This window comes from Vigna umbellata, chromosome 8, assembly GCF_029865625.1.
Source record: "Vigna umbellata cultivar VRB3 chromosome 8, Vumbellata_1.0, whole genome shotgun sequence".
Classification (NCBI taxonomy): Eukaryota; Viridiplantae; Streptophyta; class Magnoliopsida; order Fabales; family Fabaceae; genus Vigna; species Vigna umbellata.
The window spans coordinates 46,072,936-46,186,077 of NC_142172.1; the positions used below are offsets into that span (position 1 = coordinate 46,072,936).

At 30.7% G+C, this 113,142-nt stretch overlaps 10 protein-coding genes, 1 non-coding gene and 1 pseudogene across 13 annotated transcripts; 5 read left to right on the forward strand and 7 right to left on the reverse strand.

Annotated features, from left to right (window-relative positions):
- Window positions 1–4,328: 4,328 nt before the first annotated feature.
- On the reverse strand, window positions 4,329–4,400 carry TRNAG-UCC (transfer RNA glycine (anticodon UCC)). Its single transcript has one exon. It is a non-coding gene; the product is annotated as a tRNA-Gly (tRNA).
- Window positions 4,401–11,071: 6,671 nt separating this feature from the next.
- Window positions 11,072–13,824, forward strand: LOC124847747 (uncharacterized). The gene is made up of 2 exons (XM_047325305.2): window positions 11,072–12,379; window positions 12,601–13,824. Exons 1-2 carry the CDS (start codon window positions 11,151–11,153, stop codon window positions 13,517–13,519), a joined length of 2,148 nt encoding a protein of 715 aa, XP_047181261.1. The 5' UTR covers window positions 11,072–11,150; the 3' UTR covers window positions 13,520–13,824.
- A 2,356-nt stretch (window positions 13,825–16,180) lies between these two features.
- On the reverse strand, window positions 16,181–22,567 carry LOC148194824 (elongator complex protein 2-like). Its single transcript, XM_088097326.1, has 10 exons — window positions 22,339–22,567; window positions 22,160–22,247; window positions 21,903–21,988; window positions 21,614–21,767; window positions 21,360–21,520; window positions 20,576–21,247; window positions 19,968–20,289; window positions 18,134–18,351; window positions 17,169–17,346; window positions 16,181–16,901 (listed from the first exon to the last, which is right to left on the reverse strand). Exons 1-10 carry the CDS (start codon window positions 22,486–22,488, stop codon window positions 16,414–16,416), a joined length of 2,517 nt encoding a protein of 838 aa, XP_087953452.1. The 5' UTR covers window positions 22,489–22,567; the 3' UTR covers window positions 16,181–16,413.
- Window positions 22,568–24,476: 1,909 nt separating this feature from the next.
- LOC124847746 (uncharacterized) lies at window positions 24,477–30,679 on the forward strand. Of its 2 annotated transcripts, XR_007029647.2 has the most exons (10): window positions 24,477–24,893; window positions 24,987–25,064; window positions 25,993–26,709; window positions 26,840–26,942; window positions 27,819–27,919; window positions 28,023–28,197; window positions 29,410–29,580; window positions 29,661–29,761; window positions 30,122–30,245; window positions 30,370–30,679. XR_007029647.2 is itself a non-coding variant. In XM_047325304.2 (9 exons), exons 1-9 carry the CDS (start codon window positions 24,624–24,626, stop codon window positions 30,176–30,178), a joined length of 1,773 nt encoding a protein of 590 aa, XP_047181260.2. In that variant the 5' UTR covers window positions 24,477–24,623; the 3' UTR covers window positions 30,179–30,679. The 2 variants fall into 2 exon arrangements, 1 of the variants encoding a protein (XP_047181260.2); XM_047325304.2 differs by having other exon boundaries at window positions 30,122–30,679.
- A 503-nt stretch (window positions 30,680–31,182) lies between these two features.
- On the forward strand, window positions 31,183–34,753 carry LOC124847749 (auxin-responsive protein IAA32-like). The gene is made up of 4 exons (XM_047325308.2): window positions 31,183–33,453; window positions 33,820–34,056; window positions 34,147–34,255; window positions 34,357–34,753. The coding sequence occupies exons 1-4, from the start codon at window positions 33,309–33,311 to the stop codon at window positions 34,418–34,420; spliced, it is 555 nt and encodes a 184-aa protein (XP_047181264.1). The 5' UTR covers window positions 31,183–33,308; the 3' UTR covers window positions 34,421–34,753.
- Window positions 34,754–37,483: 2,730 nt separating this feature from the next.
- Window positions 37,484–40,345, reverse strand: LOC124847744 (receptor protein kinase-like protein ZAR1). The gene is made up of 2 exons (XM_047325300.2): window positions 38,594–40,345; window positions 37,484–38,464 (listed from the first exon to the last, which is right to left on the reverse strand). The coding sequence occupies exons 1-2, from the start codon at window positions 40,065–40,067 to the stop codon at window positions 37,809–37,811; spliced, it is 2,130 nt and encodes a 709-aa protein (XP_047181256.2). The 5' UTR covers window positions 40,068–40,345; the 3' UTR covers window positions 37,484–37,808.
- A 10,187-nt stretch (window positions 40,346–50,532) lies between these two features.
- LOC124834146 (uncharacterized) lies at window positions 50,533–55,397 on the forward strand. 2 transcript variants are annotated; one of them, XM_088096959.1, is made up of 12 exons: window positions 50,533–50,697; window positions 50,793–50,891; window positions 50,975–51,059; window positions 51,253–51,322; window positions 51,725–51,785; window positions 52,063–52,116; window positions 52,352–52,508; window positions 52,588–52,675; window positions 53,179–53,288; window positions 53,576–53,682; window positions 54,627–54,737; window positions 54,820–55,397. In XM_088096959.1, the coding sequence occupies exons 1-12, from the start codon at window positions 50,608–50,610 to the stop codon at window positions 54,934–54,936; spliced, it is 1,149 nt and encodes a 382-aa protein (XP_087953085.1). In that variant the 5' UTR covers window positions 50,533–50,607; the 3' UTR covers window positions 54,937–55,397. The 2 variants fall into 2 exon arrangements, with proteins under 2 accessions (XP_087953085.1, XP_087953086.1); XM_088096960.1 differs by having other exon boundaries at window positions 50,564–50,697; window positions 50,775–50,891.
- A 6,303-nt stretch (window positions 55,398–61,700) lies between these two features.
- On the reverse strand, window positions 61,701–66,029 carry LOC124821890 (alpha,alpha-trehalose-phosphate synthase [UDP-forming] 5). The gene is made up of 4 exons (XM_047293834.2): window positions 65,596–66,029; window positions 63,119–65,183; window positions 62,601–62,874; window positions 61,701–62,335 (listed from the first exon to the last, which is right to left on the reverse strand). Exons 2-4 carry the CDS (start codon window positions 65,104–65,106, stop codon window positions 62,036–62,038), a joined length of 2,562 nt encoding a protein of 853 aa, XP_047149790.1. The 5' UTR covers window positions 65,107–65,183; window positions 65,596–66,029; the 3' UTR covers window positions 61,701–62,035.
- An 11,497-nt stretch (window positions 66,030–77,526) lies between these two features.
- Window positions 77,527–79,178, reverse strand: LOC148194825 (reticulon-like protein B14). The gene is made up of 5 exons (XM_088097886.1): window positions 79,024–79,178; window positions 78,307–78,487; window positions 78,073–78,202; window positions 77,923–77,992; window positions 77,527–77,813 (listed from the first exon to the last, which is right to left on the reverse strand). Exons 1-5 carry the CDS (start codon window positions 79,109–79,111, stop codon window positions 77,644–77,646), a joined length of 639 nt encoding a protein of 212 aa, XP_087954012.1. The 5' UTR covers window positions 79,112–79,178; the 3' UTR covers window positions 77,527–77,643.
- Window positions 79,179–83,502: 4,324 nt separating this feature from the next.
- Window positions 83,503–84,117, forward strand: LOC148194826 (non-specific lipid-transfer protein 2 pseudogene; annotated as a pseudogene).
- Window positions 84,118–85,781: 1,664 nt separating this feature from the next.
- Window positions 85,782–87,130, reverse strand: LOC124820173 (uncharacterized). The gene is made up of 3 exons (XM_088095849.1): window positions 86,846–87,130; window positions 86,560–86,765; window positions 85,782–86,305 (listed from the first exon to the last, which is right to left on the reverse strand). The coding sequence occupies exons 1-3, from the start codon at window positions 86,936–86,938 to the stop codon at window positions 86,014–86,016; spliced, it is 591 nt and encodes a 196-aa protein (XP_087951975.1). The 5' UTR covers window positions 86,939–87,130; the 3' UTR covers window positions 85,782–86,013.
- Window positions 87,131–99,795: 12,665 nt separating this feature from the next.
- LOC148194827 (uncharacterized) lies at window positions 99,796–103,406 on the reverse strand. The gene is made up of 6 exons (XM_088097571.1): window positions 102,838–103,406; window positions 102,275–102,486; window positions 101,638–101,932; window positions 101,416–101,501; window positions 101,244–101,335; window positions 99,796–100,588 (listed from the first exon to the last, which is right to left on the reverse strand). Exons 1-6 carry the CDS (start codon window positions 103,147–103,149, stop codon window positions 100,362–100,364), a joined length of 1,224 nt encoding a protein of 407 aa, XP_087953697.1. The 5' UTR covers window positions 103,150–103,406; the 3' UTR covers window positions 99,796–100,361.
- Window positions 103,407–113,142: the final 9,736 nt, after the last annotated feature.

Below are 113,142 nucleotides of genomic sequence, written 5' to 3' on the forward strand. Positions count from 1 at the left end.
TGGTATAGTCTTTGTTATAATAAATTGCTGTAGAAAGTTGTTATCTAAAATTTCAAAAAAGAAACAACTAACTAATTTATTTTGTTAATAATAATAATAATTATTATTATTAAATAGGTATATGTTGAAGTGAAATAGATTATAAGTACATGAATTAGAAACAAAATTTGAAAAAATATGAAGAGATTTTAATTTAATAATGAAATTATTAAAACTATTCAATTTGTATGGTAGTCAAAACGTCGACATCATCCATTTGCAAAATGGGGTCCGATGAAGTTAATCAGACTATATATTAAAGGTCCTACAGCTCAACCTTGTCATATGGGACCACTATAATATATGAAATAATGTCAACTTTGAGAGTATTATTACAAAATTCAAACAGTATCATTCATAAGGATTTATGCATAGTGAAATTGTATTTTTAATTTATATCATGTCCCTCATAAATCAAATTTAAATATAGATAAGTATAGCTCACTTTCTAAGCAACATCTGTGTAAAAAGAGTAATTTAATTAAAAAAAAAACATTATTTGAAGAGGATTGGCAACTTATTGACTCATCCATTTTGGTTTTATTTTTCACTTATAAATTCCTTTATTCCCGGTCCAGAAGATCTTAACTTAACCAATGAAACAACACCACATACCTCTTTCCACCTTACAAATATAACAGTTGTACAATATTTACTTTTTTTTAATACATTATTCAAATACAATTTAAATACCTTAATGTTGTATAATATTTTTAAAATGATGAGGTCAGAAAATATATTGTGAGTGAATACAAGAAGTCAAGATTTGAAACGCCCACAAGAGAATGGTGTTATAGACAAATTATTCCATGCTAGAACACTTAACCATCTCCACCAAATACGAAAATCAGCAGCAGACGTTTGAAGAGACAACTTTGATGTCCCAAAAATAAAAGTCACCAAACCGAGGCTTAGTGTTGACCCTTCTTTCTCACCCCCTAGTTCTGGATTGGTTGCTGCCAAAGATTTTTTTGGCCTTAAAGACAACTTGATTATATAAGCACAACATGTTTTAGTGCTTTTCTCTGTGTCTGTCTTGTTCTAATACCCAATAATTACTTTTCTAATTGATATGTAATATGTAATTAAAAACATTGATTAACTAGTGTTTCATAAGTAATGTATGTGTGTATACAATCTCACCACATCTTTTGTAGTCAAAATCAAGTTAATGACCAAATGGAAATTAGTGTCTGCTACAAAATGTTTTCACCAGAAGGGAAAACAAAATATCTTTGAAACTTTGGTTTTAATTTTTACACTGTTCTAGAAAATTAAAATTAACTGCTTAAATTTTTATGAAACTGGAAAATATAAGGCTTGGTTCATTGTGGAATTTACATCTGTAACAAATGAACTCTACAGAATTATTTTAAGAGAATGAATCTCAAATTTATAAAATCAGTTTGTCAATTGAAGTTTGTACTTATTTGTACATTATAATTTTATTATATATTTAATTAATGTGAAATAAAAAAATGCTTATGAGTGAGATTAGATGGATAAAAAAAATCATCTCAACCTTTTTTTGTAAAAGAGCATGTACAGCTTAAATCAATTAGCCATTATAAAAATGTTATGGAATATGTATGCAATTATTCACTTTACGCAAAAAAAAATTGTGTTATTATTCTTTTTTTTTTGTTTGAAAATATTCTTTAGTTTTGTTTTATTCTATTAGCCAAAGTTATTTCAGCTCCTTTTTTCTTAAGTAAAAAGTTTCCTTCACTGTTAAATTGTGCAATTGGGCCTTGTTGAAGATGAATATGTGAATATGGACTGTAAGGTCAGCCCAAAATGATTTTGGATTAATTGTTGTAACTTCAGTGGATTGGGTTAGGTATTTTTTATTTTTGTTTTTTTTATATTTGGACTCATTGCAACGTGATTGTTGTTCTTCTAGTTATATAATTCTTATAAGAAAAAGGAAAGCAAAAAAGACATTCGCAGACTTACATAAGCAAGGTTGAAAACCAAAAGGACAAACAAGCCGAAACCAAAAAAACATGGGACAACCAATTCCAATTTGAATTCAGTTCTCTTTTCACTCATTTTTAAGTAATAAATATGAATGATGGATTGTGAATATACCTTACCCTGAATTTCTGTATGGCAGCTTTTGTTGATCTGGGTTTGTTTTGTTATAGTTTTTTATTTATTTTTTTTTTCAGAATAAAAAGGCTTTGTGATGAAATTTGACTAAATTGTAATTTTGGTAACAATAATTTGAAAATTTGAAAATTTGAAGGCCCTATCACAGTGCACCGATCATGATCCTCATGCTGTTGCGTATAATAACTAATAATTATACGTAAAAGATAAAAATATAAAAAATTAACTACTGAATCAAAACTTAAATTTTTAAAATTTCAAAACAAAAATTGTAAAATGAAAATTAAAAAATTAAAAGAAAAAAACTATGTAAACGAATCTATTTCTGAAATTACACAGTCATTTGTTTGTTTGAAACCGCCGAAACAGACAAATACCTCGTAACTGGTAAATTTGGGGGATTGAACGAGAAAATCCAAATCTTGTTAGCTTGAAAATTTGAAAGCCCTATGATCATGCACTGGTCATGGTCCTCATTGATCTTGCAGAAGATAACGAATGCAGAAATGTCACAAGCGTGTTTACTAAAAACCATAAACCATACTTCATAAAACAACAAGGTTCCTGAACATCTCTTCCTTTTATTGGGTTTCCAAATTCTTATCTCTTTTTCTTTTGCAACAATCTATCCCTACGTTGGGACAATCATCGCTACCTATATATATATATATATATCATCCAATGAACCTTATCAATGAATAAATAAATATATAATTTAACTGTTGCCTTCTTTTTTCTACAGTAGTCAAGTTGTCTAAGAAATATATAGAGATTGTGTTGGTTATGCATTACTTACTTTCAGAATATTGTTACAAAAAATGACTTTTAAGATTGCTTTAAACTTTTGCTGGGAACAGTAGCAGGAGAAATTTTGGCAAATTTCCAGTAAATCATTTTATGTTTTTAAAAAAGTAAATTTGATCTATTTCTTAAATAATTTAATTTTGAAAAACTATTTACTTAATGTTATTATTAATGTTGTTTCAGGAGTTAAAAATTGGTTAGCGACAACCTAGGGCAATGTAAAGTAAAATAGAAATGAGGGACTAAGGTTGGATTGAGTTGTTGGTAAAGTGAAACCAATCCACCCTTAAACCTTCATGCCTGTTCCTTAAAGACAACACATTTCGTCTTCTACTGCTTCGGACACATTCCACTCTTACCTTTATCTTCCTGTTTCCCTTCTACAACACCACCTTTTCAAAGATTACATTTTTTTTTATCTGAAAATGTTAAATACTGTCTTAATTTACAATTCATGCATAAACTATTGATAATATTATAGCATATTTTAAGCCACAATACATTTGACAATTAACTATAAAATTATTAAACCTTGTCATCACGATTGATTAATAATAATCGAACCCAGTTTATAGAATTTGCAAAGAATCTTGTTATCTCTTCCAAAATGGTAAAAAAGAAAAATCATAATGGAGGCTTAGAAATATTTCATTGGAAAATTGCATTTGAGATAGTGGGTCCATTTGATGAAAAGACTAGAGTCTGTCTTATAGCAGGGTTAATAGGGCGAATATTCAATTTTTGTAGGCTTTAGTAGCCTCAACACATCACATTGCAAATTCACTCTAATTCTTTCTCTATTTAGGCTATAACATAAGATCATTACTATCATTTTAATTATGACCACACCCCTTCAATCATGGTAAACCATACTTTCTCCTTTTGCATTTTGTCTATAATTACCACATTACACTGTTCAAGATTCATCGTGTCCCCTTGTAGTGACATGGTTTTCCAACCACTTTTCACACTATGCTTTTACCCTCTCAAAATATGTTCACTTCTTAACTACAACAATACTTAATTATTTTGAACCTTAACATCCACAATGTTAGGCTCAATTTCTAAAATTAGGAATACAAAAAGTTTAATTTACCAATGAATTTGATCTTTCATGCTTGTTAAAAAATTGATTGCAGCTGTTAAGTGAGTGGGTTGAGAGAAAATTTATTTTAAAATTTTAGTTATTTTTTTTTAATTTGACTTGAATTTCTATTTTTAGACTTGAGTTAGTGGTAATTTTGCATATTTAATTATACATAACAAAAATTAAGAATTTTAAATCAAATTCTCTCAGATTTTTCATGTCACTTATTTCTCTATATAAGTTTTTTAGTTATATATATAAACATAAAAGACAACCTTAAGTGAAATGCGTTTGCCGGGAGTCGAACCCGGGTCTATTGCTTGGAAGGCAATTATCCTAACCGTTGGACTACAAACGCCTTTGATGTTATAGCCTTTCAAATAAATTTTCTTGTTGTAAAGTAACCACTTTAATTGCTAATACACAAAACCGAAAATACCTTTGAAATTGACATCACTTTAAAAAAGGACATGCTGTAATAATAATTGTCTAGAAAAAAAACATTCTTAAAAACGGCAGAATAATGTGAGAAGAGATTTCTTTCCTAACAATTAATTTTCTGTTTCCGTATGAAAATAAATGTATTTTTAATATTGTTAAGAACTTCAAAAATAAATATTTATTTATAAATATATTACACCCGTCAAACACTACCTTATCCCAGTATTGTACGCTTGACCTCTATCCATAGCGGCGTAATTTAAAAACGCGTACTCTATTTTAGAAAAAACCCCGAATTCCAACATTTTCATTTTATATATCACACTTTTTTTGTCAACAAATACCAACCATATTAACTAATACATTACTTCCTTTAAAGAAAAAAAATATTAGTTCACCAGCTATTAACAGTTGAACTACTCATGGTTATTAATCTGTTCTGTCACAGTTTTTAATCAAATATTATCATTGAATTTAATTATAAGCTGTTTAATCAAAGTTTAATGTGTAGTCAATAAGAAGACATATAATATACTTGAAAATGTTTACGTGCAGCTAAAGGAGATTTGACGTGTTAAGTAATACATAGTTTCGTGGATATCTTGCTGTCTTTTGGGGTGGGGGTGTTCAGTTCGATACTCCATAAATTATTTAATGTTTGAGATTAGGGAATTGAAGTTAGTGACTCATACCTTAAATGCTAGGTAAAATATTATTGACACTACAAAACGTAAGAGAAAAATTGAAGTGTTAAAGTATAGTCAATCTAAAATGCTAACATTTCATATTTAGTAAACATTAATTTTATTTATTCTATTCATGTTATTAAATATGTTTTTTTGTCAAATGTTTTGATTCACATAATAGGGTAGAGGTTGATCTTTAATGTATTGTCTAAATATTTAAATTATTTTTCTATATTCAGTGATCTCGCATTGTCTAGAAGTTGATATTAAATTCAATTTAAACATTTTTTCTTCATTCTACCATTCAAGACATATTGTAAGATAAAATTACAATGAAACTTCAATTTTTAAAATAGATAATATTTCAAAAATACAATAATTAATTTTAATAACATATCGATAGACTTTGAATCGGAACATTAAAATAGTTTATGAAAATAAAAACTTTTCTTATCCTCAATTAGAGGATTTGTTTGGATATATCCAATATATATATATATATATATATATATATATATATATATATATATATATATATATATATATATATTAAAAAATTGAGATAAAACGTAATTTAAATACATATTATTCTTTTCATCAACAAATACATTTTTTAAGGACAATATCATTATATATTTATAATATTAAAAAAAGTTAATATATTTAAAGAAAGAATCAAACGATTTAAAATATAAATAATACTAAAATTTTCAAACAATTAATAATTATATAATAAATTAGTAGATATTGTTAACATAAAATTATTAGAAAGAAAAGTTTATACATTTTAGTCTTTCTAAACAAATTTCGATAACAAATAAATATTTGGATTCATTCTTCTTACAAAACTTGAAAAATAGAAGAAAATTTATCACATCGCTATTTCATTATTTCATAACAAAAAAACTATAATCTAAAAATATAAAAAAATATAAATTTATCCAGAGAAACTTAATTTTCAAAGCATTATAAAAAAATAAAACAGTTGCGAAAAACAGTCCCAAAATCATTACATTCAACTTAGATAAAGTATTTTAAATAAGCAGTTATGGTTTTCTTGCATGCATCAATTTGTTAGAGATGCTTCTTGAAATTCAAAACGATTATTTTCTGGGTCAAAGCAGAGTGGGGCCATGCATGAGTTGGCAATGACATCTTCGAAAACTGGGTGGAGGTAGGCCACTGGACCATATACTAATGTTTGAGAAAAATAATTATTAAAGTACTCTTTTTCATAAAAAATAAATCCTTACATATAATAAATGCACACTTACTTTATGTATAAGCAATAAATATGCATGCATGTATCATTTAATAAACACAGTACTCAACATAGACACACATACTCCCTCTCACACGTATTATAAGATGTCTACAATGCTATCATTTAATAAAATAAACTATTTCTCTGAGATAAAATACGAACTAAACAGTAAACATATGTATTTATCTTGTACACGTGTTATCTCAAAATGTTTTTTTAGCAAAACTGTGCTAGTCACAAGCAGTGAAGAAATTGTGTTTTTTTATAGAGTGATTAATGCAGTGTTTTAGTTGTCGTTAACAAAGTTAATAGATAAACACAACAAAACTTAAAAAACAAATAGTTATTTATATAGAACGATTACCTTTTTTAAATTAAACAAAAAAATATTATAAGTATACAAGAATGTGATTACTCCAATATTTTAAATTTAAATATAGCTTTAAAACTTACATTTAAAATAATAATAATAATAACAATAATATATAGTAATAGTGACTGTAATCACTGTTACACGATTCATACATTTGACTAGAAAATTATTACGTTAAATAGAAGTGTAATTGTATTATTATACAATTATAAATTTGTTTTATTATAATTAGGAGAAAATATATTTAAATATTGCAATTGAAAAAATAAATTAATATATATATATATATATTTATTTATTGTAAAATCGTAAGATCTTACTATTTTAAATCCTATTTACGAGTTAAAATTCACACAAAATCGTAAAACCGTAGAATCAGTAAACTTGTTGTATAAAATCATAAAATAATATCAATTTATATTTTTTAAAAATTTTCTGTTGCAGCTTCTCTTCACTTTCTTAAGTAAATAAACTCTGGTAAAATTAAATTTAAACTAACTAAAAGTTAATGTAATTAAAAATTTTCATTATAATGTGTATTGTTACTACATTTCATCCAATTAAAAATTAATACAATTATTATTAAAATTCATTTCCCAGTTAAAAATTAATAAAACGTGCAACATTACAACATCGTCCTATTAAAATTTAATATAATTAAAATCTTCTTTCTTCTTTTTTTTCAACTACAAATTTTGGAAACCCAGGAGACATTTGTTTTGCCTTTATAATTTTATTCCAATTCTCTTCATATCTGGTACTTTAATTAATTACAATTTGTGTCTAATTAATTTTTTAGAAAAAAATACTGAAAGTACAAAATGTCAAGACTCGGCCTAGTTCGTAGACTTACGGAGGAATGTTTAAAGCAAAATATCTATAAATATATCAGAATTCATCTTTAATATAGAAAAAAGATGTCTATTTTTTAAATTCAACACGAAATACGTAAAAACGACATTTAGTTTTATATATTTGTATATTTATTTAATTATAGTTATATTCAACTTTTATTGCAATGACACTTAGACAATGGTTTGAATTTTATTTTATTTTTTATCATATAAATTTATTTTTTTACTTTTTCCTTGATTTTCATTATATTTATAATTATTGAAACAATATTAACTTCCAAACTTTTTTTTTTTCGTTTTCCCCTATTTGAGCTTCTACTAATAACCCAAATATAAAAAAAAAGTAAAAAAAATGTTGTAAAGAAGTTAAAACTGTTGCCATAATCATAACCCACATACATATATATTGTTTAAGACCCTTATAATTATTTATATTTAAATTAAAATTTTATACTGTTTTTATTTTTAATTAGGTATGGAATTTATGTCCTGTTTTTATTTTCGTTATGAGTATATTTATATCTCTAAGTATCACAAATATTAATTTTTTTTTATTATAAACAAATTATAATAAATAAAAGATTATACCAAATAATAGAAAGATATTTTTGTGATACTTAATGCAATGAACATTATCCATTAAAATAAAAAGGCGGATTTTTATAAATACAAGACACATTTTTATTTCAAACCACAAGCTAAATTGTAAAATTTTCTTTTAACTCTCCTCACTTAATACATTTCTCTATCAATAAACAATCAAATAAGAATAATTTATAAATAGACATCACACATGTATTAAACCTTATACAAAATATAATGTTGTTTTTTTGGGTAAGAACAATATCCACAATTAACCATCAACAATTTATTCACATAAATTTATATTTCAGAGTTGATCATTCATTCACAACTATATTTTCTATACACAAGTTATTTAAATAAAATATAAATGAATTAAAGAAAAAATTTAATATTTTTCATATAGACATGTAATAAACATAAAGAATATTTTTTTTTATAAATCACCTAAAAATAAATTGAATTTCATTGAGTGAATTTTGAACTGTGAATATCCAAATCTGAAATATTTTATGTTGAATGAAAAATTAATATGCTAAGTGACTTTTCATAAACATAATTTTGTTGTTAATAGAGTGATTTGGCTAAATGAAACAAAATCCAATACCAACAAGCTTTTCTTCTCTTTTCGGACCACCAAGGAAAAACAACATTATATAGACTTTCAAATTCATCAGATAGTTTTACTTGGTACAGATAACACTTTACAACAAAATTCAAAATATCTGCATGTAATTCACTGTTATGTAAAAACACATAATCTTATATGCTTCATATATGCTTCATACTCCAATAACAAAATTATTTCACATAATTTATCACTTATTAAACTTAATCAAAATCAATTAATTTCAATATTTCGATCAATCATAATTAAATATACAATTATTTTTATTTCTTATTTAAGCTTAACATAGTAAGATTACAATTAATCATAGCAGTTTCGACTCAATCAAAACACTTTTTGAGCACCAACTTAACAATTATTCCATCAATAAAAAATTCCCATCACGACTATTCAATATGTAAAAAATCTTACAAAACTTATAAATTTTGAAAGTTTGTAAGAATAGAAAGAATTTTTACATGCAAGAGCGTAAAATTGATTTGGATAAACTATTTAAAAATCAAATTATATTCAAGAAGAGATTTAAATAAAATGAAATATGAGTATTTTATTTGTTAAGTTAAAAAATAATAAAAAACCTAACTATTCCAAATAAAAACTATTAATATTTATTTTTATTATTAAAACTTTTGAATTATTAATGTAACTTCAAAAAAACCAAATAATACTTTTAACATATTTTTCATCATCATTCATTTAACACTATATACTCGTGATGATTTACTCTTTGTTAAAATATATAAAATATGGATATCTTTAAAAAAGTGTTCAATGTTATTATGCATTTAATTATTATTATTATTATTATTTTACTTTTTTAAAGACTTTCACAAGTTGAATTATATAGCTATGATGAAATATTTTGACACGGTAAAATAGATATGTATATAAAATTTGAGTCTATTAAATATATAGAATATCCTAAAATAAAAAAAAATATTTATATACTTAAAAAAATGCCAAAATCCTTTTAGGTTTTCTCTTGATGATGAGTTTGATTTAAAAGGTTTGCTTTTAAATATGTTTTATATTATAGTTAAAGTAATATAGTCATGATTAAAATCAGAGTTAGCTGGTTAAAAGAGGAATATCAGTCCACTCTTTTTATAACAGGGTTCATCCACGTATGTAAAATTAAACATTCTATGTTTTTATGGAATTTTCAGTGTAGAGAAAGTTGATGATGTATTTTCTTCTCTTGTGAGTTTGTAAGCACGCCCAATCCGAGTCAGGCGTCAGGTGAATACGTTACTGTGGCAGTTGTCAGTTCTCACTTTACAGCCTAAACCTTATGCCCGCCGTTTACCTCCTTATTTTCACGCGCCTTCTAAGGTAAGCAATTATGCGCGTCAAACCCACTTAGTTTCGTTATAACGTCGTAACGTAACCATTTTACTCGTATCTTATCCGTCAAACATATAACGGCTTTACATGTTACGTTATGTCAGCCTGATACCTTTTTTCATGTTTGGTCACTTGTTATGGTTGGAGTGATCGATTATGATCAAAACCTATAAATCCTATCCCAAAATGATAACTATTTATATAGATACAACTTTCGACCATTTATTTCTCTTATTTACCTTATTCATTCTATTTTGTCACGAAGTTGTGATTATTAGGTGTTATGCTATTTATGGGTTTTAATAAAGTTGTATTTTTACAATTTGAAGTTGGGTTTTTAGTTTGGTTAATAATTGCATAAAAAAAAGAAAAACTTGTTTTTCTATCATCATGAAATTTAAACAATTTGAGAAATTGGTAGAGTGTTTATAATTGAAATCTAGGAGAGGTTGAGTAGAAGACATGGTATTTCTTTAAAATGACATTTTTGTACTTTATATTAATTTTAATACATATGAGAGTTTTAAAGTATTTTTTTAAGAAATAAATGATTACGTGTGTGATGAAATTTGAAATACTAACCACATTAGAAGGAAAGCTATACTGATACAAACAATGGATCTGTGGAGAATTTGGAAAAAAATGAAAAGAAGAGAAGGCAACTGGGTGGAATGAGTAAACCAGCTGTCAAATTCAGACCCTCATCCTCCCTCCACATTACAGTGTTTTTTTCCACTTCCCCTTTCCCACAGTATTTCCTCCCCAACTTCGCTTTTTCCAATAACCCAACAAGCAAAAAATATTTAATCTATAAAAACTATAATTCTATTTAAGAAAAATAAAATAAATAAAAACAACTGCATCAAGTTACTATAAGAACATCCCAAGAGGGTCTTCCTCCCTCCCTTCTCTCTCTCCTTCTCTCACACTCTCACCATGGAGGCGCAACCGCCAACACCCTCGACTGCGCCGCCACCTCCGCCGCCACACCTCAGCTACCCCGACTCGGTGGAATCCTCGCCACGCTCCCGCAACACCGACTCCTGGGACGAGCCCTTTGCGCCGGCGTCGTCCAAGCTACGTCTGATGTGCAGCTACGGTGGACATATCGTTCCGCGTCCACACGATAAGTCCCTCTGTTACGTCGGCGGCGACACGCGCATCATCGTTGCGGAACGCGCTACGTCACTCGCGGACCTCTCCACGCGCCTCTCCAAGACGTTCCTGAACGGACGGACCTTTACGCTGAAGTACCAACTTCCGAACGAGGACCTCGATTCTCTCATCTCCGTCACCACTGACGAAGACCTGGAGAACATGATCGACGAGTATGACCGCACCGCCGCCGCTGCCACCTCCGTCGTCAAACCCTCCCGCATCCGCCTCTTTCTCTTCCCCACCAAACCCGATTCCACTCATTCCATCCCCCCCCAAATTCTCGACACCTCGACCAAATCGGACGACTGGTTCTTGAATGCCCTAAACGGCAACGGAGTACCTAACCGAGGGTTTTCCGACTCTGCTTCTGTTAATTGCCTCGTCGATCTCGACGACGAGGTTGCCGGGAACAACCTCGAACCCGGTTCCAAGGACGTTGGGGAAGGTGGTCCTGGTGCTGGTGTTGGTGGAGGCGCTTCTTTGGGTGGATCTTTTGGGAACGGCAAGAATTTGAAGCAGGATGTTCACTCCGTTCCCGATTCGCCCATGCTCGAAACGACGTCATCGTTTGGGTCCACGTCGTCGTCACCGTCGCTCGCCAATTTGCCGCCGATTAGGGTTCATGTCGTGGAGGATCAGAAGGTAATGGGGATTGAAGAGCAGTTCGCGCAGATGGGGGTTGGATTGGGGCAGAAACAGCAGGATGAGGGTTTTGTTTTGCTGTCTTCGCCGCCTCCTCCGCCAGTCCCGGCCACCCTCGCCGCCGTGGGTGTACCGATTGGGCCACCGACGATTGTCGCTGGGGATTATCACAACCGTGTTGTCTCTGATGATGAGAGATCCGATCATGGGGTTCCTGTCGGGTATAGAAAGCCTCCCACTCCTCAGCCCCAAGTACAGACGCAAGCGCAGTCACAAACACAAACCCTTGCTCCTCAGTTTCAACAGAAGTCAACTGGTGGTAGCGGCGGTGTTGTTGATGTGCCTTCTCCTGATTCAGTTTCAAGGTATACTCAATTTTCAATTTCTCTTTCTGATTTTGGCTGAGGATTGTTCTAATTGTAATAAAAATGCTGAAATTCGATTCATTAGTATTTCATTTGCATGTTAGTTGTATCGAGGGCTTGGGTTTGAGTGTGTAGGATTAGTAAGGTGATTTGGTTGTTGGTGATGGATTTCAATTGGCACTGTCTGAATTAGGTTTTTGGTGGTTATTTTGATCCTGCAGTGATAGTAGTCTTGCGAACTCAATTTCGCGTCAGAAACCTGCTGTTTATCAAGAACAAGTTCAGATTCAATCTGGGACTACAAGGGTTCCTAGTAACCCTGTGGATCCGAAGCTCAATGTTTCTGATCCGCACGGTCGGATCCAGATGCAGCAACATGTACAGGACCCTGGATATTTGTTACAACAGCAATTTGAACAGCATCAGCAGACGCAGCAGTTGCCACAACAGCAATTCGAGCAGCACCAGCAAGCGCTGCCACAACAGCAATTCGAGCAGCACCAGCAAGCGCTGCCACAACAGCAGCAACAGTTTATTCATGGCACACATTTCATCCACCATAACCCTGCAATTTCTGCGTATTATCCTGTATATCCTTCCCAGCAACATCCACAGCATCCACAGCAGCCACAGCTTTACTATGTTCATGCGAGGCAACCGCAGGCTTACAACCTACCTGTGCAGCAGGCTAATATGGGTGACTCTGCTGGAAATCTTGCTTCTAGCCGCCCACAAACTCCACCAAATCCTGCTACACTGGTTCCACAATCTGCTGCATACAATCCCATGAGAAATGCTCCCATGCCTAAAACTGAAATGAATGCTTACAGAGCCGCAACTGCAGGCACCCCTCAACTAGTTCAAGTTCCTACAAGCCAGCATCAGCAACAGTACGTCACTTACTCACAGATTCACCATCCATCTCAGTCCATGGCTCCCAATTCTGCTCCCCAGGCGAATTATGGTTTTGATTATGCTGACCCTGCTCATGCTCAAATATACTACTCTCAACCCTTGGCACCCACAATGCCTTCCCAGTACCAGACTATGACTGCTGCTGCTGTGATGATGCAGGAAGGTTCAGCTCAGCATCCCTCGGACAGTTTGAAGCAGCAGATAAGAACCTCACAGCCATTATAAACCAGTACTTAAAAAAAAAAAAAAAGAAACAATTTTGAAAAAAATGGGTTTGGTTTCTCTTTAAGTTTTATATGCAGTTCCTGTCGTCATGTTTGGCGAACTGTTTGTGGTATGTATTTTGATAGAAAAATAAGAAACTGTGATCATCTTGTACTCTTTCTTGTATGTCATAATTTATAATTTATATAGGAAACGAAATTGGTCCAAGGTTATACTGTAAAAGGTCGAGTCTGAAACATTGTATTGTGAAGTTCAAATATCAATTCCTGAAATGATTGTCATATAAATTAGCGGGTTTTGTTTCTTGCTCTGTTCTTGTTATGGTGTTCATGGTAAACTATTAATCCCTCTTTACAAGTGCAATGGGAAAGGCCATTTTGAAGTTTGGGACTGGCAGTTTACCCTTGACCTCTTATGGGACCGGAAGTTTGCTCTTGTTCGTGCAGTAGGCAAACCATATATTGTTCTGGCCATATTTTCAATCCTCTCGTCCTTTTTACACGCCAAAATCATGTTAGTTATGATTAATTTCAGGTTTTTGCTGAGCAAGACCAAAAAATGACGTCCTCGTGAGTTTTAGTTTGAATTTGATTCTCCTTGATGAAAGCTACGCCTTCAATTATCATGTACAACTACACGGCAGCTTTTAAATGCACAACTACAAAATTACTGCTCCTTGGATTGCTCAATGATCAAGTTGATCCTTTACTATCATTTCAAGCTGCATAGTATGACTTTATACGGAGGTTTAGTGAGTCCAATGAAAATTGATCACGCGCGACAACTATGTTTCTACTTATCCCAGTTTTGGACTCATGGCTTATTTTCCATTTTATGCAAGAATTCTGCATAGAAGCTAGTCTCTTATATTGTGAGACAACTGGAGGATCAGACTTCAAATGCTACTTAGTAAAAAAGAGACGGACACTTACAGTAACACGACCAATTTCTTATCAAAACTCAACTGTATAATAATAACACTGATAAGCAAAAGTGCTTGATTGATGTGAAATTTTAACGTATAGTGCATTTTAAGATTTAATATAACCCCTGCACAACAGAGTGCACGTTACATATTGTTGATTTTGCTGAATTTCATGTGACTTTAGTGGCAAGGTACATAAGATTCTATGTTTTCTTGTATTCAAATATGCACTGAGCACTAGTTAGTGGTTTATATAAGAATAGTTTAACTGTACGAGGTTTAAATGTAAGATTAGGTATGTAAGAATTGGGAGTACAATTTCTGCCGGGCTCGAACCAAATAGAAATAATGAGTCAAAACAACGAAAAATATAGTTATATCTCAATATTATCCAACTACACGCTTGCACGATTATGCAGATGCCTACACTAAACTGTTGTGATCCATGGGTTAAAATAAAGTCCTGGGACTAGTGGTTGATGCTGACTCTGCTTCAAACAACTTATTGCATACCTGTGATGTATTATTAACATTATCATCCGCATTAATTACGGAGCTAGCAATTGTCAAATGGCTTATGGTCCCTACCTCTCCAATGTCAACGTAGGTCAGTGTCCCTCACCATCCCATAATCTGGTTCTTGCTTCGAAGAATGCTACCAATTCAATGAACATAATTGGTGCATTATTGCCGACCGAGGTTTTAGGGAGCTTTAGTCCAAAGTGGGAAGTTGGGTTGATCATGGAAACCCATATGACTATAAGAAAAGCATGGAAGAATAGTATGTGTACGTACACCCCACTCAAATTAATGTCATGTTTTAGTTAATAGCATCACCTTACCCTTTGCTTCCAAGAACTGAATTCCATAACGAGGGAAAGGGAATCAATGAGCCATTTGCTGAAACTTGATTCTCAGCCTCCCAAGATTTAATGGATGGTGGAGTGTCAAGGCACCAAGTAAAAAGCTGCCTATCAATGGCCCCACTCATGATCATCATAAAGTCCTAAACTACGGTTTTACTTCTCTTAAATTTTAATCACCAGATACACTTGCCTTCACGGAGCTCCACAGTTTTTAAAGAGGCACTGATAAATCAGAATCATCTACTTCAAAGGGTGAACATTATATCTCTCATAATGAACATACCACGTTTACACATTCTCAATGGAATATTCGAAGCTTTTGCCTTTGTTTGGAAGTGGGAAAGGAAAGGATGAACAGAACATTTATTAATTTATAACATCCGTGTAATACTATATGAGAGAATAAAGATTGCAATTCTACAAATCTTTTCCTTTTTCAAGTGTGTATCGCTTTTTCTTCCTTTGATAAAAGAACGAGATAATCGTCCTATATTTCCCCAAACTTTACACTCACTCGAATAATAGCATATCATTTAGGCTTGAATCCACAACCGACACAATCAACAATTCTTAATCGATGAAGGTTGGCAAGCATATGCTCGTTTATGACTATTTTATCCATAAAAACGACATTTTCGACCTAATTTTCACTTAAATCACTTTCAAGCATTTCATTACAAAGTTTTCACCCTCCGACCACGGTCGCAACGTTAATTTCGCGAGACAGTGACAAGTGATAAACTGAAGACCGTTATTAGAGAAAATTTTGGAGGGTATGATTACGCCGCAATTCACATGGTAATGATGTAACGTGCCTAGTGACTACGGACTCAATTTTCGGATAATGAAGATAATGTCTATCACTTTACATAAAAAAAAAACGATAAATATTATTTTGATGGCGTGACACCAAATAATTGTTACAAAATGGAGCTAATGAGCTCTGTTCATATAGCCGAATGACATTCCTGACAATAGAAGTATACTAACAGGTATTTCTGGAGAAGAAGAACGCAAGCCATAAATCTTCTTCGCCATAGGTATGAGGATCAAAAATCAATCTACATATATATCAAAAAAGAAGGGGGAACAATACTCTAATTCTAAACCGTTACATCAAACACTCTTACACAATTATCAGCTCCGCAAGAAGCAAGTTGCAGACTCGTGTGATCTTCCTGATTTTTCTTCCACGCTAAGCAGTTTACAGCAGAGGCATGGCATATAAAAGGATCTATACGTACAACAAGAGCAGCAACCAAAGCTGATGCTGCTATGCAACCATCATCTGCTCTGTTATAAGACAGATTCCACAATTCTATTTGCCCATTTTCCATTCCAACAGCTAGAAGTCCCTGATCCCTCTGATGATGGAGACCAACCCAAGATAACGCTGTCACACTACTCATAAATTGAGGCAAAGTCATAAGCTGCCGGATGGACGAATCCTTTTCAACGGCCCAGATTTTCACCGTCTTATCCCGTGAGCCTGTAGCAAATTCATGACCATGAGGATTCCATGAACATGACCAGATAATCCGCTTGTGCCCCTCCTGCCTCCCAAGAAGACTATAACTAATTTCACCGGACCCTGTTATCACAACCGAGTGATTAGCATGTCAGTTGAGTTGTAGTAGCTAATAAAATAAAAACTTGCAACTGTTACAGTACTGAAAAATTCCGGTAAGTGGTTTGAATATTTAGCTTCAAGATAACGGTTAGCTAAGTTTCATTGTTTTCCTCAGGTTTGAGACTATCATTCCATTTCAAGTAATGTTAAGTGTCAACCAAGGAAAATCACAAAATGACGATATCAAAATGGTGCAAATCTATGTCTAAGAAATGATGACATGTCTACCTGTTCTTGTGATTGAAAAAACCGAGAACTGGCGATCCCTTGAGACAGTTAAAAGAAAATTGTCGTCATGTGAGAATTCCATCTGTGTCACCGTCAAGCTGTGGGATTGCAAGCGGCCAACTGCTTTCCACGATCCGACCTGCCAAAGCCATACCTCTGCAACAGAGGCAGACTGGGCCTGCATTGCATAAAACAAATGTACAATGATACTGTTAGGAAGCTAAAAGTTTATGAGAGGAGGAATAAAAGACGAAGGAATGAGAACGGTATGAATAGTGTAGTACCGGACGGTAGCTGAAGAAGAGAGAAGTGAGTTCAAACCGAACGGTATGGACAGAGTAATACCGAATGGCAGTGGAAGAGGAGAAGGGAGTCAAGCCGGTATGGAATGAGTAATACCAAATGGTAGAGAGTTAGAAGTTGAATGGTTTTTTCCTGTTAGAGAAGGGTGTGGGTAGGAGATACTATAAATAGTTTTTACTAGAAGTCTGTTGAGGAGGTTATTATCTTTTGGGTAAAGACTGGACATTCTTGCCAGTGGAGGAAGGGAGGCTTCCTTGAGATACTTAAATGTAATTCTGTTTTCCATACTTTACAGAGTTAATAAAATACATATTCATACATTTATCTTCTGTTAATCGAGTTTTGAGGTGAGAAGAGGGAATAAATTAGGTTATCGTTATAAAGTAACCTAACATATACATAGCAATTTCAGCGATAAAGCAGAAAGGTGAACAAGGTAGAGACTGCCTAACAGAACAATCTCAGCCAACTTGATTGAAGTTAATTCATATCCAATATAGGGAAAACACACTGAATGAAGAAGATTGATCCAATAAGGAGTGTCTACCCCTCTAGTTATGAGATATGCAAGCGCAGAGGATTTCAATATAAGTAGGCATTAGATCTTCTGTCTAATGGTAGTAATAATACAGGTTCATAGCTAGATGAATAACACTACATACCTTACACGAAGAAGCAACTAGCTCACCCCTATGATCGCAGCATAAGGAAAATAGTTCATTTCCATGCCCATAGAGTTTATGTGATTCAGGCCAAAGTGTATGCCAAGCCAGTTGATCTTCAATTGGAGGTTCAGTGAAAACAGTTGGAACAGCGTCCGGAATAGTTTCAAGGGTGTCAATACCATCGATGCCTCTTCTCTCGGGAATCTCATGGAAAGCTGCAATGTAGAAATACTCTAAAAATGATAAACTTTCAAAAGACCAACAGTTCGACATGCAAGGAAAAATGATAATTGTTTGAAAAGTAGCACACAGTATCTTCCTAACTCTAATAAAGCAGATTTACACCAAATATACCAGTTAAAATCCCTGAGTGACCAGTTATCTCAATCAGCTTATATCTTGACAGCAGGTTCAGTAAAATTGTAACGTTTTTTTATCTGAGAAATCATAGTCTACTCAAGACAAGTGACCAGTGCGTTAACAAACAAGCACAAAATAGTCATCAATCTCAACTAGAGGTCTGTTGTGAACTTGTGACTAACTCTAAAAATGCTATAGCAGGATCACCATTATTTTAAATACTATAATACGAAAAGAAATTTATAACTGCACATATAAAACTCAAATAACCCACTCAAAATATTCACAATAAAAATAAATCACACGCTGACAATCACTATCAATCTAAGAGCAAACATAGTAAAAAAGTCAAAATCAAAGATGATACTTGATAGAAAGGAACATAAATAATAAGATAAAACAGAGAGAGAAATGTAACCTTGGTCCCTATACTTTCATCCTTCCCCACCAACTCCTTTGGAGACAAAATCAAATTAGAGGGATGAAAAATCACACTTTTAAAAGTTGGAAGACTGATTTCATAAATTTGAAAATACAAGGACTTAAAAACAAGTTCAATCAACAGTACAGAACTAAAAACACGTTTTCTTTAAAAAAAAATAGAAGATAGCAAGATAATCTTTTGCGGAGGGCTAAATGAGGAAGAAGAAAAAGAACACAATAAAAAAAAATAGTCCTATAGAGTATGAAGCACAATATCAAGAGAGGCAAAATTTTGCGGGATACTTTACCCAAACTATGATGTTTCACGGGTAAAACTGAATTTTCTGAAGCATGCATCATGGTAGCGCTGCTATACTGTTAGCTCACAAAAATCTGCTATTTTTTCTCACTATTGAAAACAGTTCCTCTATTACAATATCATTGTGGCCAAGGACTCCTCAGCATCAATATCATGCTATAGTGCACTATTGATTACTATGAGAGAATAATGATCTAAAATTGACATTTCTAAATTAAACAGCTATATAGTACTGATTAAAAAGTTCACATCATTGCCACAAGGGAGAATTTAGAAGTCTATTTCCCGAGAGCTTATATGTTCAACAGATTAAACAGAAACAGATGAGTCAATTGAGTTATTATGAGACTTCTACACATACCACTGCCCATTTCAAGCAGTAAATACAAGGTTTGAGTCTAGTATTTAAATGCATGTAAATATTGAAAAAGTTAACCAGTAAATTACATTGAATTATGAGTAGCTTAGGTTGGGTGCACATTTTACCTGATTATTAAGATTGATAAACTACATGGTTATATTTTTTTTCCCTTACCTAAAAGCATTCATTTTTAGTCTCAACCAGTAACTACATCCATCCGTGTAATTACAACCACGTGTAATAACTAGAAAAATCAACACCAAAGATTACCACAAGAAAGAAAACCCCAACATTTTCGAAAACGGCCTAAAAATTCCCTGACATGCTTCACATCCCCATCAATTTTAACTTTCAACAAAATAACTGACCTTGAACATAAATAGGTTTCTGTGATAGTCCAAGAGCTGACATATTTGCACCCAAAATCTGAACATTTCCTAAGATATCATCAGAAGAACAAGACTTCTGCAGAGTGGCATTATTTAATGTCTTAAGAAATGATAACGGGGCTTCAAATACTCTGGCAACTTTTTCATCAGCTCCACTGACAAAACGATGATTCCCCTTCCCATGAATAACCGCCATACAATTTATATCATGACCATGAACTTGAGGACGAGATATTTCATGCCAAAATTCTCCATGTTGAAGAGAAGCCTCAACTTTCCATGGAGCAAAAATTCTAGTTGTCTGCAATTTTTCATGTAGCAGCAGTTTCAGAGCCAATTCAAATTCGATAAAAATATTCAGTTATTATTTGAGCAGCAAGCTGAGGAAACTAAAACAGTTGCACGAGCATCTTGAATTTAAATATTTTGTTTTTCTTCTAAAGCACAAAATTATGTTCTTACACTAATTAGACAACAGGGTCAAGCCATTTATAAATTCTAAACAGCAAGTTCACAATCATAAGAGATAAATTAATAGGTGTGATCGATAATTTATAACTTTTGCCAACCAAACGTGTTTTAAATACCTGATCGTGACTGGCAGATATAATATAATCACCGGATCTAGCCCAGGAAATATCAGTAACTGGTGCAAAATGACCAGAGGGAACCTTTTGTGGCAGCCAATTATCATTACCAACATTTTTCCAAAGATGGAAAGATCCACCATATCCATGTGCTAAAATTGAATCTCCATTTGGGCTCCAATGGCCACCATAGAAACCCAGAGCACAGTGGCTTAGTTCCCCAACAGTGACAACATTCATCCAGACACCAGAAGTCTTTTCAGGTTGCCAGATCATCATAGTCTTGTCCATGGATGCAGATAAGATACTTTGTGGTTGATAATAGGTACCCCCTTCTAGGGATGAAACCAAAGGGGGTTGCCACATTACTGAATATACCCAATCCTCATGTCCAATTAAAAGAGATTCTAAGGATATCTGAAAAGAAGATGAACCAGCCAAAAGTACAGGACCTTCTATATAGGATGATAAGCTAATTTCCCCTTTCTTGCATATGCCATTTCCATTCAACATAGAGCTGCGTAATGCCATCTTCCAAATTCGTATGCCTTTATCCTGAGATGAACTAACCAGAAAAATATTGTTTGCTTCCCCATTCACATTTATAGGCAATGAGAAGTCCAAACTCCGGATCCAATCTGTATGCCCTTTTAGCTCACATGCATGTACAAGCTGGGTTCATGAGTAAAAGAAGAGTTAAATATTTTAAACATAAACCAACATAAAACACTAAAAGATACCAAAATTTCATGTTAATAATCTACAACTATGAGGATGCAGATACCTTTCCTGTCCTTCCACCACAATAAAGATGAACTTTGTTATCCAATCCTCCCATTGCAAGGACAATATTCCCAGAATCTCCAGGCAATTCAGCTAATGATAGGGCTACCATAGATTTAGATCCAATCGAGAAAGAGTCCAGGCACGACAACTTACAGTCACCTAAAATGATGAAGCAAGTCTCAACTAATGTACATTATCAAATTACTAACATTGTACTGAACAGGGCCATTATCATTGAGAACTACGGCTTACCGCTGCCAGTCACTGGAAATACAAGTTCCCATACACAAACGGTGCAATCTGAAGAAGTAGATGCAAACATTGCCTCAGTTTGAGAAACCATCATTCCACTAATGCATGTAACACCTTTCTTGTGCAATTGTGGCAGCTGAAACACTTGCCTCCACTAAAAACAATTCAAACACAAATACGCGAGAAACAATAATTTATAATTCCATCTAAGTTCCCAACAAACAAAATTCTCTCATAATTTATTCGTAAAAATTTGAGGAAGAAAAAACAACAACCAGAGAATACATACCTTGCCATCAACAAGGGACAGTTCCCACAAAATAATAGCACCGTCTGCATCCCCAGAAAGCAAATAATGCTTCTCCAATTGTTTTGCTGCACTTCAAAGGGAAAAAGGATATTAAACATTGATTAAAAAAATTTAAACATTGAAACTGGTCCAGTAATTTCAGAACAACTCACTATATGGTTATGCCAAATAGTTTTATTAAAAAAAAAATTGAGCTTGCAGAGTTCAAGTTGACGGGAGATTGAGAAAGCGAGCACCTTTAAATAGAAACTTGGAAGTTGGGAGCCAGTGGGTGCAATTCACAACTGCCTTGTGACCCGGAAGAGTAGTCACAATTTGAGCACTCTGCGAAAACCAAAAGGATGAATAAAACTAAAGGAAAATAAAATCTAGGATAATGGTTGATAATACAAGCAGAAGAGGGTGGAAAGAGGACCTTGGGGCAGAAAATAGCAACGGCGTTGTGAGCTCCAAAAGAGACGAAACCGGAAGCACCCCATGAAACGTTGTTCACTATTCTGTTGCATCCCGCTCCAATAAACACCCTTTTCACTTCCACTTCGCCGCCGCCGCCACGCATTTTCATTTCTCACGCACTGTGCACGCAAGGAGAAACTTTGAAGGCGGCGAGAGCTTTTGATTTTGGGTTTTCAGGCGGAAATAGAGCCGCAACCGATCATAGGAAAGAAGAAAGAGAATTGGGCCCGAAGTGGACTTCTATTTTTTTTTCGAAGGGCTGTTATTTTTGGCGGAAAAATAAGGCCCAGTTAGAAAGTTCATTCTTCTTCGTTTTGTGTTTTTTGTTTATTGATATAAAACATTTTACATAACCATATATGGACATAGATACAGATAAATATTGCTGATACGTTAACGCTCTCAAGAGAAAGGAATTAAGGGATCAATGGCTGTGCGTGTTTCTTCTTTATTTGTTGAATATTGAAAAATTGTTTATAAAAGATGCTTGAAATACAAAAGTACGGGATTGTTTGTAGATTCGTTTTTCAAATTGCAAAGTCATTATGCAAAGAATCAATTTTATACAAAAGAAAATCTATCTGTTTAGACAATAATGTCTTTATTAACTTAACAAATATCATACAATGCAACTCTTCAAATTGTAAAATTTTAATACATTATAAGTAGAGATCCATTAGTTAAAAAAACAGTAATAATGTAGTGCTAAACTTTGTGGAGAAATTTATTCTGAAATTCCATGCAAGTATGTCATTAAGTTACACAATACTTTTCTTGTTTGGTAAACATTTTGCTACTCTAATCACAACATCTTTTTATTAATATTTACAATTTTTTAAAGTAAAACAAGGGACATCATAATATGGTTCTTGATGACCTTAGAGATATTATTCTCTTGAATTCATAAATATATTATGGTGATCTGATCGGTTATGAAATGAGTCACCTAGGACTAATTTATTATGACAATTGTTTGGCCAAAATTTTAGGATGACTTCTTAAAAACATGAAGTACCACCCATAATCAAGTTTACAAACAAAATGTATTTATTAGATAGGATAATAATTACAACTATGTTAATTACAATTTCATCTGAAAATTTATAAATATGAGTATAAGATGAAGAGATAGATGATTTGTTATGAATTTAAGATTTTACTCTCAATATATAACTGACTTAAACATTAAGTATCCTAAAAAATCAAAGAACTGTGTAATGAAAACTATGTTATATTTATTGTAAATTTAATATTTTATTGTAATAATAGATCAATCATATAATTGATTAAACGTTGGAGTACTTTAACAACTTTAAAAGAACAAAACTTTATAACATAAATCCAAAACGCGACTTAAAAAAATGTATAAAAGTATTTTGACTGTGATCTCTTACCTCACATCCAAAAGAGTATAAACCTTTTCAAATAAATTTAGATAACTATTAAATTCGCATAATTTTGTCAGAATTTGTCTATGATAATTTTCAAATAAATAAAAATAAATTGACGTGGAGAATTATTTTTAGTTTTACTTTTCGATCAGATTGAATTTGAAAAATCTAGTGTTTAAGATAATATAAAGATTGGTCACATTAAAAGGGTGAACGAGAACGATGATAATGGAGTGGGTGAGAAAAAGAGAGAATTATCTTAGTTTTTTCTAACCAAAACTGCCAACAACGCATTCCCACAATATCATAAACATACAATGTTTGTTGTTGTGGCTAATCTGGCAATGTTTTCTTTTCCTATTTCGAGGGATGGCGACAACCTAAATCAACTTCAATACTAAAAATTTTCTCATAATTTTTATTTATAAAAAAATTTAAATTCATAAAAAGCGATGTTATAATTTATAATCACATTCTATACGTCCATTATTTTTATTAAAACCATCGTTATCTTTTTATAAATACACTTCTCTCTTTTCTTACTTTCTTATTATCAATTTCTTATTTTCTACTCACTGTATCTTCTGTAGTAAATCAAAGAAAGTAAAAACCTTGAATCATTATTTTTTTAAATTGCAAAAAAAGTCACGAAAATTATTAAATATTGAAGGAGATCCTGTTCCAAAATTGCAAGTGCAATGTTCTGGATAAAGTGTCAAGCGGCATAACATTTTGACTACTTTGAAAAGAAAAAACCAAGTTAGAGACAGAAAGAGAGAAAGAAAGAAAGAAACGAAAATACGAAAACCATAAAAGGTATAAAGAAAAGTAATGAGATAGAAGGCGAAGCGTTATGTTATCCAAATTGTTAACCATGTCGAAAGCCATGTCCATGTCCATGTCTATGTCTATGTCCTTCCAATCTGACAAGCACGAAGTTCTCTGCAGAGGCTTTTCCACCTTCATCTCCCTCCCACGCGCCACCGCGCCCTTCCGTCTCAGGGCTTTCTCCACCGCCGTCACTGATAAGCCCTCTGTTTGTACAGCCGACGAACTCCATTATGTCTCCCTCTCCAATTCCGATTGGAAACTCGCTCTCTGGCGCTACAACCCTTCGCCTCTCGTTAGTTTTCTTTCTTCATTCACATCGCAGCTTTCTTCTATTCTCTCACCGTGATTTTGCTAAGATTTCTCAGGACACAATTTTGTTTCATAGGCACCTCCGAGGAATCATCCTCTGTTGCTCTTGTCGGGCGTGGGAACTAACGCCATTGGATATGACCTTTCACCTGAGGTATTCAACTTTTTTTCTTCTGTGTTTTCTCGATCCCTCCTTCGTAATTGGGAAATTGTGCGAGTTTATGTTCCGCGTTTAGTTTGCCTTTCAAGCATATTTGTCATATAGTATGTTTGTTTCTTTTCGTTTTCATTTCTTTGCATCTCGGGATGTATGGGTGTTGCTTGTATTGGAATATTATTTGCTTGTGCTGTAAACCTTTTTTGGACATTAGTGGGGCAATCTGTTTCTTCTTGAGCAATACTAAAGTCAAAGTAGAAATTATTAATCACTGGCATCATAAATCACTCTCCATTGTCTACAAACAGGAGTAGTACCTATCTCATTCCCTCCCTGAGAATCATGAATAAAGAAGATAGCCTTCTTGTCTGGTTCATAAGTAGCAATGCTCCTAGGCTTCTATATTATAGATGCATACATGTCTTGTATCTGGCTTTGTAAGATTTTCATAACTTTTTTTATTTTTCAAAAAAAGCTATGATACTTAAGAAATACATATCAGTGAAGTATCCAGAAGTATAAATATCATTTGATACGTATATGTGAAACAAATGCAAGTATTGGTGTTTTGTCATCATCCTTTTGTTCTTGCATAGGCAACTGCTCATATATTATTATGCTCTTTTTTTTTTCACCCTAATTTGAATATAAGATATATTGAAGCATGATCACAGTGTTTATAAACATAGGAAGCAAAAACGTTCGGTAGTGTATTATTTTAAGTAGCATTTGATTGCAAAATTCTGAATGCCTCTTCTCTTAAAGAATGCACCAAAGCTACTACTTTTGATTCTGTATTATTAAGCTTTCCTCCGTATTTTGAGTGTTTAATGATGCCTTTTTACGTAATTATAGTTGGGCAGTAGTACATTCTTTTCTGATTTTATTTATCAGTCTTCCCACTAACACATTGTATGTACTGCAGTCATCATTTGCACGTTACATGTCTGGGCAGGGATTTGAAACTTGGATTCTTGAAGTACGAGGAGCTGGGTTGAGTCTTCAGGGTTCAAATTCTAAAGATATTGAACAATCTGCTAATGCAATGTCTGAGAAGATGGAAGCTGCTTCAGAAATTGCTACAGGTACCAACGGAGCCATGGCTTCAAACAAAGAATTGAATAACATCTCTTGCACCGTGTCTGAACCTCAGATTCCTCCTGTCTTAAACGGGGTAGAAACTGAGAATGTGGCCATCAAAGGTGACCTAACTAGGCTGGCTACTGTTTGGGATGAATCAAAGTTGGTGGCAAGATTGACTGAGACTCTTATGTTGTTGTCAGAAAGGGTCTCTGGGTTTCTGAGTGAAAGTCAATCAAGGGTAATGTTTTCCAAATTTCTAGATCAGATTTCAAAACTTCTGGTGGATTCTCCACTATACGAACAATTCAATGAGGTAAGGGGAAAGCTTTCAACTTTGTTTGAAACAAAGCAAAACTCTGGTATTACTAGTCAAATAACTGATCTGAGTCAAAGACTAGTAAATATTATTGAGGAAGGTCAGCTATCTGTTTCTCCTCCATTATATGATCTACAAGCTCGCTTTACTTCTACAATAGAAGATTTTCAGAAGCAACTTGACTTGATTGTGAAGTATGATTGGGACTTCGATAATTACTTGGAAGAAGATGTTCCTGCAGCGGTAAGGTGACATCTTATTATGTTGGAAAGCTATATATCATTAGCATTTAAAAGTACCTTTTTTTACTTGTTATATACATACAGGTAACTTACCCTGGCTACATATCCCTTTTATGACTTTACCTGTACAGATAGAATACATAGTGAAACAAAGCATGCCTAAAGATGGAAAATTGCTTGCAATTGGACACTCAATGGGTGGTATCTTGCTTTACTCCATGTTGTCACGATTTGGTGAGTTTATTGCTTCATTAGTATTAATTGGCCATTGTCATGTTGCCTTTATTTGTTATTGTATTCTTTTCTTGTGTGTACTCTGTTTGACATTTGTGATGGTCTAAACTATAATTTCAATCACTAACAAAGAGGGTTGGGGGAATATTAGGATTTGGAAAAGGCTGATGTGATCATGATGCTCATACATGGAAGGCATTTGATCTGTTCTAGGATTAGTCATTAGATATCAAGAATTGGAATCAGTCTTAAGCCAATACTTTCACTTTTGGAGGAAAATGCTATGCAACAACTTTGTCTATGAAAATCGTCAGCCTGCACTTTATTTTTTCGGTTTTGATCAAGTCACTGACTGTAATCCATATCAATTTGTGAGCCCAACTTGAACCTTCCTGATTAACTATTAACATGTCTCAAACAATGAGCAACAATAAATATATGATGAACCACAACAGGATCAAGTATTGATTGAACATATGATCAAATATAAGTTATGCATCATTAGTCTTCTGAATATGAGACGGCAACAAAGTCAAATGAAGGAATTTATGTTTTTTTTAAAATGAAAGTAGGATTCAATTGCATTATATCTACTGGCTGATGATTGGCCATTCTTAAAATTATGTTACTCCCAAATCACTTCTACCCTTCTATTTTGCTATCACCACACATTATTTCGTTTTGTAACTTTAACGATAACTAAAAAAAATAAATTGTCATAGATGGTAACACTTTACTAGTAGCATAGAAGTGTAAATCTAGATCTACAAGCAGAGTGTTTACATATGCTGACTCATTTGTATTTGCATATGCTTGGACATGTATAAAATAAATATATATCTTATTTACTTGATATTTGTTTTAATTTCATGTAAGGTTCTGAAGGAAAAGACCCAAATTTGGCTGCAGTGGTCACACTGGCATCATCTTTGGATTACACATCTTCCAAATCAGCTCTGAAGTTACTCTTACCCTTAGTAAGTGCATGGTTTAGATGTTTTTGGTTACTTTCTTCATAGACTTAGTGATTAAATTGCCATAATTTCTGAAGTTACTAAGTTTAGTCACTTCATTGAGCAGGCAGATCCTGCCCAGGCCCTCAATGTCCCTGTTGTTCCTTTGGGGGCATTGCTGGCAGCAGCTTATCCTCTTTCTTCTCGTCCACCGTATGTATTGTCACGATTAAATACTTTGATTTCAGCTGAGGACATGATGCATCCAAATTTATTAAAGAGACTTGTTTTGAATAACTTCTGTGAGTATTTCTATCCATTAGAAATATAAATGAATTGTGCCAACACCTTTTTTACGCAACTTATGTTCCTACACCTAATAGTTTAGCTTTTATGATGATTTTTTTGAAATGGAATCGGAACTGCTTTGAGAACATGGTTAGGAATTAGACTCTTGTCCCATTCATTTTGAATTTGAGCACACTGAAATGGGCTTGTTCATAAGCTTTTTTATGACATAGCATGGGATGTAGTTTCTTTGAACTGCTGGGTAGTGTGCCCTTCAGATAGTAAACTTCATTTTGGAACCAGTAGTGATAAGTCAGTATTTGGGTTGTTATTTCATAACTCCATTTTTAAAATGCAAACTATTGGTTATTTTCTTTTTAATTACTGAGGTTCAATTCGTTTTAGCAGTTGATATTTTAAAGGGACAACCGCTTTATCATTACTGAAATTGAATGATTTCTTGGCCTTTTGTATGTCTCTTGTGAAAGTGTAAAGAGCAATCCATTCTTCCAATTTGTATAAAGCGACAAATCTTCTGGAATTCAATTTTGTTGGACTTAAAGGGTAGCGAAGTAAACTTCTTTTTCATTGAATTAGTACTATCATGCTAAAATTGAACCATTAATTTGACCTAGAAAGAAAGTATGGAAGAGCAACCCGTTCTTCTAATTTGTATTACAAGCGTCATACACTTGAATTGGACTCTTACCAGAATCTCTGTTCGACGTGCCCTTCTTTCTGATGCTTATTTCATTAGTTATAATTATCCTGGTGGCTCCATTTCAGAGGTATTTGGAATTGTATGTGATGCATTATTACTTTACATTAATCTTCAGAGAGGATATTCAGATAGATCATTAAAGCATATTGAGATGAATAGGATGTTGGAAAAGCAAAATAATTCCTCTGCTTTCACTGGGTCATTGGACCAGGAAAACATAGATAAAGAGAGTACGATATTAAACTATTAAAAGATGATTGATTGAACAAGTGATGTTTTCACTGGTTCATTAAATTCAAGTGGCAATCCTGCCAGATGTAATTTCTAGATACTGTTTGTTCTGCAATATAAAGGTAGGGTATTAGGGGGTTAGACTCTCGTCTGGAGTAACACTATTATAGGCATTGCAGTGCACATAAACTTATATTTTTTAATTAGAAAATTACATGTTGACTATTTAATATGAATATAATATCTGACCTTTTGATACAATTACGACTGGTAGGCACCATACCCGCAAAACTTCTCTTGCAACTCACTACAGCATTTCGAGAACGTGGTTTATGCAACAGGAATGGGACCTTTTTTTATAAGGAACATCTACACAAAAGCAATACCCCTATCTTAGCTATTGCTGGAGACCAGGATCTGATTTGCCCACCTGAAGCTGTCGAAGGTATTTTTTTACCATAGGTGTAGATGCTTTATTTTCGTTGTTTCAAGAAATGATTATTCATAAAGGTATTTTTTGAACAGAAACCGCTAAGTTAATTCCTGAGCACTTGGTTACCTATGAAGTTTTTGGAAAACCCGGAGGCCCACATTATGCACATTATGATTTAGTTGGAGGAAGGCTGGTATGAACTTATTCCTTTGGTTGTTGTCATTAGTGCTATTTTAGATTAGGAAACTGTCAAGAAGTAAAGAAAAACGAGCTCAGTTTATTTTGTGAGTAATTGGTGATGGTCATATTGGCTGCCCTACACGAATTTTCTGTCTTTTGTTCTATTCACACCTTTATTCACCTTTCATCTACTCTTGCCATTTTTTTCGTTTGCTTCATTATTAATTTTTGTCCATTTTTAGTCGTGTAATTTAAATACCGATTGTTTTATTCGTATGAAGAATTTGTTTTGGCATAAATAATTGGTCTATATTTTCTTATGCCCACTGCTGCTTTCTTTATGATGTCTTTTCTATGATTATTTTGAGCACAGGCAGTGGAGCAGGTGTATCCCAGTATAATTGAATTTCTTAGCTGTCACGACAAGTGATGTACACCATCAATTTTCATCAAATACATTCTTCTTGGATAATACTTGATAACTACAATCCAAACAGGTGTGAGATGCCTTTCTTTTATTTCCTTTTGTACATCAGTTCGAGCTTATGCTGCACTTGCTTACGTGGTTGTTCGTGGTACAGACAACGGAGACAAGATTAATCGTTTGTTTATTTATACTAGGTACATTAAATTAAGAAGAAAAGTTTAAAGAATTTATAACAGACTTTTTGTACTTTAGAGAAAGGGGATTCGGCTTTTTTTGTTTCCAAACCTCAACAGCAAAAGGTAGGAAATACGATCGAGGATATAGAAAGAAATAGGAATTACAAGGACTCTAATTGTTTTCTACAGCGTTTTCTTTGAATTGTTGTAAAGTATATGTACATAATTTCCTACACGACTCTCCACATTCTGGCTGCAACCTGCCCACTCGATTGTTTCACCAACTTGTGTATGTGCTTGCATGATAAGGCCCTTCGATCTGAGTTTCTATCCAAATTGCACGGATACTTTAAAAGTGTCACAACCTTTTTGTTTGTACAATAGTCACGGAAAACTATGATTTATAACTCCATACATATTTTTATTTTAATTTTTTTGGATGCAGATGGATTGATCTTTTACACACTAGAAAAATAATTTGAATTGAACATAAAACTAATATGCAGTTGAATTTGATTTAATTTAAATGTAATTTGAACGCAAATTTTATTTGGATTAGTTTTTTTTTAGTATTTTATGAGTTCGTTTATTTTTAATTTGATAGGTAGGTAGTAAAGTAAATTGGTATTCTACAAAATCTAACACCTAAGTTCTATAGTGTTTAGAAGTCACATTTACTTGATAATAACTGTAGTAGAATAATAAAAAAAGTAATGTTATCATGATGATAGTATATCATCAAAGTTATTTATAGCTGGAATATTCCCTGACATACATAACCGAAGTGGTGGTTTGATCCAAATAGATGGGTAAAAAGTAGTTTCTTCAGTTTTGATTTAAATGTCTAAAAAATAACTTTTTATTTGCTTTGTTTTGATTTAAATTGTTTTAGTTGATGGTTTGAGCATTCCTTTCTTAACTTTCGGATAGAGCTGAAATTTTTGAAAACATAACTTAAATTATAAGATGAGAGACAAGATAAGAACCTGTTAAAATATAAGAATTTGGGAAATCTTGAGAGTTTCTTATTATAATAGGAATTTTGAGAGAATCGTGTTCCAAGAGTTGGTAGGTGCATTTAAAGAGTCCAAGGTCTTATAAATCTTTACATAAACATTTCACACTTTTAGTGTGGGTCTCAAGGATTATATCTTTAAGGGGGCAATAGCGTTGATAGCCAGAAGTTGATGAACACTTCAACACACGCCAAATTCATTGCACTTCAATATTAGTTACCTGGTTGCCCCGCCACTACATTCAATTCAAAATCTTAATGCATTCATTTCATACATCCCTACTATTTATGTTGTGTTCAATTCAACGTATCTATTTTCATTTATGTCTGACTTTTTTTTCACACACTCGTCGGCACTCCCAATAATTTCAGGCCTTTATCTAGGATCTTGACACCCCATCATTACCTAAACCAAGCCTATGTTTCAGGTATAGCGGGAGGTTATAATACTCAAGAACTTGTGTCAAATGTGTCCTTTTGCTAATAATTAAATCTCCCAAGTGCGGGTTTTGAATCATATATAGTGTGCATTTGAAATGCTAAGCTATTTTTCTTGTCAGTATTAAAATAGCAGATACCATTTGATTCAGAAATGGTAATATCTTACCTGGAACACAGGAACAAAAACTCCTTTTCTGTAGTTCTGACTGTTGAGATCAATATTAAAGTTAATCTATTTTAATTTAGTATCACTACTAAACACTACATTCTGTTCTCTGAACTTATAACTCATAAAAAGAAAAGGAACAAGAAAAAGACATTTCCTGCAGAAGCATAAGGGCATGGGATGTTATGATCTGACCAGATCTTTGTTCCCTTGAAAAGTGGTAGTCCTGTCATATGTGGATAACTCAACAGATATTCAAAATGTGACAGTTAGCTTTATGCCTATAGCTCCACGTTGCTCAGATAAGCTTAAGGACTAAATCTGTATAATTTTAAAAATTCAATGCCCCAACCATAGTAATCAATTCCACTCGAATACCTTCTTTAAATAAAAACTTACACTTTCATGCAACTTAATATTAGCAGGTCATATTGGACTCCCATTAATCTCTGCAGATGGGCTTGAAATTTCTTCCCGACAGAAAGTGTCAGTATTTAAAGTTTAATTATTGCTCATTTGACATACATTCTAATTATTTTTGCAAACATGTTTTCATCTACATAATACACCACTTTTGGACATTTTATATTATATAATGATTGCTTCTATGTAAGAATTGGAGCGATGTGTGAAATGATGCAATAAAACGTGCAGAGCAAATATTAGTATCCCTTACGCGTTTACAATGACACCTAAAACAAATTTTTAATGACGGTACTTTTAAAAATGAGTTATATGTTAGATTCTTTCTATTTTATTTTCGTAAAACATAATAACGAAAAGGGTTTCACTGCAGAATTCATGGTTATAAACCATGCATTAAAATTATACGTGCCATCTCTGTCTGTTAGATCTTTACACTATTGAAGCTACTTTTTGAAGATTACCATAAGTGAACTCACGATAGTGTATGAGCTTCTCCTTTATAATTAATCCACAAATTTTTTACTTTAGATGAATTGATGTGATGGCATGAATCAGTTTAATATTTCCCATTTGGTGTTCTCGAGTTACTGTCACCATGGAAAAATCTGAGCATTTGTAGCAATGTCAGGAAGCAGAATCCAGAATAACTTGTATTAGGATCAATTTGGCCATCCTTTGTTCTTGGGGTGTTTTGTTTTTACCTTGTGTTCCATGTTGACAGTAACAGAAGATAAGCTTTGTGCATTTAATGATTGATAATGGAGGACGCTTCCTTGTCTTCCTTGTGTTCTTTCATGTCTCATTTAGATACTCAAATTTATCACTATAAATAGTTTATGTCTACAAATGCAACTCACTAGACCTTAACCAGCTATACCTGCGTTGAAGAGTTTACTTTTTCAGTCCCCTATGGATTCAAACACATCAAGCTTTCTTTTGAACTCTTCAACTTTGCACTCAGTTTTCTACCAAGATAAACAAGATGATGGCATAATTGACCTGGGTCTCAGTCTCGGAACTGTTCAGCACGAAGCTTACCATTCTTCCAGCAACTGTACGGGTTCTCCACCTCCTTCATTCCTTTAATTCTTCATCTCTTCTAACTTCTCATACACCCTTTACTCAAACATTTTTCAATTACAAAAAAAGTAAACAGTATAGACTATGAAAAATTGTTATTGTATGATAGTTTAGTTGACTTCAAATTGTCACACTAAATTACATAAAAATCAAACTACATAGAAAAACCAGTTCAGTTTGGTCATGTGTGATGATTTTTGTATGTATATGGATTCATCTGATTGTTATGTTACCAACTTTGTTAGCATGAAATCAACAAATAATTAACGTTCAAGTTGTGACATTAACAAATAATTTACTACTGATTAATAAAGGCTAATGAAATTAAATTTGGTATCAGTGTATGATGATGACCTTATGAACTGGCCTCAGTCTAATCTGAACCTGAAGAACTCAAGCACAATGCATGGCAGATCTGTGAACGAAAATTTTGATGAAGAGATAGAGGGGGTCCAGAGCAATGAGAGATGGGCTTATGTGAAGGTGAACATGGATGGGGTTACCATCGGTAGGAAAATCTGTGTGCTTGATCACGGTGGATACTCAAGCCTAGCACTTCAATTAGAAGACATGTTTGGTAGGCAGAATCAATAATGCATTATTCATGCACTTGCAAGATCTTTTTAATGTTTGGTATAACTTTTGTTTAACTGATTGTACCACTCAGGAAACCAATCTGTTTCTGGATTAAGATTGTTCCAATCGAGATCAGACTACTCATTGTTCTACAAGGACAGACAAGATAATTGGAGACCTGTCGGTGATGTACCTTGGAAGTAGGTCCCATTTTTCTTCCCAAATTTCCACATTCTGTTCTATGTCATTTTAACAGTAGTTCTAACCTGTTCCTTTTTCTCTTCCACTTGTTTCATCCCAGGGAGTTTATAGAATGTGTAAAAAGGTTGAGGATTGCGAGAAAGAATGCAGGCATTGTTTCTTGATCATCTAAATTCACCTAAATTTTGTGTCTCTTAGTAGTATCAGTAGAAGTTAAATTCATCAAAGTTGGTTAAGTAGTTTGGGCATGTAATCAAAGTTGATGGATTCAATTAGTGCACATGGTATTTTGGACAAGTCCTTCATGGAAACGTACCCTACTTCATTTGTAATCATTAGAACGAAATACCAATAATAATAATCACTTCCAACTTTCAATCAAGGACTTTTAAGGCTTCACTTTGGTGAGTTTGGGTCCATCTCTATAATTTAGGTCAGTGCCACGTTGTTGTATTAAATTAATATTTAATAGCTAGTGAATAAATAGCAATGACTACAGGGACACATGTTATCCCTTATTTCTCTCAAACTTTATGCAGAATTTCGAAATCACAGCTGTCTGCACTTGCTTTCACTTGGACAGTGACATGTTTTCTGCCATTGGCTTGCATCAGAGTTTCCATTTATACTCATTCTCTTTAATATTGAATGTTATCGGTAAGTTGTTTTAGTTAGTTATATTACTTTTCAAGCTATGAATGGGTTAAAAATGTTAACTTTTGGTAATCGACTGAATCAAAATTTAGATTTTTGTTATGATAGCTGTTGCGCATATTTGAAATGGCATCGTATGATCATGTACAACGTAATAACGTCATAACAAACATGCTATTAATGTTTGACAGTGGTTTAAATATGACTTTGGTTGTAGATAGCATATCTATTTTAGTATTATTTTTTTTCTACTTTGACTAATTTATCAGCTATTTTCACGGATTGTAAGTAAGAATATATAGGTATTTCTTAAATTTTGTTTATTTTCCCATATTATGTGCTTTATTTTTATTAGAGCTGAAATATTTTTTTCTTCATTTCAAGGTATTGGTGCTTTAAAACGGTGTAGCCCACGTCTTAAGAACGAAGCAATTGATTTATTTAATATAAATCCTTCACAAATTTTCAACTATTATTGTGATAACTTATAAATTTCCATATTTTTTACTACCGACGATAATAAGAATCGGTTGATGGTATAAAATAACACTAGAGAAAAAAAAGGAGGCCTTTTGAAACTTGTATATCTTTTTAAGATTAATAATTATTGTTACATAAAAAAATCATAGGTGATTACAATGTTGAAGTATGCATTAGTTAGTTATCTATACTATTTAAATTTACATTTATTTGTATTTAAAAAATTTAAAATATAATTAAAGATAAAATAGAGAATTATAATATATATTAAAAGAAAATAATTTACTTCAGATATTATGGTCATGCTGCTAAATTTTTTTTTCAATTTTGAATAGAAATCTAAATACACTAGCCTCGTATTTTCTCTTAGAATCTTTTTCAAATCTTTACTCTACGAAACAAATAAAATCCATATTTCTTTCATCTCATCTCATCTCATTTATTTCTGCTGGATAACAGGAAATGGCTTGAGTCACGAATACAAAAAGCTGATACAAAAGTTATCTTTTAATATTGTATTTTGAAGCCAAATTCAGACCAAAACATGTGAAACTGAAAGTGGTAGAAATGGTGTGTTCTTCAAAGTCAAAAGAATGATGAACAGACAAATTAGCAGTTAAACAGAAATGAGAAGCAAGAATTTTTCTGCGTACGTTTGGAGTTTCAGTCTTTCACCCACAATTGGCGCCACATGATCGGGCCTTCCCTTCCCAAACCCAACTACGTATTTTTCAACGTGAAAAACCAATCTTTCTAAAATATGATGAAATAACAATGCATATATGATAATTGATAATTGAAAGATTCAACAATTTACTAAAATTTGTGAAGCAACTTAACATAACTAATATATTTGTAAAATCAACTCCTTTGATTTCTGATTTTACATCTTAGAATAATCAAATCGTAAACATTTGGTTGTATCTGTTTTTTCTCATCATTCACCCATGTTATTACTTATCCGAAATTGGACTGCTTAAGCTATCTAGTTGCCTATGAAAAGAACCATGAAGCAAAGTTTGAGTTATTTGACTTCGAAGCTTGGTACTTTTGTCTTTTGTTTCTCTTTCGCTTAATCGCAAAGTTTCAGAAAAAAAGGCACAAGTCGACCAATAAATACATACACATACTATACAACCTGTCCAGAGTTAAAAATCAAAGAAAATTTTATCATCAAAACTAATGTTCTTTTCAATTGTTGTAAATATTGATATAAATTAAGTGAATATTATTAATACAAATGTTTTATTAGCATAAATGGAATTTATAGAGTAATATATATAGTAACACTAAACTTGAATTTATGTTAATTTGTAAGGGTGCTGATAAGCTATTAGTAACCAAAGGAGCAACGTTAGTCACCAACAATTTTAATGGTAACTACCCATAACGATCTCATCAGTGACATGCAGGTGTTCAAAATTAATATGATAGAGCATATTTAACAACAATGAGACTTAAATAAAAATCTAACATTATTTTTGGGCGAATCTACATAAATTTCTGAATAAGTTAAATACCGTTATAGTAGTACATAAAGATTAAATATAGTAGGTCATCTACTCCAATTACTAATTTGCCCAATTCTTAATTCAAATAGTGATTATTAACCAAGAATAACAAAATGAGTGGTTGGTTCTTTATTTTAAACTTTAACTCAAACTATCAACATTTACTAAACTAATAAATATTTCAATTCATCTTTATATCCTTTTACTCCTGATCAAATATATATTTCTTACAAATTCTTTTACTCAATAATATTCAATTTTATTTCTTTCTAACTTTTGTATCATTCGATATGTATTTCTGTTCGATTTGTTGTTAGGGAGCTTTTAGAATAAAACGTCCAATCAGTTAAGTGGATAACACGTATGTCTATGTTTTCTAGGTGATGGCCGATGCGATAAGATCGTGAATAGGGAACACCAACTCTTTCTTGCGTCCTCATCAATGCACATGACAAGGATAAAACCATAATACTGTTCTTTTCACACCAAGTGAATCAGAATTTATCAGACATTTCTTTAGAATCCTAAGACGTTAATTACGTGTTGGTTTTTTATATGAAAGTGAGGGGAAAACATTCGAACTATTGGACAAACATTAATATAATATGAGTACTTAATAAGGCGACTTTTAAAAATGTTACAAGTTCTTGAGTATTTTTCATTTTTCTTGTATAGATTCGGAGTCTGCGTATGTACGAGGTTAAAAAAAAACCTCGTCATGTGTCTGGTAGTGAAATCTCAGAACAAGTGATGATTTTTGCTGAAACAAATTAAATTTCTCTTCTAGTACTCCAATTACAAGGATTCATCAGGTTGAAGACATTGTTAAACATGACCAACACAAGAGAGTAAAGGTAAAAGATTCACAAATGAGCTGCATTCACAGTGCACAGCTGCCTGAAATTTCTCAATCAGAGGAAATAGTCAATCTATCCAAAACATCAAGCACGTGCCTCATCGTAGGTCTCTTTTCAGGGCTGCTATGGACACAAGCCATTGCAATCTTCAAAACTCCAATAATCTCCTCCTCCTTATCTGCATCTTCTGCCAAGTAAGGGTCTAACACCTCCACGAGTGGCTTCTTTTCCTCAATGCAGAACTGAATCCACTGAACAAGGTCCATTTCTGAGTTCCCCAACTGGACAATCGATGGTTTTCCTGTGATCATTTCCAACAATATCACTCCATATGAGTAAACATCCCATTTCTGTGATGGCTTCACAACTTTCAGTGCTTCTGGAGCCATATAACCGTTTCCCATCACACCGGTACTGACTTCAGTGGAGATGCTCTTTTGTCTTCCATGTTGTTTCTCTGCAGCCACTCGGTTGGATTGCAAGGTTGGCGACCCTCCAGCAATGTTTGCAAGGCGCCCAACTCCAAAGTCAGAAATGTGGGGTTCCATGTCGTGTCCAAGAAGTATGTTACTTGGCTTCAGGTCTCCGTGTACATATTTTTTGGGGCTAAATTCATGCAGATAGACCAATCCTCTTGCGGTTCCTTTCATGATCTTCAATCGATAGGACCAAGAAAGTGGTGCAAATGTCAGAAGTCCAGCCTTCCCTGGAGATATAAAATCGAACCAGACAAACAAATGAACAAAAACTAAGTGTTAGGTTAAGCCAAAAGATCAGTCATTGCCACAAAGTGGAAAAAAAGGAAAAGAAAAAAATTGTATTTAACAAAACTTGCCATGAATTGCTGTATCAAGGCTTCCGTTGGATATATAATCATATATGAGAAGCTTCTCATCAACAGACCAGTAATAGGCTCTCAGAGTTGCAATATTTGGATGTCTTAACTTCCCTATTGCTTCTACCTCGGTTTGGAACTCTTTAAACCTTTGAGAACCTCCCTCCCCCAATCTCCTCACAGCCAAAGCAAGCCCATCTTCAAGCACCACTTTGTACATAATCCCTATTCCACTCTTACCCAAAACAAAAGCCGAAGCCTTGAGAAGCTCATCCAAATCAAAAGTCACATGGGAATCTAATGGGACAAGATCATATTGCTCAACATTATTATCAGACAGGGCCTCGGATTCATCCTTTCTGAAGCAGAAACACTCTTTTCTCCCTTTGCTTCCCTTGTTAATTCCATCTTCATCAAGATCCTGGTTAAAACCACAAACCCTCGAGTAGCAAAAAGAGAACAGCAAACCTAAGAGGCAAATTCCAATTATATCACCCACAACAATGCTAACCACAGCTCCCGTACTTAGCCCTTTATTTTTCTCACTTCCCATGGAACCCTCAGCCGAACTGTTATTTGGAATAAATGGAAACGATGGAGGTGAACCAGCAGATGGAGTATCAGGACCGCATGAATTCTTCAAAGGAGGACCACATAGACCAGGATTGCCAATAAAGGCAGTTGGTCCTCTGTTCATTAAAGCACCATTCTGAGGAATTGGACCGTTTAAATTGTTGAAAGTAAGATCAATGTAAACCTTCTCAGGCAGATTACCAAGGCTGGCTGGAATTGAACCACTAAAATGATTATGAGACAAATCAACAGTTCCTTGCAGGCTTGACAGATTTCCCAAATCACTGGGAATTGACCCATTGAAGTGATTGAAAGAAAGGTTTAGCCTTTCCAGAGAAGACAAATCAGTGCCAAACCCATCTGGCAAGGAGCCAGAGAAATTGTTCTGACTGAGAACAAGGGACTTGAGTCTCTTGCATTGGACAATTGCAGCAGGCAATGACCCGTTAAAGAAATTTTGTGATAAATCTAGAGTTTGAAGGTACCTGAGATTCTGAATCTCACTAGAAACAGGCCCAGAAAATGAATTACCATAAAGCACCAAGCTTTGCAGTCCCTGAGCTTGAAAGAGCTGTGTAGGCAAGTCTCCGAAAAGCTTGTTGTTCCTGAAGTTGACATGGCGGAGCTGGGAGAGAGATCCCAGAGAAGAAGGGAGAGAGCCAGAGAGTTTCCTCTTCGGGATGCTGATGGACACAACATTATGGTCCTTGCAAGTGATCCCATTCCATGAACAAGGGTTTTCATCAGAGGAATTCCAGTTACTCATGGAGCCTTGAGGGTCGGTGAGCGACTGCTTTAGTGTCAAAAGCACAGAGCCTTCGGCATTCAGAGAATGCACCAAAGGTGCAATAGAGTTGCAGCAAAGAAGGAAAAAGTAAAACAACAAAACAAAAGGGAACATCTCTAGCTCCTCCAACTAAGAGACCGTTGGAGCAAATCCTAAAGCGAAGAGAAAGAAGAAGGTAGTGAGCAAGGTTAGTGTAAACTGGTTTAGAGTTATGGAAAAGAGAAGAGAAGAAAAGAAAAGAAAAGAGAGGGGAAAGACAGACAGAAAGACAATGCAAGCTAGGCTGTGGTGGAGGGGAGAGAAAGGCTTAAACAGTAAAGTGAGAAAAAGAAGTGTTGAAGAATGGGAAAGCGAGACCAAAGCCTCGGGGAGAGTTACCAGGTTGTTTGTGAGAGACAGTGAAGAGAGAGGGAGAGATAGAGAGAAAAAACTCGCCGCACGAGTATCATTCCCAAATTCTCCCGATATTTGTTTTATGCAAAATGGTAAAGAAAAAAATACTTAAAAAGTTAACTGAAACTTACTGTAATTCTAAATTGTTAGTTTTTAAAAGTCATTTTTTATAAAAAAAATTAAAATCGAATAAAATTATTTATTAGGATAATTATCACATAAAATGGTGAGAATGTATACATTCAATGTTTTGAATGAATTTTAACCTTATTATATGTTAACTTTCTTGTGTTTTAAGTAATTATGGATATTTTACATTGTCTAAATTTTGATAATGAAATCCGTTCTAGTTTTTTTTAGTGTAATTTTTTTTTGTATACTTAATTGCCATGTTTTATATTACATATCATATCATAAATGCTAATTTATATATTAGTAATTATTTAATTAGATTTTAAAATTTGAATAAGATTAAGTTGTGATAAATATATATATATATATATTAAATTTATATTAATTTTTTTTAGTCTATTGAATATTTAATATTGTTATATTTTTCAACTGAGTCCTTTTTGTTTAATTTTTCATCGTAATTATTGTCTTATAAATACATATATTTTTTTTCTAATTTGGGCGCGCGTGCCACTTTCTTATTATTTCTAATTATAATTAACACACATTACAGTGCACATTTTGTACTTGTTCCTGTTTATCGCGTTTTGGTCAGATCCCAATATTTAGTTAATCAGATCATGAATATTAATACCCACCACAATAAATAAAAAAGCAAAAAATTAAAAACCTCTAAACTGGAAAAGAAGAATGAATAGTTACGTGACTTTGAGGACCACAACAATTGACAGCCATGATTGTTCTCTGTAAACAATATTCTATTAAACCTTTGCATATTCTATTAAACATGGTTGTTCTCTTTAAAAAAAAGTTACTTATCATAAAAAATAACAGCCATAAACATAGTCCATATATTTTCACTAGTTAATATATAATTTATTTTTTGTATGTTTGGAAAATCTCTATCATACTTGATACAAAAGCTTATAAAATGAAAAAATATATATATAATGAATGAAACAATTATATATTTTATTTTGAATCACTAGATGGGAAGTTACCAGGTATAAGTTTTTAGTTATGTATTCATGTATCAACAGCTATCAACATGTATTTTCTTACTTTGTTTCCCTTTAAGGATAAAAGACTATATTACTTTTTATCAGCTTTTAAGAAAATAAATGTCACCCCTTTGTAGAGTACTAAAAGCTCATGGAATTGAAAAATAAAAAAATTGAAAAAGGTCCATTTCTCCTCTATTATTTGCTTCATGCACATCTATTATTTTTATTTAATGTCCACATCCCTCTCCATTGTTTTACCACCTTACCACTTTTGAGAGTCTGCATCATCCTTTCTTGTTATTAACACTCATGCAACAGCTACCTATGCTCGTGACTATCAGAATAACTCTCTATATCGACCTTCCGTACACTTCTTTAATGTTTTAGTATTAGGTTTCTTTCTAACAAACCCTATTTTTCATTCAAGTCAACACAAACCATACTACCCAGATCAAAAAAAATAATTCCTTTCAACTCACTCTTCTTATCTACTTCAAATTTATTACTAGTCGTTCCTAATGTAAATACCTCTCTTTAAAATGTAATGCCCTCTACCCAACACTTGTAATTGTTTATGAGGTTGTGCTATGGATTTGAATAAGAATAAATAGATGAATTTGATTGTAATTGTTTTTGAACTTATAATTATTTATGAGGTTGTCTTATGGATTTGAATAAAAATAAATAGATTAATTTAAGTCAATTTTGAAATAATTTTTTTGTTATTTGTAGATAAAAATAAATTAATTTTAAAGTAAAGTTATTCAGTGATTTGATTTGTATAATAAATAAAAAATTATTAATAGATTAAAATATAAAATTATTATTTTTTCTTCAGGTAAAAAATTAATCTATTATTATTTTATATGTAATATATATTATTATAACCATTATATACAACATATTATTATTATTATTATTAAAAATTCAATGTATAACGTCATCACCATATGTAAATGCTTCACATTTATAGACCTACTCTCGCATAATACATGCATAAACAAAATAAGTATAGACACGTGAAAAACATGTTGCAAGACCATAATAATAAATCAATAATTCATCCTTTCAAATCTCAAATCTCTTCTAAAGTGATAGATTACAAATTTATCATTTTATTCTTCTTTGTTTTTCTTTCACAAAAAATAATTCAAGAGAATAGGTAAAATTTTCCAAATTCATCTCTTCTAATAACTTCAAACAAAAATCAACACAAATAATACATCTTAAAACTTGTGATATTTATTCCTAAGTTCAATTTTTAAAAATATTATACTTTTGAAGAGGACATACATAATTCTCATATTATTTTTCATGATAATAATAACTGTATTCATTTTTCTAGTAAATTATTTTAGAATTTATGATTTTATAATTTACTTTCTATTTGATCTTCCAGAGTCTACAAGTTTTTTTTATTCAATAAAGTTGATTATATAAAATATTTATTACTTTAATATTTACTAACTAAATATGAAATGTATAATTTTTATTTTTACTAAATAAAGAGTATATATATATATATATATATATATATATATATATATTAATAAATATTTATTAAAAAATAACAGAATAAAAAGCGTACGACCTTATCATTAATTTAACCTACAAAAACATATATTTATCTTCTTTTAGTAAAAGATAACATAAAACAAATATAATCACATAAATTTTAATATGACATAAATATATATAATTTTTATTCTCTATTTTAAACATCAAATATTAAACATTTTTTTTCTTCCTCTCTATCATATATACATCGCGTACGCCTATTTTTCAGTTGGTACATTTTAGTAATGTGTATCGGTTTTAGTAGACAAAAATATCCTTATATATAATGGATTCTAAGTTTTAAAGGTTAAGAGTATTTTAATAATTTTCATTCTAAAAAAAAAAAAAACTTCAAATCCTTACTCACCTCTCTAATTCCTCTCAACTCTTTATCTTTCATCTCTCACTCCAACCTTTTTTTTGTCATTCCATATGTAATCCTAATTGAAAAAAATCAGAAACACTTACCTAATCCCAATCCACCTTTCTTATCCAATTTGTTTCTCTCTCGTCTTCATACTCTCTCTCACCCACAAACAACAACCCGCGACACCGCAATTTGTTGCTCTATTCGTTTATTTGTTTTCCACTTTAATAACAAAATAATTGATGATGTTGATGTTGATTTTTTATTAGAGGACTGTGTTATATATTTTCCCTTCTTATTATTAAATTTCATTTTTAAATTAAGTCACGGCGGGGATGACAAAGAAAAGGTTGGAGTGAGAGAGGTGAAAAAGAAATAATTAAGAGGAATGAGAGAAGTGAACAAGGATTTGGGAGTTTTTTTCTTTTTTAGTTTTGATATGAAAATTAATAAAATACCCTTAACCTTAAAATTCAAAATCCATGATATATGAAGATATTTTTGTCTACTAAAGTCCGGTATACATTACTAAAATGTACCAACTGAAAAACAGGTGTACACGCCTTAGCAAACCCCATATATATAATTCTTTCAAATTGTTTTTTATTATTGAGGAATGATTTAAGATGATTTAGTGTGTATATTTTATTTAAGTGAGTTGAGATTATTTATAAAATCAGTTTAGAGAAGAATTGAATGAGATAAGAAAAGAGCAATGGATTTGAACATAAAATAGAAAACTACTAATTTACCATTAGTTAATATTTACATGCATAATTTATTTTTTAAATAATAATCAATATTCATAAATAAATAATGTTTTTAATAAATAATTTATTATAATTTTTTCTTTCAAATTTTTATAAAAATATTTATATTTTTTATAATACACTTCCATACTATGCATTGTGATTGCACACCACGTTTCAGTGCACTGCTCACTATGAAGGCATTACAAATTTAATAAAAGAAGACGACGATAAAATAAAGATAAATTGGTATGTGAGTGGAAAGCGGACGATAAAATAAGGATAAATCAGTGTGTGAGTGGGAGAGTGCAAGTAACCATTTTTGTCGCGAGACGCTACGGGATAAGTGGTCCCATGTTAACGTTGAAGTTCACACTAGTTCACATTGACTAAACTTTATATTTAATTAATGAATATAGCTCATGCTACACTGTTGCAATAATAATTTTTATTTAGTTGTATGTTCATGGAAACATATTTCCTTTTAAAATATAAAAAAATTAGAATGAAATGTGATACTCTTGACTTGGGTCAATGCTTTTATCCTAACTACTTCTACAATGAAAGTATTTTTATTTATTAAATTTTTAAATGATTTTAGATATTTCATTTAATTAATTATTTCCTCTTCTTAATTTTTAACTTTTTATGCGTTGTGGTTCCTACAAAACATAAATCAGTTTTATGAAAAAGATAAAGGAGTAATCACAGTAACCTATAAGTGAATATATAATTGTAATGTTTTTGGTAGAACTTAAATGTGTTAAGAAGTTTAAAGAAAACATACATATTTGAGAAAGAGTGTAAATATACCTAAAAAAAAAATACATATACGTGTGTGTGTACTTCGACTGTTTTATTGCATTTGAAAGATAAATGCACAATCAGATTGAAAGTTTTTATATGCATAAGTTAGATTTCTGTTACTTAATCATATTGTTAAAAATTCAATTATTTAATATTAGTGCAAAATAAACTACACAGGAGAGTGAAAAATTTCATTCACATCACATGGTATCATATATACGAGCAACTCCATTGCACTTTTCTCAATGTATTATATATTATTATTATTCAATATTTCATTTAATATTACCTTTGTGTTTTCCACTTAACTGTGTACAATTTCACTATCCAACTAACTATATAGAAGAATATCCACAAATCCTACTTGTATAAGGTTTATGAGTAAATTACACTATTGTTAATTAAAAATTAAATGAGCTTTCCTTTTTTTCAATAAGATTACTTCACGGAACAACTTTGTCCATCATTCATTTGTTATCATATAAATATTTATTAAAATAAAAATTAAAATATAAAAGTATAGAAATCATACAAAATTCACAATTAAATATTATATTTTTCATTAAATATAAAAAATATATGTTTTTTATAAAAAATATAAATAAATACATATAATTGAAACATTGAACCACTTATAACTTTATGTAAAAAAATCAAATAGATCAAACATAATCATTTTTCTCAAAAAAACATCTGCTTATACTTATATATACAAAAACGTTATATTTCTTTAAAATTTTAGAAACCACTCACCAATATAAAAGATCATAACATATCAAAATAAAATAACTTTCCCATCACAGTCTCTAAAAACTCTAAGTCAAGACATGTTTAAACTATAAGTAGTCTTTATAAACTCAATATAAATAAAAATATACATTTAAACTGAATACTAATTACATGTTCACCTCAATTTTATTTTTTATTTTTTCATGCATTAATCTTATTAGTTATTCAAAAAACATTACATCAGCACCTCTTATAATTACATTAACTTAATTTGAAAAAGTACGACATTGTGTATCCATTCCCAATGATGTTGGTATAAATTTTAAAAGAAAGTAACATATATTTGTCTAATTTTACACATTTGATCTGTAGTTACATGAAAAATACGTGATCTGGGTGTTAATTTTTCCTATCAATACTTAAATGGTAAATCTACGTACATCAATCAGTGTATGCATCAATACTTTTTAGGTTTAAACCCTCGTTTGATCTTCATATTTGTATGGAAATATCAGTTCGGTCCTCATTTTTTCATCTGTCTCAATTGAATAATATTTTTTGTAAAAATGAACACATTTTATCCTAACCGTTAACAGATTTCAGACGGTGTTAAATTAAGGTCATGTGGCGCAGAAAGAATGTGCTCATGTGTGATGTGACATTATTTACTGGAGTGTTTTGATTAAATAAATAGTGGTGATGTGATAATATTTACTTCTCTTTATTTAATATTTTTAAAATCAAGTTTTATTTATTTTTTATTTACTTATAGAAGAATTTTTTTTTTAAGTTTTACCACCTACAGTGGATTAGAACACATTATTCTTCAGAATTAAATTAGTTTATTTTTAATTATTTATTTTATTTATTTGATAATTTTTATTTTATATTTTAATTTTCAAGTTTTACATAATATTTTAATATTATCTTTTTTCTTTAAATATAAATACATAAATATTAATTTTTATAAAAAAATATTTAAAATAATTTTTTATTGTAATCATTAGATATATAATTTTATTACTTTGAAAAGTTAAAAATATAATATATATGTTGAATTTATTTAAATTTAAAAATAAAATAATTTTTAAAAAAATATAATAAACATATTTTAGTTTAAAAAGAAATGTTTTCTCTCTAGTCATCTAAAAAATATTAAATAAGTTATTATTTTTATATAATAATTTGATATAATATAAACAATTTTGTATATTAATATTCAATTAAAATACACATAATTTTTTTTGTAAAAATTTTAAAATTAAAATACTAAATTTATAATAATTTAGTTCAAAATAATGACTAGTGAATATGATTAAATTGGATTATTAATTAAATTAATATATTTTTTAATATATTATTTATTAAATTGGATTATTAATATTTTAAAATATGGTGATGTGACTTTAAGATATTCACTTTAGGGATTTCAACAGATTCTCTCTCCACGTAAATGAGGAACACACATCAATACATTCTCTCTCTGCACCACGTGGTCTTAATTTAACGTCTTTGAGACTAGTTAACAGTTAGGCTAAAATGTGTTCATTTTTACAAAAAATATGATCCAACTAAGATAGATGAAAAAATGAATACCGAACTGAAATTTTCATAGAAAAATGAGGATAAGGGAGGGTTTAAACCTACTTTTTTATTTTGCATTTACAAGAGTGTGGTGTTTCATTCAATATATTTCGATAAAATAATAAATCAAATACATATTCATTCCATTAATACAAATAAATAGAAGTGTATTGTAGCCTTTTGATATAATCATCTTGTTAGTGAACGACTCATCGGACGAAGACAAGTTATTGTTTCTTAAATAATTTGTTAATATTTATTTACGGAGACATGTTTGATAATGGGATAATATTTATCTAAAAATTAAAAATATTATGTAATTATATTTAATGGTGTTACAAAACATTTTATATAAAAAGTTTGTTGATTTTTATAAAAGACAGTTTAGGATAGTGAGTTTCAGTTTTAGAACAAAAGCTAATTTTATTCTATGTTGTTTGGCAAAACCCATATCCACTACCCCTAAATAATTAGGTACATAATAATTATTTCTAACTTACCCTTTTCACTTTTAGCAGCAGGAATAGTTATTTAAAAAACATATTAATTGGTTAACCAATTAATAATACTTCACTTATATAGTGTAGACCCTATTAGATATTTGTTTATAGTTATTGTTATAAGGTTTAATTACCTACTTAGTCCCCATGTTAAGAGGTGAATTGCTGTTTAGTACCCGGTTTTAAAAGTGTAGACATTAGGTCCCAAAGTTGTGAAAATTGTATCAATTGAGTCCCTTCCGTTAAGTGGATAATAACGGAGTTAACTTTCGTCTCACGTGGCAAAGAATCTGCGTTTTTTATTCTCTCTCTTCTGCTTTTTCTGAAATCTCTCCAACTTTTTCTCTCTTCTTCTCTGTCTCTGCATCATGCATCTCTCTCTCTATATTCTTACGTTTAAACTCTTTTTAATAAATTCTACGATATTATTGCAGCATTAATAACTTTAATTCATGCATTTAACCATGCGGGTCTACCTTCATTCATTGAAAACAGCAGAAAACAAAGTAGAAAAAAACAGACCACAGAATCATCTTCATCATTCAACTCTTCCAACAACCTATTTTTCATCATTTAGTTTTCTTCAACAACTCATTTTTCATCATTCAATTAACCTATATAAACATTTTAAAAAAACATCAATTGATAAAAAATAATTACATCAATTTTGATATGAATTTTATATACTAAAAACTATTAATAAATAAACTAGTTTCTATTCATTATTCACCTTAAAATTATTTTTAGTCATCACGAAACAGAAAACCAACCCATATTATCCCTCTTCCACTACGACCCAACACATTGAACATTACAGAGGAGCCACAGAGCAATTATAAACAGGGAGCAAGATAGGGAGAAGAGGGAGTCGCGGTGGTCGCAACGTCGGCGAATGGCGGTGGCATCCCGAGCTGAAGGCGTTGGGGGAAGTAGAAACCCTTGTTCGTTGGCGAAGGGAGATGAATGGCGCAGCTGTTGTGCTGGTGACCAGGCGTGGAGAGAACCCTAGCGTTGGTCTCGTGCATGATTGTGTCGCCAGCGCTGGTTGCAAGCGTGATTAAAGAAGGCACTTGGAGATGATGAAGATGAGGATGGTGCCACACAATTTAACAACGAAGAATGCATGAAATGGTTAAACGGTAAACCAAAAGAATCTGTTGTTTATGTTTGTTTTGGGTCTATGGCAGTACTGGAGGAAGAGCAAATAAAGGAAATAACTTATGGTTTGAGGGACAGTGAAAGTTACTTTGTGTGGACGATGAGGGCCTCGGTAGAAAATAAGCTGCCAAAAGATTTTGAAAAGAGGTCAGAGAAGGATTTTGAAAAGAGGTCAGAAAAGTTGGAGAGATTTCAGGAAAAGGCTGAAGAGAGAGAATAAAAAACGCATATTCCTTTGCCACGTGAGATGAAAGTTAACTCCGTTATTATCCACTTAACGGAAGGGACTCAATTGATACAATTTTCACAACTTTGGGACCTAATGTCTACACTTTTAAAACCGGGTACTAAACAGCAATTCACCTCTTAACATGGGGACTAAGTAGGTAATTAAGCCTTGTTATAAAGTGCAGAGGCAAAATGCATGTAGAGAAAAGTAGTAACGGCATTCCCCAGGAGCGTGATAATGTCTCCATAACATAACTAACTCAATTCCAAGTTGAAAAGATAAAATTCTAAATGATTTATTTTCCTTTCTAACATAATTATCTCAAATCACCTCATCCATTTTGTAAAATCCTCTTGGTTATTGGATGAATCTTATTTTTTATTTTTTTATCATTTAATTTGTTTATTAATAACATGAACTGTTAATAATGCATTCTGTGAAACATTTTTATCTGTAATAAAATTTCTATCATCAAAGTCAAAATTATGTATATAAATATAATACTCTAAAATTAAACTATACATTCATCTTTCAGTAGAAGTTATTAAGAAGTTTTTATTTAACACTTTCAATGAAAACAAGTGATTGATAATATTATCTTAAGTAAAATATTATTTTTATGTTATTTAATAAATTAAAATTTTACATTTCTTAACCCATAACGTGATAACATAAAAATCACGTGACTTAGATAACCAAAAAAATTAATTGACAAATATTTAATTAAAAATATAAATTTTAAACAATAAATCATTTTAATAAAAAATTAATTAAACAATGTTCAAATTTATTAAAAATTTGAAACGCAATTAAACTACTCTTAAGATAAACATAAATTAAAAAACAACAAAATAACATTTTGAATATACTCAAAGCTGGAAGTTGTTAGGCTCTCAATTAAAAGCTTATTGAAAAATACCTTTGAAACACAATCTGAAGCACATTGTGATAAATTTTCACAACATTGTATACAGAAAAAGAAGAAGTAGTGATGGATTACATTTTTTCATGGGATTAGGGTGATAATTGATTTCAAATAACATGGGAAGAGGAGAAGTATTAGGTAAAAAATAATGATATATTAACACACATTTTTCTTATAATATTTCGATACAATATATATGTCATTTTTATATTAATTTTAAAATATATCAACTAAATAATAAATAAATAATGAATAAGTAAAAAAATTAATATATGAACTCGTCAAAATATTGTGAAAAATATATTTTTTCTTTCCTAAAATACGATATAAGGAAAAAATAGTGGTTTCTAGAGAGGGTTTGATAAATTAATAGTTTGTCTGTGACACTTGTTTAATGAAAAGTCAAAACGGCGTGAAGTGGGCATTGTGTTGTCGTTTGCATGAAACGACATCGCGTGTGATGGCGTTGGCTTAAATCTGAAGAGGGGAACGAAAGGTGTCGGAAGGGAAGAGAAGGAGAATGACGGAGAGTCGCATCCGAACCGTCGTAGAGGCCATTCACTCCTCTTCTTTCCAAGCCGTTCTGCATCTCACCGGCGGAGCATCTCAGGTTTTTCCTCTCTCTCTCTCTCTCTCTCTCTCTCTCTCTGTATTTGGTTGCACGCAGAGTGCTGAATGAATCAATAGTAATTGGACTTTTTTTAGACGGTGGGTTCGTTGCTATCAGTTCCCGGTGCTTCAAACACTGTGCTCGAAGTTGTGGTTCCTTACTCTAAGATGTCTCTCATACAGTTACTGGGAAAGGTTCCCTTCCATAAATCTTCTATATTAATTTCGCTTTTGTGTTTCTTCCCTTTTATACTAACTGCTTTTGTTCGTTGCCACAGATTCCATCCCAGTTTTGCAGCCAACAGACGGCCGAAGATATGGCTTTATTGGCTTATAATCGCGCTCTTAAGCTCTCTACGCCAGGTTCATTTTTGTTTCTGTTATTGCTTAGTATTAATAATGTGTAAAAGTTTACGAGTTGTGTGAAACATGGTTGCTTTGGCTTTCTTAAAATGTTTTTATGGATGGGTTGCGACTTTTTTTTTTTGTGTGTGTGTCTGTGTGGTGAAAATGGAATAGTTTGAACTGACGTGGCCTGCATTAACATGTTGATTAGGATCCCCAGTTGTTGGTGTCGGTTTCACTGGCTCTTTGGCTAGCAGTCGTCCAAAACTCGGGGAACACCGGTATGTCTGCCTTATCTACGAAAATGATTGATGAATCCTCACTATATTGAGTTTCAGCGTAACGTCTGAATAGGTTGCCATTGGCCTGTGCATTGCGTTGCTGTATTGGTAATTTGGTATTGCTGTATTAGTCATTTGATTATAAAAATGATACAACAAAGACTGGATACAAGCTATGATCAACTACAGAGATGTGCTTTACTTCTGCTTTTGAAGTCACCGCTGGATTTATTTGTGTACATTTTGAGTGCTTGACTCTCTGGATCTTGTTAGTTTGTTGCATTTTCTTGAATGAGGTTCTTTTCAGATTTCTCAATAGTGTTTTCCCTTTTCTAAATGTGACATTGGGGGGGAAGACTAGTCCCCACAGTGAACTTGTTTAGCTTTCATGTTCATTTGCAGACTTTACATGTCAACAAGGACAGCTGACCAACTGTGGATATCAAGAGTGACCTTGACTAAGGTGCTATTATCCTATTCTTCTTAGATGTGTTACTCTAAACTCAATTCTTATTATCATACACAGAGAGAGAGAGAGAGAGAGAGAGAGAGAGATAGATAGATTTGCTGACTTACACCCATTCAAATTTTCCAAGGCATAGAATCGAATGTGTAACTCGCTAAGTTAAACTTTTAAAAGATAAATAGGCATAAGTTAGCATATCTAGTGTGTGTGTGTGTGTGTTGTATTGTTTATGTAAATATTTTTATTTATTTTTCTGCAAACTGTTCAATTCTAGGGGCTTCGTACACGAGAAGAAGAGGATGGAGTTTCTAGTCATCTTTTGATCAAGGTGTGTGGCAGGTGTGAAAACTGTTGAGAATATTTTTATTCTGCTATTTATTTGCACTTAAATTATCTTCTATCGTTTTTTTTCCTTTTCAAGATTAGTATAAGAACACTGAAGATCTTGTAAAACAAGAACAATAATAGTTGGAGGCTAATCTTTAGTTTATTCCTTCACAATTGTTTTAAAATCTGACTTTGGTTTGATTTGCTTTTTGCTCTCTTTTCGGTTCTGGTTCTAGGCAATTGCAAATGCATGCAAAATTCGTGCCGCATCAATTTCAGTGTTGAGTGAATCAGATGTATCGGATGAATGTGTAACACATTTCAATGAAGATCAGCAGTTAGAGCAACTTATAAATGGTCAAATATGCTTTAAAATTTACCCATTTGCAAATGGTATGGTAAAACCTTGAGCAGAAGCTAGATTATTAGTTACATTTACATTCTACTTTCTTAATGATAATTTTTGTTCCAGAGATACCGGCTGAAAGAAAAATAATAATGCCTGGTTCTTTCAATCCATTACATGATGGGCATCTCAAGCTTATGGAAGTTGCTACTCGGTACTTAAACTCATAATATTCGTTAAATGTTCAATTTCTTTACAGGTTAATTTATAAAGGATTCGTCATAACATATGAATTGCCTGTTATTTTTTCAAGTTTTATTTTTAATGCGCTTAATATATATGTGCTTTTCAAGATACTAAACTCTTTGATTTTAGTGGTTAGACTATACTATTCTATTATACTGATATTTGTTGATAATATTAATGTTATTTATCATAGTAGTTTTCGCTGTAGTAAATAAATTATTTAACTTTGACACTGATAATAGAGTATTCTGTTTAGAAGTTGATATTGTGCCAACACTATAATGATAAAATTTCATATCTGATGAGTGAAAAGTTTGCATTATATTTATACATTATGGATTAGAAATCAAAACTCTTCTTTTTCTATCTAATTAGGATCATATATCTATGCATGATGGCTCATTTAAATTTTGTTTCTTTTGTTCATAATTTTATTTCAATATTTCTATAATTAAGAAGACATATATGCAGCATTTGCCATGATGGGTATCCTTGCTTTGAAATATCTGCTGTCAATGCAGACAAACCTCCATTGTCGGTGTCTCAGATCAAAGACCGTGTCAAACAATTTGAAAAAATTGGTGATGTTCTTTTCTACTCTGCCAGATTCTATATTAAAAATGAATGGATCTTAACCTATAGTGTACAATTTTCTATGTGAAGAGGATCTACTTCCATTTTTATATCCAATGATGGGCTCTTAACTTTCCATTTTCATGTTGAATACTGAATGGAGTTCACGTGTTTTAAATTCAATAATTAGGATAAGTCATATGGCAATATGATATTTGGAGTTTAATACCGTTTAGAGCGTAGTAGTATTATTTAATGCACCAACTAAATCCGTTAATGATTTCTTCAATGGCAGGTAAAACAGTAATTATATCGAATCAGCCTTATTTTTATAAGAAGGCTGAACTTTTTCCAGGCAGTGCTTTTGTAATTGGAGCTGACACAGCAGTGAGGCTTATTAATGTATGAAATTACTTTCTGCTTGGATCAACCTTACTTAATTTTTATCGTTTCGTATCCTGCACTTTTTTGAGCATCTGGTTTCTGCTCGATGATGTCATTGTTCCTTACACAGACGCACATATATATTGTTTGTGGACAGTGGTCTTGTTATTGAGGAAAATCAGGTTTTACTCGTTAGACATTATTACAGTTGTTCAGGAAACTTTCTCATGGCTGAAGGGGGGGTTAGACCAATCTGACTGTCTTTTGTTTTGCATATCAATCTGCCGTCCTGTGGTTTACGTCTTGGTATTCTTGAAATGGACTGATTTTGTTGAATAAAAATCGTATATTTCGTTTAAGAATGTTTCCCGACATGTGTAGTTTTTGTATGGCACACTGAAATATTGTTATTTCTCCTTAAAGATAAGTTTAGTTCGATTGAGCTAATTGAGAAGGAATATATATGACAGATTGACTGATTTTGAACAAGGACTAGGTATCAGACTGTCAGCTTTAACTAGTATATTGGCATAAAATTGCGTTTTAATAAACATAAACTTTGAAAATATTCCTGATGAATTAATACTGCTTCAGCTGTAAACATGATTATGTCTATATAAAGCCCCGAGAGTAAAACAGTAAAGAAAACTTGTGGGTTTCTTTACTTCTAGATAGAAAATGTTTTGTTTTCATTTAAAAAATGTCACTTTGTAAAGAAAAATGAAACAAAATATTCTCTTACATGAAAAAGTGGTTGTAACAAGAAATATCTGATTTTTTGGTTCTGTTGCTATTGCATTATTGATTATGTCATGCCAGAAGTCTGAAAGGTATACAAGATCTTTAGTTTCATTTTTCACTTCGTATTTTTTGTACTTAAGGAATGAGTTTACCTTTTTTTTGTTTGTTTTAATAGATTTTGTTAATTAATATCTTCAAATTATTATATGTTACTCATGCAGCCTAAATATTATGACGGTGACTACTACAAGATGTTGAAGATACTAATTGGATGTAAAGAAACAGGATGCACTTTCCTTGTGGGTGGTCGGAATGTAGATGGTGCTTTCAAGGTATTACTGCATAGGAAATATGATTCTAGTTATGACATTTTTTAAAGTTCAGTGTTAGATAGGCTATCGTATGTTTTCACAGGTTCTAGATGATATTGATGTTCCAGAAGAACTAAAAGACATGTTCGTCTCCATTCCAGCAGAGCAGTTCCGCATGGATATATCCTCCACTGAAATAAGAAATGCAAGTGCGATGTAAATAATTTGATGGCTATAGATCAGTATATACTCAACGATGAAATTACTGACGATAAAAAAGTGCGATGAAATTTTATGGCTATCTTTGTCATATACTCGGCATTTATCATGTAAGAAAAAAATGCTGACATACTTTTGGTGTCATGATCATGAACGCTGCGGTTTTGAAAAGAACTGTTGAGCGTAGTGATTCATAAATGTATGTGTCAGAGGGACAGAACATTCATGCATAAGACACGACGCTTAAATTCGGAAGGTGGAGGTGAGCCTGTTTCATGTACATTGTTTCGTAGTTTTCCTATAGCTATCAGACAAAAATGTCTTTGCAATGTTGATTGAATGAGTGGAGGATGATTTAGATACAATGCTTTTATTTAGTGGGGTTTGAGGATAGTGTGTGAATGTTGGTATCTCTACCTTTACTCCTCACCTCACAATAAGAGGCTTCTAGTATTTTTGGGCGGTGGTTTTGCAGCGTCAAGTTTAGTACGATGGTTTGTTCCTTTGTGTGGAAAAAAACAAACAGATAGTATGGCTGTGAACAGAAAAAAGAGTACCTATACAGTGTGAACTGCTTTGTGTAGAGGAGAAAAATATATATGATTGAAATAAATAAATAAGATGAAAATAGATTAAAAAAATGTAAAAAAAAAATACAGTTCTTTATTAGAAATAGAGGAACAGACAGAGGGGAAGTATAAGTAGGTAAAAACGGGAACTTTTTTTTTTAGTTTTTTGAACTTATTTCTCGTTTACATAAAACAATTTTATTTTCATTTATTTTCACTTGTTAACCAACTTCATTCTCGTTGGAGTATGGTAATGAGACTGCACATTAGGCAAAGTTTGATGGAGTACTTGTCTAAAAGAGAAAAGAGTAAATAAATAAATAAATAGGCAGTTGAGTAAATGGAAAGTTAAATGTTACACAAGTTAAATCATTCCTAACTGGGCCTAGTGAAATTGCGAAAAAAAATTATTTCTGAAAAATTCAATTGGGACAGTGCTACATTTGGATGAAAACAAAATATCTGTCTTTGTCTAATGTCAAAAGTTTGACATGTCAATTTTGATAAGGGTGTTGCTCCCTCCACCACCATAGCCTTCTCCCTCCACCTCCCCTTTATTATTTTGCCCCTCAGTAAAATTTTACTTTTAGAATTATTTTTTTTTAATTTTACTCATTTATAACATATTTCACTGATAACCTACGTAGTTCCTTGTATGAGTAAAATATTTTTCTGCAAAGCTCAGTGATCGTGAAAAAAATTATCAAGCAATCTTCCTCTTGCTTTCGGTGCAGTACGTGGTGCAGTGCGTTTGTGGTGTAATGTGCTTGTCGTGGTTCCTCTCCAGGTACGTAATCATAATCCTTCCAATAATCCTAAACCCTAAACCCTTCCAATAATCCTTCCAATAATCTTTCCAATAATCCTTTAACCCTAAAACGTAAAATGAAAACGAAGCCTAAACGGATGACATCCTTCAACGGATGTCAACATCCGTTTAAGGCAAAACGGATGCTTTGTTTTAATTTTATGTTTCTGTTATTATTTTATTAGATATTTTAATATTTTGATTTATTATTTTTGAATATCTTTTTAATATATTTTAATAATGTATATTTATATTAGTTTATATTTAAATATTAAAATATTAAAATAATAAAATAATAAAAATAAAAAATTTTAACTTTAAGGATATAATTGGAATTAAAGATAATTGGGGAGGTGGAGGGAGAAAGCTGTGGAGGTGGAGGGAGCAACACCCTTTTATAATTAAATTTGGCCCAATTAAAACAACACATATTGAATAACACTAGGCCAATCTAACTTGGTGTGCATGTAAAGTGAAACTTATGAGTTTATAACGACAAAATGGGGATTGAGTAACGCACAATAATAAATTGAACTACATGCAATATCCTAAGAATGAACAAGTACAAGTATAATTTAAAAGATGTGAACGCACAAAATTATAAATAATTATTCACTTGTTTTCTTAATAAATATACACCAATAAGTGTAACTTTTTGCCCATTCTAAATTAAAACGTAGACCCTCGCCATTTTTTTTTATCAGAATATGAACACCCACTCACAACAATCAAATACAAAATAGCTACCCCACCATCCTTGCAATGTATAAAGAAAAAATTGCTCAAGTCACCTCTGTGACAGAGATTACAACTTGAAAGCACACTTCTTTTCACAACCCTCTAATGCAAAAGATCTTAGAGGGCCTGACAATAATTACCGGTAATGATTATGTTATGTCTCTTGAATTTGAAGTCACAGGTACAAGTTTTTATTTATATGGCATAAAAAGATACTTCTTAAAGTTTTAAACCAACTCAATCAAATTCAGAAAAAAAGTGTTTTATTACAACACAGTTTTGTAATTAATTACTACCTTCTTATAGTTTATTAAATTGTTTATTTTTTATTCTTATAATCGATTAAGCTACTATGCAATCAGTTCAAGTATATTTACACCACTTAAGTTTGATTTAAGAAGATATGATCCATTAATATTTGATATAATTAATTGAAACAAAAGGCGTGTCAAAATTTTATTCCTATATGCAGAATTGGTGGAGGAAATTTATGCAATCAACTATGATACCACAAGCTTTAAAAACATTTTAAAAAACAACATAATATTCATAACAACTTCGTAATATTCTCCAACAGTAAAACTAACTAGAGAATTTTTAAATTATCTGATACTCTAAACTTATCTTTGCAAAAGCTTTTACTAATACTTATAACATAATCACCAAATATATTAGAAATAGCACCTTTTAACACAGTTAGTAAAATCAAATTTTGCAATTATATATGTGCTTTTTGAACTTGTTTCAGCGCTGAAAGCAAATTAGGAAATAAAAAAGAGCTATAATATTTCCAAGACACACTAAATATTACATAAACCCTAAATCAAACCCTTCAAGTCCACTTTTTTACCTTCCTTTCATTACAGTGAGTTGTCTTTATCAAAATTCTTCACCAAGGCATCTTTGGGGCTTGTCATGATCACATATTCATTCACAGTAAAAGGGTTGTCGCAGCCAGAGTCAAAATAACAAAAAGCCAAAGTAGAAAAATCATGATGAACAGGATAAAGAAAACAAAGAAGAGCATGTATCAAAGTTTAACGAGTGGAGAGAAAGAGATATAGAAAATGGTAAACTTTTCATCAAGAATTTTAAATTTTAAATAAACTAAGAAGAACTTATAAGACTAGATCTTATGTTGGCATAAAAATTTGGATAAAATGAAATAAGCACATGATCGAGCAGGTGAAAATTAATTTTAAAAATAGTTTGAACAAGCACAAGTTAGAGTTTAATCTTTAACCAGCAGAACACAACAGCTATTATAAGAAGTAATGTTTTGGTCCCTTTGTTCCAGATCCAAATGTCGGTTTACTTTACGTTTGTCGTTTCTCTAACGAAAAAACTGCATAATTTTCATTAAGGATAATGATACTTGAACAACCATTTTTGACAACATTTAGACACGCGCACACGTGTCAAAATCTGAGTGGTCCAGTTGGAAAAATTAAATGAAAATGGACCACTCAGATTTTGACACGTGTGCGCGTGTCTAAATGTTGTCAAAAATGGTTGTTCAAGTGTCATTTTCCTTTCATTAAATGATAAATTTCTCTTTCTGTTGCTGAATATAATATTTTGATATTAAAAATAAAGAAGGGAAGAATAAAAAAAGCAGAGACAGGTAGGGTGATTGGATTTCACACATTTTACTTTGGGTCGTTGGTACAATCAATCATTTCATGTACAACAGCATCTTATACTATTTTGACCACAACGAGGAACACACAACCATGTGCCAAATAGATTCTCTCTCGTTAGTTAGTTTCTTAACCGCCGCAACCTCCGCCACAAGCTGAGCCACACCCGCCGCCGGCGCAGGCTGAACCAGCGTTGCCATTGTTGTTGTCTTGGGAGTTTCTGGAGTTCCTGTCTACTCCTTCTGCACAGAAGAAGATGATGGCTGCAAGAAGAGAGAGGGTGACACATAATACGAAAACAAGAGTTTGAATTGGAAGCTGTTGTCGACCACCTTGGATTTGGTAGCTCAATTGCCTGGCCATGTTGTTGGAAGGTTATGTTATGCTGTGATCTGTGGGAAAGATAAAGAAATGGTGGTGTCGCTACAAATGGTTACTGTCCCTTCCAACACCGAAAATGTGACGTGTAACAGTCTCATGCAACCATCGAAAAAGAACATGGACATGTGAATCTGAATGGTTCTTAAGCTTTCAATAACTATAATTACCTGCTTTCTTTTCACTCCATTTTTTTTTAATTTCTCTTTCTCTTTTAATTATTATTCTTTTATATGGAGGAAGATAACTTATATAATTCCCATTCATTTGAATCATATAAATCTGAGTAAAGTGTCACATTTGACATGAAAAACCAAAAAGGGCGTTCCACGTAGCCACATTTAAATCAAATCCAAACCTCAAAATCCAACCATGAACCATTAGTATATTGACACGAAGAGCTTGGTGCAAGGCTAACCGGAACTTATCAGAAAGATACCATTTTTATATCCATATTATTAAAATATTTTAAAAACTTAAACCAAATTGAAATTCCAAGTTTAAGATTAAATCATACAGTTGCTAAAAATGAAAAAAAAAGTAAAGCTTGAGGTAAAAGTGAAAACATATTAACTAATTGTCTTAAGATTTTGAATAATTCTTTACGTGTTCAGATCTATCTTTTCAATGAACATCATCATTCACAGACCCAACCAGCGATATCAGAACCCAGTTAAATTCAAATGAGTCAAATAATATTTGTATCGAAAATCTTCTAAACAAAGAGTTTCAAAAGTGAAGAATCATTAATCCATTACCTTAAGGTTTTAGACAAAGAATGATGTTAATCTTTTTATATGATTGAATTTATATCTAATTGGAATCGTATATTCATAATAATCTCATCCTTAATAGATCGAACAAAGGAACAAAATTAGAATAATCAATAAAATTTATTATTCTAATTTTTAATGAACCTTCTCTTGCGGCTAAAATTTCACTCCATCTTTATATTTCCTTACTTTTTGTTTGTTGAAAGAATTGTAATTTCTGAAACAAGAGTTATTACATTCACATATCAATACTTTGTTTAAGATAGTTTCATATATCAATGCTTTAGTTGACACGTATATGTCTTATAATAATTTTAGTTACACTTTTTATCAGACACTCTTCCCTCTCCTATCACCCTTTCATTTTCCTTTATGTCTTATCAAATTCTATTAAAACTTTGTTCAACAAATTTTCACATCCTACTTATCGTCCTCTTTCTATTGTTAAAAATGTTCTCCACCACTTTCTCTATTACTGTTATTTTTTATTTTAAATTTTTATGCAGTTAAGAACTGCATTTTTATTTAAAATATTTATTCAGTTAAGAACATTAAATTTCTCAATATTTATAAAATTTATAACGAAATGATTGATCAATGTGTATATCGAAAATATTGGCCATGAGTGTATCTTAATACTCCTTTATCAGTCTCCACAAGAAAGAAAAATGTTATCTTATTAATTAACCGTATTTATTCATTTTAATATTTTGAATTTAAAAGTTAAGAAATATATTTTAAAGGGGAAAAAAAAGACCAAACGTTTAATAAAAATAATTTTGACAAGACACATGACTCGGCGAAAATAAAAATAACTCTAAAAATGGTTTTTCTTTTTCAAGAATAACTTCCAAGAATGCTTACATTTCAAAGACGGCGATTTAACTTTATAATATGGAAGTGAATTGAATTTCAATATTTTTTTTTCTAAAATATAATTAAAGGTTAAAAGTGATTATTAATCTCTATATATCAAAGACGCTTTTATTTATTTAAAATTTTAACTTTTAAAATGATTGTATATAATGTTAGTCATTGTTAATTTTATTTAAATAAAGTAAAAGATACTAGAATGATGGTGTTTGGTGATTCCTACTCCGACAATGTTAGAGTTGTTGGTGGGCTTGCCTACGAAGCCCTCTTTTCATAGATATTAGATACTCATCCCGACCAATCAATGCCTCCATCTTTTACCATTTTTTGTTCTTTTCTTTTACATCAAAGCTTAATCCAATTTAATTTACATCTCAATTCATTAATTTATATTAATTCATTCAAAATAAAATAATAAAAAAAGAAATTCTAGCCAGCAACTATTTCAAAACATATCATTTTAAATTTTAGCCTAATAGGAATTTACGTATTTAACGAAAAGTTCGAATAGGGTAAAATTGCAAACTCAGTTTTTTTTTTGAGACCACATGAATATAATTATATTCGAGTTAAGTAGGACCATCTTTTTTTAATCAAAGTATGACTGCTACGAATTATAAACCTTTTTAAAATAATTGACAACATTGTATACTCAACTAAAAGACGAAACAAGTGAACTCAGTACTATAAAAGCAAATGTTCAACCACTTCATAACGCTTTCTTAAAAAAACACCATTTTCTAAAATCTCAAAACATAAGGCATTATTTAAAACGTTATCTATGAAAGCCATTAATTGCATTAATGAAGCTCAAGATTTGAGACAATTCAATTGACACAAAAACTGAGGCAAGACTTCTCTGCAACGTTAGGAGTTCAAATTCAGAAATAATGACCTCGGAAAACATTTATATGACAAAAGTCCACCAGACCCCAATTAATTGAACCAGCGATTGCAAGAGAAAGAAAAACATCACTCACTGAAAATTGTACATAAATCAGAACAACCCAGGCCAAAAAGTGATGTGAATTCATGCACCACATTCACAGCCCTATCGTTCATTCATTCCCAATCAAGAATCACTTTATCACACATCAAAATGGTCAGAGGTAATAGCGAAGAAAAGAAACAGTAAATACACGTAAATTCATCTACTTTGAAAACAACCTATTGGTAGTTGCAACAACAACGTTGGGATATCAATAAATGAAGGCACCACTGCCAGAAAATCAAATAGATCGACAAATCTAACACAGTACAGATATCCCAGTATAGACAAAATAGTGTATGTGTGATACACGTTTAAAAAAAAACAATAACTTTAATGAGAAGGTTGGGAAGAAGTTCTAGTAGAGTGCTCAGAAGCATTGGCAAGGCCTTGCAACATTCTCAAAATCTCACTTGTGTCTTCCAAGTAATACTTGGCCTTGCTAGGTTTCTGACCAACAGTGCATGGAAACACTTCAGCTACTGGAGACAGTGACGCCCTTGCATTCATTATCACCCCAAACATGTCCTCGTCTGATCTGTCATCTCCAATGCATAGAACAAAATCTGGAATCACCCCTTTTTGTTTCATTGTTGAGAGAAGACGTTCTGCTACAATACCCTTACTCACACCCTGCACTCAGTCCAACAAGAGAAGATAGTCAACCACATTTCATGACTTAACTACTAAATTAACTTCTGTTATGTCCACAAGTTCTTGAGAAGTAATCAAATCCCAAAATGCATCCCAACTATGGCACTAACATGGTTCTGTGCCAAGCACCACTACAATTAAATCACCCTGAAGGAAGTCACAACTATAGATGCATGTAAACTAGTAAACTAGATATGACCAACCTAAAATTACGTTAAAAGTTGAAAGATTTATTATAGCTGACCTGAGGTTTTACTTCCACAATGTTTGGACTACTTTTAACAGAGACAGGCTCATTGGCAAGAACACTTTCCAGGTGATCAAGAAGCTCCTTAGCTTGACACGAACCAAAGTCTCTGTCTGCATACTCGTAATTCCAAACAAGGGCACTTTCTTTGGCCTCTATGTTAGAACCATCAGTTGTTTCCATATACAATTGCATAACCGGCTCAGCAATCTGTTTCCACTCAAAATCGGGTACTGGAACACATGTTTCCCATTCTGAATTTTGATTTGTCCTGGAAAAACAAAAGAAGATAAACTTCAGTTTGAGTACACAAGCAAGCTCGGCCAAGGAACAGTTTTTTCCTCAACATTCTATCATATAAAAAATGAAACAGTGAGTTTATTTCGCGGTTAACAATAGAAAAGCCAAATATGATTAAAACATTCAAACTTGATCGTTCTTAAAATTAAGAAATTAAAACTAGTAAAATCCATTAATATGATTTGCGGTAACCACAAAGGTAAAAGGATGTGTACCTCACAAAATAACCATGCTCTGCAGCAATTCCCATCCTTTCACAAGAAGAAAACCATTCAGTAAGAGTCCCTCTCTCCCTTCCACTTACGATGAAAACACAATTCTTGGTGTCCCTGCACAAGATGTTAAAGATGCCAACGGCTTCAGCATTAGGTGTTGTACTCATCGATCCAGGCTGCACCATAGTACCATCATAATCCAAAAGAATTGCTCGGTGCTTCGTCCTCTTGTAAGCTGAAACAATATGTTCCACCGATAGCTTTCTAAAGTTTGGATCCAAAGCAATTACTCGAAAGCCTAAACCAAAACCAATTCCCCAGCATCGTCTCCTTAGATGATCTCTGCATGCCCTTTCCAGATCCTGCAAGAAGCTGCGCGCCCAATATGCAACATCATGTGTACTAACATACCTATAATGTTTCTCATGCCGCATCTGCTTTTCAGCCTCTGGGACCATCAGTGCAGAATCCATAGCCTCGGCAACAGCATCAATGTTCCACGGATTCACTCTAATTGCCCCACTCAACGAAGGGGAGCAGCCAATGAATTCGGACACCACCAGCATACTCCTCTTTTGAGTAAGTGGGTCTGTCCCTAAGATCTCATCTATCTTCTCACTTCCTTGTCTACAAATGATGTATTCATAGGGTATAAGGTTCATCCCATCTCTCACTGCTGTAACAAGGCAACATTCAGCAATCACATAATAAGCAATTCGCTCGTAACTCTGAAGTGGTCTATCAATCAAGACTACAGGTGTGTATCCAGGCCTTCCAAAAGTATTATTTATCCTCTTCACCGTGGCATAAGTTTCACTTTGTACCTCCTGCACGTCCTTTCCGCGGCCTCTTGCAGGGTTTGCAATTTGGACAAGCACAACTCTGCCCCTCTTATCAGGATGTTGCAAAAGCAATTGTTCCATGGCCAAAAGTTTTAAGCTGATTCCTTTGAAGATATCCATGTCATCCACCCCGAGCAGCACAGTTTGATCTCTGAACTGGCTTTTTAACTCTGCAACCTTGCTTTCTGTCTCGGGAAGACTCATGACTGATTGGAGCTGACCTATATGAATACCAACAGGAAGAATCTTAATGCTTACAGTTCTTCCATAGTACTCAAGACCAATGTAACCCCGCTTAGATTGGTAAGAAATTCCAAGCATTCTACTGCAACAAGAGAGGAAATGCCTGGCATAATCAAAAGTATGAAACCCAATAAGGTCAGAATTCAGAAGAGCTCTAAGAAGTTCGTCCCTGACAGGAAGGGTTCGGTATATCTCAGAGGAAGGGAAGGGACTGTGGAGGAAGAATCCTAGTCTAACCCTGTTAAATCTCTTTCTCAAAAATGTTGGAAGTACCATCAGATGGTAGTCATGAACCCACACAAAGTCGTCATCAGGGCTGATGACTTCCATCACTTTATCCGCAAATATCTTGTTCACAGAAACATATGCCTGCCAAAGGGACCTATCGAATCTACCACCAAGATCAGGCGAAAGCGGAAGCATGTAGTGAAATAAAGGCCAGAGATGTTGTTTGCAGAATCCATGGTAGAATTTACTGAAAAGCTCGGGTGGGAGAAAGGTGGGCACGCATTTGAAAGTGTCCAGCAAGTACTGGGCAACATCATCTTGCTCACTCGGCTCAATCTCTTCTTTAAGACAACCAATATAGATAGTTTCCACATCATCCCCAAGACCATCTTGCAGCTGCAAAAGAAGTGAGTCCTCATCCCATGTGAACTCCCAAGTACCATTGTCTTTTCTGCGTGCCCTTAGTGGAAGCTGGTTACCTACAATTATCATCCTCTCTTGAGAGACTGAGGATGGAGTATCAGACCCAACACTATTATTGCTGGACTCATCATCTAGTTCAGACAGAACTCCGGCAACAGTCGCCACTCGAGGCAGCCTTTTCTTCTCGCGACCGAAAGTTGGGGAGCCACAGGAAGTAAGATCTAACAAGTTTGAATATGACCTTGAAACCATTTTGAGGATGGCCAAGTGATGAGCTTTGGTGGACAAGATGCAGAAGCAGACTTGTATTAATTGTTCACTTCACAGTCCTTCAAACAATCATAGTAGGGATGAAAATTCAGAAATCTGAAAACAACTTAAAAGACATTTATAACCCAAAACTAAAAATCCAGCAGAATCAAAACCACCTAATGTTACATTACAAGAAAGGTCCGTAACAAAAGTTTTATGCCTTTTCTTTTGCACCTCAGAATTTCAGAAAATTCAGGTTTGGCACACGGTACTCATGAGAAAATAGCAGAGAGGGAGATAAATCTAAAATCTCACACTAGAACAGTAAAACCCCTCCAGCTAGGCTTGGTATGCTTTAATGACAAATTATGCTTCGAAGAATTACCACGTTCAACGAGAAAGGTAACCATAGGAACAATTTGAGATAATCCTAAACAGAGAACAATTGAATCTATTAATAGAATTATTAATAATAGTAACACCACCTACCAAAAAGAAAAAATCGTCAGTGACACTGAGAAATGGAGCAACGCAAAGGATGGCTGCGCGAACACTTAAATCGATCCAAACACCAAGATGTATAAAAATGCACGATTAGCCCATCTTCCTTTGATAAACGAGGAAGCTCAAAAGAGGCCAAAGTAGCCCAAAAGATGAATGAATGAACAGAAGAGGAAGAAAGGGAGAAGCTTTTGACAACAGGAAGGAAGAAAATCCTAGCCTTTGAAAAAAAGAAGGAAGAGGGAGGTGGTGTGAGTTGAGATATGAGAGACAGACACCAAAAGATTCTTCTTTCCTTTCTCTTCTCAGTCACACACACAAACACTGAGCTCAGTGAGCAATGGTGTCAACTGGGAATCCCTTTTCTATTACTTTTGGTTACAAAAACAGAAAATTCATAGTGATATTTTTTGCCTCTAGCACCCAACTAACGACAAATTGGATGTCTTTATACAAAGAACTTGATTCTCTCCCTCTCCGCAAACACACGCACACACTCTCACCGTGTCTCTTTCTCAGTGATGTGTGATGACATGACTACCCCAACATAGTGAACTCCAACATCCTTAACCATGGTTAGTTTTCCTTAATGAGAGATTAACTATACCTAACCCTGCTCAAATGTGACGGTGCTGCTTCGTTGCTACCACTAAGACCCGGTTAATGTTAATGTACCACAGCGCGTGAAACCACATCACAAATTTTCCAGTTGCAGCCTATATTCCCTTTTCATTCTCCTGTTTACAAAGAGGGTTTGTCTGTCTTTTTAAGGTCCATCAAACTAACCCATCAAACTAATTTCACGCAAACTACTCTTTCAGTTCCTTAATCACACAATTAGTTTTATAATTTCTAGCCAGATTCACATAGGACAACTCATTAATAATGACGATTAATTTGTGAATCGTGTGAATAATTTTTTTTAAAAAATTATAAATTTACTCCAAGCATCAAGCTTTTTATGAAATTCCTCAATATAAAAACCAATCCTTATGTATTTTTACCTGTAAAGAAACTCACGGGGTGATTCCCACAAATTATTAGATAATTATAGTACTCAATTTCAGTCTTAAACATTCTGCTTAAAAATATATTGAAATTCTTAAATTTTATTTAATAATATATAACTTATAAAAAAAGGTCAAACAACTCATATCATAATTGCATCATTGGAGATTCTATTCTAATTATTAAAATGTTTAATTTGGAAAATTTATTAACAGGCATGGGCTTAGAGTTTGCTGCAGTGCATATTAGACGCACAATATTAATGAAAAACAATTGCAACATTTGTCTTATTTTAACAAAGTGCGACAGGTGTCCAATGGATAGAGCTTGCTTAATGAACAAACTAATTCTTAATTGTTTTATCTGGCCACAGCATATTTGATTGAATTTTTATATTTTTTTTTTGAGAATCTATAAAAGAATATTGCTGATTTATACATGGTAATAAAAATATGATTTAAATCTTGAACATTTTTCACTTCCTTTTTGAGTCATGGAGGCTCTCGATATAAAATTGTAAAATACGAATGGTTATTATAAACTCTCTTAAAAATTATGTTTGTTTTAAATAAAATTTTGATTCTGTGAAAAATATCCTTCATAACTAAATTTTATGGGAAAGATTAATTTCCACTCACGGAGATAGGAAGTTTTGAAGAGACTATTCATAAACTAACAGCATTTGATCAGTTTGTAAGAATTAGTGTAAGATTTGATTGATGTGACAGATAAAAGAATTGTTTAATGGATAGAAATTAAAGATGATGAAAATAGCCCAGTTATTAAAGTAATATAAAATGATAATGGTTAATGTTATATTTAATTGTAGAAATGTTTATAAAGAGTAAAAAATTAAAATTAATTATTAAAATTAATTTTAAAAATGAAAAATAATTATAATTTAGTAAATTAAAATTATAATGGTTAGAAATTGAAGTAGTAAAAAAAGATAAAAAAAATATTTATTGCTAAAAAAATATTTGAAGTAGTAAAAAGATAAAAACTAATAAAAAATTGAAATAATATTTTATTTAAGTAAAGTGTAATATTTTTGTTTGAAATATAATTTTTTAATGTTAATATTATTAATTTATTTTATTATTTATGTTTATTATTTATGCTTATTTTTATTCCAATAACAAAACCAAAATTGAATTCAAATACAATCTGATTATAATATTTTATGCATGAAAATTGAAATTATTAAAATTATAAAAGGGTAAAAATGATATTTAATTTAAATGAACACCATTTGAATAGTGAATTCATTCTAGCCAATTCTTTTGTAAAGGAAATATTCCCTTAAAGCGAACAGGGCCTTAAGAATGAGTTTAGTTTTAAAAAGCAAAGTCAACCACAATATTGAAGTTGAACTAAAGAATAAAAATAAATGAACAAGGATGGGATGGTAAATTCTGACCATTTACTTAGAAGAGTAAATTTGGAAGAAATTATTTTGGTATAACGTGTTGGAAATATTTCGATGAAATAATAAGATACTAGAAAACTTGGTGAAAGCTTTGTTGCATTGTGCATGGTCCACCGAAACTCCATTCGAAGTCATAAATGGTTTTATCAGTATGCCACAGAAGGCTCCCAATGAAGTGTTTCTGGGTGCCATTTCCAATATAAATTACCTAAATATAATGATCCAAGTCCTTTATTTTGTTCCTTCGAGAAAAAGTTATATAGTATTGATTTTTACGCAACTTCTTTTATTAAGTGGTCCAGTGTAATGCTAACTAAGGTGTATTTTTTATTGTTTGAATGGTCAAACCAACTGCGTTCTTAGTATAGATAAGAAGAATTAAGATAAGTTTAAGACTAAATATTTTAATTAATTTAAGGTATAATAATATAAAATAAACTGTTTGTTACTTTTGTTAAAAAACCCTAAATTTTTAAAAAAATTATTACTTTTTATGACCAATGATTTATAAACTTTAGAGTATCTAATATAATTTTATTTTTTTAGTTTTCCTCTTAATGTTTTGGAGTAATTTGTTTTTCTAAACACAGTTTGAAAACTCAAATATTTTAGGGTTCAAGCTTTGAGAAAGAAATTAAATACTTTAAATGAGAAAAGTTTTCAAAAAATTTATTCAATCCTTCCTTTTTTAGAGGTATTTTTTTGTTATTTCAAAATTAAGACAATACAATAACATGTAAGAGTGACACTGTGACATTTTGTTACTGTTATATCATACGAATTGACACGTATCAGTTCTTTAACATTGTTAGTATAATACTAACAAAAAGTATGTTATTATATCAAATTTATCAAAATAGAAACCAAAATGATATACATAAAAAAAATACTTATTTGATATTTGTTTACAAAAATAAAAATAAAGACGAAAGACATAATTTAACTTAATTATTATTACTCATTTAAAATATCTTCACATCAAAATTCACTTTTAAATCTAAAATTAGACTGATCCTATTATTTGGTTTGGCTAGGATAAAGGACAAAAACTTTACAACCCGATCTCTAACGTGCATTCTTTACCTTTCCTTTTCTTCTCTTTTAGCTTAATTATACAATCCAAACAAAAGATTGGTTATCTTTGTACTAATCTTCGCACAAAGTGAAGAAATATAATACCGTTAATAAAATTTTAAAAGATATCTAATACTTACTCTATTTAGCGTTAATTAGAAAAAAAAAATAGTACAAGAAAAATAGATAAAGAGTATATAAAAATATTTAAAGTATAAGTTACCTAGTGATGTCTAAGGAAGGCTCGACTAAAATTATTTATGTGCATACATAGCAAAGATAACTTCAATAACATTGGTTATTTTACTAGGGTTTTGGTTCCTGATATTTGATGTATCTATAGGTTTAAGAGAAATTAATGTTGTCCTTTGTGTGTGACATGCATTCCAAATTGTTATTAGTATAGTGGTTATCTTGTGTTTGATCAAATTTGGTTCCATGGAAACTTAAATCAACATATGGACCCAATATGTGAGATTAAAATAGAAATGTGTAACAAAATGGATTGCATGATCCAATGACTAAAAAACAATTTTGAGACAATTCTTAATCACTTGTGACTCTTACTCAAGTTCAAAATTATTACATATTATCTCAATCTTGTGCTCGCAAATTCTGTAACATACACTTTAATTAAAGCCCAGTTATAAAAAACTTCAACTTTCACACACGTGATGTGTGTGAATAAAAATTAGGTTTAATAGGTTCGGAGGTCCCTATATTTGCGGGTTCGTTTCACTTGGGTCCTCCAACTTTAGAAGTGATCAATTAGGTCCCTAATTTAACAAAATTGAGTCAATAATACCCTTTCCGTTAAATGCAAGGGAATCTGAATGCAAATTAAACAGGTGGCATGCTGAGGCATCATTTTATTTGCAGGTGGCAGAGTTTGAGCTTAATACGTGGCAATTTCTGCAATTTTTAATTTGCATTCAGATTCCCTTGCATTTAACGGAAAGGGTATTATTGACTCAATTTTGTTAAATTAGGGACCTAATTGATCACTTTTAAAATTGGAGGACCCAAGTGAAACGAACCCGCAAATATAGGGACCTCCGAACCTATTAAACCTAAAAATTATATCACCAACTAATCAGAATTTATGTTAGTTATTATTATTATTATTATTATATATATATATATATATATATATATATGTGTGTGTGTGTGTGTGTGTGTGTGTGTGTTTGTATATGGGGTTTGCTAACTTGCGTACGCCTGTTTTGTTTTTTAGTTGGTACATTTTAGTAATGTGTACCGGGTTTTAGTAAACAAAAATACCCTTATATATCATGAATTTTAAGTTTTAATGTTAAGGGTATTTTAATAATTTTTATTCTTAACACTAAAAAAACCTCAAATTTTTGCTCACCTCTCTCATTCCTCTCAACCCACTTGCACTTAAACAGTTTGTCATTGTATAAAGAGCAAATGTTCATTCAAGATCTCTTCAATTTCAACATCTTCACTAGCCTCTCTAATAATTTCATTGTCATCTCTAAAAAAACCCTAGGCCAATTACCAATTCCTTCGGATGTCATTATGTCATTACGCTTGTGAAAATTAGATAAAATTATATATGACAAAAATTATAAAATGAAAACTCATTATAAAATCATTTTTTGTAAGAAATTGTTTAACAGCTAGTGTTTCTGATTTTTTTTTTCAGTTGGAGCTACCATAGGATGACAGAGAAAATGTTCGGAGTGAGATAGATGAAAGAGAAAGGGTTAAGAGGAATCAGGGAGGTGAGCAAGGATTTGGGGATTTCTTTTTTCTTTTTAGTTTTGAGAATGAAAATTATTAAAATATCATTAACCTTAAAACTTAGAATCCATGTTATAAGAGTATTTATATCTACAAAAACCCGTTACACATTGCTAAAATGTACCAACTGAAAAATAGGCTTACGCACGTTAGCATATTCATATTCCTATTATATATATATATATATATATATATATATATATATATATATATGAATGAACAACACTGATATGAGTTTATGATAAAACTCACAATAGAAATATATTAGTACCACTTTTCATAGGAAAAGAAATACACATATATACCTTTCACTTTATTATTAAAACGTGTAAAAGAATATTTAATGGAGTTATTTTTTCAAAATTTTCTCAGAAACAAATAAAGAGAATGAAAACTCAAAATTTCATTTTTCATTCATTTTCTTTTTCATCATATTCCTATCTCAAAATTTAAGAGGATATTTATCTAATGAAATTTTTATAGATAAAAAAAATCCAATGTTATCACTAAAAAAAATCTTAATTACATATGCATCATTTCTTAAAAAAAAAATTCTATAAGTAAAAAAGATATTTTCCATGAAATAATTTTATAGATATTTTTTCATTGATAAAAGGTTATTTCTCATGTATTATTTCTCACATATTTTCATTCATGGATAAAACAATTATTTTTTGTGTATTCTTTGTTATGTCTATCTAGGAAGAGGTTCACCTAGAAGATATAAACACCAATGAAACAGGAGTCAAACTATTTAAGGGATTGACACCACTCTCTGCCCAAAACCTTAAGGTAATATGTTAATGGGTCTTTCATCTTTATATACTGTTCTACTTTCTCATTTCTATCAAATGTGAGACTTAGACTCACACTTGGATTCCCCCTCAAGAGTGAGTCCCTTCCACATAGGTACACTCCCCTTCCAGCAAAAACATTCCTAACCAACCACAACCATGAGTAGGCCTTCGTACTGCTATTCATCTTAACAAAACTTGTTTACTTGAATACCCTTTGTCAGAAAGACTTACGGTATAGGGACCATTATACTCGTCTGAGTCGGTCACCAAGACAAACCATCGGCTCTTCACTGTTGGGTCTATCGAGGAGTAGGTTCACCAGAAAGATACAAACAACAATGAGATATGAGTCCAACCATATAAGGAATTAACACTACTCTCTACCCAAAACCTTAAGACAATGAGTTAATAGGTCTTTCATCTTTATACAATACTCTACTTTCTCACTTCTATTCCATGTGAGACTTAGACTCACACTTGGACTCTCAACATTCTTCTCCACATATTTTTTTTATAGATAAAATGGGTATATGTTCTATGCATTATTTCCAACAAATTTTTTTCATAGATAAAAAGATATTTCACACGCACTCTTTACTAAACCCTGTGGAGTTATTATTCACAATATATACATCTAGTTTATTTTATATAAATTTGGAATTAATATTGGTTATTCTCAAATGACTTTATAATTATTATAATATTTTGTGTAATAATTTCACATTCTGAAAAAATATTATTATCAGTATATATATATATATATATATATATATATATATATATATATATATATATATATATATATATATATATATATATATATATATATATATATTACTGAAATTACCGAACCTTTTTAAATCTTGAATAAAAAAATGGCATACTCTCTTTTATTTGTAAAAATTTGAGTACAATTTAAGAAATACAAAACCATGTGTTGAGGAGTATAGTATGATAGTTAAGGTGATTTTTGTTTAAGAAAGTGAGTAGGAGAAAGGAGTGAGAGAAATTTGGTGTTGTTGTTTTAAGAAGACGTGAATGATTTGCCTGCCACTATTATATAATAAGCTTATCATTATTCCCAGTTCTGTTAAGTTGCTTCTCAACGTCCAGTCATCATGTCCATTAACTTTCATTTTCTTTTTCTTTTTAAATTACAATCATCACTTCTACCAAACTCATCATATACTTCATGCGTCATTCTTACCCTTCTCGCTCTCTTTTCGACTTACTATAATCATCATCTACTTTTCTTTTCTTACAACATTTACTTTCATATCACCATAACAAACCTACAACACAACATTCATTAATCGTCAAAACACAACCATTTTCTCAATACTTACACCACAAAATATTATTTTCTTATGCTATATTTCATCTTTTTATCATTAATTTATTACTTTCTTATATGCAACAATGCTAATTATTCTTTAAGTTGTTCTTTTGGTTTTCTTCAATACTACTTTATATTTTGTGCGCTTTCTCTTATGCATCGAGAGTCGCCTTAATTTTTTTTTATAAATATAAAGAGTTAGAACTTATATTTGATATATTTTTAAATGATTATTTTTAGCTTTTAAATATACTGTTGTGTTTACCTTATGTTTAGATATATAATATATATTAACAACAACAAAACTTCAACAATAAAAAAATTCAATCAATTTATAGTTCGTAAAAAATAAAAACAAAAGTTCATCGAAAGCTCCAAACAAAACTATAACATTTTTGAAAGTAACACCGTTGAAATAAAGTTTTGTCATCAGTGAGGAAGAAATGAAAACACATCTATGTTTTAAAGAGTACTCATGCACAAAATCAATCTGTCATAATAAAAGAAAATTATAGCAGTTAATTAATGTGCTTTTTGTGTAAAATGTAAGAAAGATTACATGTGTTGATCGTCGAAAACGTCGTTCAAGAAGGGTTTGTGTATAGAAGAATGTTTCGCGCAACAAAAATAAAGTGAATAAATTTTCACCCTCACGTCCAAATTTTTATTGAATTCACTAACATACAACGTCTGAAAAGTGATATTCTGACATCTTATAACTCTTTGACGACTGAAACTAGGACATTCAACATCATATGTAAGTATATTTTCACATTCATACCAAATATTTTTATAAAATTTATCCAATATAATGTTAGAAATTGAGAATTATCACCTCTAATGAACATATGATGTCAAAAAAGTATAAATTTCAATGTCTAAATTTAACATTTATTTAAAAAGTACCACTGATTTTTTAATATTAATTTTTCCATATTGTGACAGTTTAACGAGAACGTTGAAACCTTGTTTTGCACTGATAAATAATCACGATCTCTAATTCTAAAATAGGTATTTAAATCCCTTAAATTTCAAATAAAACTACAATCACACTTTAATTTATACCCAACTCTCTTATGTTTGTAATAAAATGCAATTAATACGATACTCCCGTCTATTACTTATTTAATAATAACATATTTATAAATTTAAATATAAATTATCAAATAACCTTTTTATTAAAAATTAAACAATTTAACTATTATACATTAATATGTATAAAAAATCTATTGTCATTCAATTACCTTGAAATTATGAGAAACACACCATGGGAGAGGCAGGTGTAATTTTTTAAAAATACTATTATTTAAAATTTAACAATTCTACTTTTAAATTTCAACCTTCCATGTCAAAGTTGGCACTCATAAAAAATGTGGATCCGGTTCAATCACTTTAAATTCTTAGTTTCTATTTTATTAAATTCAAAACTCTGGTGTATTTTTTTTTAACATAATCTAGTTAAGTACGTGTGTTCACTTTGGTTACATGAACATACACAGACAACAGTGTAATAACTTGGAGCATCATCATAAGTCTACCAATGTTAATTATTGGAACAAATTTAAATAATCAAAAGTGGATATTTCGTCATATTCCAAAAGACCAAGGAATATTATTTTTCTGGTAATAGTCAGAGCCATGATGATGAAGTTGTGGCCTAAGAATACTCATGAAAACGATGAGCTAACTCCCCACAATGATCGGTTGCTATAATTTAGATATGTGGTCAAATCACACTTTACCTTCCAAAACCTATATTATTTTATTTAATTCCTTACTTTGATGCATTTCCCACTTCAATTAAGACTAAGTCCATTCATGTAATTAAACTATCAAATGATAATCAATTAGAATATACGAATAATTTATCATACATATGATTACATTGAAGTTAATTACATAATTTATCTATAAGTTTTGACACATAATTTATCATAATAAAAGAAACCGAAATATTCTTAGTGGAAGTATGGCATAAATGAGGTGCGTGCATGTTCTATAACTTACAACCAATATTTTAAATACATATACTAGTATCAAATCTACACTATTAGACCAACCCTATTAGGTTATAAATGAATGCATTAATGAACGCAATTATTTTCGATTAATCATGAATTCAAGTTTGGATAAGTTTATGTGCAATGCTGCTATTTCATTCAAGCATTATTATCTTACGCAGCTTCATTTCACCAAATAAGGAATGCTAATAAGTGTATTAAGGATACTAGTTAAGGTATAATTAATGATCCTTGAGTCTATTATATTTATCTTAAAATTTAGAATAATTAACTTCATTAATTAAAATAATATAAAATCATAATTAAGTCTATTAATTATGTCTTTATAATTAATCATTTCAGAAATTAAAATATTATTTGTATTTTTAATACATGATATTTTATTAAGTTAATAGAAATGTTGCAAAAGGTTTTCGAAAAGTTGCAGAAAGAGAAACTTAATAAAATTTAAAATTCATATTTTAATTGTTTTATTTTTTGTAAACTTTTTAAATGTATTTTATTCCTTCACAGTTGGCGGATATATTAGGTTGTTTACTTCTTTTATTTTCTTTTATTACTTTTTCTATTAATTTTTTTCACATTTAATGATAAACGGTTGAAAAAAAATACAATAACATTAAAATTAGTTAATTATTATTTTTATTTGTATCAAATAAATTACTGTATAATATTTATGAGTATTTTTATCTTTTAAATAAAATAAAACTCATTAATAATTATTAAAATCAAAATTTATTTAATACCACAATTAATTATAAATTTTTACAAAATTAAATGTTTATCAAATATTCTTTACCAGTGCGTAGTGCGTAGTTAGCATGACCCACAAAATAAATTGTTTTGAGGATACATAAATTCAATACCGCGTAATGTGGTCTTACAAAAAAAAAGTTGAAAAATGCAAGAGTTAAAGTAACGGAAGATCTCTCGCCGAATAAATACAGACGAACACGTAATATATTCAAAAGTAAATTAATGACAAGTACAGTAATTTCCAGACATTTTTTAGTTTTAGTTTTTCATATAAATTTATTTCAAACATTACCATCATTTTATCAAAAACATATCAATTATTTGTCCTCACTTCAAAAATATTATTAAAAAAATTAATAACAAAAATCATATAACCAAACCAAACTCATAAAAAGGAGTAGATAACAATTTTTCTTAAAAAAAAAACTAAACACCTCTAAACATAGAAAATTTATACTTATCATTACAAAATTAAAAACAATCCCAAATCACATAATTTCGTATCATTTATAATAAATTTTATTTTTTAATTCTAAAAAAGTCAACTTATACATAAAAATATTTTTTTTCCTAATAAAATGTCAACAATACATAAATTCTATTCTTTTACATGTTTCTAAACATTTATCTCCGTGATATATGTCTTAGTTTTTACATTAAACATGGTTCTTTTGGTCGCAGGGTGATTTCCCCACAATTTTAATTTAAAATATCATTAACTTCCAAATAAGTTATTTTATTTATATGACTTTAAGATTAATCATTGTCATCTTTTGCACAGGTGGGTGGCAGTAACTAAAAGCTCACGGAAAAATTATTTAAAGAAAACAACTTTAATATCATATTTAAATAAAAAGAAACCCATCAAATTAAATTTAAAAAACTTTTCATTAATTATTGTTCTTTTACTGATAATTTTCTTTTCAATCGATTTTTAAAAATGTATTGAAATAAAAACAAATAGCAATATGATATCGGTTTCACTGAGAAATGAACAATATTAAAATACTGGTATCTATTAGAAAAATATAATAAAAGTGCTTATTATAAAATTTACTGTTGTGCACAATTTTTGTTGGGCATGGCTGTGGTGGAAGAAGTTACATGATGTGAATTAAAGAGTAAAGTTAGGGATTAGGTGGCTTAATTTGTTCGACCTTAGAAAAAGACATCTAACTGTCTACAAATAATAAAGAGCAGAAGTGGGGAACCCAACCCCACCCATTATTGTTTTAAAATGATTCTCCTGCAGCCACCCAAAATGAAAATACTGTCATCAAAAAACAAAAACAAAATTATACGAAAATACTGGTTTCTATTAGGGAATCTAGGTTAGTGGTGATTGGAAGATTGCGTCTGCTGAGTTAACTGCCTACAAACTTAAAAGAAGTGCATTTTCTAAGCTAATCCCTCGACTGATTCTTGATTAAAATGCTAATTAAAGCATCGTTTTCATGTTATGAATGTCTTGGTAATTCCTATCGGATCTTGAAGAGTAGATACGAAAGAAAGTAAATGTGGTAGATATAGCACGAAAGTAACGTAACATGACTACTTTAGCTACATTTCCCTTGTCGTAATCACATTTCTAGCTCACCCATGCTACTAGACAACTCCTTTAATGTGTAACTTAATGATGCTTCGTTCGTTTGAAGGGATTGATTGAGATAAGTAGTCACCTTCAATTACTAAGAAACTTCTCCAAATATATTATGAATGTTCTAAAATGCATTAAACGATATCAATTATTCCACCATCATATATATTTTTTTATACAATAGTTTGTGGTTGCGAATAAATAATTTTGCAATCATTATTATCTTTTACACACTTGCCCATATCTAAAACTCATTTGTTCTTCTTTTCTTTCACAGGTCCCCTTGGAATCTTGTTCAGAACTTTATTATCCAATGTATTGAACAATCTCTTCACGTCTTGATTTCCTTTGCTTGCTAGATAATTCACCTCTTGTTCATATCGCTCATACATAATGGGAAGGGTCACCAGGCAGAGGAACACTGTGGAAGAAAGATAAAGCGCAACAAAAAGTTAATAACAAAGGTTCAATCATTATTGCTAGGAATCTTGATATAATTGATAACAGCACAATAGTAATTAGGATCTCACGTATATATAGGAGATTCAAAGTTGTAAAATAATTCCCAATAGCTGACATGACCCAGAGACCGGTAATTGTCTGAAATTCATTAACATGATGTCATTAAGAAATAATTAAGACAAAATGTGTTTGACTGACTGAAAATTGTTTCTCAATACCACAAAGAAGATTGTTAGGTCTTTCCCAGTTGAAATGTCGTAAAAATTCCTCAAGAATGAGTTCAGCTTTTGGAACAAGAATCTAAAGGTGGGTTCGGGGATTTGAAAATCATAGATTTGAGGCAGGCTCCTGCAAAGAATAACGTATTACTCTTTCTGCAGAAACTATGAAGAAAGATTCTAAATTAAGGACTTGAGAAAAATCAATGTATACAGAGTGCAAGAACATTATACCATGTGATGAGTCCTGCTGCATTATACCATACGAATAGGACGAGCATGACGGCGATGAGGATGTGACAAAGAAGAGTGAGGAAATTGTATTCGACCACTTCAAAGAGGAACCAAATCATGGAGAATCCAGCTACCATTGTTGCCGATGATATCTTGTCTTTCCATAGCAATATATCAGCAACTGCAAAATCAGATCAATCATTCTCCGTTGGTCTTTGGAATATAAATCAGCATAAATGCATCGAATGGTTTCGGTTTAGTGCATATCTTGAATAAACCCTCAAATAATTATTTGCATAAGAGTTTCTACCAATCAAACTATTATAAAGGTTTTAACTTATCCTTAGCTCGACATCTTAGGGTTTGTGACATCTTTTCTTTCGCTTTTGGACAAAATCTTAATCGTAGAAAATATTTCTTTTACTTTACTTTTGAGGGGTAAAAATTGGGATGAATTTAATACGTGAATCCTTGTCTAAACTTTTTCTATAGAACTTGTTGGGAAATATATATTTCGAGAAAGTTGGGTTTTAAAAGTAAGGAGCTTTTATTAAAGAAAAGTAGTTGAGCATTAAAAATGTAAAAGTGCAATGGATATTTTTTATTTTTGTAACAAAAACTTATGTCTTTAAATACTTACGATCAATATTAAAAAGATAAGATTTTTTTCTTAAAACTTTGATAAGAAAAAGGTGAATTTTGTAAAAAATATCTTACGCTTTCCTCCGCCAAGAAGTGCATGGAGTGGTCTCTGTCGGTGGAAGAAACCTGGCCTTTGTGCAGGCTCACGAGAACGGATTGGCATAGTTAAGAATAGAATGATTGAAAATGTATTGGTTGTGTGTTTGTTGATTCTGGTGAGGTAATTCTGTAGCACTATTGTGATTCATGTTTCGTGGTAGCAACTTATATGTGATGTATTGTGGTTCTAACCTTTGTAACCAAGAAATTTGATGAACTCGTTCCTGAGAGGAAAGGTATGGCTTTGGCATGCTTTTCAAGTTTCATTTTCTCGTGCCCACACATGACTTAAGATACATTGTTAGTGTCTGTCACGTTTACCCTCGACCGTGTCTAATCCTATGTTGTTGTTTTTTCTTACTACTTTTCGTGGGAATATTATACAACTACACATGAGAGGGACGGAGGCTTATGTTGGATGCAAATACTTGACAAAACAATACAACAATTATGATTTCGAATTCTAAAACTTTTGTCGTGTTTCACAACCAGAATGATCTCTTATAGTTACATTGCGTCTCATTGTACTCATTCAACTCGTTCATGAAACTCGTGGGAAAGTATTTTATTTGTGGAACCTTCAAGGCATATCTACATCGCAGTTCAACTTCGATGGAGCTCTTGCTCACGTACAATCTCCTTCTTATGTATTATTATTGAGGCCAGGAATTTATAGATTACAATTTTTTTTTCTAATATGTAGATAAATAGTAAAAGCAGTCCAATAATAAAAGCCCAAGTATTTTAGAACCCAATTCAAATATGATCTCATGCTTGGCCCATATACATTATTCCTCTGCAATAATACTTATTATTCAAAAATAAAATCTAAACTTATAATGCGGTAATCCCAACTATCCAATCATTGAATAATTTGAGATCTATGATAATTTAACTAAGCCTAATAAGACATGTTTTTTTAAATATAATTTTCTATATGTTTATTTATTTTTTATAAGTCCGTTTATATTATATTTTTGCGTTAATTAATTTTTTATTCAAACTCTTGTCACTATTTTAGCTCATAAATATTAAATGATATGAATAATCGCTTTTTGTTCTTTTATATAAATTGGAGAATATGAGAGTTTTTTTTTAAAAAAAACTCCACTATTATTATTCTCTCTTTATTCATTTTTTTTTTCTGTTAACAAATATTAACTTAATGTTAAGAAAATGAATTTGTAAATAGGTTTTAAATATGTTCAATCAGGGATAAAAGAATGGTCTTACAAATCTGACATTTTATATAGCAACATTTTGGGTGTTGATATATCTTCATCGTTAAGACATGTGTAATAAATGATAATGACAAGTTGAGTCCCATATACTCTAATTGATGTAGTCTTCATTATTTATTATCAACTACATTTATTTTTTATTGGTAAAATAAAAATAGGATGGACAAGAAAAAAAAGGGAAGAAAAATAGAAAAGATAAAGTGTTTTTGGTTGATAAGTTGCAGAACGCATTAGTTATCTTCACTCTATTTTTTACATACTTCCATCTATTTTTCTCACTTATTTCCTTCATTTTCCATATATATAATTTTTTCTTACCGAACAAACATCTGGTCAGTGATAGCAATCCTTAATATTGTATTTATTACAAAAAAAGAAAATAAAAAAGTATAATTCGATAGTAAGAAAAAGTGACAAGAAAGATAAACAGAAATATAGTAAAAATAATTATTTCTATCATTTTAAAACAATAAAATAAAAAATAAATTGTATGAATTGTTCTCGTATGCCTTTCTATAATAAATAATTCATCTTCAATTATAGATACAACAATCTACAATCTATCATATGTACACATTATAATTAATTATTAATAGAGTAAAAAAAGAAAGATAATTTAAATTTCAGAAATATAATTATACTTACATGTGTGGGTAAAAATGAAAAAGTAGAACACCATGTATCAATCCAAATCAGAAATATAATTATACTTACATGATATTTAGTAAGTGTATGTGTCCATAGAAATAAAAAAGTAGAGTACTATGTGTCAGTCCAAGTCCTACATTGGATAGAAATGAAAAAGTATAGCACCATATAAAGATGAAAGACCCATTAACTCATTGCCTTAAGGTTTTTGGTAAAGAGTGATGTCAATCCCTTATGTGGTCGAACTCAGATATTTCCTGATTAACAAAGCCGATGATTTGTCTTGGTAACCGGTTCAGACGAGTATAATGGTCTCTATATCAAAAATCTTGTTGGTAAAGGATATTCTCTGTATAACGATGAAAGACTCATTAATGATTAATAGAACACTAGATGAAAGACTCATTATATTTTTTTTGTAATACGATATGGTAAAAGTTTAACTCTATGGTATAATGTTGTATCTAAGCTAATTTGTTTTCGTATTTTATTTAAATATGGATTTTTTTTCATGGACTGCAGGCAATTTTAAATGCTTTTAGGTTGCTTTTGACACCCCATACTATGGAAACTGGTTGAGGTTCTGGTGACTTAATTCGTTGATCCTAAAAGGAATAAAATGTGCATCACTTTTCCTTCTTTTATGTTTTACTTTTGACATTTGTCTTTGGAGAAATAATCATAAAGAGAACTCAAATGTTGACCATCCATCACATCGCCGAAAGTCATTCGGCTTCAGCGTGATATGCTACGGAATTTCTCTTCAATTATTTTTAACTACAGACTTGGAACTATATATTTCTGTTTACATTAATTTATATAAATTTACCATCTATCATATGAAAATGAAAATGAACCAACTTCTTCGTTCCTAACTATCAATTTGGTAATTGTGACGCACGATATCAGGATGATTCTTCAGTAGCTTATGTCGTATAGTTTGTCTTATAAGATATTATTTACGTGACATGTTTTCTCTTAATTCATTTGAGGTATCGATTCATTAGTTTTCTAATGTTAAATAAAAACAAGTTATTTAAAATAATTTAATTTTTTTATTTAAGTTATTGATATGTGTTTGAGTCAATCAAATATGTACTTAATAAAAATTTATATATTTCATGCATAACAATTTAAGTAAAAAAAAAATTAAAAAAACTATTCACAAAACATTAAATTTCCATAACAAAAAAAGTTCATGAGCTGTACGTATAAAAACAAACCTGATGGCTTCTTTTACTCCTTTTTTTTCGAGTAATGATTCTTCTCTAAATTAGGCTCTCTAGTCCCTTGTCTGACAATGCCTAAACCAAACTTTCACAAACTTATTTGGTAAATAATCATTAAAACGTCTTCGAACTACTCATAATTCAACCTAAACCCACTAGTCAAAATTCCAAATGTAAACAACCCGTCAAAAAATGATGCTAATGTAATCACCTATATTTTTCATACTTTTCTTCCCCAAATATTTACCAAAACTTATTGCATAAACATACATATTTCTAACGTAACATAGTTTCTATATAATTTGTTCATTTAATAATTACTGTGCTTTCTGGTATTTCACCAAAAGTAAAGTATATTTTCGTTGTCCAATGATATGATAGTGTTCTGTCATATATGTTACTGAATTGAGTTATTTTCATATTTATATCAGAAAACTAAACTTCGGTCCTCATACACTTGAGAGCTCAGCTATCTGTTAATTGAATTGTTTTAGTATATCAAAATGGTCATGTTTAGAAATCAAAATATAATATTTCTTCATTCGCACAAACATTTTTTCAAAACAAAAACTGTAAGATTCAGTAACAATAAAACAGAAAATACTTAAAGTGAAGTGATCCTACAAAACTTAAATAATCAACCTTGTGTGTCTGCTTTTTTATATTGATAAACTTATAAATGATTAGGCGGACAGCTTTGTCTGTAATGATGTGCGAAAGCTATAAACCCTTAGCATGGCCTGAGTCCAATGACTAATCTATCAGCAATGAGAACACAAATAATAAAGCAAAGGGGTCCTCCAAAAAGTCATCATGATAGGTCAATCCAGGGTCCCAACTTTAACACTTATCCCCATCACACAACAACACTTGCCCCTTCATGAAATGGCTTTTGTAGTAGTCAGGTAATGTTTTTTGTTTACAAAACAGCAGAGCAGTATTTCGGTTGAAAGTGTTCAAGGGTGGTTGTCCTTTCCTTTCTTGTTTTGCTTTTTTATTCGATAGTTTAATCTTTTCCGTAATTCACTTCGATAGGTAGTTGACATGCAGAACTCTCACTGACACTCAAGTCAGATATTTTTTTCAAAAAAGTCTTTATTTTATCTGGATAGATCAATGTTAGTTTATCTGCACATTAATCGTATATTTACAAGGGTATGTGGTAACCAAACACATTAATTAACTATTAACGAATTATATTTTTTAGACAATCAAATTCAATAATATTTGCTAATATACTTGTTCTCAAAAATATCATTAACTTGGATCGGTATAATACAAGTATATTAAATCATGTCCCATGCCATGCTCCTCTCCCACTATAAATAGTGAAGAGAACTATATGCACATCCCTGTGTGTCTTAATTAAATTTAGGATCATATCTTCTTCTCTTCTTCTTGGTCTATATTTGAAAATGAAGGTCTCATATGCAACACTGTGCATCGTGCTTACCTTGGTCGCACTAGCTGAGACAGAGTTGTATGTGACAGCAGTGACATGCAATGCGTTGCAGCTGAGTGCATGCGCGAGTGCCATCACCTCCTCGAATCCTCCTTCATCTGTTTGTTGTAGCAAACTGAAGGAACAAAGGCCTTGCCTTTGCCAGTATTTGAAAGACCCCAACCTCAAGAAGCTCGTTAACTCTCCCAATGCCAGGAAAGTTGCTAATGCTTGTGGTTCCCCATTCCCCACTTGCTAGATATACACTTGAGTATGTTTCACTTCAACTATTATTAGGTTTGTCGGAGTATCTTATGTGTGTTTTTTCTATGTAATGTACTCTGTTTTGTTTTTTATCACATGAAGTGGGACAGGTCCTCTGGTTGTCCCAGAGTTTGGTGTGGTTGGTTCTGCTTCAACAATCACACTTTCTCTTGGAGATTTTGATGTTGTACTGTACTAGCTGATGTGCACCTATCAATGAATGTGAAGTTTAAGTTTGTTTGCTGATATGAACACCCAGCTTTTACCTGTTCCATCGTACAAATAATTTTCTCGTAAGATTGTGTTATAACTATTAAATTAATTTCTTGTTGAAGTCGGTAAGTGTTACTGTAGAATTGTTCGTACTAATGTTTTGACCAAAATATGTTAAATACCTTCATGGCTAGCTTTGGTTTCAAATCTATTTAGCCTACGTACAGAATAAACCAAAAAAAAAAAGGGTTAGTAATTATGTTATCAGAAAGCATACAGGTCAACGTCTACCATCCTACCTGCATTTGTTCCACTCGTTAATTTTATATACTTAAATAATGTTAATTTTACGTTATGAATAGTTAAAACTTACTAAATATAATTATATATAAATAACCATCGAAATATGATCCATATTAATAGTTTGTGAGAGAGATAAATTGTTATTAAATGTTTTAATAATTTTGTGAAATTATTATTTATTTGTAAGACAATGGTTATGATTGTGAGGGTGAATAACTTGTGCACTTGCAACCAAAGATTACTACTAGATATTTCAATAAGGTCTTAAAACTAATAAAAACACGCTCAAACATATATAATTGAACAAAGAAAAAGAAGAGAAGAATAAATTCCATCAGTTGCTTTGCATTTAGGATTTGCTCAATGTTAATATTATTTTTTTCTACCTTTAATTTTTATATATCTTTAGCTATAAGAATAAGAGTTACAATTAAAATAATGGTGATAACCAAATGATTACAATAACTTTTGAACATTTGAATGCCTAAGTAGAATTGACTATTTCTGTTCGCGAAATCAACTGATTCAAACTTATCTTCTTTTATGTTTCTTAGACATTTTGTTGAAGGGAAAAGAAAAGAATATAGTGAGAGTGAACGGAATAAAACTTACCAAGAGTATATATGCTTTCAAAATAAATATATTTTAATTATTTTAATCTATCCGTTCACTATTCTATCTGAGCCTGAGACTCTTTTTCCCAAGCAATTTATCAAGTCGAAGACATTGGATGTCTCCTTCACTCACCTGCCTTCTTTCACTCTCAACCATTAGGAAATATATAGGATTGAAATACGTCATGCATATGAAAATGATTATAGTCATAAAACTAATAATACCATGCTAAAATATCTAGATATTTAAAGTTTTGGCTCCGACATATCAGATTTCCGCCCATCTTTTTCACTGAAGCCAATTAACACCAAATTCAAATGTCAAGATAGACTGACCTAATTCATATAAAAAGATTTGCAATAATTCACCAGTTTTTTCTTTAAAAAAATCTCGACTACAAAGATCTTGTAAGAAATTTACAAGTATCTCGTATGGCAGTTCTTGGAAATTCTTGAGTTAAGAACTAATTCCTACTCGTGGACCATTGGAGAAAGTGGACATGATATTCAACTGAAAGAGCTGGTTCTTATAAGAAGAATCGATTCTTAGGATCAAATTAACATTTTATGGTTATTAGACATTTTATCATGACTAAATTAACATCATTAGATAGAAACTGACCAAAGTTCATAAATCTAATACGGCGTACTAAGATCCACGAAAAGCGAGTTTAAGAATCTTCATTTCAAGTATGTAGTGGCTCATGCTCTAGTTAATTTCTATCGCAACAGCACATGCAAGTGCGACACTAAAAGTTCAATAATCAGCAAGTCGCAAAACTTAGAAACTATAAGATTGGCATATATTAAACCACCATCATTGTGCTGCCATCTATCTTTATATTTCAAGCATTCTTCCATTACAGCATAAATACTATATATTCACCCATTAATACAAGAACAAGGTTTTGCAAACACTGTTCTTCCTTCCCTTATCCCCAATATCCCTTATCCAAAACCTAAAACAGGACCACCAAAATTGAGTAAACATCGTTCAAAGCAAGAAATCATGATCAGGCCTTATCAGAATCAGCCCCTTGGTGGTGGTGGTGTTGTGTTGCCAATCCAAGCCCTTCATTGCGGTGCTTCTCCCAGAAACCAGTATCAGCCCTGGAGTGTGCCCAATAGTACAAGATGGAGGCCAACATGGACAGCAAGGTCAAGGCAGCTCCAGCTGCAAACACACCTTTGCGCAGGGTAGCACAAGACAAATCGTGCCTCACAAAGTACCCTCGGTACTTGGTGTGGTATGCATTCCTCGCAGACCCTGCTAACAAACACGCCTCTGCTCCCAGAAAACTAATCCTGATTTCACAGTACGAATAATTCAAAAAAAAAATCAAACAGTTTCCAACCTTTACCAATGTTTATCCTAACAGAAAAATGTTCAATCAATACACAACAACTGATGTAACCGAAGTGAAAGCGAAAGTCTATTTAAAAACCCACGGTTCAAAATTTTGGTTAGTACAAATAATTAGGAGATGAATTCGTAGGGGTTTAATTGTTTAGATCGAAATTAGAAGAAAGTACGATTAGTTCACTTAATTGAGTGTTACCAGGAGAGGATGAAGGAGACGACGGCGCAAGTGGCCGAGCAACCGGAAACAAGCCCTTTGCCGCAGCATAGGCATCGAGTGACGGCGTTGAGGACGGCCTGGCTGAGAAGCAGGAGAGCGACGGCAGCGAGGCCATAGACGGTGGAAGCGTCGGTGGTGTAAGAGCAGTAGGTTCTGTCGTCGTACTGGTCGGGGATTACCTTCGCCTGAAAATGGAAAATGAATCAGATTTGAGCGTTGAATCGGAAAAAAACCAAAGGAAGAGAAGAGAGAAAGGGAGGGGTACCTCGCTACGACGTCGTTCGGCGCCAATTGCAAAGACAAAGGCTATGAGATGCAGAGCGATGACGAGAACCAAAATGGTTACGGAAACGGCCATCGTCTTGTTTGGATACCTTTTTCTCTCACTTCACTTCACCAGCTGCTGCTTACTTTTTTTTTCCTTGTTTTTGTGTGCTTCTTCCTATACTATGTTCTTTAACATCCTCACACTCTCTCTACTTCCGACTCTTTCGTGAGCCTAATTCTTTCTTTTTTTTTTTCCTTTTTTTCCCTTTTTTTTATTCCTACTTCTTGACTTCAAACTCCTCTTTCTCCTTATTGCATTTGCAAATTGCACACATTTATTTTTCTATTTTTAATGATGAAAATAACGGTTTAAAATTTGTATAAAATGGATGAAACAAAAACATTACAGTTGTAATTTTCTACACATGACGTTACTGTAATTATTAATAAAGAATAACAAATGTGCCACCAAATTTGTCCGTATCTAGTTTTTATTCTCTATTTGTTATTGAGAACTATAGCTCTTTTAAATGAATATGTAAAGTGAAAATCGTTGAGTTTGAATGAACATGTATTGTATCAATTGACAAATTTGAATGTTGATTATGAAAAATTTTGTTATGTTTATAATAATTGTATTTCACTCGAGCTCAATTGTATATTGTATCAGTAAAAAAAGTATCTGTTGTCTCTAAATGAAGCTGTATAAAGTGGGGAAAAATGGTAGTTTTTCTTTGTTTAAACTAAGTTTGGCGCTTGAATTGAGTTCGGGATTGCCATTTTTGAAATCTAGTGAAAAAGTTTTGTTTTGGTGAGTGATAGTTTGGAAAGAAATGAAAAAAAAAAACAGAGAGAGTGAGAGAGAAATAGGTTTAGTATAGTGTGTGAATAAAAAGACAAACAACATAATTATGTAAGTGACTTATTGAGTATAGGTGTGACCTAAAAACGATGGTCATGGGACCCACCTTGGAATAGGTGGGGCCCAGTTACTTACTGCGAGTAAAAACAAAAATAGCTGGAACACCGTTGTCTGGTCGTAGCGCCGCTATCCTTCACTGTCGCTCGACTCAAGGATGCCTGTTCTTTTTTATTTTTCAAAAGCTTTTCTTCCATTAGTTTTTTCGCTTTTATTTTTCTAGATTTTTTCTATGTTTTCATCAATACGATAATTTGGTAAGTATTAATTTTTTGGGTTAAATATGTTTTTAGTCCCTAAACTATTGGTCGTTTCTGGTTTTCAGTCCATGTTTCAAAATAAGGTACAATTTGGTCCTCATTTAGCAACAAATGAGGACTAAAACCAAAATTCCGAAGACTAAAACAAACGTTTCGAAAAGAATGAGAATCAAATTGTACCTTACTTTGAAAAGAGGGACGAAAACCAGAAACGGCCAATAGTTTAGGGACTAAAAACATATTTAACTCTAATTTTTTTTTATTTTCATAAAATTAGATTACGTTCTTATTTTAAATTTTAGATTATTTATCTTCAAACACTATTGACGAAAAAATTTAATATTTGGGATGAGAAAATAGTAAAGATTCATGTGACAAAATATGTTTTACATGTGATAACACCGTTTTTTTAAGGATGTTTTTTAATTGAAAAGTGGATTTCATAGAAAATAAATGAATTTAAAAGAAAACAAATGAAATTACGATGTTGTTTGTATTAAGAGATAAATTATGTGATTTGAGTAGACTTTAGATAAGAATTCATAAAAAAAATTTATGATGATGAATTAAAAAATGTTTTAATAGATAAAAGTAAGTAATCATCATTTTACTCTCGTAAATAAATGTGGTATAATTTTAAATATAAATAGTGAAATTGATATGGAAATTAAATTCAAATTCATATTTCTAATTAAAAATAAAAATAAAATTGGAAAGATAAAGTTAAAATTTTAAGAAAATTGTAGGAAAAAATTAGTTATATTATTTAAACACGTAATTACAGTAATATAATAAATATTTATTACACCTAAATAAAAGCACAACCCATTTTGAATCTCAAAAAAAGCATAATACAATAAATATAGGATGCACCCACAAACAAAAAAATATGTTATACAAATTAAAGTAAGGTTATATGTGACTTTTTCTATAATGTTAACATTATTTTCACCTAAATTTTGTGTATATGTATGGATTAGGAATGATAAAAATATTTGCGTTTATTCTATTTAATTTAATTTATATTATATTTTTTATATTTTTTATAATTTTATTTTAATAATTTGTAAAAATATTTTTTTTAAATTTCGCGGGTATCCACAAATTTTAAAATATCTGTAACTATTTTTTTGAACAGATATCCATACGAATTGCGGGTGGATATGTTTTTTTCGAATGGAGTTGCTGGTAAGCATTATCCGTGCCCAACTCAATCTGTTATTATCCCTAGTGTGATCCTTCTCGTGTAAATCATCTCTTACAAATTGGTTGACACTTAAACACTCCAATCAATCACAATCACAAATCTATCATCAAACTCACACATAACAAGCAATATTCTGAAAAAAATATAGTGCTAATGTAGTCTCATTATGATGATTAATTTTATTTATTAATAAAGTTCGAGATAAAAGAAATTACGATAAAATCAAATTTCACAAAATTTAAAAACTAAAAAGATATTTAACCTTTCAAATATTATAAAAAATACATGTTTCATAATTAATATTGAATAATTTTGAAATAAAAATATTTTACACATTATATATATTTTACATATTAAATATAAAAAAAGTAAATTTAATAAAAATATTGTACTTTAATATATGAAAATTAACATGTGTATTATTTTACAAACAATGATCAAAAATTGCTCATATGAGTTTAATTTAAGTTTAAATATTCTAAATAATAGTTGAAGTTCTAATAAAATATTAACTATTATACATATTAATATGTAAAATAAAAAATTATTACAAAATTTAAATTTTAATTAAAAAAATTAAAAACACAAATATATATATATATATATATATATATATATATATATATATATATTAGTTATTTTTAAAATAAGTTTTTATATTTATATTACAAGTAATTAAATGGGTAGAAACATTTAAATCGTATAACGATATAAATGAAGTAAAGAATGAGTTAGGAAATATACAAAATTACAAGAAAGTAGAATAAAAACCCGTAGATAATAAATTATTTATTATATATTTTTTAATTTATATTTTTATATTCCATACATAAAATATATTAATTTCAACATTTATCACTAAAGTGAAAATAGTCTAATATTAATTAATTAATTATATATATATATATATATATATATATATATATATATATATTTTAAAATAATTTAGAGATTTATCGATTAAGTGTAAATCATCTACTATTAACTAGAAAACATATTTCTTTTTTATTTTAAAAAAATTAAATATTTTTAAGTTTTTTATACGAAAATTAAATTGTGTTCATATTTTAATTTTTAAATAATTTACATCTCCAAATTTTATTATTAAATAAATTGAATGTGATGTTAAATTCGACTACAGTCGGAATAAATATTATGTTTTAGTTTTTATTAATCTTTTTAATTCGTTATTGATATGATTAATACTTTATTTATTTTAAATCAACCGTTGTTAATGAATGAAGTGATTTTGCAATTTTTTCACCACAGGAAGAAAAGTTTCTTCAAATTTGATATTATATTGTGAATAAATTTTAACAATTACTTAAAACATTTTTCATTTCCCTTTTGCCGTAATTTCGTAGTGATTATCGAAATATTATTAGGGTGTATTTTGGTGTGAATATGAATTTGAGAGATAGTAAGTAAATAAGTTTTACGATAAAGTTTTAATGTTTTTTTTAAAGGATTTGAAGTAAAAATAAGTGGATTTGATATGAAATTTGTGAAAATTCATGAATGAGTGATTTAACTCGTGTAATAAATAAATAAAATAATTAAATAATTTAATAAATAGAAAATAAATATTATTAAATTGTCTTTAATGTTAAAATTAAAATTAATATGAAATGATTTTTGGATGAGTTAAGTTTTTTAAAATTTATATTCAATAATTTTAGAAATAATAATAATAATAATAATAACGATAAATAAGAAATACATTCTGTCAACACCCAATTTCGTCTGGGTAAGTAAATATTTAAAAAAATAATAAGATAATAATAATTAATGGTGGATAAAAAAGGAATAAAATAATAACTTTAATGTCATATTTTGTTTAATATGGTAATAGTTTGAATTAATATTATGCTAATAATTATAAACAATAATTAAAATAATATATTAATATAATTTTTTGCGTCAGTTGCTTTTAAACAGGAAAATTTGATTTTCTGACAATAATGATAATCAATGTTTTGAATATTATTTAATTTGTTTTCTGGCAACCAAGACCATTTCTTTCCCTGTTTTGTTTTATTGTCAATTAATTCACAATTAAGGAAAGATTTGTGTATATATATGTAAAAAAGAGGAGGGGAAAATATTTTGAAATAATAGAGATAAAGAATATAGAGAAAAGTAAGTTCTCAGGTTAGATGAACTCTGCCAAAAGGGATCACCAAGGAAGAACTAGGGGAATACTGAAAGCTAAAAAGGTATTTTGCTCTGCATCATTCTTTTTTTCTCTTTTTATTGTACTCTGAAGTTTTTTTTTTCTAAAGGTATCTTTTTTTCCTATACACAAATAATGTTTTTTTAAATCATAATTTTTTTTATAAGTATGTGTCGGCCTATGGCCGATTTCTTTCTTTTTCCCACCATTTTTAAATAAATAAAAAAATACAAAATCTTCAAAACAAAAAAAATGTCAATCTTGTTAAACCAAATCTTTTTCGGATTCACTTTTTCAAAAATCTAAATCAATCAATAATAATTTTCAAACAAACTCACAAACTTTTTTCTACACAAAGAACTACCTGATCCCTGATTGTCCATTATAAATGGATTTACGTAGGACCAAGGTTAATTCTTGTCGGGTTCATAAAACAAAAAATATTTTTTGTTTCTTAATAGTTTTTTTTTTATTATTTTATTATTTTGTTTAGGGAAAATTAACATTTTGCAATCCGAACCTGAAAATCTCTTTTCGTAGACCATGTCTTATTTTATGGTTTCCATAGTTTTTCCATAATAAATTATGGTGGCAACTCCACAAATCTATTTCTCAAACTTGTTTGTTTTTTCGGGTCGCTGTCCCATCGCGATTTGGGTTGCGACACATTCCATTTTTGGTATAAATAACTAGTTACTTAAATCTTATGGAATGTGACATTGAAATCTATACAAATATCAAAATTAAATACTTAAGATAAGACTTTATAAAATCATTATCACAACAAGGTCTTCGATGATTTGATCTTGAGGTTGCGATTAAATTTAGTAAGAAAATGGTCTATCATGGTAAGAAAATCAGCCTTGTTGGAAACTCCTGCAAGTTGCAACAACTCCTCCATAATCTCTGAACTCTTACCCTCTTCCAAATCCTTCGTCTGAATCTCCTTCTGGTAGTTTCTGGTACTATATAAAATAAAAAAATTCATTAACATATTGTTTTAAGATTTTAATAAAAAATTATATCAATTTTTATATGATTGAGTTCAGATGTGATTTCTGTTTTGACCATCAGCAAATGCATGACGAAACAGCAATGCGATGAATGTTTTATGGCCACATCCAACGCGTGTACTGTCTTTGGTTGCAACTCACCACACATTTCAATTCACAGTAAACTCATATGGACATTGCAAGAGTGTCGGTTCAGAGTTTTCTTATTCAATTCTCTTAAAAATTTTATGCCTTTAAAAGATATTAATTTTAATATATTAATAAGGTTTTTAAAAATATTAAAGTAATAAAAAACAGTACCAAAAAATGGGCAGAAGAATAAAAAATATAATTAATGAATTTCTTTGTAACATCCCAAAAATACAGTATAAAAACTGTATAAGGGAATATTCACATATTAATAATATTCAAGATCAGTCTTACAAAAGATGAGACGTACACTTATGGCCGAACGACCTTACAAGATAACGGATAAATTAAAACTGTACAAATATGCAATCTAGACCGAACGATTTACAGAAGACGTACCGAACGGTCATACAAAAGAAGAAAACAACAGATGATCGAACGCTTATCACATATAGAAACTAATTACTGACCGAACGACTCTATTGTTCGGTCTTAACTTCTACCTTGACCAAACTTTCTTCTTCCAGCGCCTCTTTCATCAAAGCTTCTCCTTCTGCTCACATCCACACGGATGATCATTGCAACAGAAGGACAACCGCCGAACGTACAAAACGGACAAGACATGAAATAGGGTAAGCTTATGTAATTTAATTCAATTATCAACATATATCTCACTCAATCAATTTAAATAAGATAACTCATTAACTCTTTCATGCGAAGCCTAATACTAGACTTTGACTGTCCGGACTGTATGAATTCTGTGTAACTACGACGTTCATGCACCCGGGTGATGTAGTAACTGGGATACCCTCAACAGCTGCCACCCGAGGTTAGTCCGTTCCGTCCAAATTAACCATAAGGACGAGGACCTCCTGTCATTCCCACACATGACTTACCCTTCTCTATGTGAGAAACGAGTAATCACAGAATATCAGGATGAACCACCAGCTTAGCGTGCCCACATTCATACTTTACCATTCCAATATCAAATCATGAGATATTCCTCCCCGGAACACTCTTCCATAACCAAAGTCATTTCATCCATATCATATTCTATCATCTTTCATTATTAAAACCTCAACTGAACCAATTTGAATAATGATCCCTTAGGATACCAAATACCGCATGTTAGTTTTTAATCCAGAACAAGACCGAACACTTGGAGTGAGACCGAGATGTCTCCAACTCAAACATAATCAAATTGAGAGAGTTACTCACTGGTTGTGAAAATGACCGAATATAATAACACTTCTCAGAGACTAATAAAATCGAATGTTGTTTACCAAGTGAGCCAATTTAATGAACTGACTCTTGAGAGTTCAAACCGAACACCGTAAAGCCTAGGCCGAGTACTAGGACGGTAGGCCGAAACCAATTGAGACAGGTACTGTAGGACACCAAATAATAGTACTTGACGGAATCATATGAAGAAACCGATCGCCAATAAATACTTAGCTTCTTAATGAGCTAAACCTCAAGGAAACCGAATGTCAGTTGAAGGCTGAGCACTGTAGAGAGCGAACTCTATGGAGTTTGGACGAACACTATTATTATAAAGATAGATTACGGAAACGAGAACGAGCGCCTGGTGTAAGACCGAGCACTTACTTAGTACGAGTGCTTGGTGTAAGACCGAGCACTACTTAGTACGAGTGCTTGGTGTAAGACCGAGCACTACTAAACTTATAGAAGAAAAGCTTGATAAATATAATAAGATACCATTTAAATAGTATTCACGAGCGAACGAAATATACAAATACATATAAATATACTTAAGTTTACCATCAAACACCAAGGAACGAATATCCTTGGTTGAACGCTTATATACAGATATTACAGAAAGAAGACGCTCGGTCCTCAACTGGAATTCTTTCCAAATGAAAGAATCCAGTTCCAACCGAGTTCACAGGAAAACCCAACGGCCAAAGATCTTCAGTGACGAACATAAATTTTCACATAAAACTCTAGACTTAGAATTCATAATCTTATCAATACATTTCTCAACATCTATCTTCATACATTCATACATCCATATCATAGTAAATATTCACACTTCATACAGTCAAAACATATCAACAATCACACTTCATATTCATTCAGAAATCAACGAACGTACATCCATTCAAAACAAGAATCTTAATCAAATTATATAAGCTTCCCTTACCTCTAAGCGTGACTGAACGTTCACAGTTCAGAATACGGGTTCACCTTTACCAGAGACCTTAGCGTTCTACAGTCACGCCTTAAGAAACTAAACCAAACAGAAATCTAGAAACTCTCAGAACAAGATGATTGACCGATAAACTAGGTTTGCATGTACCAGGAAACCAACTGGCTGAATGAAGAGAGAACTTACCAACTTAGAACCCGGAGCTGATTGGTTCAAACCAACGTCCTCGACGCCGGAAATGCTCAGGTGTGGTCTGTTTGATGATCGGAAGAAGAAAAGAGTGAGATTTTGTAGAGAGAAGTAAGAGCTTTTTAGAGAGAAGGAGGAGAAAAATGGAGTTTCAGAAGATTGAAGAAGATGGTTACATGCAGAGAGTGACGTGAATTTTGAAAAAAACTAAGTTTTACTTCTATCCTCCAAAACCGAACGACCACCCGACTGCTTACACATGTCTTCCACTTTCTGATTTCGAACTCCCCTTGCTCGACATTTGTCTTCCACTCAAATGGAGTTTTTTAGTGTGTTTTTAATGGTTCTGACATTCTTCAATCATAATATTTTGTCAATAATTTTTTTATTAATTTATAATCTAATTAAGCTTGTAAAATTATTAACTTAACTTTTTCTCCAAATTTCAAAAAATAATATATGAATATATCACAAGGAAGTTATATTTTATTTAAAATGATAAAAGTAGTTGACTTCATACAAACAGGGGTAACGTAAGACGACAGTAACGAATAGTAAATATTAAATAATTAAGCAAAACTAATTTTCATTGAAGAAGTTAAGAATGAAAATAAGTGATGTGAAAAGAAAAAAAAAGAAACTGAAGTACTTTACCTCTACAACAATTAATAAAGATGATATATTTCTGTGTAACAGTTTCTAAGCTTATACACTTTTACGGTTTTACCCTTAAAATTGTAATAACTGTTTTATTAAAATAAATAATAATAACAATTAACCATTCACAAGTAGTTTTGAAAATGAAAGTCTTGTTTTGTTTAGCTCTGTATTTATATTTGTGTAAGCATATTAATTATTTTAACAAAAAAAGACAAATAATAAATTTTGTACATATCTTATTATAATTATATTTTGTATATTTTACTAACTATATTTTTATTAATGATAACCATATAAAAACTACTTATATTCATTCTGATAAAAATACGAACATATATTATCTGCATACATATGTATATAATGTTTGTTTAAAAACAGTTAAATATATTTTTGTTTTAAACTTTAACAAAATTAAAATTTATTTATATTTTAAATTTTAAATATAGTTTGATTCAAATTTTAAAAATAAATAAATATATATTTTAATATTAAATTTTTACATATCAAATAAATTTTTATGCTCACCTTTAAACGGTTTATATCATTTACTTATATTCATTTATTTTTAAAATTTAAAAACAAAAACGAAATTCAATATCCAAAAATTTAAAAATCACAAATATATTAACCAAAAAAGGAAAAAAAAAAGTTATTACCAACGGTTACCTGCTTTTGTTTCTGCAAGTTTCAATGTAAGAATATTATTTTATATTTTAAACTTTTTCTAAGGGGAAATGAAGAAGCAATGGTGCTTCATGAAGCAACCAATGCTAAGGAAGCAACTTTCTCTACATGCACACAGATTGCAGGTTCATTTATGAAGCAATTGAAGAGACAATTAACTAGATTGGTTGTCGTAAAGTTTTTCTTATACCTAGGCCACTTTCGTTCGTCTTTCCAACAAACCACTTTGCATTACCGATTAAGGTAGTTTTTTAAGGTCAATTTTGTTTTATTTTTCTCTCTTCGTGAAACACTTGTCTTCTAATAATCAGTGTCTTTTATCACCCTTGATTTTACAAACAAAACGGATTTAATGGAGTTCTCTAAGTTTTAAAGAGATGGAATATCTTATAAAATAAGTGGGTGAATAATGATAAAGAATTATTTCATTCTTTTTATGAGGATTAAATATATATCAAATGAAGATTCCATTCATATAATGATATACTAGTAATGCTCTTAGGATCAACTAAATAAAATAATAAATAGTCAGGAAATAGTTTGATATAAATTAGAAAATAAGTATGATTTCAAGTATCCTCCCTCGTAATATCTCAAGTTAAAATATATTAATTTTTAGGTCAACTCGTACTAGACAATTTATATAATTAGAGACAGCCTATAAGGTAGAAATTATTATTTACATTGTTATATATTATATTACTTAAATGAATGGTTTAAAAATGATATAGGAGATAATTGAGTTTTTTAAATTTATATTTTCTTACGGGAATGTTTTTGTTAATTAATTAGAGTCTGTAAGATGAAATTTGATTAGACTTAAGTATGTTTTAAGTTTATGTTAAATTTAGAAACTTTTAATTGAATCTCTGATTAAATTTATATTTTCAACTGAGTTCTAGTTATAAATAATAAAAAACACTTAATATAAAGAAAACCATCTTTATATTCCAAATATGTTTTAAAAAATGATAATCAGTCACAAAAAAAAGGTTAGATAATTTTATTTAATCCAAAATTGTTTACTTTCAGAGGAAGCTCTGAGCTAAAATACTAAAATACCATAACATTGTATTACATTCATTCAGTAATTGATTGAGAATGAAAAGAAAAGTATTTATACATGTGGATTGCACTACTTCAATTATCTAACTACCCCAGTTAATTATATCACTCTCTGTGAACTAAGTACCTTTCCAACACATTGGTGGGTGGGGCACAGTTTCACGGTTCAATTTGTGTTGTTGAGGTATGACAGTAAGTGTTTTATGTTCTCAAAATGTAGTGTTGTTGACTTAGGCATGAATTAAGACAATTTATGGATAGAGAAGGAGAAATATTTAGAGAGGAGTTGGTTATGGTTTCACCCCTTCCATTCCATACCAAATTTTTGTAATAGTTCTTTGATATAGTTATATTCTGATTATGAGAACAATATCCTGAGGTGAATGCTGCTTAATTCAATTGCAGGAAACAGTGAGATAACCAATTTACAGTTACTTATAAGGCTGCAATGAATGTTCTCATGGGAAAGGTTCAAGTTTCACAAATTGCATAGGACTTTATGGCATGGTGATTTTTCAGAGACTGATTTGGCTAATATGTGAATCATGGTACTGACATTTTGATCCACAGATAAATGCATGTAGCATGATATCAGTGGTTTTATCAAATAAGTAAGTCATGTTGGAGAAGGTATGAATTGAATGCTGTTAAGCCAAGTAAATTGATACATCTATAGAATTTGTGTAGAAGTAATTGGCAAGGTATAAATGATAAGATCTATTTTAAATCCTGTATCAAACTAAAAGAAGAGACAAGGTCTGTTCTAATAAAAATTAGACAAGTTCAGCATATAAATTACAGAATAAGATACTAATTGATAATATCTTCATCTAATATTATATATTTATGTGATCTAAATATGTTGGGTCAGTTATCCTCTTGTTAAAAAACATAGGACGAGGTCTTTGTGTAGGTAAAGGTTGCAATGGATATATACCCTGACTTTGTTATGTTGCAGGCATAAATTAATATTCATTTATGGTTTTCTAACATTTTGATTTCCATGAGCCAATGACAATTAATGGTTAAGGGCACCTTTGTTGACACTTGTTAAGACTGCATAGTCACCAAAATTTCCAGTTTTTAGTCGTTGACTATTGTGTCTTTGAAGGACTGGATCTTCTTATTATTTGTAAGTACTTGATACACTTCTTAGATTTCATACTTGCTGAAGTAAGATTTAATCACATACTTAAGAGAAGGAAAAAAGGAAAAAAAGATGTTAAGTATTGTTTCCTGGCCTAATAATGGAAGTAATGATAATACAGCAGCGAAGCTCAACAGTGCTCACTGTGGATTTACATATTAAAGAGCATCACAAGTGCTCATAAATTGAGGTTTTTGTATGCTAACATCAGTCCATTTCCTACTAATCAGCTGGACTTCATTTCAATTTTCTAGGGGAATTTTGCTCAATCTTATTTACAATCTTCACAAAAATTATATTCACTGCACCATAATTTTTTTCCCTTTCCACTCAAAATCATTTAAAAAAAAAACAGACATGGGCATTTTGGTTGGCATAAAATCTCAGGTTTTAATTAATAACAAGAATAAATATTTGTTGCTAGTGTTGAAGAGGCCAACAACTAAAACTAAATAGATGCAAAAACTTCAATTAACAACCAAATTTTGTAAGGTTTAATCGGACGTAATCCACTAGTTTTTTAAGAATTAGAAAAGTTTCGTCTGAGAGGTGATACTTTTATCTGAATAGGGGGGAAATCAGGTCATTGTTGATGGATTTGCTCTACAAAATACGCACTGATCCGAAGATTACCAGTCCAAAGGTTTGAGGTTGGATGTTATGTACTTTGTAAGTAATTTGGATTGAATCCTATTGTGCCGTAAATCTTGGCGAAGTCAACCTACGCGAGGCTGATAAGGTCAAAGATTACCAGTCCAAAGGTTTGAGGTTGGATGTTATGTACTTTGTAAGTAATTTGGATTACATCCTATTGTGCCGTAAATCTTGGCGAAGTCAACCTAAGCGAGGCTGATAAGGTCCGGTTATTAAGTTTCTATGCATCACAATTTCGCTGCTTATTCAACTTCAGTTAAAATGAAGAAAATTCAAACTGCAACTTCAATAATTAGCATTTATTTGGTCTTGTTTGAGTTAATGTTCTAAGATAAAATATCAACATTTAGAAATTGTTCATAATCTTTATCTATAAACACTTGATAAAAATATGTAAATGTTAGATGAGTTCAACTTCTCTTATAAACCTAAAATCAACTAACAAACAGAACTTCAAAAACTAAAAATTATTTAGCTCTCAAATTCTTATTACTGCTAATGATAAACGTTCATCAGAGAACACCTTCAAACAGTAATAATTGTAATTATTTGGTTTACGAGTGAAATAAGAGAAAAATGAGCCGAGTAGAAAAGATATGAATTTGATTCTTGAATCTAAATCAAAACCGATTCTTAAAAACCCACCTTTATAACATAATCAGAAAATGCAAAACAACATTTTGAACAAGTTCAATAACTGAATTCTAGCATTATCTAAAAGCAAAGATTACTATAAGAATTCAAATACAAGAAGTTTGGGGCAATTGGAGCATGAGACATCTAACATACCTAGTAAAATTCCCCAATAAATTAAAACTATGTCCTATATAACGCATCGCCAGGACAGAAAAAAAGTAGCCTGTTTTGGTTTGTTTAAGAAAACCATACCAATACATAAGAAGCAACTGATGTAAGACTCATTGATGCTAAGCAGCCAAACAAATCAGCCTGTACTTGAGAAGCTGCCTTTTAATCTGTACATCCACCAGGAACACAATAAGTAGCCTCAACACTGCCGCTTCTCCAATGCTTCCCTATTCATTCACTTATTACGGAAGCAAACAATGCAGAGAAATACAAAGGACGGTGCTTAACATCCTTTCTCCAATTATCCTTTTACCTTTTGTCAAATAAGTTATTAACTCCAACTCCAATCATGTATAACATCTAAAAAATGAACCAAACACTAACCACCAGTTCTTAAATATCCAAAAGTATATAATATTACAGTCAGTTTAACAACATCAACGGCTAAAAAACTGGAAATCTGGATGACTGACTTCAAGCTGTCTTAACAAGTTATCAGCCCGCTGCAAAAGAGAGCTAGCTAATTGGCGTTCATGTCCACCATTAGGAGTCCACAGAGATCCTTTGAACTTGTATGATGCAAGCCCAGAAACAGGTAAAGACATTCTATGGACATTATCCGTCTCAGTAGGATGTGGTTTCTGAGACTGCCTTCCTTGTGAACCTGAAACAAAACAAGAAGGCATTTTTCAATAAATCAATTGCTGCAAATTAGAAAATGGCACATGGTTCATTTGCGGCATCTAACAACACTTCATTATTACATGACATGCACCTATAATTGGCAATGTGTAATTAAATAGAAACATGATAAAAAATAAACACAAGCCTCTTTAGTCCAATAATTAAGAACCCCAACAAATCCAGAATGACATTATTAAGCTTAAAAACAAGACATAAAAGTACCACACCTTTCAAAATTTTGAAAAATATCTTTCCCTGCAATTAAAATTGATAAAATCATAGAAACGAAGCAATAAAATGATTTGCGGCGGTATGATTAATATGTATAAAGGAGAACATAAAAAAAGAAAGAAAAAAAAACCACATTTAACAGATGGCAACACATAAACCATTTATAAAATTGTATCACGTGCATCAATATACATCCTGTCCAGTGCATGAGGAGATTCTAAAATAACATTTTTGTATCATGTATAAAGAAAGGTTCCAAATAGCATTCAATTTTAGAACCTCTCGTTATGTTATGGGATGGATGCATACACACGCCCTCTCGTTATAATGCAGCACAAACAAAATAGAATATAAATTTGGTTATAAAGCAGCATAAAGCACAAATGAAGCAAACAAATTGCTACCTCCCACAGGTGTACAGAGATCATGGTATGTCAGAAAACAAGCATCCAAATCTTTTAATGTTGGACCAGTTGGTATCCTGTAAATTGGATACCTGCAAGCAAATCATAGAACAGGTAAGTTCATCGTGCATGCGTAAGGTGTATATCAAAGCACAAAATTAAAGGAGAATACCAGGCTACAGATATCCAACTTGATGGTAGTATATCACAACTTCCAAGGGTCGACAATTCAGGGAAACGGAAAGCAAGGTCCGTTATCTATTCACCACATAAAAGAAAACACAATTAAATGACTCAACAAAGAAAAACCCGAGATTAGTAGAAATTACAAAAATTTTATTCCAGTAAAGTGAACAGGGCAAAGAATATGGCATTATAGAGTCAGTCAGCGCACCTTATCAGCCAATGGCTCACGGCTGTAAGGAGGGTCACGTTCAAGATACTCAAAAATTAAATAACCCTGAGGATTGACAGAATCTCCATCATCACTAGAAAACCCATCTTGAGGAAGGGAATGGTGGTCTCTCAAAGATAATCTACTCATCCGTTGAGGTACCTCATCCGACAGAAGGGGAAAATTTCTTTGATCCCTCATGTATTTCGATCCCCTTCCATGTAGAGGTTCACAATCACTGCTACCATCACTACTTGAGTCCCTGAAATCGCTGTCACTATCCTCCCCAAGTTGCCTATCAAAGAACCAAATAATTACATTATCATACAAGTAGCGAAACCTGTGAGAACAAGGTAGTATCTCCACATCGGCACAGCACATCTTAAAAATGGCTAGCAAATTAAAAAAACTGTAGTAGCATATTTAGATCATTGACTAAAAGGAAATCAAAATGGTATAAAACCAAAAATGAATTTTAATTTAATCCCGAACATGCTTAAACCCAAAACACCCCATAGAACATGCAACAAACGACCCAAAAAACCACTCTATTGTTTGCCTTGCATTTTCATGCCGAACCTTTTCAATCAGTCACTAAAATGAATGGTCCGTACACTGTCCAAAACAAGCAATATACCTTGACTTTACAGTTGGTTTCACATTCTGGGAGTAAATTTGGATTCCAGAGAGATAAGGAACGTAATATTGAACGACACTATCTTTGTCATTCAGTACAAGCGGAACTCCAGCGCCATACGCACTCCATTCGCGGAAGGACTCCCACAAATCACCAAGAACAAAGTAGGGCTGCAACTCCTCATCGCACGCCCTGAGTCCTCTCGTCGTCCTCTGCAAGATCCAACGAAAACTTTTACACTTAACAGTTCAACACACAAAGGAAAACCTAATTCATAAAAATGGCATTAATTTTCTTCTCTTTTCAAAGCACGAAAACTTTGCTTCTTTTCTTATTAACTCTCACCAAAAAAATTCAATCCATGGTCCCTTCCATAACCAAACACGGCCATAAAAGCTAAACCTTCCACCCATTGAATGCAGCGGTAGCAAACACAGACAGGAACTCTAAATCAATTTCCAAGAACCCAAAAAACCAAATTCTAATAAAATAAACACGATTTCACCAACAGCCCCGTCAGAAACATTTATAAAACACTAGCCTACAGTGACTCAAAAGCAAACCTTAGGAGGATACTGAACAGGCACAGAGGGCGTGATCGCCTGCAAGAACCGCTCCAGATTACTCAACCGGGTCACGACCGGTTCACACGAAGGCACCGCGCCACTCTTCTTCGCCTCCTCCTCATCCGACCCGACCCGGTTCTCCGGTACCCGGTTACCTAAATCCACCGATTTGTCTCTCCCGGTGACGTCGCTGTGAGCCCTACGCAGCTTATCGTTCTCCATGGTGTGAAACGGCCGGCGAGCCTTCGCCGGAGAATAGAACCGATCCTCGCCGAGAGCGCGCCCGAAGTTCAAGCCAGTACCCAACATTCCTATGCCCAATAAAAATGAAGGAAAAACGAGACCCAGGAAACAAAAACGGAGCTTTTTTTTGTGGGTGTTGGATAAACCTCGAGTGTGGTCAACGGTGTTTGGGAATTGGATGGGAAACGATGAGGATCTGTGTTAGAGATTCTAGGGTTTGGGGAAACGGGGAAAAGGGTGGGTTGTTTTTGTAATGAGGAAGAAGGGTTTGTGAGTAGAGAGGAGTTGTTTCTGTGAATCGGAAAGAAGGAAAGAAATAGAAAGAGATGGGTCTTTGAGTTGTTTAAAACAACGATTGTATCCCAACATTTTCACTATTTTTTTATTTCTTTTTTATTTTATTTTATGTCTCTTGGTCTCACATGGTGTAATTTATTGTACCATTTTATTATGTCTTTCCATTCATTCCATCGCTCACTCAATATATTAAATGATAGGTATTATTAGGTATTATTAAGCAAGTATAATGACACACTTTTTATTTAATTTTTATTGTTGATTAAAACGACACTTGTTTAATATAAAGAGTAGATTATTATAATTGGTCTATATAGAGGTGTTAATTACGTGAATGGCATTTTTTTCTGAATAAAGTGGCGAACGTGGAGGTAGTCAGGGAATGGATCTGGTCGTTGGATGCTGGAAGAAGCAGGTGGGGCAGAGGGTATAACTGTAATTTCAATTGAGGGCTAAGTGGAACTGGTGCCATGCGAGGGACGAAACATTGAAAACGGACCATGTAATTATATAATGACCCACCATAAACTCAACCCCACCTTCTTTTTTTTTTTTATTGTTTCTAATTTTCACTTCTGAAAAACAGGTGCCACGCACTTTATAAAATATTTCAATTTCGTATTTACTTTTATTTATACGAGGAAGTAAAAGTCATACTTATACGATGATGTTGCTGTGTGAGTTTAATATTTGCGTAGGTTCTTCGCCTAAAACCTTAAATTAAGCTAATATTTATAAAATATATAATAAATTTTAACGAAGATCGATCGGTTTTCTTTTTTAAAAAATTTATAGATAAACTGTAACATTAATAAAACGCCAGTCTAATTATATCACTTTCAACTCAAAATATAAAATAATAATTTCTCTGTATTTTTCTTTATGTGATATTTAATTTTTTAATATTTTAATTTAAATTAATACTTAAATTCTCAACAATAAATATTATATTTAATAATTATAACACATACCAATCAAAGTAACTCAAGAAATTAAGAGTTATTAATTTTTTAAAAAATTAAAGCAACTCATGAGTTTAAGTATTCTTCAATTTTTAAATTTTAAAAATGTATTTAATGTTAACTTTAAAATTATGGATGAAAGAGAATGATATAATAAATATTTGTACTTCAACTCTTTTATTTTCTTTATATGAGGCGAAAATCGTAAAAGTATTTATTGTAATACCATGTTCTCCTTTGTTTAAAAGAGCACGTTTCTCTCTTCTTTTAAACATAAATAAGTTTTAATTGCTTTTATTTCACTTAATCGTTTTTTCTTACCATTTTAATGTTAGATTATGAAAAAATAAATTAATAATTAATGAATAATAAATAATAAATTCTTTATTAAATAGGGTAATTTTCAACTTTTTTTTTTTAGAATTTAAAAGGAAATATATTGAATTGAAATGGTTATTGAGAGCCTTAGTTTTTCTTTTCAATTATGGAATATTGGTTGGTTATTCTTTTTTAAGTTTGAATATTTTAATTTGGCTCTTCAACCAATTAAAATTTAGTTTATAATGTTTACATAAAAAATCTTTTAATGAAATATATACTCCTAATTATAATTAACTAATCATATCATTTTAATAAATTGATTAATAAAATACAATGGTTCTATCACATTTAAGAATTTCTTATATATATATATATATATATATATATATATATATATTATTTGTTTTGAGATAAACTTAAAAAATATAGTACGAATTAGTAAATTTTAATATGTGTAAACTTTTTCTTAATTATATTATTTTTCATTCTTTAAAAATGATAACAAAAGTATGAACATTTAATAATTTCTTGTAAGATTAAACATGTTTTTAATTTCTATAAAATTATTATAATTTGTTTATGTTTTATACTTTGATACATTTTAATTCTCATATACTTTAAAAATAAATACATATAGTTTTCATAATTATATTAAATTTGTCTGTCGTATTAAACACATTTTAAAATAATGTTTGAATTTTTTTTTAATTGATTTAACCTATTTCATTTCAAACATTACTTTAAAACATTGCTTAATAAGTCAAAACAATTATTAGAAAAATTATATAAATTATTTTTGAAGTTTAAAAAAAATGTATATGAAAAAGGTTTAATTTTATATATACGTTGATGACCTAAAATATAACTAGTTGTTTTATGAAGAATGATTGAAAAAAGAAAAAACACATAAAAAGAACTTCTAAAAAAAATACATATAAAATAAGGTTGTATTGGAAATTGAATATTATTCACATATAACTATTATTATAATAAGCTAAGATTTATCAATAACTGTAGATAAATGATATATTCTAATAATAATGGTATTTAACGTTTATAGCAGTTGTTGACTTATAGAAGGGAACCGCTTACGTTTAATTCATTATTTAACATGTAGCACAATTTAAAACGAATTACTAATATGTTTTTTGGAACGTTTTATTTATTTTATTTATGAAACGTTCATTTTTGTTTTCTTTATTAAATATTATAAATGCGTGTTTCCAATAACTAAATATTAGTATTGTATTGGAACTTTAACAAAAATAACTAAATTGGTTATTCTTGATTGTATGTGCGACCATGTTAAAAATATCTTAAAACACTTTTAATGAAAATTGTTTATAATCATCACGTAAAAATAAAACTATTATTTTAGCAGGATATATATATATATATATATATATATATATATATATATATATATATAATAATTTTTATTTATAAACTAACTTTTATAAATAACTTTGGGTTGCTATTAAATCATTTTTCCGCCTTGTTATTAAAAACTCAGTTTAATTTTTGCGCTCACATTCTTCGTTGAAGCTTTTCGATAAATATTCTTACATGTTGGAGTTCCTAAAATAAAATTAAAATTGAAAGTTTTTTTATTTATTTTACAACAAAAATGTATTTATTTTAAGTTTTAATTAAATATATATGCTACAACAATAATGTTATTCATTTTTTGAGAAGTTGTAAAGTTGGAAATGTTGTATTAATGATAGAGGGGGGTAATTTATTGAAAGTTTAAAAAATATTTAATGATATATTGAAATTTATGGATGAAAGGGAAAGAAATTATAAATATTTATCGTTCAACTTGTTTTAATTTCTTTGAAATTTATGGATGAAAGAGAATGAAATGATAAATATTCACCCTTTCAACTGTTATTTTCTTTATCTAGGGCGGAAATCATAAGTGACTTTATTGTATTGATTTATTCAATAAATATAATATAATTTAATTTTGCTTATGTCAATTTGTAGTTAAATTTTAGATTATATTAAGAAAATAAGAATACTCTTTCTAGTTCGGTGCAGCGTCTTTATTATTTAAAATTTACTAAAAAGTACTAAATGCTACATTTATTAAATAAGATGTAAAACTTAGCAAATTCTATGATTTTTAATAATGCTAATTGGTGCGTGTGTGTATATATATATATATATATAATGTGTTTATGTTATTTTTTAGTGGGTATGGTCTAATCACATGTTGGTTACTTAGTCAGTCAATTAAACTCAACTTATTTATTAGCGAGTTAACAAAATTTAAATTTGATTTGACACATCATGGGTTGGTATGTTAAACGGATTGGCTCACTAACTCATAACTAATTTTTTTAAATTTAAAAAAATTATTATTTTTTTAATTCAAATTTAAACAAATTTGACTCTAAAATGATGTTCAACTCAACCATTCAAAATAAAAAAATAGTATCAAACAATTCAAATGTAATCCAAAAACAAATACAAAAAACGAAATTTCTTATCCATTTATAATATTAGAGTATTGGATAGATAAATCCATAATATTTTTCTCGTTTACAAACATATTTTTCTTATCCTCGTATTAAAATATAGGCTTAATTGCTTGGTCTGTCCCCAATTTGGTTGAGGTGTGTCAAACTCCTTCCCTCTTTTAAAAAAAGTTACTATTTCGTTCACATGTAGTTTAAAAGTGTTAATTTTGTCCAAAGTTAGTAAAATTTGTCTCAATCAAGTCTCTTCCGTTAAGTACACAGAAACAATGTTAACTTTTATCTCTCTCCTCTGCTCCTCTGTGCAATGCGTCACTCTTTCTCAGTGCTATTAATGTCATTTTGTCTTTATATTATGTTCACATTACTTATCCTTTGGTTGGTACAACAATCAATTATATTAATAATTATTTTTATAATAAATTATAGTTTTATATACTTTATTATTAAATTTGATAACAAATATGTCATAAAAAAATAAAATATAAAAAATTAGATATACTAAAATTTATAAAGATCCTAGTATTTTGTTTAATTTAAATATATTAATAATATTTTTAATTTAATATATTAATAATATTTTTAATTTAATATTAATAATATTTTAATGATTTTTTTTTTACATTTTAACTTAAAGTAAGATATGTTAAAATTTTAGTAAACAAATTATATTTTATTATAAAGTAAAATACGTTATAAAATATATTTTGGATATTGTAAAATAAATACCGTCCATGAAAGCTATTTTTAATCTCAAATTTTTTAAATACAACCATTTAAAAAGCAACTTATAAAGAATTGTATAAAAAATTTATTTTTAACCTCAAAATTTGTAAATACAAGCTTTTAGAAATTCTATTTATTAAAATTAATATAATTTTTATTCTCAAATTATTTTAAAAAGTAAATTTCCAGCTTAGTTAAATTATGTTATTTTTTACCCGTTTGTATTTTATAAAAATTATATAAAATATTTTTTCGTAACAAACGTCACATTTATATATTGACAAGGTATTTCATATTCCTATAATAAAGTATAAGGTTCAAATAATTTATAATTTAATTTAAAAATTAAATATAATTTTTTTAAAAAATTAAAAATATATTTAATCTATTAAATAATTATTAGAAAAATATGAATAAATTTTTTTTAATCATTTTAATAATATAATAAAGATAATCTGAGTAGTTTCATACACAAAGCTTTCAAAACATCAAATATTATTATTTATTAATACTTTGTTTAATTTTTGTAAATATTGACCGAAAATAACATTCTCTCTCCAACTTTTCAATAATTAAATGATTAAACCTTCTCTCTCCAACTCTCATGCACATAAAATATTAGAGGGTGTATTTACAAAAAAAAGCTATTGTATTCAGAGGAACAGAAGAGAGAGACAAAAAAAAAAGTAAACGGCCTCTGTGATTATATTAACGGAAGGGAATTAATTGAGTCAAATTTTTCTATGTTTAAATGTAATTAACACTTTTAAACTACGTGTGGACAAAATTGCAACTTTTTTAAAAGAATAGACGAACTTGACACACTTCAACAAAACTGGAAACAAAGCAAACAATTAAACCTAAAATATAAATTAATAAATAATTAGATTAAATTAGATGGGTTTGAGCCAACTCACTCATCATAGGTTTAATTTAATTGAAAATTGACCTGTATAAAAAATGATATTTTTTTCAAACTCAATTTAACCCGAAATGGTGAGCTGAATTGACATGTGGATTCTAACTCATTTAGACAATATTAATTTATGTAAAAGATTTCTCTTTAGAATAACCAATTGTCTTAGTTTATAAAAAGTTTCCCAAAGATGTTAACTAGTTTTAATACTGAAGCATGTGTTATTTATTTTGACATAGTGATTTAGCAACATTGTTCATTAATTTATTTAACAAAACATATTAACAAATTAAAAAAAAATCATAATATTTATAAATATAATATCTAAAAGTATTTGAAAATAAAATAATTGATTATGTATAATATCTATAATATTTAATTATATTTTATTATAATATGACATCTATACGCACGACTTTATTATCTTTTTGTACAAAATTAACCATTTTTCATCTTAACTAATTCTCTAGACGATTTTTAACATGTTAATAAAATAGTGTTTTTCTTCTTATAAGTTCGTGCTTTTCAAAAACTAGTCGCATGTCTCAAATTAACCACTTTATGCATTCCTATAAATTTGTTCAAATGCAACTCTTTAGTGTTTAAATATTACAAATCATCATTCAAAACCCAAATTGTTATAGTTTTGTTTAAATATGTCCTTCAATTCATATTATATTTTCATAAACTACGGTCTAATTATTACAGTCAACTTCAAAAATCTAAAAAAGGATTTATATATTCAATAATTCTGAAGTTTCAATCTAACCAACAACCAGAAATAACTATACAATACTGCATAAGCATTTATAAATAAACGTTAATGAAAAAAAGTCATAGACATATTCATGAATCTACTTAACAAATTTCACACTTAGTTTCATTCTGAAATTAACTCATTTTAAATACAGTAGATTCTGTTACCGAAAATATACTTACTGGAAATCTAAAAACTATTTAAGAAATAGATTCTTAACAATGACTTTCGTGCACCTAAAACAATGAAATTAAATTATATAAAAATATGATCAAGAATAAAACTAGTTAAGAGAATTACTTTCTTTAATTAGCCAAACAAATATTAAATTCAAACATAAAATAAAAAGGAATTTAAAAAAAAATAAAATTTAGATATTATTTTAAAAACAATGATGATAGGATCTAGTATCATAATAAAAGTCACGTTATCAATTAAAAAATGTAACGAGTGTTACTTTTATGTTATTGTAAAAAATACTAATTTATTTTAATTGATAGTAGATAACGAGATAATTTGTTATAGTGTGAATACATCATACATTAATTTTGTAGTTTTTTTATATTCTCAATTCATTCCACAAAAACTACTTTATGAACACCAGTGACTAAAAATATTAACTTTTTTGAAATCAAATAACTTTAAATTTTTGAACACTAGTGACTAACCAAATTTATCATTGTTGATCTCAAATAAATAAACATTCTTAATTGTTATTATCCATACACAACACTTTCATTCATTTTGATCTTATAACAAATACATAAACACATTAATTGCAATTCGTATAAATTGATGTGCATGAAGAACTTAATCCAAGAGCATCGTCATATGCACACCAAAGATAGTTTTTCCAAAAATAAAAACTTTTTGAACATTGAATTCACGTAAAAGTGGCTTTCAATTTGCATTGAAATCACTCAATGCCAAAAAGATGTAATTAAAGCATAAAAGACAAACCAACTTTTTATAATAATCAATACATCTTTATATTTATTAAATCACGTCTGAATCCATCATAATATTTTAAATAAATCATATAATAAAATGATTTTTTCAATTGATTGTATCTTAACCTATTTTCATATAACATTATATATAAAATGGGTTGAGTTTTAATGTTTTTTTTAGTCCATGTTTTTATATAATTATAACTATTATTTTTATTTATTTATAGTGTCTTGTCATATTTATAAGATATAAACCACTGTGTTGAAAATGAAAATGGGTAGTAATAACTAAAGGAGATTTTTACGAAGAAAATAATATAGTATTAAAAATAATACTGTTGAAAAAGGATTAGAAACTACATATTAAAATTGTAGTAATCTCAACATTATAAATCAAAGAGAGCATGCTATTTAACGTATAGAAATATAAGAGGAAAATTGTAGTAAAAGCAATATTTATTACTTTACATAGGTTATCGGTGAAAAATAAAATTGTTTTGTGCTTAGAATTAATAAATAATTTAAATGGATATTGAAAAGACAATAATAGACTTTTGGACGGTGAAATTAGTGGTGGGAATAAAGACGTTTGATGATGATGATGGATGGAGGGAAGTAAGTGAATCAAAATATCCGAATTTGACTGCAACAGATAATTTCTGATTGGTGGAAACGAAGGCACTCGGATTCCTCATTAGTAGAGTGACACGTAGAGAGAAATTGGAGTGTACGTGTACGCACCCGATTTAAGGTAGTACCACCGTGGAAACTGTCTCTTTCTTACGTTATCCTCTACATTTATCTAATTTTAAAACGGAAAAGATAAAAGGCACTCTTCTTCTGCAAACTCTGATCAAAACAAGCCATTTTACTCTCTTTTGATTGGGGATGGCCACGGATTGGTCGAGTATTTCGTTACTTGATTTTAAAAAGAAAATAATAATCCGTTATATACTTTGTTAAAAAAAAATTTATTCGTTATTAATATTTAAAAAAAAATATTTTATAATCTTTTAAAATAAAATTAAAATAACAATATAATATCATCTAATAAAATATAAATTAAATTTTAATTATATTTAACTTAATAAATATAAATTAAGCACATATTTTTGTTTTTGTAGAGTATATATACCAAATAGAAAATATGTCCATTTAATTAAATATTGAAATATTTCCTATCCACAAACATCAATTATTCGTATTTATAGACAAATATTTTTATTTTCGCTTACTTTTTAAACAAATTTAAAAAAAAAATAGTAATTTTGAAATAAATTAGCAAACAAATAAAATTGTTTTTTTTTTATAAATTGAAGGTGGGCATCAAATCTAACTTTTTTTTATGGAGTGGTGATATGAATATATTTTTTAAATATATAAAAATAAAGACATGCTTTAAAAATATACTTTTTATTTTATAAGTGTTTTAAAATGTGATTTATCTTTATTTATTTCACAATTTTTTAAAATAGTCCTAAAAGCATAAAAAATTCAAAATCCAAACATAAATTCTACTTTTTTTTGTTATTGTTTAAAGTTTCACATATTAAGATAAATTTTACTAATTTAATATGATATTGATTTAAAGTTTATTTTCGTAAAATTTTATTTAATTTATTATTTCACATACGATCGTATCATATCAAACCATTATTATCATTTACATGTTTGAACATAAGGAATATATTAATATTAAAAATTCAACTTTAATTAAAAATAAGACTAATTTATATAAGAATTTTTATCTCATGAATTGATTTTGTATATTGAATTAAACTTATTTATTTGTAAAATGTTATTTTAAGGTTGACAATATTTATTGGTTTTAGGACATTATATTTTCAATATGAATATACTATTCATATTAGTTTGCGAAATAATTTTAAGCATAGTACACAAAGGAAAATTTTAAGTAAATTAACGCGAGGATGCGTACTTTTAATGTATTGTAACTTTTTTACGTTAATGAGACGGTGAGAAACGCAGCAGCACAACTCGTCCAAAACAAGCTGGAGAAAAAAGTAGTTACAGATTTTTAACGTCACTTTGTTTTATTTGAGACGACAAATTGATAGATAGTCACACTATCTGTATTGAATAAAGAAGGAAGAAAATTGTTTTTAGTGCTGTCTTTTTATTAAATATTTTTTGGCTCTTACTTTAAATTACGGTTTTTTTATTTATAAATAATACTGTATTTATCTCATCTATATGATTCAAACATCAACCAACAAATAAACAAAAAAAAAACTAAAGAAAAAAAAATCAAGCTGGACAGAAGAAATTCAAATTGAATACAGTACATTGAGCTGAACTAGGTTTTGAAACACATAGTTTGCATGAGTCAAACAAAACAAGAGAAAAAAATGAAGTTGAAAGTTGAAAGTTTTAAAAGTTAAGAACAGTGAGTTTGACACTCAAACAACTCATTGAATGACGAAGTTTCGCTCGTTGAGAAAATTGCATGGAAAGTGGAATTGAAAGTCTTTGGTTTCTTTTATATATATATAAAAAAAAGTGTTCCAATCCACTCAAAGTCCAAATTTTCTGAGATTGGGCGTATTCTATTATCGGTATTGGTAATTTATTGGAGAGCTTAATAATTTATTGGAGAGCTTAATGCTTTTCCAATCAACTTGCAAAC

Coding starts and splice junctions, on each gene's coding strand:
- LOC124847747 (XM_047325305.2), top strand. CDS start 11,151: ATGGAGGCGCAACCGCCAACACCCTCGACTGCGCCGCCACCTCCGCCG. Junction 12,380..12,600: donor TCTCCTGATTCAGTTTCAAG/GTATACTCAATT, acceptor TTGATCCTGCAG/TGATAGTAGTCTTGCGAACT.
- LOC148194824 (XM_088097326.1), bottom strand. CDS start 22,488: ATGAAAATGCGTGGCGGCGGCGGCGAAGTGGAAGTGAAAAGGGTGTTT. Junction 21,521..21,613: donor ATTTCCAGTGACTGGCAGCG/GTAAGCCGTAGT, acceptor TCATCATTTTAG/GTGACTGTAAGTTGTCGTGC. Junction 16,902..17,168: donor TTTTTCAATCACAAGAACAG/GTAGACATGTCA, acceptor TTGTGATAACAG/GGTCCGGTGAAATTAGTTAT.
- LOC124847746 (XM_047325304.2), top strand. CDS start 24,624: ATGTTATCCAAATTGTTAACCATGTCGAAAGCCATGTCCATGTCCATG. Junction 24,894..24,986: donor GCTACAACCCTTCGCCTCTC/GTTAGTTTTCTT, acceptor TTTGTTTCATAG/GCACCTCCGAGGAATCATCC. Junction 28,198..29,409: donor ACTTGTTTTGAATAACTTCT/GTGAGTATTTCT, acceptor TACGACTGGTAG/GCACCATACCCGCAAAACTT.
- LOC124847749 (XM_047325308.2), top strand. CDS start 33,309: ATGGATTCAAACACATCAAGCTTTCTTTTGAACTCTTCAACTTTGCAC. Junction 33,454..33,819: donor TTACCATTCTTCCAGCAACT/GTACGGGTTCTC, acceptor ATTTGGTATCAG/TGTATGATGATGACCTTATG. Junction 34,256..34,356: donor GTCGGTGATGTACCTTGGAA/GTAGGTCCCATT, acceptor GTTTCATCCCAG/GGAGTTTATAGAATGTGTAA.
- LOC124847744 (XM_047325300.2), bottom strand. CDS start 40,067: ATGTTCCCTTTTGTTTTGTTGTTTTACTTTTTCCTTCTTTGCTGCAAC. Junction 38,465..38,593: donor CCTTGATACAGCAATTCATG/GCAAGTTTTGTT, acceptor TTATATCTCCAG/GGAAGGCTGGACTTCTGACA.
- LOC124834146 (XM_088096959.1), top strand. CDS start 50,608: ATGACGGAGAGTCGCATCCGAACCGTCGTAGAGGCCATTCACTCCTCT. Junction 51,323..51,724: donor CCAAAACTCGGGGAACACCG/GTATGTCTGCCT, acceptor GTTCATTTGCAG/ACTTTACATGTCAACAAGGA. Junction 53,683..54,626: donor CAGCAGTGAGGCTTATTAAT/GTATGAAATTAC, acceptor TTACTCATGCAG/CCTAAATATTATGACGGTGA.
- LOC124821890 (XM_047293834.2), bottom strand. CDS start 65,106: ATGGTTTCAAGGTCATATTCAAACTTGTTAGATCTTACTTCCTGTGGC. Junction 62,875..63,118: donor GAGCATGGTTATTTTGTGAG/GTACACATCCTT, acceptor TTGTTTTTCCAG/GACAAATCAAAATTCAGAAT. Junction 62,336..62,600: donor TTGTGGAAGTAAAACCTCAG/GTCAGCTATAAT, acceptor GACTGAGTGCAG/GGTGTGAGTAAGGGTATTGT.
- LOC148194825 (XM_088097886.1), bottom strand. CDS start 79,111: ATGCCAATCCGTTCTCGTGAGCCTGCACAAAGGCCAGGTTTCTTCCAC. Junction 77,993..78,072: donor ACCTAACAATCTTCTTTGTG/GTATTGAGAAAC, acceptor AATGAATTTCAG/ACAATTACCGGTCTCTGGGT. Junction 77,814..77,922: donor TTTGAATCTCCTATATATAC/GTGAGATCCTAA, acceptor TTTCTTCCACAG/TGTTCCTCTGCCTGGTGACC.
- LOC124820173 (XM_088095849.1), bottom strand. CDS start 86,938: ATGGCCGTTTCCGTAACCATTTTGGTTCTCGTCATCGCTCTGCATCTC. Junction 86,766..86,845: donor CCGAACGACGTCGTAGCGAG/GTACCCCTCCCT, acceptor TTCCATTTTCAG/GCGAAGGTAATCCCCGACCA. Junction 86,306..86,559: donor GTCTCCTTCATCCTCTCCTG/GTAACACTCAAT, acceptor CTGTGAAATCAG/GATTAGTTTTCTGGGAGCAG.
- LOC148194827 (XM_088097571.1), bottom strand. CDS start 103,149: ATGTTGGGTACTGGCTTGAACTTCGGGCGCGCTCTCGGCGAGGATCGG. Junction 101,933..102,274: donor AAACCAACTGTAAAGTCAAG/GTATATTGCTTG, acceptor GTTCTTTGATAG/GCAACTTGGGGAGGATAGTG. Junction 101,336..101,415: donor AGTTGGATATCTGTAGCCTG/GTATTCTCCTTT, acceptor ATTTGCTTGCAG/GTATCCAATTTACAGGATAC.